The sequence below is a fragment of the Squalius cephalus genome, assembly GCF_949319135.1.
Source record: "Squalius cephalus genome assembly, chromosome: 2".
NCBI lineage: Eukaryota > Metazoa > Chordata > Actinopteri > Cypriniformes > Leuciscidae > Squalius > Squalius cephalus.
This window is the reverse complement of record NC_137123.1, coordinates 61,700,400-61,820,399: the sequence shown is the minus strand read 5'-3', so window position 1 is coordinate 61,820,399 and position 120,000 is coordinate 61,700,400. Positions and strand designations below refer to the sequence as shown.

At 37.4% G+C, this 120,000-nt stretch overlaps 2 protein-coding genes across 39 annotated transcripts; both read left to right on the top strand.

Moving 5' to 3' along the window:
• The first annotated feature begins 15,206 nt into the window (after positions 1 to 15,206).
• On the top strand, positions 15,207 to 92,903 carry mbnl2 (muscleblind-like splicing regulator 2). 38 transcript variants are annotated; one of them, XM_079864066.1, is made up of 11 exons: positions 15,231 to 15,484; positions 37,531 to 38,217; positions 73,083 to 73,247; positions 74,703 to 74,903; positions 76,380 to 76,634; positions 80,812 to 80,865; positions 81,182 to 81,335; positions 83,363 to 83,398; positions 85,099 to 85,151; positions 89,236 to 89,328; positions 92,632 to 92,856. In XM_079864066.1, the coding sequence occupies exons 2-10, from the start codon at positions 38,044 to 38,046 to the stop codon at positions 89,323 to 89,325; spliced, it is 1,182 nt and encodes a 393-aa protein (XP_079720192.1). In that variant the 5' UTR covers positions 15,231 to 15,484; positions 37,531 to 38,043; the 3' UTR covers positions 89,326 to 89,328; positions 92,632 to 92,856. The 38 variants fall into 38 exon arrangements, with proteins under 38 accessions (XP_079720194.1, XP_079720228.1, XP_079720200.1 ...); XM_079864099.1 differs by having other exon boundaries at positions 89,209 to 89,328; XM_079864097.1 differs by having other exon boundaries at positions 85,057 to 85,151.
• Positions 92,904 to 99,231: 6,328 nt separating this feature from the next.
• Positions 99,232 to 114,500, top strand: rap2ab (RAP2A, member of RAS oncogene family b). Its single transcript, XM_079864114.1, has 2 exons — positions 99,232 to 100,011; positions 113,862 to 114,500. The coding sequence occupies exons 1-2, from the start codon at positions 99,698 to 99,700 to the stop codon at positions 114,097 to 114,099; spliced, it is 552 nt and encodes a 183-aa protein (XP_079720240.1). The 5' UTR covers positions 99,232 to 99,697; the 3' UTR covers positions 114,100 to 114,500.
• Positions 114,501 to 120,000: the final 5,500 nt, after the last annotated feature.

Here is a 120,000-nt window from a genome sequence, read left to right as displayed (position 1 = left end):
TCTGTATGTTGCTTGATATTGCAAATTGGTATTTATTATCACATTATTTTAATGTGTTATCATAATCATAAAAGCTCTGGCTCGTATAGCACACCACTTTGTTAAACGTCTAGTTATTTACCTATTATTGCTAATGAATTGGAAGTCTCGCACATTCAAAGACGATTTACTTCTGCATGATGAATATGAACTGCTCTCTCAATAAACGTCTTTATGGTTTTGCGATTAAATGCTTTTATTCTTTTGCATTATTGCTCATTTGCTACTTTTATTTAGAGGGAAATTGCATAAAGAGGGTAATCGGGAAATTACTTTCAAATCACAACATAAATGGTTTCATGTAATATTTTTTCAGGCACAATTATTTTATTAGTGGTGTTTTTAAAGTCAGGAATTCACTATTTCTATTGCTCATATTGAGGGCAGAAAGAGGCTACTTGCTTAAAGGCACAATATGTGATTAAAATATCCAAAAACCACTACACCAACGTTATATTTTTTTCTTGACTTATATTATCCCAAATGTTTCCAACAATGTTTAAATCCAGAGAAATCTTCTACTTTAACCGTGTAAAGCCCTGTGTCATTGCGTCACCTGTCAAATGACGTTGTGTCCGTGTTACCCTCGAGAAACACCAAAGATGCTTTAATAATTATGTGTTTTATTAGACCGGTGAGCAACTGTATGGATACCTTTACTGACAGAAAACTGATAGTTAACAGTTAGTCTTCTGGTTTGAATCTCTCGTTTTCTTGATTTACCACGAGCAACATGTTTATACCCAAAAAGTAAATCAGACAACACAGGCCTATTTGTCAAGTGTCTAACAGCATAATCAGAAAGAGCTTTATTTGAACTAACAGTAATACAGCATTTTTTCCACCATTTACTGATTTAAAATGAACTGCATGACATTTAGCAAACACAAGTCACCCAGCTTTTATAAGTATTAAAATATCGATCTAGCATACAATGTGCAACAAGTGTCTCATATTAGCCACGTTATAACATAACTCTCAACACACTCAAATGTATTTTTACTATTATTGTTTTGACCAAGTAAACCTGCGCAGCGTTTCCGCACAATTTTAATTGGTCAAATAAACTGACTTGTATGATTCAGCACTTGCAGTTGTTTCATTAGAATAAAATAAAATAATGTGAATTTAAGTTATCAAACATACCAAAGTTCAAGTTAGGGGTAAGGGGGTGAACGTAGAAGGGGGTGAACGTTAAACGTAACTTTAATCGTAAAATATGCATAAACAACAAAACGAAACGAATGACAGCGGCAGACTGTGGCATCTAATCATAATAAAAACAGCAGCATACAATTTTGGCCCGCCCTGCTTCATACCACAGCAACGTTAATTCCCCTTTAATACATTTAGCTGATCCATGAACTGCTTTCCATCGGCTGTGGAAGTGAAGACGACGAGGCACCGTTCATTCACGGTGTAATGAAGCTAACATTACGCCTTTGTTATTGTTTTGAATAAGCGACCGCTAGCGGTGAAACTTACGTACTGTGCCTTTAAGACAGCGAATGGCCAATGTGACAAACTGGTAGTTAATGTGCGCTCTTGCATTGCTGTGGTGGTAAAAAAACCAGAACAAACAACCAAGCAAAAAAAAAAAAAAAAAAACTATACTCAAGGGGGAGGGTGGGGGGCGATAAACATCCAGCTGTCTCTGACATTCATAAAATATAAAAGAAGACGCAATGGGGAATATAGGCTATAATTCCCACTCTGCAATGGCACATTTCAGAACACAACATGAAATCGAACTTGCGTTGCAAAATTGTGTAGGCCTATGCGTATTTAAACAATATGTAAAACAATGTAAAAAAAAAATATATATATATTATTTTTTTTTGATGTAGGTGTAGATCTCTCAGCATCTCTATCCCTGCATCAATACATCTGAATCACATGACCCCATATGGTATTATGTTGCATATAATTATGACTTGTGAGAGAGGACGGAAGCAACCAGTCACTGTAGAAACTCAGTTTCATTTGCTTGTCAAGAGGATCAATTGTGAGACTGAGAATGGAAGATGGAAAGCAGCAAGAACAGATATAAAGACGTCAATCCCACGTCACTCCAGCTCTAAAAAAGAAAAAAATATTCAGAGGAACGGAAACATCTTTACTCCAGCGACTTGGTCCACGACTGCAACCAAGAGAGTTAGAGGCAAGACAAGTGCATTTAAATGATGCAACTCATTAAAAGTAGTCTTTCTTTGGATAAAACGACCCTAAGGATGCGTGTTTGCTGTCAGTGTGCGTGGGTTTGCTCTATCTTTCAGTTTTATACGTGCAGAAGTGGTTTTGTCTCAAACGCTGCTAGCTAGATCACAAAGGTCAAGCTGTTTCCCCATGCAGATGTAAAAAAACAATATATATGATTCAGATACAGCCATCATTAACATGGCTTCAGTCCACAAACCCCAATCAACATATTACCGCTGGCTTCTAAAAGGGAAACTAAAACTCTTGAGAATGATTATCATACAGTTATCCTCACAACACACTAGTTGCACTGAAATAGATAGTGAGATGTTTAAACATTTATCAATCACATGTCCTTCCAAATCTGTATGCTGTTATTTGTGAAAGACAAAAGATATCCAATGATGCTTTTATTGTGCTTTTTTTGTTACCTTGTTTTTGTATGTAAAAAAAAAACTCTTAAAAATTCCTTGATTTCTCCATGTATATGGGTTTGGAAAGCAGAGGTGGACAGTAACAAAGTACATTTACTTGAGTACTGTACTTAACTTTTTGAGTATATGTACTTTACGTGAGTATTATTTTTTCTGGAAACTTGTTACTTGAACTTCACTACATTTGAAAGACAAATATCGTACTTTTTACTCCACTTCATTTCTGTCAAGGTCCTTGAGTAGTAACGTCAGTCAGGGGATGATTTTGGTTGCAACTTTTCAAATGAAAGAACCTCGACTGATGTTGGTTTCTGACGTCAACCCGATTTTCATTTTCAACCACACAACGTCTGTCCGACGTTGGAGATTAATGTCAATCTGATGTTGGATTCTGACATCAACCTGATTTTCATTTTCAACGTTGGGTTTGGTCTTCTAAATGCAAATTTTGTCATTGTTTTGGAGCACACTAGCTTATAGATAACAGTAAGGCTGACATATTCATACTAAAAGCCAAAACACTTTAAATAGGGGTAATATTTGAGGGAACAGCCATTTGGGTGTCCGAAACCATTGTGGACGTTATTGAGTGACTCATTCAAGCACATTCAATCCCACTACTGGAACTGTGTTCTAGAAATAAATGTGATATTGATATGAGGGTAGCCATAGATTCAGAGGCATAAAACTGTATTACATACAACAATAATAAAACAATGCATTGACATTTACTTTTTACTTTTGATACTTAAGTACTTTTAAAAACAAGTACTTCTGTAGTTTTACTTAAAGCTACACTGTGTAACTTTTTTAGTTGATTCTTAGCAAAAAAACACTTAGTTCTTTCAAAAATATATGTGCTCATTAATGTATATTTACTTCTTTCAAGTAATAAAGTATTCTCTTAAGTTTATAATCTGCCATTGAAAGTACATACGGGTGAGGGGTTCGAATGCCGGTCGCCATGTTGCCCCTCCATCTTGAAACTACATTAGCCAAAGAGGGACATGCCTGTAAATTCAAGCTTCGCCTTTTGCGTTTTTCACTCAGTGACACCGTGACGAATGCGAGGGGGAGATTACTCGCGAGCTCGCGAGTGCCGGCAGATTTGAAAGATAGTGTGGGGTGTGTGTGTGTGTGTGTGTGTGTGTGTGCGTGCGTGCGTGCGTGCGTACTCACACTTGAAAGAGAGAATTAAAACGTCAACGCGACAGACAAATCAGCAAGACCATAGTCAATATTGGAGTAACTTTTCCCTGATGGAAAGAGCTCATGAGGAGAAAAGATTTTAAAACGGACGCCGAGGTTGCCTGCTTTCTTCTCGACAGGTAATTCAGCCTGTTGTAATTCATTTGTGTAAATTCGAAGTTTTATAGTTGCTTGTCTAACCATAGCATGGTTGTGCATAACGCCAGAACGACCTCTAGTATAACTTCATCCTCGCGTCAATGGTGAAAAAGTATTGTTTACCTTGTAACATAAATCTGTGCTGCGACGGATCACAGGTGATGAATAGTTTTAAAGGCGCAATTTTTTAAGCTATATAAAAAAAGGACACTGTAAATTTTAGTTATTTTTAATTGCTTTTACTTTGTACACATTGTAACGTTAGCCTAATCTGATTATGCTGGGATAGCCGATTCCAAGGGTGACGTTTACCTCCTGACATCTGTCCTGTAGTTTTATTCATTTTAGAGGTATTGTTTATTATTGTCATGGACGAAGTCCATAACTGGAAGCCATGTTAATCTTGGAATAATACGGCCACCGTAGGAGTTAAAACGCCCTCGGAATTGAGAGGAACAGAAACAAATATTCACTGGGTAGTCATATACAATTTCACCGCTAGATGGGGGTAAAAATCACACAGTGTAGCTTTAAAGGTGCATTAAGCAAGATTCTGAGTTTTTGCAGAACTATGCCCCCTCTGGCGGCAAGCGAAACTGCAGCCAGAGATGTGCATGCTCACTAGACAAAAGTTTTCTTTTTTTTTTTATCTTACGTGGAGTTTGCATTGGTGTTTGAAATGAACTACAAGCAGGTCTCTTACAATCCATCTTCTACGGAGAATGCCGGCGAATACACAAACCTGCCAGACATAGCTATGTGAGCGTGCCGTGAACGCGCATGACGTCACGCCCAGTCTAAAATTCCGGCCGAATCCCTCTTATTTATTTTACTTAACAGGATTATAGAGACAATCTCAGTGATCAGAGAAGGGCTCATTCATCCCATCAGGCAATTGTTTAAGCATGTATGGGTTAGAAAACGGGTATTTTTAACATGAAAAGTTGCTTAATGCACCTTTAAGTAAAAATCTGTCTTTACAATTTTTACTTGTAACAGAGTAATATTTGACCAGTAGTATCTGTTCTTTCACTCAAGTAAGGAAGTTGTGTACTTTACGACACAAGGATGAGTAAATGATGACGGGCTGGACTATTCCTTTAATGCTTTCCTGGAGTCTTTCTCCATTGGTCTCTTCTGCAGCTCAATCGATCCGTTAGTCTCATGAGAGTCGCCCTGCACAGTGCACATGATGGTCATTAAACCTGCACTGAATAGTGCACTTCATCCAGGAGAGTTTCTGTCCTTTGTGTAACTGCTAACAGAAGTAATACATTGCAGAGAAACACGGAGTTGCATATTGGCATGGTTTTCAGATTTTGTTTTTAATGAATGCCATTCTGCTTCTTGAAACCTCTCAGCCGTCTGTCACGCTTTCTGCATCAGTTCCTTGGAGAGCTTTATGTCGACATTGCAGTTCTAGTGAAGTGCTGCCATTTTTCTCTTGGAGGCGCTCAGGGTCTCGCTGTGCCATGAGAGGTTATGGAGGGCAGAATGCATACAGCCTCTCACAACTCGGATGAAAATGAGAAACTTTCGGATACAAGTTAGAATATTGACTTCATTATTAGCAGTGTGAGAGGCCAAAAACTTTGAAAACTAAATGAGATCAAATAATAAATAGAGCTGCAAGCAGAAATTAAAGGCAGTGACATCATGTACCGCAACATCATGCATCTTCATGCATCATCATGCATCTTCATGCTTCTTTATGCATCATCATGCATCTTCATGCATCATCATGCTTCTTCATGCATCTTCATGCATAATCATGCTTCTTCATGCATCTTCATGCATCATCATGCTTCTTCATGCATCACCATGCATCTTCATGCATCATCATGCTTCTTCATGCATCATCATGCATCTTCATGCATCATCATGCTTCTTCATGCATCACCATGCATCTTCATGCATAATCATGCTTCTTCATGCATCATCATGCATCTTCATGCATCATCATGCTTCTTCATGCATCATCATGCATCTTCATGCATCATCATGCAACACGACCAAAGGCCCCCAAAATGCCATTGTCATGTAAATAAATGGCCAAAACGCATAAAAAGTGTTTAGTTGCTTCCCACAATCGCCTTTGATTTGCTCACATTGGATTTATGTGCCTCTACGTACATTTCTGCAAAACTCGTACATCATGCTCAAAAGTTTACATACACCTTACAGAACAAAATAAGAGGGTTCATGCAAAAATGCATGTTTTTATTATTTACTACTGTCCTGAATAAGATATTTTACATAAAAGATATTTATACATAGTCCACAAGATAATATATTTATATAAATGACCCCATTCAAAAGTTTACCTTTATTCTTAATACTGTGTGTCATTAACTAGATGATCCACAACTGTTTTTTTTTTTTTTTAGTCCCTTGTTTGTCCTGAACATTTAAACTGCCCAATGTTCTTCAGAAAAATCCTCCAGGTCCTGCAATTTCTTCAGTTTTCCAGCATATTTTGCATATTTGAACCCTTTCCAACAGTGACTGTATGATTTTGAGATCCATCTTTTCATACGGAGGACAATTGAGGGACTCAAACACAACTGTTAAAAAAGTTTTATTTGGGGGGGTGGGGGGGGGGGGGGGGTGCCATGTAAATGACAATGGCATCCCCCCATTTAATTTAATTTATAAATTCTACTTAATTTGTTTTCCCGGGAAGTATCTTCTGTTGCTACCGACGTACTAAATGAAAAAAAAATTGATATTTAAACAAAATAAGAACATCTTCATCCTGTTAAAAATTCTAGCCTAGGTTGCATATATTAGGGCATCATTTTCATATTAAGCTTAATATGAATAAATACATTTATGAAATAAATTTAATGAAATAAATATGAAATACATTTTAGTCATATCACAGCTGCATTGAAACTATGTGCATTGTGAAAAGTGCTATTTAAATCAAATACAAGTACTTATTTGGCATAAAACAAAGGACAGCAGATAAGGTTGTAAGCAGATTTAGACCTATTTTTGAGAAATGCTTATTGCAGGCCAGAAACATTCTTTACACGTGCATGCATGAATGCTTGTGTTGCCTTATTTACAGTTCAAAACACAACAATGCACGGAATTGAGCTTATATGACTGCTTAGAATTTGCTTAGAATATGTTTTGGCCTAATTTTTAAAAACACTTACTTTTATTTACTATACAGGATAAGTATAAACAGCTTAGACTGCAGTGACTGCCACTTAAAAGGACAACGACTGGGACCCTTACGTCAGGTTTTGGGAGAGTATTAAAAGGTCACCGTGTTTGAAATGTAATTCACACGCGGAGTGTAATGTTGTGAATTTTTATGAATCGATGTTGAGGGGTTTGTGGTGACCGTTTAAAGCTTAAAGCTTAAAGCCATGAACGGGTGACCTTTCACCAGAGAAGCTTAACCAGCGAACCTTCATTACATTTCTCACCACCGCTAGTGAAGCTTTGACTCACATCAACAACATCACATTTTGATTCTCTCACTAATGGATATTTGGGTCATTGACGAATAAGGATATAAGGAGATATAACTATATTTGAAACCATTTTTTTAGTTTACCTAAGTGTTAACAATAAGATTTTGTGGTTTGTACAATCAATTAACACTGTTTTTTGTCATTTTTTTACAAGATGGAAAAAATGTCACCAAAAGAGTCATTTGGTTTAACCACTGATTTGAAAGTTAAAAACTGATTTGACATTGATGTTGAGATAGTATATAGTGTGTACCACAGAAGAAATATTAAAAAAAAAAATTATCACTGATCTCATAAATGTAATCATTTACTGGACTACTCTAAACACATATTCAAGTAAAACATTGCACAGGGAAAGGAGAAAAGGGGAAATGTAAAAAAAAGAGCCTTATCTGCTTTATATTTGTATTATTGTAGTTCCATTAGTTATTAAAAACAATATTATTCCATTTATATCGGTTTTACCAAATGACCTTTTGACACTTCAAAATCTTTAAAATACCTTTATATGTAGTAAAATATAATTAAAACCTTTTGGATTCAGTAAAAGAGATCAAGTTGTACTACCTTACATACTTTGGATGTTATATATTTGTTTGTTTTTTTATTATTATTAAGGCCTTTGGACAAAAAAAATGACCCGTCACGTCATTGACCCATTTATATTGGTTTTGGTGTGCCGTGTTTAAATTTAACAAGCCTTAAATTTAGCAACATAGTATTATTCCAGGTCCTGTTGATCATTCAAGGAGGATCATCTGATGCACTTCGCCAACATGATGAGATGATGCACAAGTCTGGAATTAGCACTCATCTCATTTTAGACTCTTACTCAACATAACAAGCCACAGTTTGTCTCTCCGCACCTCCTCGAACAATGCTATTTCACATGAGGGCGAGAAACCACACTAATGTCTGCATTCAACAGCTCCATACCATCGCTGGCCGAACGGAAGGAATGTTTCGCCAAGAAATCTCTCGAATGGTTTTCAACATTCGGTGTTGTGCATTGCAAACTGCCTCATGTACGCTTGTGTAACTTGGCTAATCCCGGAGGAGATGGCGGTGATGATGTTTATGTTTGCGGATGTCTGGTGAACGCTGGGAAGGGTTTGGGAGGAAGTCAGCAGTTATGGGATTGAGGAATGCTGATTGAGATCTTTTGCACAATCGCAGAGCTGTTGTTGCTTCGGTTTAAAATAAGCATTGACATATTTAAGGCCAAATGCAGTGGCACAATGTGCTAATTGGATGGGTGTGAAATATTGCGAGCATGAAAACTGACGTTTATTGAAGATCCTCTCACGCGGAGAACATATTGCTGATTATTTCCCAACCTATATAATGAAGAGATGGATTTCTGTATTATATAACCAGATATTTCTTAGCCAATTTAAAAACAAAGATTTACCTAATGTTTTTAACATGAATACATTTGGTTAAAGAGGACTTTTTTGAGAAAGAGGAAGTTTTCATGCATGAATGTTCAAAAAACATTGTTTTCTCCTCTCTTCCGAGTCTGTCAATCTGCTGGATTCATGAAAATCATCTTAAGAAAGAGGTTTTTCCCTTTTTCAGTCTTGATTTGTTTTTAGCCTCTACTAGAACAGGTTTTCATGCTTGATTATTTCCCCCTTATTCTCCATTGTTGCAGCTCCTCTCTTCCCAGTCTGTCAGTAACGATCTGGTTTACTTCCTGTCTCTATGAAGCCCCTCCTTCTGAAAAGCACACTGTGCTCTGATTGGTCGGCTGGAGCAGTGTGTTGTGATTGGTCGAGCGTTTCGAGTGTGTTTGAGAAATGTCCCGCCTCTTACCATTGTCAGGCTTCTGGGTGGATGAAGTAGGAGACGAACACGAAGATGAAGAATTCCAAGATTTTAATTCTAACATAAGCAAATACAAACAAAAAGGGAGCGTGTGCTCAGAACATAGATAACCTAACATAAACACATTGACCGACAAGTGAAGACTGAAACACTCAGGGCTTAAATACAGGGGAGAACAGATCAGGGAAACAAGACACAGCTGACAAGACTAACGAGGAAACAGGTGTGACAAATTAACTAAATGACAGTTACCATGGAAATCAAGAAATGGCGGGAAATAGAACAAAGACAGACATGTGATCAGTGACAAAAACACTCAAACAGAACAGAACTGTGACATAATTCCCCCCTCCCGGTAGGCGCGTCCTCGCGCCGTAGACAGAGCAACAAATAGGGTGGGAGGGTGGGCGCCCTGGAGGCTGACAAGGGCGTGGCTTGGCAGGACAGGGAGCCTCCAGGGCGGAGCTGGCAGATCAGGTGACCAGGGCGAAGACAGCCTTTCAGGCGGCCATGGCGGAGAAGACCCCTTGGGTGGCCATGGCGGTGCGGACCCTTCGGGCGGCCATGGCGGAGACGACCCCTCGGGCGGCCATGGCGGAGACGATCCTTCGGGTGGCCATGGCGGAGACGACCCCTCGGGTGGCCATGGCGGAGACGACCCTTCGGGTGGCCACGGCGGTGAGGACCCCTCGGGCGGCCATGGCGGAGAAGACCCTTCAGGTGGCCACGGCGGTGAAGACCCTCCAGGTGGCCATGGCGGAGAAGACCCTTCAGGTGGCCACGGCGGAGAAGACCCTTCAGGTGGCCATGGTGGTGAGGACCCCTCAGGTGGCCATGGCCCCTCGAGTGGCCAGGACGGAGCCCTATGGCCCCCCCCCCAAAAAATACTTGGGAAAAGTCCCGGTTACCAGAGAGCGATGGTTAAAAACAGTCTCTGACCGGGCTGACGGGGACCGTGAAGAGGGTTCGGTGCTGGGCAGCGATAAGGGCTCGGTGCTGGGCAGCGATGAGGGCTCGGTGCTGGGCAGATCCAGCGATGAGGGCTCTGTGCTGGGCAGATCCAGTGATGAGGGCTTTGTGCTGGGCAGATCCAGCGGTGAGGGCTTTGTGCTGGGCAGATCCAGCGGTGAGGGCTTTGTGCTGGGCAGATCCAGCGGTGAGGGCTTTGTGCTGGGCAGATCCAGCGGTGAGGGCTTTGTGCTGGGCAGATCCAGCGGTGAGGGCTTTGTGCTGGGCAGATCCAGCGGTGAGGGCTTTGTGCTGGGCAGATCCAGCGGTGAGGGCTTTGTGCTGGGCAGATCCAGCGGTGAGGGCTTTGTGCTGGGCAGATCCAGCGGTGAGGGCTTTGTGCTGGGCAGATCCAGCGACGAAGAGGGCTCTGAGCTGGACAGGACCAGCGGCGAAGAAGGCTCTGAGCTGGGCAGGACCAGCGGCGAAGAGGGCTCTGAGCTGGGCAGGACCAGCGGCGAAGAGGGCTCTGAGCTGGGCGGAACCAGCGGCGAAGAGGGCTCTGAGCTGGGCAGGACCAGCGGCGAAGAGGGCTTTGAGCTGGACAGGACCAGCGGCGAAGAGGGCTCTGAGCTGGGCAGGACCAGCGGCGAAGAAGGCTTTGAGCTGGGCAGGACCAGCGGCGAAGAAGGCTTTGAGCTGGGCAGGACCAGCGGCGAAGAGGGCTTCAAGCTCGGCGGAATAAAAGAAAACAAAATCTCTGCGGGCATGACGCTGTCAGTCTTTAGCTCGGCGGGCATGATGCTGTCAGTCTTTAGCTCGGCGGGCATGACGCTCACTGTCTCAGGCGCGGCGGGCACGACGCATACTGCCTTGGTCTCGGCAGCTCTGACGTGAAGTGCGGGCTCGGCTGGACTGGCGTGAAGTGCAGGCTCGGCTGGACTGGCGTGAAGTGCAGGCTCGGCTGGACCAGCGTGAAGTGCAGACTCGGCTGGACCGGCATGAAGTGCAGGCTCGACTGGACCGGCGTATTCAATGGCTTTTCTGACTGACATGAAGGCTGGGTCGAACATCTTCAAAGCCAGGTCTGCACTGTTCGACACCAGCTTACGAGCTCTGGGGATGAAGAACCCCGCAATAAATCTCCCCATCTTCTTTCTTCTTTTTTGGTCGGTCAATCTGTCAGGCTTCTGGGTGGATGAAGTAGGAGACGAACACGAAGATGATGAATTCCAAGATTTTAATTCTAACATAAGCAAATACAAACAAAAAGGGAGCGTGTGCTCAGAACATAGATAACCTAACATAAACACATTGACCGACAAGTGAAGACTGAAACACTCAGGGCTTAAATACAGGGGAGAACAGATCAGGGAAACAAGACACAGCTGACAAGACTAACGAGGAAACAGGTGTGACAAATTAACTAAATGACAGTTACCATGGAAATCAAGAAATGGCGGGAAATAGAACAAAGACAGACATGTGATCAGTGACAAAAACACTCAAACAGAACAGAACTGTGACAACCATAACCACCAGTTTAACACACTACTAACTAACTCAACCAGGCCCCGCCCCTTTATTCTGCGTATGAATTATTTAAATGAGGAATATTGCGACGTGTTTGTTCCCGAATAAAACTCAAGACTACAATGGAGGCGTTTCAGGGAGTTCAGAAACGGTGACTCTGATATAGAAAATAACTCCCGCTGGAGGGACGGTTTCAGCAACATTACAATGTTAAAAATGAAAAAAACACAATCTAAATGTTACCACATTTTTTAAAGTGAACATTTACTGTATTTTTCCACAGCGCACCAAACCCGGCAGCCGGTGATGAGGTGACTGGGTTCTGACTTCTAATAATTTAATTTGCGCTTGGCATGCAGAAAATAATAGTATCAGTGAGTTCCGGATCATTAGGAATGTCCCTGTGCAACAAATGCGTACAAGAAGAACATTCAGGTCTCCTTGTAGAGAAAGACGTGCTCTAACCAGCCTCTAGTCGTCATCAGATCAATATCCTTCAGTCCATTAGGTTATTTAGTGTGTTTAGATCAACAATGGGCCGAACCTCCATCCTCGTAATACACATCAATACATATTTTCAATCATTTATTTCTTTAAAGCTGCCATTCAGTCACCTTTACGTCAATGTTAATTGATGATCTGCCAACCTAATGAGTTTCCTCTGGGATAGAAATGTTGGCACATCAATTATTTCAAAGCAGAAAGTCTCAATTAAGGGTTCATGCAAGAGCTAATACATCACAATTCTTTAGTTCAGATGTCTTAATGAATGACATATTCATCATTATGGATTTTTTCTTCTAAATTAGATGACTTTCTCAGTTCCCATGCATAGTCCTTTATCCAATACAAAACCTTTGCAGTGATTAAAGAACATGCATGTTCGTCTTTGAGTCATGGCCAGTTATATGGGGGATTTTTAGATTTATGTAGATGGAAAAAAATGTGGAAAGAGATGAGATGGAAAGCAAATCTATCTGTAGTCTTTCACTTTCCAACAGGGAATGCCAAACAAAACACAATGTCACCATGTTCATTTTAAGGCTATTAGTTTCCCCTATTATGTTCATGGGATATTCCCATTGGTTACTTTATGCAGATCTTGTTTGATTACGCTATTAAAATGTTTGGGCATTTGTGGTATCTTGGAAATTAGCTGATTTTATTCAAATCAAATAAATTATTTAACATTACTAAATAAACTTGACTAAAACTGCAAACAAAGTGAGTCATCAATATCTCGCTCCATTTTTTATTAAGTGTTTAAATGTACTTTTAACCCTCTAGTGCTGTTCAGTCATTTTTGACCCAAACATTTTTTTATTTTTTTTACTTCATTGGAATAGTACGAAATTTGGTAAAGGTTTTATCCTTCAGTCCATTAGGACCAATTTGGAAGCGTTTGGTACTGCGGCCAAACAAAATCTTACTAAATGAGATATCAACCCCAAATTTGGAGCACAACTTTTTCAGCTTTGATTTTCTCAGTAAACTGTGATTTGGATATAAAATATAAAAATCATATAAAAATTGGATTGTTGTGCTTTTTTCAAGTTCACTTTTTTAAACTTTTCACTTCAGCAATAATCTGCCAAGTATCGTTTTTAAAGGGCTGGTATAATGCTCTTTTCACAAGATGTAAAATAAGTCTCTGATGTCCCCAGTGTGTGTGTGTGTGTGTGTGTGTGTGAAGTTTTAGCTCAAAATACCACACAGATATTTTTATGTAGCATGTTAAAATTGTCACTTTTTGAGGGTGAGCAAAAAACGCACCGTTTTGTGTCTGTTCCTTTAAATGCAAATGAGCTGCTGCTCCCGGCACAGGGGGCGGAGCTTCAAGAGCTGCACTCACACAGACATGCACTGAAAATTTCAAAACCGTTTAGCCTTTTATGTTCAAACCGGAGTCAGACAATGATGGAGACACTCAAGAAGAAGTGACAACATGTAGAAGCATTTCTGAATGGTTATTTGGTGAATTTATGTAGCTTATGTGTAGTTATCTTCTAGTCATTGATTAGCATATTCTGTCTTGATAATCTATAAATCGTGTTCCGGGGGCGGGGTTTATGTAAATTCTAGGGTTTGTGATGTCACTAACCCGGGAGGAATGTCGTGTAGTTCCTACCAGCCGTTTGTTGTAGTCCTTAAAAAGCGATTTCTTTAAAATAAAATATCTCACTTTACTTTGACCTTTGAGCGTTGTAACTTTGCAGATGTTGTTTATGCTCAAAGTTAGAAAAGTGAAATCATAATCAACCACCCTTATAAAAAGAGACAAAACTGAAGTCAAGATTTATGACAGTTTAAGTTGGAAATTTCCTTTTCAGGTCTATGCTAAAAAAGTTAATAAATGGATTATAACTCCAACATAAATACAATTTAGTACCATTAAATCCCCCCAAAAAAATAAAATAAAAAACATTATCAAACTAAAATATAGTACAATCATTTCATTGAGATAAAAAAATAAAATCTGTCATTTTTGACCAACACGTGAACAGAAACCAGAGAGAATATATCTGCATATATTTTCTGTACACATTTTCCCTCTTTTTCTGTACAGTCGTTCACAGAGATTGCCGCACCACTAAATGTTTTGCTTTCACTTTATTTTAAGGTGACGGTTACATTTTGCATATTCAAATAAGTACTGAGTAATATTAAGTAATGCACTTATAGAGTTACGGTTAAGGTTTGATTTTGGGTTAATTACTTGTAATTATGCATATAATTTGCTGTTATTACTATAGTATGTATGTAGTAATGTGTAACTAAGAAAGTGTTACCAATGTTATACATTTTATTTTATTATTGTGCATCCATCTCAGATAAACCTGCCCCAATATAGTCTATAATTTACTGTTTTCCCCAGCAATTGTTGTCGTTACTTTTCAATTATGCACTTGCGGGCTTCATCTTAAAAGTAAATCAAGTTTCATAATATTATGCATGGGCATAGGGGCCTCTGGGCAAAGGGCTCTCACTCACTATCTTCCATGTAAACTGTTGCGGATTCAGCCATCTGAATCTAATCGTCACCATCTAAGAAGCACAACAGGCCTTCAGCTTGTTGATTTAACAGCACTGTAGCCCACATCCATTGTACCCTCTGGAGATTCACTGTTGTTTCCACGGCAACAAGCAGACCCTTGCCCTTCCCAGGGCTCCTGACATTCATTTGGACTGTACCACCTCAGACTGTAAATAGGGGGGCATTTCCACATCTGATATGACTCGTCTTTCTGACTACATTCCATAAACTACACATTGTTAACAGATTTTTAAAATTCCTTAACATATAATAAAGAATAAAATACGTATATAAAGTAGATTTTAGGTATATTTGCTGTTAAAAGTAGCAACGCACCCCCCCCCTCCCCTTCCAGTCACATGACTTGGTCCCTCCTCCCACGATCTGTCAGAGCAGCTTGTTGCACGACCAGCTTCTTGGTAAACTAACTTGAGTTCGGCGTTAAAATCTAAACCAGTTGCCTGACAAATCGCGTTTCTCGCGGACCGACGAGAATGTTCGCTTCGGTTAGAAAACAAGCCTTAATTTCTTTGACTTAACGAGTCATTTAAGGCAGTTTCCATCGAGCTCTTTTTGCTGTCTGCGTGATTTGTGGTCAAGAAGAAACAGCAGCAGCGGCAGGTCATGGTAACCAGGTAAGCAGCAGGTTAAATTCACGCGTTTTCAACAGCGAAAAGCTATATTTGACTGTTTATTTTCGACAGAAAATGTTTATTGTCAATACAGCGCTTGTCATTGCAGAGAGATAGAGAGTGTGTTTAGCTACCGTTGGCTGGCTTCGTCGCTCAGTGATGTCGACATGGGTTTAGTAATGTATGGTCTCCTTGTTGGCGAGCGAAAAAATAAATGGATCGGAAAAATGAAAGTGCGAGAAGTTTCCATGTTTACGTTACATGAAACGCCCGCGTGCTGCCCCGTCGTAAAACCAATGAGTTTGACGTTAAACTCGATGAAAAATATAATCTGACAGCTCATTCTTCAGGATCGTTTTAACGTTAACGTTAGTTGTCAACGGTTATTTTTCCGCGTCATCGCTGTTACTTCGTGATGGGAATTAATTTGAATCTTATCACGTCAGTTTATATAAACCGCCATGCGGGTTTTAAACGCGATTAATGATGTAACAACTTGAATACGAGAACTTCAAAAACAATGTAAACATGTATATCTTAAACGTATTTTAATGTATTATAACAATGACTTCATACATTTCGTTATGAAGGTTATAAATCGAGAAATAATCGGCTCGATATTCTCTTCGAAATAACGGCTTGAAGAATAGTTTGTGTGTGTTTTAACGCACACACGGAGATGACGTTTATATTCGTTACTTCAGACTTGCCTACTGGTCTTTTTCCTCGTCATCGCTGCGTGAGGAGAATGTAATGACGTCAGTTTATAAATAACCCGCGAATCTCGAACATTTCTGGCTTTGCTGGCTTGATATGCACAGATTGACATATGGTTAACCCATCAAGACGACTAGTCCCGTCACGAAACCGCTCCCAAATCCCGAGCCACACCCCGTGCGCGCGCAGAGCACGTGAGAGCCCGACAGCTAGTGCATTATCATTATCATAGCCAACACACAACTACTAGAACTCTACATGTCACGCGCTTTCTATATATATGTTATTTGCGCGTCTGTCGTTTATTTCATGGTACAGTATCGGATATGAATACTTTGAAGACCTTATTCATGTAGTAACGTGCTAAGTTCAAGGTGGTTGACGAATAGCAGTAGCTATCATGGTTCAAATCCCAAAAACATCATGGTATATGTTGAAAGGTTATAATGGCACTGTGTTTCAAAAACATCTTTTTTGTATTTCAAGTTTCAGTCGAGACATGCAAAATGAAAGGCGAGCTACCTGAGAAAGTGCTGAGAGACATAGATATGGAAGAGGATATATGCTAAGATGCTTTTCTAAATCTCAATAAGCATAATGCAAGTATGACCCAAATAGGAATCTAATTCCATGATCTCATTTTTATTTGCCCTCACAGCAAGTATCGCACCTTTCTCGTTGTTTTCGTGAATTAAGCCTCTGTCTGATGATAGTCTGCACATCCGGGTCGTTCAATGTATGGATAATGAGGATGTCTAATGGGGGTAATTAGTTACCCTTGGGTTTTAGAAGCCAGAATTTAGTTCTGCATCTCAGTATAATGTGTCAAAAACATGTTTTACAAACACTAAAGAGCTGACTAGAACAGGGGTCTTCAAGAAGTTTTAAAGTTATATTTTTAGTAGCTTATTGTGCTAAATGATTAATTGTCTCACAATAAAATGTGTTAAGTATAATTAAAATGTAATGCTTACATTGCAAAGCTATTAAAAACAAGTATTGATGGGCTTGTTAATGCATTAATTTGGTACGACACGCATGTTAGCCAGGTTTAAAGCAACACTTAAAAAAAAAAAAAAAATGTAAATTTAGTGGAGGTTTGATAAATTTGCATAAGGCCTGTCCTATGCAAAAACCTTTACATTAAATGAATGCTCACGGATATATGAGATGTCTTTGCGTTTCCCTTTATTCATTTAGTAGATGCTGCGCTTTATCTGGATTTCTCCAATTACAAGAGGGAAAAATGCAACACTTCACACAGTATTGTACATTTATGCTACCGTTCATACTTCAGATGCACACAGAAAAACCTCTGAAATCCGTCCAATAGCATCGTCATGACAGATCATGGGCATGCTGCACAGAATCGATTATAGTCTGATACGGGAAGCTCAGAGGTGGTTTACATTTCTGTAGAACATTAACAACATGACACATCTGATAAAGTAATCATTAAACGGCTTCATGAGAACTTGAAATCGTTATAGCTGTATCAGTCAGAGCTGTCTCGATAAATGAGGAAAAAGCTAGAACTTGTATCAAATATTTAGGCATAATGTCTCAATCTATAATAAGCTTAACATCCTGTGTTTTCACATCAGAAATTATGTCATGGGTTGAATTATTTACGTGACACTAAACAACGCAGAACCTTAAAGTGTAAATAATATGCATGCACAGAAAATGCTAGTTGATTTTCTTCCATAATTTCATACTTGCTTAGAAGAAAATAGCATTGCTTAATTCTACACACATCTATTTGTAACTTTCAATCCTGTAGAAAAATAGTTTATGCTGCTTGATTTTCCAAACTGGCATATTATTTTAACGTATTATCATCATCATAATCATAAACACATTGTTTTTTTAGCACAAGTGCTACTGAACTTTGCTATTCTTCTGGTTATTTACCTATTAATCCAGAAGTCTTGCACATGCAAAGAAAGCCTAGCCTACTTCCACATTGAAAAATAAGGTTGATAAATTTGGACGAAACAACGTATAATTTGTTAAGCTTTTCTGTGCATTATTATTCGACTAAATACTTTGATTTTCAACCTCGATTCTAAATGCCAAACGAGCAATTTCAGCAATAAGCACTTTAAACCAGTGAGAGTGTTTAGTGTAATCACACAGAGTTGACTGTCAGGGTCATCAGGGTTAGTTGGCAGCTGCGTTGAGTGCGAGTGTGTGTGTCTCGCCTCATTGATGTTTAAGCAGTGCTTTGTTTTAACGTTGCTTTTGTAAAAGCACTCTGGCTGTCACATAATTGCAGTGCGCCTGCGGGAACCTGAGCCCCTAAAAGCAGGAGGCTTCAGCTGCTCTATTGATTTGGATGGAAACAGTGTGAATCGGCTTCTGACTCATCACTTCTACCCGACCGCATCATCGGTCACGTGACGCCAGAGAGGAGGACGTGTGTGTCCTCGTCGCCCTACGGTAACGATGCTCATTGTCATAGTGATGGGTTGCCAGGGGATGCAGAGACCTTGGAGGCAGGCAGAGATGCTGCGTTTGACGGAGGTGTTCGACGTGCGAGAGGATTCAAAGTCTTTCTTCGGCGTGACTACACACACTCTGCCTTGAGGGTAGAGGTCGACTGATATGGGTTTTTCTCTGGACGATATTTAGAAATCGATTCAGCCGATATATGAAGCCGATTTATTTATTTATTTTTGGTTGATATGATTTTCCTTTTTTCCCTCCTTTATCTCATAAAATCTAACTGTTAATAAGACGTGATACAGAAAATTGCTTAAATTAAACATTTATTGAACAACACAAGCCTCTCCAATCAGTGCACTTGTGTATAATATATATATATGAAGAGTTCAGATGCAAAAGCCTCTTAGTGCCATCTGAAATTTTCTTCTAGAATGATAATTTTTATCTTGTATATTTAAGTTCAGTAATTTCACTTAAATGACAATTAATAGGCCATCTTCATTGCAATTAAGTGAAATTACTGAACTTAAATATACAAGCTTGATAAAAATTATCATTCTAGAAGAAAATTTCAGATGGCACTAAGCCTAGAGACTTTTGCATCTGAACTCTTCATATATATATATATATATATATAAGTATGTATAGTAAAGTATGTATGTTCGTTAAATATTACAGACACAAAACCGATATGCTGCGTTTGATGGAGGTGTTAGACATGCGAGATGATTCAAAGTCTTTCTTCGGCGTGACTACACACACACTGCCTTGAGGGCACGTACACTTTGAAGCCATCTTGACGGAATAGTTCACTCGTAAATGAAGATTTTGTCATCATTTACTCAGTCCCATAGCATTGCAAAACCTGTTTTATTTTCTCTCTTCTGTGAAGAAACTTGGCAGAAAGTTCATGCTGCTCTTTTCCATGCAATCAAAGTGAACCCGTCAAGCTCCAAAAAGGACCAAAAAAAAAGCACCATAAATTTAGTTCACATAATCCATGCTCTGTAATCAAAGTCTTATTCATACGATAGCTTTGCATGAGGAACAGAGTGAAATTAATGATGATATTTAATCATAATCTCGTTCGCGATGCGTAGCCCCGAACAAAATTATAGCAGCACGATTCTGGATAAATTGAGAAGCACTTTTTTTTATTTTTTTTGCTAAAAAAAAAAGTTTAAGGTTTTGCGTTGTTGCCGTGCGTCGTTTGTCGCGCAGTGTTCGTGCAGTGTACAGGGGGAAACGAGAGGCGATTAACTTCTCCCGACCGGCAATCGGATGGTCAGATGAATTTCTGGCATGTTAAGCCTGGAACACACCAAGCCGATGGTCGGCCATCGGGCAGTTTTTGTGCGTCGGCCGACTAAGTTTCCTCAGTGTGTTCCACACCGTCGGCTGAAATTGGTCCTCGTCAGCTTTTTTCCGGCCGATTCGACATGTTGAATCGCTGTCGGGCCGTCGGTGAAAGAGGGAACTCTGATTGGCTGCTCAGCTTAGTGAACAAGTCAGTGCATGAGAATAATAGCAAAACAGCGAGCAAAGTCAAAACGGTACAGATAGAAGGCTGTTCTAATGTTACGTCATCTTACCTGAGTGTTCCTTGCCGAATATTTCAATATTAACACGAGAGGAGTGGAATAAAGAAAGTGTTTAGCAGGATTGATCAAAACGGTAAGCACGCACTGCTTTGTTTACGGTCTGTGTGTCTCCAGTGTCTGTTTCCCTTTTTGAATGACGAATATCGACGAATATATCTGCAGAAATAGACAGTTGTCTCATTTACACGCAGGCGCAGAACGCGCATGCTAGCTAACAGTCGGCAGTAGTTCTCTCGGTGTGTTCAAGTGCAGCAAAAAAAAAAAACGAAAAGAGGGAGATCTTTATTTCTGTAATTCAAACTAGCTACAAATTACTGTTGCTTACCTCCAGTTCGTGTTGCAAAATGGATTAACCATTACCCACGTCTTCCGAGCCACCTGCGAAGTATCTACACCGTGCCTCTTTTATTAATTTGTTAAACAATGTTTTTGAAATAAAGCTGTTTTTAATTTTCATTCAGTGTTCGGACATATTATAGACTGTTAATAATTAATTATATGCCTAAAATAAATTGTAATCGACCTAAATGTTTTAGACAATTTTCAATGAGGAGGAGTAAGCTTCTATGTAATATTTTATTATCCTCACAGTGTGTTGGTTATGCGGTGATAAGCTATGAAATTATTGCGTGGCAATTTAATTATAATAGCCTATCAATTTAATAATAAAAGTAGCCTAGGCCTTCCCTAATAATAATAATAATAATAATACAATAATACTAATAATAATTGAATACATAAATTGGAAATGCTAAATCATCTTGATATTGATAGCTGATGCTTGTTTTGACAATATCTCTGGATACATGATATCGTCTATAGGCGCAACCCAGCACGAGGGTTTATCGCGCTGATTCGTGCATATTTCACACGTATAGTGTGAGCAGTGAAGTCGCAGCTTGACGTTCGGACCGTATAGTGTGAGCACATAAATCCTGAGCTTTGGCTCTACATCGCATGCGATCTACTCGTTCAGTGTGAGTAGGTACCTTGCTGAAATCGCACAGACATCGCACAGTGTATGCCCAGCTTTACTGGATGAATCAGCATTTTGAGCAAATCTTTTCAATTAATGATTCAAAGACAAATATATATATTTTTTAACAATCACTTGTCGCCACCTACTGGTGTAACGATTTATTCGATACTATCGTTATTTGAAGTGTCAAGTAAATTACTTTATTGCTCAATTTTGATCGCTACCATAGACATCAGTGTTTATATCTGAATTATAAACCTTTGAATATTTATAACACAGAAATAGTGATACTGTGTGTTTGAAAAGATGCGGTTTCATTCAGGTACATGGCAACGAATCGTTGTCATTTATGAATAAGATCACGTGGGTGTTTGAACCCAGATTGCAAACTTTTAAAAGCGAATACTGCTGCTCTACCGAAAAGTACTGTAGCTCTCATGGATATTAAATATCAAATGTGGATTTCAATGAGATATCGATCATGGAAGTTTATGATGACATACTTTTATGATGCTTTTTTTATTGTGTTTTTGTCTTTTTTTTTTTTTTAGAGCACGCAGTCAAATCCATTCAGACTAGAGTCTCATTTTGTCAATAGTCTCAAACTATTGGTAACACTTTATTTCAATGCTCCAGTTTAGACATCCTAAGTAACTTTTCAACTACAGTACATATCTACCACAAGTCATTAGAGTTTTAGTAGACTCTATGCTTATGCTAATATCTGCTAACACATTATTTTGATGCTCCCCAACAAACATTCCACTAGCTTTGCAACTATATGTCAACGTATTCTACTAACCCTAACCTAATAGTCTACTAATACTCTAATGAGAGTGTAGTTGCAAATTAATGAGAGGATACTTACAGTATAATGGGTTGCACTTTATTTTAAAGTGTCATTGTTACAGTGTAATTATATATTTAAGTACTGAGTAATATTAAGCAACTACATGTATAGGGTTAGGGTTTGTTTGAGGGTTAGTTGCATGTAATATACTGTTATTACTATGGTAAGTCCATGTAACATATGTAACAAGGACACTGTAAAATAAAGTGTTACTGTAGAATGTCTAAAGTGGACTATTGAATTAAAGTGTAACCCAACTATTCCTTCAACACGCCTAACCCGTGCTCGTTTCTGCTTGCTTGCTGTGTATAAACCATTTCCAGTAATAGAGATTCATCTCTGTCACAGTGTATAGTTTGGGAAAGTTTGGGAAAATATGCCAATTCTCTGTTGCCAGGGCGTAAAAATGGGGGAATACCTTTAAGATCAGCATTCAGGAGCCTGTCATCGGAGGCTCTGAGGTCAGCCTGCCAGTTCTGGGAATCTCGGCCAACAACAGAGCCTCTGAGAGGGAATGCGTGATGCTATTGGCTAGTTTGCGGATGGGCGGGCTCTTGCCGGAGGCAGTCTGGCAGGAATGGGTTGGTTGCGGGAGAGGAAAGGAGGGGAGGGGTGTGGGAATGGCTGGAAATGTTTCAGCCAGATAGTTGAGCAGCGAGCAGACGCGCTGGTCCTTTCTGCACTGTTGCTGAGAGAAAATCCCCGTCTCGGCATGGGCCGCCAGCTCACAGCTTCGCATAGGGAATGACAACGCTTCACGTGGCCGTTTTATACCGGGAGAGCGTGAAGTGAAGGAGTCTGATTGCTGTACCGGCTGCACACAATCTGAGCAGGAGCGAGTGCGACGTGAAGAGAAAGGAGGCTTCGTTTATTCCAGCAAGGTGGGAGGAGTAGGGATACTTATATCCTTTTAAAGTTCCTGCTTTTCCCAACACGAGGAATTTTGCTGCAATATGCTGCATGCGGGCAGGGGTGTGGAAAGAGAGGGAGGGAAATCTGAGTTGTGTCAGTAAGTTACTCAGTCTTTATCCCATGTGTATCCCCGTCTTTCCGGTTTCTTTCCCTTTGAATTCTTTAACATCTGGAAGTTAATTTCCGTTTTAAGAGTGTAGTGCTTATATTTATGTTAGTTAGGGTGATTGATTCATGAGAGTTTGGTCGTTTTGGTGCAGCATTTGCTTTGTAAGATAAAGTTTTGTTTTCTGAAATTGAAAAGGCAAGGAAATGATGGTCCTGTCTAATTAGCAGGGGCTTTATCCCATATCCCAAATCTTTCCGGTTTCTTTCCTTTTGAATTCTTGTTGCAGTTTTAAGATTGTAATGCTTATATTTATGTGAATTTGGCGTCAATCCAAAGGCATGAGTAGCTTTTCTTTAAAATATGCTTTTTGTTTTCTGAAATTATTCCAGGGAAATGATTCCAAACCTATCCAAAGGTTTTAGTCCAGTCTAATTAGCAAGGGCTTTATGCAAATTTACTGAACGCCAGCATCGTTCATGTTGGCCCGATCAGACCTCTGGTCTTACTAGATGTACAATCCAGACTTTAAACGAGCAGGACCTGCGGCGTGGCAGGAAAAGGCCGCATTTGTGTCGAACATTTGGCAAACGTGTTGGGAGGAAGAGCGTGTGTTTTTTTTAAAGAGGGAGACTGACTCTGCCCTTCCCGTTAAAAAAACCCATGAAAACAGTCTAGGCAGCCACTGACTTTATTAGCCGAAGCCGTGAGAGCAACAGCTCTCCTCCGAATCGATCAGAAACACGTTTAGACAGACTCGGAAAGGTAATTAGCTGGCACCTTTTAACTCTTTACAACTGCCAGGCGTGTTTCATGAACAAATTACCCTTTATTACGAGACTATTTTAGTGGGGGTGCCGTATTGCGCACTTCTAAAGAGAACCGAGACTTTGTGCCAACATCTTCCTGTCAAGGCGAAAGTTTGCCGTAGAAGAGAGGGAGTTTTTTTAAATGCAATTTAAAGTTGTTTTTTCGTGAATGGGTCAAGTAAAGGTAAGTCAGTGTGTCATAATTAGCTTTTTTCCCTGAGATAAGTTGCAGGATATTTTCTGAAAACACAGCGCAAATGTCTGTCAGTCGCTAAGTAGATCATATCTGTGCCTAAATGATCTTCTTAATTAAATTGCACATCAGTTTCAAACAGCCCGAGGATAAGAGCGCCGTACCAGCCAGGCATGGCTGCCATCCACAGCGCTATAAATAACTAGAGACGATGATCTGGGGGATAAAAGCAGCCTTGGTGTTATGAAGATAATAACTTGGGTCACCGGGATTCAGTTTTACATTAAGGCTATTATCAAATGACACACCCGATTTTGCTGACCACATTGAACCGAGGCTGCAGCGCTTTACAAACTGCAACTACCGTCTGTCTCCCTCGTGTTTGCTCCCTTTTCACTCGTATTGCAAGCCTTGCAGAGTTGTAGATCGTTTTAAAATATGAGAATTTGTTTTTGATTACATTACTGTGATTGTTTATCAGAAGACGCTTCCATAAACGCTTTATATTCACTCAGCCGGACAAGAATGACGGCAGCGCGTTTTCTAATTACTGAAACATATGACTTTAATGAATGTTTGACATTTAACGCTTGACTATGAAGACATTAATTGGCACGATTATAAAGGGTGGTTTTAGTTATCTTAAATTCTTCCAGCTGTAGAAAATGTGGCCTAGTTTTGCTCTTGAGTTACTTTCCAAAACAGCTATCGCCTTGACTTTGTCCTTAGCCTGCTCTATGATATGATCATATCATTGTAAAAAACCTTTTACAATGAAGAAAAGCGTGTGTCCCCCAAACTACTGTCACGCAGTCATCTGTCAAGAAAGATTCAGACTTCATTGATTCAGTTTCAGAGGAGTTCAGAAGAGTCATATATGGATCTGATCGCGACAAACAGTATTTACCAAGATGTGCTACCAATGCTATGCCAGGTTAAGGTTAGGGTTTAGTATTTTCTAAAATCTTTAGAAGTGGATGTGCCCTTAGCTGGTTTGGGAAACAAAATCATATCAATTAAACCACATGTCTTTATGCATGACGTTTTGGTCAACCGGAGGCTAATTAGATGCAGTGAAGTCCGAAAATTGTGGAACAACCCAGCATCCTGCAAATTAGGAGACCAGTATGATGTAATTCCTGATCTGATGCCATGGAGGATTACCCGACATTCATCCTCTGGGTCTGGAACCACTATTATTGTAACAAAAGAGGCTGTTTGAATGGCAGAACCAGTTTGGAAAAGCCTACTCCTGTGACCCCCAATGCCAGTTCACCGGTTATACTGTCATTTTGAGCTGCTCAACTAAAGTTGTAAATGGAATTGTTCTGACGATTCATTATCTTTTAGACAAAAGATCTGTAATTTGCATTGGTTTTTGGCTTCTTGTTAATTAGCAGATGCCTTTAATCAAGGGGTCACGTTTCTTTTTCAAGGGGATCTCAGACTTGCTTCAGCACTTTCTGGGATTGAAGCTGCTACAGTCTTTCTATTACCAGCTTAGCTACTTAATAACAAATGAATTAGCAACCTAGTTATGTACCTCACAAGTAACCCAGAAGTTAGGTTATGTTAGCTGGGTTAGGCTTAGGGAATGCTTGTTGTTCATGTGGGCGGAAAATTATCTTATCATTTATTAAAAAAAAAAAAATCTCCTCCAAATGAGCCATAGATTGGGCAACTTTACTACATTTACATGCACCCAAATAAATTATTTAAAATCAGATTGATGGCTTAATCGGACTGAAAAGGCTTAAATGAAGCACCTCAATCGATCCATTTGAGCTCTTTACAAATGCAATATCAATCGAAAAGGGTGGTGTCTGTAGACCTAAAATAATTTCATCACAAATTGTGTACAATTTACTCATGGAGCCGTATTAAGATCTCCATATCTATTGTATTGAACCATATAAGGCCTTTAAAATGAAGGTACCAAAAGAAAAGGTTGCTAAGATGCCAGAATCTAAAAGGATATTAAGATATCTTTAATACTTCTTGAGTTACAGGCATGCAAACTGTTAAAAGTGCTTTAAACTGTCACTGTTGGCATATAATGCAACAAAGATGGCCAAGTAAACATATTTAACTAACAATCTCTGTGTAAAATTAAAATAATGATGCTGCCATCTTTCTAAAGTCACTTTTACCCCCTTGTAATTCCAAATCTCAGGTAAAAATTGTCATTTTGATCCCCCTCTACAAAATAGTGGATAACTCAGTCATTATACATCCGTGACATTTAATATTTTGGCTTTCATCTCAGGAAAAAATATTAACAAAACCAAAAATTTGAGTTTCTAAAATTTGGTTGATTTGACATGGAATGACCCAGCTTACATTTGTAAGAAATGTCATCAAGGAAAACATGACAATTACACTCTCGAAAGCTCCGGTGACATTATCATGGCGGCGTTCTCAGGTTCTCAACGCATAACTGAGCACTACACACGCGTAGTGATTGGAATCAGTTTTGATTGGAATACACTGTCTGAAGAACAAAGATCATTGGAGTATGTTTTACAAGAAAATGCTGTTTTCTACTTCAAAATGTCACGTTTAATTCAATGCATTACTTGCAATTTGCTTGTAATTGTTAGTGAAAATTGTTTCTACAACAAATAATTTTCAACTCATGCTGCATATGGAGCACTTTCAGTTTATGATTGTAGCATCTGTTGTCCAAATGTAGGGCTACTAAATGTTTTTTATTTCTATAATAAAAGCAAAACGACAGTGGTGGGCAAGTAATGTAATCGAGAACGGTCGCCGACTACCGCAGCAAGCCTATTCCCTACAGTGACGTAAGATCTGATATTGTACTTTTTTTTTTTTTTTTGGTGATAATAGATAATTGCATCTGTGGAATGCATGGCTTTGGTGTTCAGCCAGGCGTCCTCCTCCAGAAGCACTAATCATTGTGAGGAAGGGCGGGGGCGTACAGACAGCGCTAATCTCTGCAGGTCACAACAAGGAGACCGCAGCACCTTCCTACCTGCACACCATCTGTCCTCCCTCATCAGCCTCGTCCTACTCGCTTACAACTCTCTGTCAAAGCTCTGGCCTCTGTGAAAGCAGGTGACGTGGTGACTTGGCAGAATCTTGCAGTTTATTGGCCAGGCTTTTTGAAATCGATGCCTTGTTCGAATAGTATCTTGCCATTTAGACTTAACTAACCCTGTTTTTACTCCACATTAGCCGCGCTTCCATTACCCTTCAAATTGCGCGAATTGAAAATACGCCCAATGGAAACACGTCAATTTTGCAAAAGCTCACATTTATCGCAAAAAAAAAGTTTAGTGCTCGCATGAGGTGCTTTTTCAGGCAATTCGAAAAATAAATATTTCGCAAAACTGCAATGGAAACAGTTTTTGCGCATTTACAGGTCACCTGACGTAGATGACGCGGTGTATGGACAGAATACGAGACAGAGTTCTTTATTAAATTCATAAAAGACAAAAGAATTACAGGAATACTGGATTCTAAACCTCAAAGAAATTCCACAATCAAGACCTCGAAGCAGAAATGAGGGAGAAACACCCAGAAACACCAGCCATAAGGGTCTTTCCTTGCCATTAATGCTTGGATAACACACATACGTCTCCTTCCATTAATGATAACGGCTAGTGCAGCGGAAAAATCCGTCGCCATGATGTTTGGAATGATTTATCGCGAGATTTATCGTTTTAGTCGCATAACATCGGTTAATAGAAACGCCGTCATTTCGCAAGTTTTGCGCAAATCTGTAATGGAAACGCGCCTACTAATGTGTTAGCTAGCTTTTAACTATCTACTAAAGTGCTTGGTTTGGGGGTTGTGGTTCAAAATAATTCCTTTGTTAACAATTCATTACACAGAACTTTATTATATTAAATATTAATCAAAAATGCTTCACACCTTCACAAAAACACCCAACCCCAAATCCACACATTTAACACCTTAAAAATGACATAATATAATTTATGATAAGTTTATTTGATTCACAGCTTATATAGGCTAGTGTTTTGACCTCGACAACCCAACTGCATTTTACCGCAAAGTTGCGACTAACGTTAGTTAACTTATTAAAGAAGGCGCAATCGATTGTTTGTTAAGGGTCGGGTCGGGACTCCAACATTAACACACTGACAACATTGTATTTAGAATATAAAATATTTTTTGATCTCGGATGATCTCGTTTTCATGGAGACGCGGTGTGCACGGAGGGGAGGGGCTGTGTGTGTGTGTGTGTGTGTGTGTGTGTGTGTGTGTGTGTGTGTGTGAGAGAGAGAAGCGTGAGTGACAGAGAGACGGAGGCAGAGCAGGGAAAGGAAATGCAGCTGAACGAATACTGTGCGTGTTTTAAATAGCGTTAAAAAAATAAATGAATAACGAAAAGCAATATGTGGTGGCCGGCGCACAGCCACGAATTAGCCTATGTGTGGGAAACACTGGGATCCGTGACATGGCAATGTCTTGCCATTTTTGCATCTTTTTGTAATGCAACTTTTGCCCTACTAGCATCATAAATGCAATTAGTTGAGACAGAGTTGTCGTGTCGGGCCGGTCGAGATGCACACGCAGTGTTTAGTAGTGCCGCAGAACTGCAGCGTTTGCTCTTTTCAGGGAAATTTACCTACAAATAGTTGACTCTGCATGTAAAGCTAGGAGATAGTAGAAGGTTATTTCAACATGAAAACATTACACACTTTAAAGCACGCCTCAGATACTACCATGCCATCCGGAGAAACCTACCCCGTGTTTTAGCTCCGCGCCGGCCTCAGTTGAGCGAACAGCCGACAGGGAGAGATTTGCATTGATTTGACTGGAATTGCAGTCTCTGTAAGGGAGAAAGCAAATGTTGGTTTGCAGCTTTGCTTTGATGATTTGTGCATTTCCACCATTTTTATTTTTTTTGTCGTTAAACATGCACTGTTTTATAAACCATTACCCTGTGTTTGCTGTGCTTCAACGCTTGCGCTATTGCACCTTGAAAAGAAAAGCCAACAGGCCTGAGAATCCAAAGATTTGGTGGCCCGTTATTTCGGTTTACAAGCTTTAAGCACTTCTTCTAGCTGACAGATTGTATTACTGAAGCACCCTTTAACTGTCATTCACCTCGTAAATTAGACCATCGGTTTTTTGAGTTCTAAAAATACAAGAGGATTAATTGCATGAGGTCACATCTGACATGGTTTCTATCCAATTTTTTTATGGCTTGACTCTCGGGGGGTAAAGCTATGAAATTAAATAGTGCCGTTGAGACTACGTGTGCGACGAGTATGGCAGGCCATTTAATTTTATAATGGTAAAATGGAAAGGAGCAGCAGGTGCTGGGGTTGTACGATGGCGGAGCACGGATTGAGGGGTCGAAATGACTCTTTTTAACACCAGGTTTTTCCGCTTTCCAGTTCTGGAAATCGGCCTCCCTTTGGTCCCGTTCGAAGTGCTGCCAGAGAGGAAGCTTTGCTAATGTGTTTTTTTAAGAGCTCAGATAGTGCCGCACACAAGAATCTCAAATTACACCAGCACCCGAAATCTTTTTGAAATCACTGCTTGACAGTTTCGGCCTTTAGACGGGTTATGTTGACGTATGGCTTCGATTCAGGGCTTCAACTCACAGTTCAACTAGGGACGAGTCGGTAGGATGTTTAGGTGGCTTGTTGCCCTATTTAATCTTCAGGAAAGGCATTGCAGATTTTATTTATTTATTTTTTATTTTTTTTATTTATTTATTTCCCAAAGCTAAAATTCACACATTACAAAAGCACAGTACAATATAAATTAGTTATACATTTTATTATATTACTTTTTAAATTATATATATATATATATATATATATATATATATATATATATATATATATATATATATATATAAATTATATGTAATTTAATTTATATATAATATATATTTATATATGTTTAAATTTAAAATATATATAAAAATTTTATATATATATATATATATATATATATATATATATATATATATATATATATATATATATATATATATAAATTATATAAAATGTTTATTGTTTTACAAGAAAAACTGTTAGAGGCTTGCTTGATTGAAAAATAATATACGAAGAAAACAAGATTTATTTTTTTATGCTTGTTTTAAATACTGTGTTTGTTGTTTTGTTGTTGCTATGTTATTTTATTTTATTTTATTTTATTATTTTTCCAAAGCTAAAATTCACACATTACAAAAGCACAGTACAATATAAATTAGTTATACATTTTATTATATTACTTTTTAAATTATTATATATATATATATAATTTATATAAATTATATAACATTTTTATTATTTTACAAGATTTTACAAGCAAAACTAATAGAGGCTTGCTTGATTGAAAAAATAATATACGAAGACAGCAAGATTTATTTTTTTATGCTTGTTTTAAATACTGTGTTTGTTGTTTTGTTGTTGCTGTGTCATTATTTTATGATTGTGCTGCTGTCTGCATTATGCAGATTAGTATGTGTTTATGTTGCGCTACACCTGTTGCATTCTTCTTAAAGGGTCGATGTCTCTTATTATGCCTCAGTCAGATTTTTCTTTTTTGTAGGTGCACTCTAGTGGTTGCTAGGCATTGTGGGAAATAGAAAGAAGAAACAGACCCTTAGCAACAAGAGTGGAAAAATGAAAGAAACACTCTAGCTCATTAGATTACGCAAATGCTTGCTGTGTGTTATTAGTGACAGACAAAAGGAGGGTCCAGATCACCACAAGTCCTAACAAAAAACTGAATCGATCTAGGTGGCTGTGTTCTGAATGCAATACTAATGTTTGCTTACTGTATACTTCATTATTGTGTGTTGATTTCACTATGTTGCTTGTTTAATTCAGAGTGGCGTCTAGTTATCATCCCTGAAATAATTACAATTATTTAGCATTTTTTATTTGATTTTATTTAAATGTTTTAACATTTGGCAGTCTGACAAATTAATGAGTCTAAAAAGAGATGCCGTTAACATGACATTCACTGCAGTGTGTTTGTATTATACTTCACATTTCAGCAAATGTTGTGGGTCATCATGGTGTTTCGTGCTTGCTGTGCGCACAACACTGGCCTACTTATACTGCAGGGCTCCAGACTCACGTTTCAGAGCAGTAGCATTGGGGATTGTTAATCATAATATAACTATTGTTTCGCATGAATAAGTGCAGTTACTAATAATATTACGTTTATTTCTTGAAAATGCACAAATTAAGTTTTATAGGGAAAATGTTTAATATTCAACTGTTATTAAATGGACCATTGTTCTTCTATAGTATCAAACTGAACTGAACGGCAGCTTCAGTGATTATAAAAGGAGCGCTCTTTACTTACTTTCTGTGCAATTCTTCACAATTTTAAGTTTTGGTTTTTCTCAAGACTTTGTGACTTTCCCGACTTCGTGACTTTCCCTATTTTACTAAGTACAAAAAAGTGTGAAACTTTGACAACAATTTATTTCTTGATGATTTAATATTTTATAATAGGGATTTATTATGTTGTGTTCATACCAAACACGAAGTGTATATTCGCATCGCGTTTCTCGCGAGATGTTTCTTGTTTTTCGCATCACTCGCGCGAATAAAAACATCGTCTTCACGCACATCATCAACAACAACAAAATTTCTAAGCGTCATGCGAATTTTCCGCTCAAATTGTTCAACTTGCGCGGAAGACTCTTGAGGCGAATATCGAGCGTTCGCGGCAAACACGTCGCCCAACTTGCGTCATTCGCGCCGCCCGTCTATTCGCCCGTCTAGTCTTTGCATTGACTTTGTATGTAATCTACTCGCGCAAATAATTAAATTCGTGTTTCGTGTGAACATGCAATTAGGGAGTGGAAATTACTAATAAGCCGAATAAGTGCTCCTCTGCCGCCATCTACTGGTTATAATGGTGATTTCATATATTTTTTATATTTAAATAAAAGCGTTTGTTTGTAACATGTTAGTTTTCCTACATCTTGGGGACAATCTTTGATAGATGAACAAATAATGTTTTTGGTCATCATATTAAAAAAAAACATTTGAACTGGATAATGTAAATCAGCACTTTGAAGTGCTGGAAAAAGTGCATGAATTTCACTCAAAAGGTTGTACGAACCCTGAAGTGAATAATGTAAAAAAAACTTCTACTATTTCTGCCACAATACCATGGTTACATTTAGCATTACTACATTAAACCCATGGTGAATTTTTTGTGGACTGAAAAGCACAGCACAATGTTTCTCTTGGTTTCCACGTCAGTGCTGTTTGATCTGATATATATTTTTATATATATATATATATATATGAAGAGATCAGATGCATAAGCCTCTAAGTGCCATCTGAAATTTTCTAGAATGATCATTTTTATCAAGCTCGTATATTTAAGTTCAGTAATTTCACTTAAATGACAATTAATAGGTAATTTTCATTGCCATTTAAGTGAAATTACTGAACTTTAATATACGAGCTTGATAAAAATGAAAAACAAGTAGCCTAGCACGGTTTCATTCCGCATTCGTTTTGTTCGGTTTGCCGTTTGATGTTTCTCATATGCAACAGAAACGGCAGCTTTTATCATTTGAGAAATGCGACCTCTAACCAAATTTTGTTGCACCGGCAGAAAAAAAGGTTGCAGTTTGTGTAGCCCTGTAAAAAAATGAGCATGGGTACAAACCCAGGCATTCAGGTTCCCTCAGAACTTGTTCAAACTTGTCTTTTTAATGCACACAATCCCTCACCACTAAAAATGTGTGTTATACACAATGCAAATGCTTGGGTTAGTATAGTGTTCAGTTCCGTACACACAGTAGTTATTGTTTGGCTGTTGTCTGTTGGCTTTGCTGTAAGTGGAGGGGACGTGTCCGTCATTACACAGCACAGTGAATCTTCAACGGCAGATGCTGATTTTTACGGGCTTGTTTCGTCTGCCTGCACCACCCCCACCCTTCCCTTCCCTTCCCTTCCCTTCCCTTCCCTTCCCGCCTCTCCTTCAGTTTGCACAAGAAAATATTTCCAGATGTTCCAAGAAAAGTCCTCTATTTCAGCAGCAATGTTTGTGTGAGCTTCACAAGTCATGCCAGAGGCGGCGTGTTATTTGAAGATTGGCTGGTGGTTATGTTATAAGCTGCTCCAAATCTTGAGAGGTGACTAGTTTATTCTTATAAGGATAAATATAATCCTATATAAGGGTTAGTGAGATCATGAAAAGTTGTGCTACTGTAAAGAAGAGATACTTACTGGCAGCTGGACTGGCATTTGTTTATCGTTCTGTCTTTCTATTAGGGCTGGACGATATGGCCAACGTTTATATCACAATATATTTCTTAATTTCGGTCGATACGATATAATTCCGATATCGATATGAAAAATATAAAAGCCCACAACGAATGTCTGTACCTACAAACTTCTGAAAAATTAAGTTGCTTAGTCTGCGAAACCTCCTCCTGTAAAACTACATTTTATAAAATAACAAAGGTACAAATAAATTAATGTTCACCTTTTATTTGTGTTTAGCCTTCATCCAAACAAGAATTGTGAAATCACTGTCAAATAAACAAGACTCTCAACTTATTAATATTAATATCTTTGAACTATAAAATAGGCTGATTATATTATTCGTATAGATTGAAACAAAAGTGCTTCAGCCAGGATAAAGAAACGAAAAGTGCTCAGAGTTGCTGCAGAAAACAGGAAAAAAGAGTGATCAACAACAAAAACACAAGTTGCTGGGGCAAGGACATTGTTGAGTGTTTATGACACTCGATTGATCAATCTGAATGTGGTGTTTACATGAAGTGATCGAGTTGATGTTGCCCGCTTCAGATCGTAATATATATTTTTGACATGCGCTCACTGCACAAGAGTTTCCCGATATTTGCGCATAATAACCATTCTCCTACATTTGTTCTTTATTTGTTTTAATAAAGTTATTGACTTAATATTTATCCGTTTCTGGTCATAATTTGGAGACGATGAGCACATGAACCGTTGTGCCGTACGTGCTGCTTCTATTAATCACGCAGTAAAAATGCCCAAAACCAGTCGTCTGTGGATGAGAATCGGAAACTAGGACTGGTGGGACGCTGTCCTGCTCCACTTCACAGACGTGGAATGAAAGAAGTTCAGAATGACGGGAAACTCATTTATACGACACTTTATTCAACAGGAAGGACAGCTCGTTTCATGCGTCATTGCACATGCGCAGTAGTAGTGGTGGAGGACAAAATCGATTCTGTTCAGTATCGCGATATTTTGCGCACGCAATTGTATCGATACAGTAGTGCAAAGTATTGCAATATTTAATTATAAAAATACTTTTGGGTTTTCTCCATTGGTTTTCTCTGAGTTTACTCTGATAATTTACATTTGCGTATTACATCCACAAGGTGGCGCTTGTTGCGGTGCTTTGTTGTAGGGCTGTCAAACGATTAATCGCGATTAATCGTATCCAAAATAAAAGTTTGTTTTTACATAATATATGTGTGTGTATGGTGTATAATTATTTTCTATATATAAATACACACACATGCATGTATATATTTAAGAAATATTTGCATGTATATACTGTGTATATATATTTATTTATATTATATATAATTTATATTATATATAAATATTTTATATATAAATAACACATTTTTCTTAAATATATATATGCATGTGTGTGTATTTATATATAGAAAATAATTATACACCATACACACACATATGTAAAAACAAACTTTTATTTTGGATGCGATTAATCGCGATTAATCGTTTGACAGCCCTACTTTGTTGTCGTCCATTCAACAGCAAATTCAAATGAAAATGGCTTCACCATCACAACCGGTTGTACACGACGCTCCGTCTTCTTTCAAATCGAAAGTGTGGGTAAATTTCGGTTTTCATCAAAAAGCGATTAGTATATTCCCAAATGAATTTTGGTTGATGACCTTGCAGTCAACAGGACTGAACTCTAGCAGTAGGCTACACATTTTTGTTTATTTTTCTCACTTTGATTGAAGCTCTAAGTTACTCTTATTTATATGATTATTCTCAGGTTTATGTTACTCTATTGTATTTAAATAATTTTAAGTTCTGTGCTGGGAGCTCACCATTCATGTGAGAGGTCTCCTATTCAGAGAATAATTACGTCCTGTTCCTGTAATGAGGTCCTGTGTCCTGAGTGTTCAAGGACAAAGTTTAGAAGATAATGTTCAGAGAATTAAATGTGACATTTGAAGTGAGTTGAGCAGTCTTATTTTCCCAATTTTTTGTAAAGCCTTTGAATAATATGGGGGACATGAATCGCAATATATCGTAGAATTGAATCGCAATACTTGCTTTATCGCAATAATATTGAATTGTGGCCCAAATATCGCAATACTATCGAATCGTCACATTTTTGCCAATTCCCACCCCTAATGCGCAGTCCTTTCAGTTTCGGTTATCAATATGATCAAGTGTTTACATGTTCTCTCCATCGGATTAGAAAATAAATAAACCACCTATTTCATTCGGATCAAGCTCAGTCTGATCGATCAAGGTGTTTGCATGAAGGCTTTGCAGTCAATACGATGATTAATGGATTATTTGGGTTACATGTGCCAGTGACAAATGCTGTAATGTAGGTTGAAATATCGGAAATGTGTTTAAAAATACTATCACCATTATAATTAAAATAAAGTATACCGCGATATATATTGATATTGAATTATTGTCCAGCCCTACTTTCTATCTATTGTTTTGTCTGTCTGTTCTATGGATCTTTCCATCGCTGTTTTCTCCAGAGCGGCTATATATATATATATATATATATATATAAATAACTTTTTTTTACAACAAAAATGAACCATCACTGAACTTCCTTAAGCTGGACTGTGACGCTGTTTTCTTCTAGAAACAAACTTTCCTGTTATCTCTGTAAAGCTGCTTTGAAACTCTGCATTGTACAAAGCGCTGTATAAATAAAGGTGACTATCCTTCGTTACTCCGTGTTTAATGCGAGCTGGTGGAGGTGTTGTGGCACTCGGCGCTGGCGGGATGGCGTCTGGAATATGCATCTGTGTCAGTCCTGTTCTGGCATTGAATGTCTGCCAGGAATATTGTGCCGCTGCATGTTTTCTATTGGCTGAAGTCTCTGGCGTTCCTCAACAGGTTAGGCCGTCTTAAAGGGTTCAGGAAGGGTGGTTTTCCTTTACCTTTAGACACTGTGCTTAATCGATATAGCTGTTTTTTTCCATGCGTGCTTTGATGTGACGTTTGATATTACACTGATTTCTGTCTAGCTTTAGTTCATGCTTGTGATGTTCCTCATTTGTTAGTCTCTTTGGATAAAAGCCTCGGTTAAATGATTAAATGTAAATATAATCCTGGAATGGCCCATGATTAGATAACACCAATGCTTCAATTTCCAGAATAACACCCGTCTGTTATTCCTTTTAGGTGGATATTATCTATCCATCCATCTATCCATCTATCCATCCATCTATCCATCTATCCATCTATCCATCTATCTATCTATCTATCTATTAGGTGGATATTATCTATCTATCTATCTATCTATCTATCTATCTATCTATCTATCTATCTATCTATCTATCTATCTATCTATCTATCTATACATCCATCCATCCATCCATCCATCCATCTATCCATCTATCCATCTATCTATACATCCATTAGGTGGATTCTATCTATCTATCTATCTATCTATCTATCTATCTATCTATCTATCTATCTATCTATCTATCTATCTATCTATCTATTAGTTGGATATTATCTATCTATCTATCTATCTATCTATCTATCTATCTATACATCCATCCATCCATCCATCCATCTATCCATCTATCCATCTATCTATACATCCATTAGGTGGATAATATCTATCTATCTATCTATCTATCTATCTATCTATCTATCTATCTATCTATCTATCTATCTATCTATCTATCTATCTATCTATCTATTTATCTATCTATCTATCTATCTATCTATCTATCTATTAGTTGGATATTATCTATCTATCATCTATCTATCTATCTATCTATCTATCTATCTATTAGGTGGATATTATCTATCCATCCATCTATCTATCCATCTATCTATCTATCTATTAGGTGGATATTATCTATCTATCTATCTATCTATCTATCCATTAGGTGGATATCTATCCATCTATCTATCTATCTATTAGGTGGATATTATCTATCTATCCATCTATATCTATTAGGTGGATATTATCTATCTATCTATCTATCTATCTATCTATCTATCTCGAAATATAAAATATCTCTATATTACTTTGTTAAATATTTAGACCCTAGTAAATGCTACATAAACAAATGAGAGGTGTAAAGTAACAGTGAAATGAAGAAAATGCAATGTTGTACCACCTATAAATGGTCATGTTCATGTGGGAAACTTCTATCGGCCTTGTTTCTTCTTACCCAAATCAAATCTTGGCCTTCTTTTCCAGATCCCGGACAGAAGAAAGTGCCTTTTCTGACGTGGTTCCTACTTGAAGCTGCTCTCCGCCCCCATCCTACACTGGCTTGGCCTCTGAAAAGATCTCAATTCCTCAGACTTGCCAAAGCACAAGGAACCAACACGCTCTTTCCATTCACGGACCATTATTAGATATTGTTAGCCATTGCCTTCAGGCAGAGTTTTCCACAACCGTCGGCCTCAAGACCATTTGGAGACCTGGAGCATGTTCTTATTGTCGCTCCAGTGTTGTGCACCTGGGACTAAATGACTGATGAACGACTCGACAGAGATTGACAGCTTCACTGAGAGCGGCCATCTCCCATGCGACAGCCAACGGGGGTCTGAATGTGACATCTCTATTTAAAGCGCCTCGCCAACAAACTGAGACAAACCTCAAAACCACAACAACAACAACACACACAAATACGTTCGCAGACTATTCAAACCCAAGCCAACAATCTACTGACGCCATAGAGCCTGCAGGTTCTCGACACCTTTTGCTATGGCTTTAAACATCGCGTCGATACGAGACACGAAATGGCTGACTCTCGAGGTGTGCCGGCAGTTTCAGAGAGGGACGTGCTCGCGCAGCGACGAGGAATGCAAGTTCGCGCACCCGCCCAAGAGCTGCCAGGTGGAGAACGGACGGGTGATCGCCTGCTTCGACTCGCTGAAGGTAAGATCTTACACTTACATGATGCAGCTTTTTGTTTTCAGCTTTCTTTCAACAATGCCGGAAGGCATTGTTGGGGTTGGGAGGAAGGGGCGTGTCTGAACTAGTGAAGAACGTGTCTTTTAGATGCATGAAATTTATGTATTTTGAAAATACAAAAATACTCATCTTAAATGTATTTAAATTAGTGGTGGGCCGTTATCGGCGTTAACGCGCTGCGTTAACGCGAGACTCTTATCGCGCGATAAAAAAAATATCGCCGTTAATCTATTCGATGGCTCTACTACACAAGCTATGATGACGCAATCTACCCGCGGCCGCGAGGTAAACCCGGCTGCAACGCATATTCGTCGTCATCTTAAGTAAACACGGCTGAAAGTGAAAGCTGCAACATCCATTATTTGGACTTGGTTCGGATTTAAGCCGTCCGACAAACAGCAGCAAACTATCCGAGTGTGTGGGGTAACGGTTCGGTAAGTTAACACACGACTAATCCGTTCTACCACCTCAAATTCAAAACGAAACTGAAACTGATATCACTGAATACCAGCGCGCGCGTATTATTCTCAATCCAATATATCTTAGTGGTGTAACGTTAACACATAATCTCTGTCTACGCCCGATTTTAAGAATCGTTGTTGTGTTTCTTTTTAACTGAAAAGACATCAGTTAGACAATATTATAACTTTAAATTTGGGGTTTCATAAGCTCAAAGCTATAATAAACATTAGACCTACTTAAGATCTCTGCAGCTAGTGTACTTACATTTTATTTATCTGCAAAATTATGTTGTATACTTACAGTTTTGCACAATATATGTTCTCAAAACTACATATACCCTTTAAAAAAAAAATTAGCAGTTGTTTAGCAGGGTCTGTGTAACCTGTTCTGTAATGGTTTTATTATAATATACTCTATATCGTTATCGCAAGAGGCTGCAATGTATATCAAAATATAGATTTTAGGCCATATCGCCCATCCCTAATTGATATAGTAGTTGATAATAACATAGGCCTATGTTGCCTACGGACGGTAACAGTACAGAAGTAACCTTTTACAGTCTATGAGTAGAACAGCTTTCTCAAGCAGTTTGTGATGCATTTTGGAAACAGTTCCTGAGATGAGCCCCTTGTCTAATGCGCCACCTGGTTTGAGAAACCCGTTCTCAAAGACTTAGCCTACTTTTATAGTCATTATTTGGGTAGCACACATATTCTGAATGCCTTCGGCAGAATTCAAATGAGCCATTTTAATCTAGATTAATCTAGATTAATTTCAAAATTAATCTAGATTAATCTAGATTAAAAAAATTAATCTATGCCCACCTCTAATTTAAATACAAATTACATTTGATTTTTTCCAGCGGCTTTAAAATACAAAATAGTATTTTGTATTTCAAATACGTATTTTCTGAAATACTGCCCATCCCTGTCACAGGCGTGCATTTATAAGCTTTTCCCTTCTGACAAAAAAATGTCTGAAAATATGGTAATTGCGATTCTTCTGCATGCATCTGTAGACTATATGTGACCCTGGACCACAAAACCAGTCACATGGGTAATTTTTTGGAAATTGAGATGTATACATCATCAAGTTGAATAAATAAGCTTTCCATTGATGTATGGTTTGTTATGATAGGATAATATTTGGCCAAGATACTATTGAAAATCTGGAATCTGAGGGTGTAAAATATCGAAACATTGAGAAAATCTCCTTTAAAGTTTGTGTTTATGTTCATTTATGTTCGATTGTGTTGCATTCACTCACCAAAATATTTGTTTTTATATATTTACGGTAGGAAATGTACAAAATATCCTCATGGAACATGATCTTTACTTAATATCCTAATGATTTTTGGCATAAAAGAAAAATCGATAATTTTGACCCATACAATGTATTGTTGGCTATTGCCACAAATATACCCGTGCGACTTATGACTGGTTTTGTGATCCAGGGTCACATGTATGTGACAAATGTAGCTAGTTATCGCATTCACTGTGCGTTCACAGGTGTGTATATCGATGGATTGGAACTTAAGTTCACTTTAGCCCTATTCGGACGGGATTAACTTTACAAGGGTAGATGGAGTAATGTAATTGTACCACAGGACGTCTGTAATATTAATGGCCAATTCGCACGGGATAAGAGATCTCAGTAAAACTAGCAGAAGTGGGAGAGTAACTCGATTTGCGCATCGCCGTCACTCCTGTCGTCATATGTGTATTACGTTGCTTCCTGATATCATATGCGCAAACACATAACCTATATTTATAAATATAAAACAGTTATGTCTGGTCGAACGATGTATTAATTAACTTCAGATTGGATTGTGTTGGTAATAGGCACTTACCTAACGCTAAAAGATGTTTCGTGTCTCTAACAAGTGCGTTCGATCTTCTTTCTGATCTGAATGGAGTGTGTGAAACACTTGAGTTTTGCCACAGACTCGTCCCAGCGTCTAGAACGCAACTGAACGCTTCTTCAAGTGTCTCCATACTTGAAAAAAATGCGGAAAACTACTTTTAAACACGAAATGACGAAATATTCACGTGCATATTTACAGCGGGTCTATTCGCACGGGATTAGTATCACCTGAGGTCATTTTTCCGGACCTTTTTACTGAAGGTAAAAGTCGGCGTAATCTTTACTGACATTGTCCGTGATGTGACACTGAGATGCACATTCGGACGGGACTAAAATCACAGAGAAGCTCTGGTAATAATTACTCTACCCCTCCTCTCCATGTCACACTAGTCCCGTCCGAATAGGGCTTTAGTGTGCATAAACACCATTTTTGACTGTGATCAGTTTCTAGGCAATTATTATTATGCAAATGAGGCATGGGAACTTGCTGCACCCGGTAATCGATCGAGTGAACGTCAACACATTTTTTGAGGACACTTTTTGTGTTGTTGGCAAATAGCTTGTCTTAGTGCAGCACTCTCAAATTAGAGTGCATGTGTCAGCTCTGCCACACTGCATACTGCACACTTCAAATAAAGCTGACCTATAGAGAGCGAAAGGGCAGCGCTGCGTTCTCATCCAGCCAGGTTTATATCTTTCCATCTAACGTTACCATGCCACGTCCGTCAGATACGGCCTGGCAGTGTGTTTCGGTGAATGCCCGTGCTGTTTTTAGAACCGCGACCATGTGCCAAACAAATGCAGTGAGCAATAATTAAAGTGTCAGATTTTAGCTCGTGCTTTTTTGTTGAGGGTGAAATTTTATGTTAAAATACATTCTCTTAAACAAGTGTATTGTTTATTGACTACTATTAGTATGGGTCCCAACACTGTAACATTGAGCCTCCCAGGAACCATCTAAACGCTGAGAGCGGCCCTCTCAGATCTGTCAATCACTTTCCAGCTCAACCTATAGTGAGAGTTTGGGGGCGTGGCTACTGTAGTAGGCGGAGCCAGAGTGTGTTTACATGTGCTTTACATTCAGCCTCGGGTACAAGAGACACAATTCTCTGCATTTAGACCTTCAAAGATTAAACATGTACACGTCAAAGCGAAGAGAGCATTGCGATGAAATGCACTACAATGCACGCTTCAGTGCCATATAGCATCCTCATGCTCATGCAAAATCACCTGGTTAGGCTAATGAATAGGTGGAAGAATAGTTTATTAAGGGTGTTCATGGAGATTAATTTAAGAGGGGTTTAAGGCATAGGCATAGTATGCTAATTAAAACACTCCTAACAATATATATATATATATAATATATAAAAGCAAATTTCCTAAAAATCTCGCTCCGTATCTCTCGTTCAGATCCTGCCAAAGTCCCCCCAAAGCTGCTGATGAAATCACCAAAATATGCTGAAAAGCGTTAGCCGTCTTCTCTCCAGAGCAATGTGAATTATTTTGATAGTGCACATGGTTGAAGAGTGACTGTAACATGAACACAGCTTGGTTAGATGTGTCGCCGACGACATGCACGGTTTAATATGGTTAAAGTTGTCGTATTTTTATTGTGTTTTTGTCATTTTCATTATTATTATTTTTTAAATATATCTATATATTTTTCAATACATTTTTATTTCAGTTTTAGCTATTTTAGTACATTTAGTTATTTTAGTACAAGTTGAAATGAGAAATGTTGCCTTAGCAGCTCACTGAAATAATAATTAAAAACTTTAATATTTGCGAAAATATATATATTTTTAATGGATTTGGTTTAACCCTGCCTTGAACACCACTTAAAAAAATGTATAAATAATGTAGTGACGACTGTTATTAATAATAAAGTGAATTATTTATTTGATCATATTGTTCCATAGTGATCACAAACTGATCTTTCTGTTTAATCTGGGCCACGTAATGTTTCCCGACACAGATGGCCATGAGCCGAGCAATGCATGTTTTAATGCAGTGAACACACAGCGCCGTTGACATTGACAAATGCGCAGTAAAACTGGAGCAGCTCCATATCTCTCACAGGAATAATAGACTTAAGATGATGCTTACCTTCATGTGCGCTGCAGTCCCGCCCTTCAAAAACAATCGTCAACAGCTCACACACACTCGGCTGTTTATCTCGCAAATTAGGCAAGGTCACTATGTAGGTCAGTGTGAGAGGATAGTGTTACCAGGCATGTGGGCGATGATGAGCTCGCTTTCTTCCTATAGAGGTTGTGTAAAGATGGATGCTTTTGAAAGCTGAGTTTCATCGCAGGCCTAAAGCTGATATGCGACCGTTTAAAAGGATTTACTGAAGTACTGTATTGTTTTTTTTCTATGTGCATTTTAAATTAGCCAAAGCTTCTGCAATCATATTAACCCGTGGTCATGCATGCTCAGACGTTCAGTGCGCAGGGCAAAAGTTTAATGTATTTTGGCAACATCAGCCTGAGCTGCTCTTCTTCGAGCTGTCTCTCCTCTGTTATTCAGAGGCGAGGTATACTGGTGTCAAATATCTGGTGAATTACTGTAATTTGCCATCGACTTGAGGCCTGTTACGGCAGTTCAGGTCTGTCGGAGATGACGGCTACCTAATGTGTTAACAACTGCCTCCAGTTAGCACAATCGACCAGACCGTTTTGCACATCACAGGGCTTTCTGGGGGCTTCAGTGTGGTGCGTCATGTGATTCATGTCACAGGTTTAAGACCAAACCGCCACCCTAAATGGCTAAATCCACTTTATGGTCTTCTCTGAGCAAGTAGACGTATAGATTCTCAAAAAAAAATGGTCAAAATAGTATCTATTTTAATTATAATTTATTTTTGTTCATTAATTAATAGCGCGTGACAATATATAGAATATTCACAGTATTTTTGGGGGATATTTTTACTGGAGATCTAAAAGAAAGCAACAATAATTTTGATGTTGAATTTTTCTCGGTCATTAATTTTCTCAAAACATGCCAATTGGATGTTTATAATATTGTTCGTGACAATATATTTGTTTATATTTATATTAATGTATATTTTAACAACGGCTTAGATTCATATTTCAGTAGTACACAGTTGCATAAATGTTAGTGTTTCAATGAATCAGTTCAAATTGTTCATTTTTTTTTTTTTTACTGATTCAAGTCTCTGATTAATTTTTTAATGAATTGATTCAGATCTCTGATTCATTTGTGTGAATCAAATCTCCCAAATAGCATTAAATGGTCCACGTTTTTTTTTTTTTTTTTTTTTTTTTTTTTCATTAAAATGTTTTCTGTAACTTTTTTATTACATACTGTGTATTGTTATATGGGTGCATATAAATCAAAATAATTAATTAATTATTAATCTTCCTTCCTTCTGTTGATTTAATAAAAAACAGTGTGGAAAACATTACTTAAAAAAAAATTTTCTCTTTGCTTTAAACAGTTTTAGATCAAATGCATAAATATCGCAATATATATTTAATATAAATTTCTGATAAATCGCCCATCCCTATTAATTGAAAACTTATAGATATACAGTATAAGAAAAACTGCCCCAAACCCGACCCAGAATCCATCCATTTGTTGTATCTTGTTTGCTTGAGGCATCTGACCTCTGACCTCTAGAACTGAGATATTCAGCGTACTGCTGTATTAATGCAGTCTGGAGAACACAGGGGCCCATTGAGCGGGTGTCTTTGGCCCCTGGGAGTCGACGGTCATCAGATTCTCTCGCTGGAGACGGGACTCGAGGTGCTGCGGAGACTCGTGAGCTCCTCTGACTGCGTTGACCTTGCGAAGATGCACAAAAGCCCGAGTTGTTTTCCAATCATCCATGTGCTCTGCATTAACAGATAATGAATCTGGTCAGTGGGCTCATTTGTAACACTCACTGTTTCATTGTGACGCCTTCCTGCCGACCTCAGCGTTCGAGATTCTGCTGCTTTTCTTTTTAAAATGCAGGTGTGTGTTGCATTGTGCTGTGTGTGTGTCCTGCTTGGACCAGAACAAAGAGATCCAGCCGAGAGTCCTCTGGTACTGACTACGTTTTCCATTTTTATAGACAATGCAGCGCAGCAGATTTCCTGCTCGACCGCAGCATGACTTCATATTCAAGGCCGTGATATTTAAAGGAGGCCGGCGAATCAGTGCTGGGAAGTAACTTGTTATGCTCGTAACGTTGCAACTTTTTCAGTAACGAGTTACATCTGTGTTTTTTTCCCCCACACTGCATTACGCCTGGTTCAGATTACATGATTTTTTTTGTGTGTTACGATAGTCACTGCGTCAGATTATGCGATTTTGACTCCTAATATCTTGTCATGTTGTGGACAAGAAACATGTCAGACTACACACGCTGCTTTCCGACCATTCATCGCATGCCGTCTCACACACATAAACACACTCACTCGTGCACACACACACACACACACACGCACGCTCGCTCACTCACTCACTCACTCACACAAACGCACTCACACTCGCATACTCACTCTCTCACTCACTCACTATCTCACTCACTCACTCACTCTCACACTCACTCACTCTCACTCGCACACTCACTCACTCACTCACTCGCACACTCACTCACTCACTCTCACTCACTCACTCACTCACTCACTCACTCACTCGCACACTCACTCACTCACTCATCACTCGCACACTCACTCACTCACTCACTCTCACTCACACTCTCTCACTCGCACACTCACTAACGCACTCGCTCACTCACTCGCACACTCACTCACTCGCACACTCACTAACGCACTCGCTCACTCACTCACTCGCACTCGCTCACTCACTCACTCGCACACTCACTCACTCGCACACTCACTCACTCACTCACTCACTCTCACTCGCACACTCACTCACTCACTCACTCACTCACACTCACTCACACTCACTCACTCACTCACTCACTCACTCTCACTCACTCACTCACTCACTCACTCGCACACTCACTCACTCACTCATCACTCGCACACTCACTCACTCACTCACTCACACTCGCTCACTCACTCACTCACTCGCACACTCACTCACTCACTCTCACTCACTCACTCACACTCACTCACTCACTCACTCACTCACTCACTCACTCACTCACTCACACTCGCTCACTCACTCACTCACTCACTCACTCACTCACTCTCACTCGCACACTCACTCACTCACTCACTCACTCACTCACTCACTCACTCACTCACTCACTCACTCTCACTCACTCACTCACTCACTCACTCACTCACTCACTTGCACACTCACTCTCACTCACTCACTCACTCACTCACTCACTCACTCGCTCACTCACTCACTCACTCACTCGCACACTCACTCACTCACTCACTCTCACTCGCACACTCTCACTCACACTCACTCACTCACTCACTCACTCACTCTCACTCACACTCACTCACTCACTCACTCACTCACTCGCTCACTCTCACACTCACTCACTCTCACTCACACACACTCACTAACTCACACTCACTCGCTCGCTCGCTCACTCGCACACTCACTCTCACTCGCTCGCTCGCTCGCTCACTCACTCTCACACTCACACTCACACTCACTCATATTGGTAATGTTTCATTTGTGTTCATTTCATATTTGACATTAAATGATGTTGTGGAACATACTGGATTATATTTTGTGCGACAGATGAAAGAAATACCTGGATGTTTGGATGCGGTAACACTTTACTTTACAGTGTCCTTGTTACATATGTTACATGTACATACCATAGAAATAACAGTAAATTTTGCATAATTACATGCAACTAACCCTCAACCAAACCCTAATCCTACCCTAACCCTATAGTAAGTACATGTAGTTGCTTAATATTACTCAGTACTTAAATATATAATTACACTGTAACACTGACACCTTAAAATAAAGCCCAACCATGGATTCTTATCTTTATTGCAAAAGACAGATTCCCATTAGTTTCCCAATACTGTACCCAACTAGCATGCATTTGTCCCGTCTAACCTAGTTACTCAGAAGCCGGTTGAACCGCAGCTGTTGGACACTATTGACAGAGAGGCCGGAAGCGGAGCTGAAATGTGGGGGATGGAAAAGAGACGTTCCCGTTTCCTAGATAATATACAAATGCCAGAGTCATGTGATGGTGTGCCTGACACTGAATAGCTCGTTGTTGTTGTTGTTTCTCGAGTGGTGTGTGTGTGTGTGTGTGTGTGTGTGTGTGTGTGTGTGCACCGGTTGCATCCGTCAGTCCAGGCACAGTGTCCTAATAACAGCTCACATGTCAGCTAAACACTCGACGCGTCTCCAAACCCAGTCAACAAGAGTCAGCCGTTTCCTCTGTTTTTACTGTTGCGTGATCAATAAACACACGCCTATTGATTTTGTTCAAAAGATTTCTAAATATATTTTTTGTATTTATCTCTTGTCGCTTTATCATATTATGCAGCAGTCTCATAGAAATCTTTTTTTTTTTTTTACTAAATCGAGATAAACAACAAATTACAACTCGTTCTATCCTGGTGTGACACAATTACAAGTGATAAATCTCACACATGATCATTTCTGAGTTTAAAAAAAATTATAATTGTGTTATGAAAAACTTTTACTTTAATGTGATTTAACTACTAACTACTACAATACATATTTATCTATACAGCTTGTATTAGCAATATGCATATGGACTATTATTTTTTCTTTTATTTGGTGTATTATATTCATTTCTAATGTAAAATTAAATAATATGTATTATATAAATTATTTATATATCCATATTTAATGCTATTTACATTAATTTATCCTGTTGTTTTTAATAGATACGGATTAAAAATACATTAAAATAAGTTATAATAATAGTGAATTATATTAATTATTAGTAAATAATAATAAACATTTCAAATCTTATTAATTCAGTGTAGTTAGTTGCTTTTCTTTTAATAATTAGTTGTGTAGCTTTTCATTTTATATATAATTTTTTTTTGTTATACACATTTATTTATGCAGCTTACATTATCATTATGGCTCAGATATATAATTATTTGCTTTATATTTAATGTTATTTTTTATCGAATTAAGTTTGGCTTGTTTTTTTTTTACAGGTTTTAAATATAAAATCTAACTTTTTATTTATTTAGTATACTCATTTATAATATAAAATGTAACAATATATAATAATAATAATATATGAGTATTATATCATATAAATTTGTATTTGTTTATATTTAATGCTATTTAAACTTGCCTTTAAATACATAATAGTAAATTCAAATGTATTCTAATAATAAATAATCTTAAATAGTAGATATTTCTTAATGATTCGTAGTGTTAACTACTAGTTAGATTCGCTGTATTTCAACTATTTAGAGTCCATTTTGAGATGGATTGGTTTCATAGACTCTCTCAACTCGAATGAGATGAACTTGCTGCACGTTTGTTTTTGTCAGTGCGATCTACCAAAGCGAGCCGCACCCTCGCCAGAGCAAACATGCGGGGGAATGTGTTCGCTCGGCAGGGTGTCAATCCCCCAGGTCATTCACAAAACAATGAAATGCTGACTTGAGCTTAACGTCGGGCCGCTGCTGGGGAGTGACTTTGATGAATTCTCATTCCTGACCGGGGCCTCCGACATGTCGGCCTGCATTTGGTCCATGTGACTTCACTTTTACCCTGCCGTGGGGGCGCAGCGGCTCCGACATCAGTGCAGAATCTGCTCGGACTCGTGACTCCTGAACATGGAGAGGTCTGAGCTTCTCCTGCGCTACCGTTCGTGTGTTGATGTCAGCTGGAGCTGGTTAGCGTTAGCGCTGCGTGTTGCTCTCACTGTCAGCTGCTGCTGGTTAATGCTGCAGTGCACCTGCGTGTGTGTGTGTGTGTGTGTGTGTGTTCACGCTTGCTTCACAAATGTGTTTCTTTCACATACCTATCCGGGGATCTGTAATGGAATATTGGGATATTAGAAACAGACCTTGGAGAGGCTCTTGGCTACTGTGTCAACATTCTTTCAAGTGGTTACAGGACGGTTTCTAAAAACACACCACCTTGTTTGCTTGCCGCATGCACTTGTTTTTAATTTTATTCGTCAAACATGCTTTAGATGAGATTCCAGACAGAAAAATGAGAATTTTAAACTAAATTACAAAGTTATTTAGGATTGAGTCTAAATTATTTTCTGTGACAATAAACATTATGCAATAAACGCTGTTGCTAGCGATCAACTGGAACATTCTGTAAAGAGTCAAACGGTTTTCCTGGAAAACAAACATCCCTTTCATCCATTGAACAATCCAAGGAGTTTTCTTCCAAGAGCAGATGCTTAGATTAACATGGTTAGATTCCAACAAACAAGACTGTTAGTAAATGTCCTGGACAAATGTGCAGTTTGGGGTCAAAAGTTATAATGCAAATGATGCAAAACAATATTTCTTTGAGAAGTTAAATTGGAATGTAATTGGAAAGACTAACAACTAAGAGATGTGCGTAAAGCAGAATTGACTTGAATCGCTTCTGTTTGTTATTTACATTTTAAAAAACACAATTAAAAATGACCAAAGAATTTATGAGCAAAATATTCCTGAAATCTGTTTCACAGATTAAAACCGTCAGATTTTATGTTACTTGCCCAACCACAAAACATTATTTATTACCTGTTAAACCAATAATTTACCAGTTAAAGCATCATAAATGTGCATTATGTGGTCAAAAGTTTTCGGTTTGCCAATAATGCAGAACAAGAGATTCATTTGAGAACTTAAACTGGATAAAATAAATGTAATTGGAGAGATGTGCTAAAAACTAGTAGATGTGCAAAAGCGTGCAATTATTTGCTTAGCTTTATAAATTAATGTTTATATTTAATGTTATTTTTTTAGCGAATTAAGTTTGGCTTGTTTCTTTTTTTTTTTTAGATGCGCAAAAGCGCACCGACTTCAAATTGACTTTTGAATCACTTCTATTAGTTATTGACGTAAAAGAAAAAGAAAAACTCTATACAAAAAGACCAAGAACTTGGGACCTAAATATTTTTGAAGGCTCTCGATATGATTTTGATCGAACGGCAGATTAAAACCGTCGGGTTTTATATTACTTGAATGACGTCAAAACATTTTTACCAGTGAAAGCGGCGTAAATGTGCAGTATGGGGGTCACAACACAAGTTATCAGTTTGCCAACAATGCAATTGGAGAGACTGTAAAAACTACTAATAGATGTAGTTTTGAAACATAACAAGGAATTGACTTTTGAATTACCTATATTTGTAATTGCCATTAAAAAGTCAACTCAAGACGACCAGGAGCAATCTTCCTGAAGGCTCTTATGGTTTCTATCCGACAGCAGATTAAATCCATCATCATTTGTAATACTAGCGCGACCTCAGAAGATTACAGTAATTTCCTAGCATGTCCAAACCACACTGAGCAAAACACATCCCATTCAATCAAATCTGCAATCACCATTGATTTCCCACTGTATCCCTTTCCGTAATGAGGCGTAGAGCAGGAAAACAGGCCATGTAGATCCGAACGCTCCAGTCGTGGATCCGATCCCATTGCGTGGTTCCCTTGGAGAAGGTTTCCACCGCCAGAGACCAGGAGAGATAGACCGGGAAGCCTCAGCTGGTGTTAGGAGGCCAATATGCTTTAATGAGACGAGAGGCTTTGAAATCAGAAGCCTCGTATAATTAGGCTGTAACCTTTAAGTTACTGTTGGACTCACAATTGGAGGGCCGCTTTGTGAATACCGTTTAGCCGACGTGAGTGGCGGTTTTCCAGCTTATGATCCATCGATGTTGCATTGTTGTTTAGACTCTGAGGTCAGCATATTTAGTTCATTAGTGATCAGTAATTTGTGCTGCTTGCTTTTATTCACTTACGGTTGGGGCTTTTCAGAATGATTTACATCTCATGAGAGTTAGGCTAGACAAACTGGTTAACAAAATCTTACTTGGTTCAGTAAGCAAGCTAGAAACTAGAAGTAGGACGATAATTGGTTTGATAATTTTTTTTAAATACTTTTAAACTTGATTTAATAACTCATTTACATTTATAAAACTGGTTAAAAAAATCTCACAAACCTGCTTAGTTCAGTAAATAACCACCTAGTAACTAGAAATGGACTGATTAATATATACTGATAAAGGTCTTGATTTGCTGTGTCTGAAGAAAAGCACCTAACAATGATATTCACTTGGAAAGTAACATTTAATGTTTATTTCTTTTGTTTGTAAATACTCAAATTTATGTTAAATGCTAATTATTTTAACAACAGATATTCATTGTCAATTTTGAAACGTATAACGTAACTGAACATCCTTAGAACAAAGATGAAAATAAATTTGTGAGAACTATCTATTTTGCATGTGCAAACATCACTGTATGTAAAAATGTGGTTATGTAGTTTAATGCAGAGCTCTTGGCTTTAGCACACAAACAATGTGCTCAGATTTCAAGCTTTGATTGCAGGATTGATGGTTCAATATGTTTCACGCTTGTATGGCGGTTGTTTTATGATGTCATAACTGAAGGCTTCATGATTGGCTAGTTTGTCAGCCACAGATATCTGTCGGATGCAATGTTTCGTGCTTGACGTGGCTGAGAAATGTCTCCGTCTCTAGGAAAGCAAAGCCTAGCTGGGAAAACAACCCCTGTCACCTGAACGCCCATGTGAGAGATGCCTTGAAGTGTTTCTGAGACTTTAGCTATCGGTCCTGGGCGTACGAGACGAGCGCGGACATATATCGATTGTTTATTTCACACAACATTATTGGCTGTCAGCCTAAGATCCCTGTTCTGTCTCTTCCAAATCAGTTTCATCTGACAGAAAAACAAATGTGCTATAATTAGTGTTCTGGGAGGACTTCAAAATCAAAGCAAATATGCAAAATTCTGTTGGATTTGCTTGGAATAAAAGATCTATAAATGAGCCTTTGCTTAAAAACAAGCATGTTGTTTAACGGCCGCTCGGTTCATTCACTTTACTGGAGTCGTGAAGATTTATTAGTAATGCAGATGCATTTCAGAAATAGCACAGAGCACTTTCTGCCAGTGATCTTACGTTCTTATCTCAGTGGTCTTAGATGTATTGAAGATGTTTGCTTTTAACTTCAGTCTCAATAAATCTGATTTTCAAGAAACACTAGAAAAAAGGCTGATGCTGCTACTGTTTATTATTATAATATTTTGTATACAATTGATTGTTCAAATAATTGACAAATGTGGCAAATCAAAAGTATGCATAGAAAGATTAATAAATGCTGTTCTTTTGGACTTTCTATTCATTAAAGAATCCAGAAAAATATCATGGTTCTTTCCACAAAAATATGAAGCAGCAAAACATAAAAACATGTTTCTCGAGCTGCAAATCTCATCATATTAGAATGATTTCTGAAAGATCATGTGACACTGAAGACTGGAGTAACACTTAAAAAGTGGCTGTGGAGTTTAATTGTGAACTAACACGTTTACATGTTTACATTCATTAATGTAAATTCATTAAGGTCTAGCAAATTTGTGGAAAGCGTTTCCTTCCCCATTAATGGTAAATTAAGATATTTTTGGTCATATCGTCCACAGCCCAAAATATCGATGTAAAAGCATTTCAAATAATTATTTTAAAAAGTTCCTAATAAGTGAGAATGCTAAGTTGGCTCATTAGGTTTTGGAACAGAGCCTTAGATTCATAGAAGATAAATAGATGTTACAATTAAAACAAACAGACAGTTATTGGTAACACTTTACAATAAGGTTCATTAGTTAACTACCTTAGTTATGAACTAAGAATGAACAATACTTCTTCAGCATTTATTAATCTTAGTTAATATCAATTGCAACATTTACTAATACGTTATTAAAATCAAAGTTTGTATTTGTTAACATTAGTTAATGCACCGTGAACTAACATGAACAAACAATGAACAGCTGTATTTTTATTAACTAACATTAACAAAGATGAATAAATACTGTAACAAATGTTTTGTTCATTGTTAGATCATGTTAGTTAATACATTAGCTAATGTTAACTAACGAACCTTATTGTAAAGTGTTACCAATGTTATTTAAACTACATTCATCATGTATTATGTTCTCATTCTAATGTTGACAGCGACTTTGCTCACTAGGTTTTGGACCAGAGTCGTAGAAGATAAACTAACAAACAGACAGTAATGTTATTTAAGTCAAGTCAAGTCAAGTCAAGTTTATTTATATAGCGCTTTTCACAATACAGATTGTATCAAAGCAGCTTCACAGTATTAAATTAAAATAATACATCAATGTTTGTTTCTAGTGGAAAATGTCCACGTTTGGTAATGCTGATCAATAGTATTGTTTAGAATGTAATTTAAATGTCTTAAATAGAATGTAATTTAAATTACATTCATAATGCATTAAAACAAGTTCTTATCCGCTTCTGATTGCACGTGCCCTGAAAGCAGTCCGTAACCGGCGTATCACGTTACATCGCCCAATAAACAGGGCGAAACAAGATGTGACAGCATCCATAGAGAGTAGGTGCGTGTAGCAGAGCGTCCCGTCCCTCAGTCTGTCTGCCGCTGGAGGTCGTGGCCCGCCGAGGTTAAGACGCAGCCGGGGTTTGGCAGAGTTCACGGATGAAAGTCAGATCGGCTGTGGCCAATTTCACACCCAGCAGATGCCAACGCCACTGAACTGGCACGACAGGTGGGGGATGCTAATTGGCAGTGTGTGTATACGGTTACAGAGGGGTCGGGACTGACGCAGAGCTGTCAGCGTGAAGAAGAGGGGGAGCAGGTGGGCCTCAACTTGTTTATTTTGGGATTACGTGTGCCGTTTTAAAATCCCCCTGTAGTCAATAATTGTAGCCTTAAAACTCATCTTTGATAACCAAAATTACATATTTAAACTAGTGGTGGGCCGTTATCGGCGTTAACGTGCTGCGTTAACGCGAGACTCTTATCGCGCGATAAAAAAAATACCGCCGTTAATCTATTCTCAAAGTTGGTAACTTGGGAGCGGGCTCTATACTACACAAGCTATGATGACGCAATCTACCCGCGGCCGCGAGGTAAACCCGGCTGCAACACATTAGGGCTGTCAACGAATATTCTAAATTCGAATATATATTCGAATAGTTTTAAAAAACAGAAATTCGAACGTGAAAATTAATATTCGAATGTGAATTTCGAATATGGAAAAACACGCCCGCGGAAGCAGAGGCGCGGCTGTCTGCTTTGCGAGTGGGCGCGCGCGCTGCCTGAGGGACAGGTCACACGAGTCGCACTGTCTAGCACAGCGTCACTGCTGAAAGTTGACCGTGCACTAAAAAGACAATGGAATAAATTGCAGTCAGTTTTTCCTTTTTTTAATACAAGCACCAAGAATGTAAGTAGCCTTTTTCTTTTTTAATAGCACTTTATTTTTTATGAACCTCAGGGTAAAAGTTCTTTGTTGTCACATTTCTCGGAATTGTGTGCCTCATTTTATTTAACGTTAAACAGAAAAGTTCCATGCACAGCACAGCTCGCTCGGAGCGTTCAATGTCGGTTCTATACTGTAAAACTTCAATTAATGTTAATACATTTGTTTCAATCACTGAATGAAGCCTGCTATATTTGTGACAAGAGTCGCGACCTTAAATTGCTTGCACAAAACTCTTGATCAGCACTCAACATGTGCTTATTGTTGTTGTTAATTTAAACCGTTATGCGCAGAGAGAGTGTGAGCGCGAGGGCGGGCGAGAGAGAGAGAGAGAGAGAGTGAGCGAGCGAGCGAGAGTGAGGTCTGCGGTCTTGGCCATTAGTTTATTTACTTGGTTTTGTGTTGGTAATACATTGTCAAATATGTTTAAACTTAAATTAACTACCTATACAAGTAGTTATGTCTCTTTGTATTAATTTGTCCTGTTATTGACGTAATGCGCGTCATTGACAAAATGCGCAACCAGATGTTCGAATAGTTCGAATATTCGTGTGTTTTTTAGAGGGAATATTCGAACGTCATTTTTGAGCAATTTTGACAGCCCTACAACACATCATAATTCGTCGTCATCATAACACACGACTAATCCGTTCTACCACCTCAAATTCAAAACAAAACATATCACTGAATACCAGCGCGCGCGTATTATTCCCAATATATCTTAGTGGTGTAGCACATAATCTCTGTCTGCGCCCGATTTTAAGAATCGTTGTTGTGTTTCTGAAAAGAACTGAAAAGACATCGGTTAGACAATATTCTAATTTTAAATTTGGGGTTTCATAAGCTCCAAGCCATAATAAACATTAGACCTACTTAAGTCTCTGCAGCTAGTGTACTTAAATTTTATTTATCTGCAAAATTATGTTGTATACTTACAGTTTTTGCGCAATATATGTTCTCAAAACTACATACACCCTTTAAAAAAAAAAATGGGATGGGAAGGGGATGGTGGCGTTGTTTAAAATGTAAAAACAAATTATTTTTTACTTCGCTTATAAAAAGCTGGTGTGGCACTGTGCATTTTACTTTCACTTTTAAATTAGCGTCAATTCACCCGTCGCATGGAGTTTGATTGACAGGCGATCTGATAATCTGATAATCCGCCATTTTTGTCCAAAAGCAGTCGGGAGAGTTAGAAGATTAACGTCAGTGGATTTGAACTTGAAAAACTGTGTGTACTGAATTTTACTGTTATAGATTTTGAGAAGTGTCTTGTTTTACCAGTTTTCATAATGTAGAGAGATGTGTGAATTTATCACATAAATAGCCTATAATAAGTCAGTATAAGTTTATATACAAAACAGGATAAGATTGACTAAATATGATTAGAAAAAATAGCTGATGAAATTAACACTATCCAACAGTGATTACGCTGTTCTAAAACATGTCCATCATGGTAAAATCACTATAATTTATGGCTTCAATCGGCTTTTTGCTTTTATAAATCAACGATAAAGCAATGTGATAAAACATCAATGTTCAGATGAATTCTTCTTTCTAGAGGAGTTGTTTAGTCTAATTATTTATTTATTTATTTATTTATGTACATTTATTAGAGGATCAACCCCATGAGATGAAACATCTCGTTTTCATGGGGGTCCTCAGGATCATGTCCAAACAACAAAAAACAGCAAAACAACAGAGTAGATACAATCAAATAAGACAAAAAAGTCATAACAATAATAAAATAATAATACAACAACAAAAAAAAAAAAAAAAAAAAAAAAAAAAAAAAAAAATAAACACACGCACTCACACACTTTCACACGCACCACACGGACACACACGCCCGCCCGTAATTATACATATTAAGAAAGCGTAACTGACGTAATAATCAGAATAAGCAATTCCTCTAGCTAGTAATATTCTTTGTAGTCAAACTGTTGGATGTTTACTTGGCGCATTAATATACAATGCACATCAGAACGAAGTTATTTCTTATTTTGATTTGTTCGAGAAGCGTCCCGCTCTGTTTTCCCATTTCTCCATGTTTCTTTGTAAATTTTGAATATTAATATTTATCATATGAATATCAATAATATTGAATATTGAAAATAATGATTCGGTGACGTAAACAGGGTTCAGTTCTTCTGTAAAGCGTCTCTTGAAAGAAAATAGTGCCATTGCTCAGCTGAAGTCAGTTCAGTGTTGATTCAGTTTCGTTCAATAATACAAAAATCATCAAATATGAAATGAGTTCAATTAAAGCAGCTCTGTAGAAAACCGTGATGTCGTCGTCCAGTTCTCCGAAAGTCGAATCAGAAACATTGCTGAATATCATGTGTCCCCAGAGGCGACGATATCAAGGTGACAGGCTCAGTCGAGGGACCAGTCCTCCTCTGGCCAAATCAATCAACACCCTGTGCAAATACTAGCCTATCTGTTGTATCTCATATATATATGTATATGATCAGATGTGGTCTGGCATTGATATCTGAGCGAGAGTGAAGGGAACGTGTGCTCTTGAAACGCATGAGTCACACTGATGCGCCTCTGTCATTTACAGACACTTCAGTCGCGTTAAGAGACTCCCGTCGGCCTCGCTCGGTCCTCGTGATGCCGGGACTCATCGACGAGCACAGGAGAGTGTGGCGATGAAGGCCATGAAATGTCAGGAGACACGTGGTGTATTCATGCTGACGCGTTTGCTGTTGTTCTAGTCAAGGGCTCTGTTTGTCAGGCATAAAAGCATCGAGCAGAAACGTGTGGGATGGGTTCGTGATGAATGCATTAATTTTGTCATGATTTATTCATCTTTACGTCGTTCCCAAACCCATGTGACTTTCTTTCTCTCTCGCAGAACACAAAAGGAGACCGTGCAATATACATGCTGCTCTTTTCCACGCTAACTGAAACAATTATATGTTCTGTATTTAAATGATTTAATAAAATAAATGATAATAAATATGTAATTATTAATAGTAAATATTCAAACATGGTTAGTTTTTGACTTCTTTAATCACAGCGAACTGCAGTGAAGTGGGACACTCGACACACGCGACTCATTTACATTGGCAAACATGTCGTAAGTGCTGTAGATTGTCATTGGAACGGCCTCGCTTCATCTGTGACAGATTGGCAGCTCTGACACCCACCCATGATCAAAACACATCATGTGCATCACAGATCTTCTCACCCAGGTTCGTCATGATCGAAGCTGGTCTTCTCAATGATGTCTTAATTGAGAGATCATGTGAAGATATTTTTTTAGGGCTGTCAAAATTAACACGTTAACGCATGCATTTATTTTTTTCAGTTTAATGCGTTAAATATTTTTATGTTATCGTTCATTTCTGTATATTTCCTTCCTGTTAGAACAAATGTTTTAAATAACTGTCTTTATGTTGTTTTTCTGCAATAATTTGGAGATTAACTGTGAAATTATTAGAATATGAAAATATATTAAAAACTTCAATGTTAAGTGCGATTGATCGCGATTAATTACAGAAAAATGCTCAATTAATTAGTTTTTTGTTTTTTTTATCGATTGATGGCACTAATATTTATGTTTCCCCCTACCTGCATCAGCAAATTATAAGCAAACCAGTTTAAAGGAGACATATCATGCTTTTAAATCGTTCCTTTTTACATATAAATCATACATTTGTAGTCTATATAAAGCGGAACTGCAATGCTTGGGTCTGAATTCCTCATTATTATAGCTCCACAGGACCCTTTTCTACCCCTTTTCTGATGTGCGTCTGAGAGCAACTCGTTTTGGTGCGGTCTCTTTAAATACAATTGAGACACTTCATACCCCGCCCCCTCTCCAGAATGCAGAGGTGACACTCGGTTCAACTCCACCCCGTTCGGCCATTTTTGTAGTTTGATAGCAGAGATACGATTATCTAGCGGCACATAAACTTTTTATTCACACGTTATTAACAAAATGTCAACAACGGAAGACTTGTCCAGCCAGCCTTACATGTTCGAGCCAGAGTCGGAGCCGGAGCGAGATGAAAATGAAGACGACGAACCTGCAGAACAACGTCTTCATATGGATGTATCGCAATGGTGTGTTACTGTATTTACACATGAAACTTTGGTCTTCCGACCTTTTACCGCCGTGTCGATTTATTTTGATTAATATGTGCGAGGGAGAGAGAGCAAGACAGCGTCTAGTTTGGAGACGGTGATGTCTTGTTTACACTTTCGCCTGGCTCCGAAGAGAGAGAGAGTGCGTGCGCGCGACCGGGTCTCTCTCTCTCTGCTCGTTCTTTCAGTTAAACAAGCGCCCTGTCACAAGCGCAGCAGTTCATCTACATTAGACGGTGTAATGAAGCGTGTGGGTTACTACATCCAACAGCCGAACATTTTAACTTACCCTCTCGTAACTTCTGCATCTTTTAGCTTGGACTACAAAATTGCAGCGAGAAATAAAAATGGCGGATTGCTCGAAGTGTTGGGCTGGAAGTCAATGTCCTTATTTGGCAGTTCCGCTGCAAATACTGTGACTTAATAGTTCAAAAATCGTCATAGATAACAGAAAAATCGGAACAGGTTGAAAAATATGACCAAAACAGAATATAAAGATATCAACGAAGCACCTGAAGAGAATAATTTCAACTTTTCTGTACTTCTAAACACTCCAAATATACAACAAAATGCATTTAAGGGCTAAAAAAGTGGATTTAGCATGATATGTCCCCTTTAAGTATGCTTCTTACTTGTTTATTTACCCACTTGTTTATTTGCTCATTTATTTAGTCATTTACTGAATTTTATTATCACGGGAAATGACGCGCATGAAATGTGAATCATTGTCCATCGTTTTGCGAGCAACTGGTGATAAAGAAAAATGCTGCGTCGCCTTGAGTCAGTGCATCACTACTGAATGACTGCGCTTTTGCTGTGTGTGTGTGTGTGTGTATGCATGTGTATATAAGAGAGTTTATTTGTGTGTTAAAGTGAGAATGTGTGTGGTGGATTATTGCGGCTCCTCGGGGTGGGCGTCACATCTCAGCACTTCACAGATGATCAGATTTACAGTGCTGGATCAGGCATGCTGAAGCAGACGGTCTCCACTGTGCCCTAGAGACACCAACACACACTCATTCACTCATTCATGCCTACGGTCTTATATCGGTTCATAATATTTTAAGTTTGTTTGCTTATTAATGCATTTGTGTATTCATGCATTAAGTCAATTTTTGAATTTTTGAATTAATGTTTTTGTTGTGCATTAATTCATTTGTTGATTTCATTTATTTGTTCATTAAAATCACTATTAGGAATAGACAGCTAAACAAAATAACGTCATTTATAGAGGTTCTGACAAAATTGTAATTGCTGTCGTCTATTTAAAACACACAACATATAAAAAAAAAAAAAAATGTATTGAATGAATGATTCAATGACTCACTCACGAAGACTTCCCTTGTTTCATTGCTGGATGAATCAGTGTTTTTGAACAAATCTTTTGAACGAATGATTCAATTACAAATGAATTTTTAGCCGTCACTTGTTGCCACCTACTGGTGTAATGATGTAATTAATACAATCTTTATTTGAAGCATCGAGTTACTTTCAAAAGGTGATTTGCTCTATTTTAATCACTACCGTAGTTTATATCTGAACTATGAACTTTTATCCCAGCACTTCTGTGATCATTTGAATGATTGTAACACAGAAATAATGATACTGTGTTGTTGAAAAGACTGTTCGTGAATACCTATACATGACAGATGCTCTCTCAAATGTTTAATAGACACTTAAATTGTCATTTAGGTCATTCGTGTATCAGCTCTAGTATTTATGCATTCAATCATTTTTTCATGCTTTCACTATTTTATAAACTAATTTAATCGTTCATTTAGTCATGCATTCATTCATTTGTTCATTAAATTGTTAATTCATGCATTCATTCATTCATACATCACTCATTTACATAGTATGTAAACATGCTCAGAATATTTAAATGTACTGATTAAAAATATTTTTGTTTATATATAACTAAACATGATAAAGCTTAACTCAATTTACTGTAAGGTTCATTTTAGGTCAAGGCCTGAAAACAAAGATCACCTTTTACACGGCAGAATTAATATAATGCTGCTTTAACAACCAATATTGTGGCTGGAAAAGGTTGTTTTGTTGTGTTAGAGTTCATTGACTTCAATTATATTGCAGAGAGTGGCCAGTATGTTCAAAGAAGAAGAAAAACAAATCTAGGTTTTGAATGACATGGCAAGAATTCTCACTTTCAGTTTAATCAGAGCTATTATTGTGCACTCGCTCTGGCTCAACACAAGGTTGGCTGTCATCATCACAGTGTTTTTCCAGACCTTGAGAACTTCAGCTTGTGGTTTGATGCATCAGCACAACTAAAAAAAACACACAGAGAGTGTGCTAAGCGAGTTAAGATCAATCTTTTGTTACTCTTTTATTCTTTGTGCACCAGCCGCCTCGTGTTTTCACTGCATCTCCTACACACTCCATGAGGGCGTCCATGTTGAATCAGTGCACCTGGTTAAAGCGTATAGAAATGAATGTGAAATCTGAGGAGCTTTCGGTGAGCGTGTGCCAGTGTTCATGACGTGCTCAGGCTGATAGATATACGTGTGTGTGTGTGTGTGTGTGTGTGTGTGTGTGTGTGTGTGTGTGTGTGCTGGGATGTCCCTGCAGATGACAGGTTATGTGAGAATAGGCGTTTTAATGAGAGTCTCTCTCAGGCTTAGGTGAGCTAGTCTTTCTTGCGCATCGTCAGAGCCGTCTGTGGGATTATTGCTGCGGAGAGTCCAATGCATGCGTAATTACCAGCGGGAGAAACGGCTTTAAATGCATTTCAGGCATGTTCACATGATGTCATAATCTGCTCATTATACTGCTTCATTTATTACACTCCGTCAAAAATATATTTGCAAGTGCAAAGACATAGTTGCAGCATTTTACACTTGCATCAAAAACTCACAGCAAAAATAATATAGTTTGCAATCTAAATTGAGACAAGAAATATACATATATATATATACATACATATATTTATGTATTTCTATTAGTTTTTCTTTGGTTACTGCACACACACACACACACACACACACACACACACACACACACACACACACACACACACACACACATATATATATTCATATTCACATTCACAGTGTTTTCTTGAAATAATTGTTACAGGATTGTATTGTTTAGTGTGTGGCTACACTCATTATTTTCTCTATTAAGAGTTGCTTATTCATGCATTAAATGTGTAAAATGAAACTACTTTGTATTGCAAACTGCACTGCAGACATATTTATATATATATATATATATATATATATTAGATAGATGTAAGATTTACGTACTCATGTGTGCGTTAGTAACGTTAACTAAACCAGCGTCAGGCAGTATTTCCCCATAAGTCTCTCTCACCTCATTATTTGTAATTGCCTTTTCCGCTACAGTGAAACTCACTTTGGGGAAGCGGTGATCTGGAAGAAGCTGATCCCTGCATTGAGTCTAATAAACTCTCACTTCTCACATCTGCAAACAACATCTCAGAATCTGAAACATCCCAAAAATGAGGACGCACTGACCATAAATATTCCAAACTGCATGATTTAATTTTTCTCTTTAATTTGTTTACGTTAGAAAAAAAAGCATTTGTAAAAGCATTGTTCTTGCATTGCAAATATGACCTGGACATTAAGGACATTAAGCATCACAGGTTGCTCGGTCTCACACCGTGTCCTAACCAGCCGCGACGGTTTCTATTTTTCTGCGACGTCGCGCTGGAACAACAAACACAAAGTGTGGCAATGATAATCTCAGGTGCTGTTTATGTGCTTTATTTAATGTTAAAAGCGTGTAATGTGACTTTGAATATCATGTAGTGCTCCAGCTTTGTAGCTGTAAAAGCAACAATGGATAATTCACCGCAGATCTTGAAATTAAACAAATGGAAAAAAGAATGTTCAAACTGTGAACAAACAAGTGTATTCTTTGACAAAGATTGTCTTAGTAACTCAGCCTATGTATTTTTAATAATGTTTAAATGGTGTAATATTTGTGTATTTGATTATGCAGCTTCTTATCCATTTTCTTGCAAGTGCCGTCAAGATGACTCTAGTGCCGCGAGACTCCGCCCACACGCTGTTCTGATTGGCTGACTCCGCCCACACGCTGTTCTGATTGGCTGTGGATTTTGATTGATTTCGACGCATCTCGCCGTCACGTCTAGTGTGGACAGACTAATTATTTGTCGCTGGAATCTTATCACATCGCGTCTGGTTAGGACACGGTGTTACAGACTTACAGATCAGCACTTGGTACTGTGCAAGACTAAAGATTTAGTGTAATGTTTCAATTCCTTCTGTATTTCACTGATTCAGTTCCACTCTATACGCTCGCTACCCACAGAGCCCTTAATTTTAAAGCAGGAAATGATGTCGCTGAACGGTCATGTAGGTCATATGATGAGTGCGGGAAATGGAGATGCGTGAAATGGATCAGAACTCCGGAAGAGGAACCGGGAGGGTTTACTCAGTCCTACTTTCTCATCCACTTTTGCACCGCCAGCCTTGATGGTTCTGGTTGCAGGGAAGTTCACTTAGTTAGGTTTCCTTTGACCGCTAGAGAAAACTCATTGGTGGTCGTTCACCCAGGACGTGCCGCAGACACGAGACCCCTTCTTGGGTTCACAGCTTCATCACAGGTTTTGAAGGTACTTTTTCAGTGTCACGTTCAGTCTGTGAGCATGAAGGCATGAGAGATCAGCTAGACTCCACGAGACTCCATTGCCCTTCAGCAACGCAAACTGACAGATGCATTTTCAGGCTGATAGCCAGACAACTGGTGCATGACCACATCTCTGTTTCTTGTGAGGGTTCGCACTCGTGAGGATACTCTTGTTTTGTGGTTAAGATTAGTGGCTAAAGCACAGGGAGAGTAACCAGAAAGTTACTGATTCAAGTTCCTGAAGGTGCAAACCATCAGCCGTTGTGGCCTTGAGCATGACATAAAGTCAACATGAATTCAACATATTAACCTTGTTTACTGTATTAAAATTTGCCCCCGGTTTTATTGAAAGCTTCAATAGGTTATGTTGTTCTAAAGAACGTTTTTCTTCATCAGTCATCACTAAATATTTGCTCCACTTCTGAATTGCAAGGGGTTCGTGAGTTGACGAAAAGCTAATAATTCATTAATTTATAAAAATGTAAAAAAAAAAAAAAGTTTTATTCAGAAATTAAACATTTTTAAATTATTAATTGAAGAGTTATTGCTATTATTTTTAATAAGTTTAAAAAATTTTAAAATTAAAATAAAACACTTACCAAAATATATAAATATTTTATTTGTTTACCTGATATTAACTTAAAATCTCAGCGTTCCGCGGACAAAAAAAACTTAGTGTGGGAATCAAAAGTAATATGACACTGGTTAATGTAAATTTATTAAAGATTATGGCAATAATTGCAAAAAGAAGCGTTGCGATTAGCGATGAACTGGAGAATGAACTTCAAGCTCCCTCCATTATCTTGGTTTGGAAATACATTCATTTAATATTCAGTTTTTACTTTGCAATACATGATAATTACGGTAAAGAAGAATAATTGTTTGCAAATGTTGTATCATGTTGAATTAAACTCCAGTAATACGTGTTCTCAAGTCAATTTAAATCTTGCATTCATGCATGATGTCCGGTTCATGACATGCCAACTGTTTGTGTGTGTATACAACGAGAGAAACTTGTTTTTATCAGTAAATGCGTGCCGAGGCATCAACACGTCTCCAGTGTTTGGAGGGCCGCCCTCATCAGATGTAATGCAGCTCGCCGCTGGAATAAAGGCCCATTGAGACTCAAATGCAAATGGGTGTTTGGGTGTTGGAGGCCACAACTGAGGCTCGATTCTCCTTCTCCTCTGAAAATGGCCCCTGTGTTTGTCTCCCGCCCACCAGCGCTGTCGGATTACTTTTGACTGCAAGCCCGGAAAATCAAGGAAACAGGAGTCGAGCCGGAGAGAAGCGGGTCCGCAGTTCAAGCTCTAATTTGTGGTCGATCGTTCAAATGGTAGAGGATGACAAAGGGCGTTTATATGGAGTTAATATTGTGCCATAATTAAACAAACAAATCCAGCATTTTCCAAACAAACTCGAAAGGAAAACTCAACTCGCAAACAAACAGAAAGCAATGTGCAAGTACAAAGGTCAATTTGAGCGAAAATGCAGTGGAGTAACAAATATGTTTTTAAACATTTTACAAAAGAAAACCTTAAAAAGGTTAATTATAGATAAATTTAGACAGAAACACGCTGGTCATTTTCCTCAGCTGTAGGCAAAGGCAAGTTTCAAATCAGTGCTTCTGGGAGACTAGTGCTAAATGAATCCCCTATCTTAGCACCATCTACTGTTCTAGAAGAGGAAGTTGCTCAACTGCATTTGTGAATAAATCGAGCCGAGAGATCTCATAAAAAGCCAAGTGTCTCACAATCATAACAGACAGATATGCATTTGTATGCACTAGACTTGGTATTTGTTCAAAGGTTACATGCAATTTGTAGGATGGTTTGTATTTATTTGTGAAATATTATCTAGGCTCATTTATTTATATTTGTAAAACACAATACATATTTGTTACTCCACTGCATTTTCGCTCAAATTGACCTTTGTACTTGCACATTGCTTTCTGTTTTTTTTGCTGGATTTGTTTGTTTAATTATGGCACAATATTAACTCCATACGTTTAACATTTTCCGTCATTTAGTGTTTGGACAGATGACAGTAAAAACTAGGAATTTATCTATTAGGAGATTCTGGGATTTTATTCCGCAGGGAAAATCTCAGTGTAAATCTATTATTAGAGTCTGAAAACACTAATTCCACCAGCCAGTTTGACCTCAGTTAGACCCTAATTAGCATGTTCACCCTAAACGCTCATTTTCTTGAAAATGTGTTTCGTTTATATGGGCGAGAGATGGGAATTACTTGGCTTGAGTCTGGGGCACGGATATTAAATGGGTTAAGTGGTTTTAATCCTAATCTCTCCATGAAATGGATAACAGTGTTCCCAGTCCTCACTGGGATTGAGTTGAGGAGACTGTATAGAACATTTACTGTGAGTTTACGGTGCTGGTGCTGCGCTTCAGATGTTTCAGGTGCGGCCGTTTCTGAGCTTTGAAAGGGGCGAGAGCTTTTAGGGGTTCAAAGAAGTCATTCACAGTAAGTGGAGTTAATTTGTGTAAAAGCTTTCTGGTTACCTGATACCCTCCTGGTGCTCACAACTGATTTAAAGACTTTCCCTAATGCACTTAAACAGCTGTGGTGTGACGCTGCACGTGTGTTGCTCATGTGGGCGACACGGGTTCAAATCTGATTCAATCTGGATCCTGATTGCACCTTTCCTTACCATTATTTCCTGTTTATCTATCTATCTATCTATCTATCTATCTATCTATCTATCTATCTATCTATCTATCTATCTATCTATCTATCTTTCTATCTATCGTTGCATCTATCTATCTATCTATCTGTCGTTCTATCGCTCTATCGTTCTATCTTACTGTCTGTCTGTCTGTCTGTTGTTGTGTCTGTCGTTCTCTCTAGCTATTTGTCCATCTGTCGTTCTCTCTGTTGACTGTTTGCCATTCTGTCAGTCTGTATAACTGTCTACATCTATCGATTGATCATTCATTCCTTCGGATTGTTCGTTCCTTCATTCCTTTGTTCTATCTGTTCGTTTCTACGTATTGATCTAGTCTTCTATCATATCTATCTGTCTGTGTGTATCTATCTATCTATCTATCGTTCTTTTGTTCCTTTGTTCATTCCTTCTATCTATCTGTCTATCTATCTATCTATCTATCTATCTATCTATCTATCTATCTATCTATCTATCGTTCATTCCATCTATCTATCTATCTATCTATCTATCTATCTATCTATCTATCTATCTATCTATCTATCTATCTATCGTTCGGTCCATCCATCCATCTATCTATCTATCTATCTATCTATCTATCTATCTATCTATCTATCTATCTATCTATCTATCTATCTATCTATCTATCTATCTATCTATCTATCTATCTATCTATCTATCTATCTATCTATCTATCTATCTATCTATCTATCTATCTATCTATCTATCTATCTATCGTTCCATCCATCCAACATCTATCTATCTATCTATCTTTCCATCTATCTATCTATCTTTCCATCTATCTATCTATCGTTCCATCTATCTATCTATCTATCTATCCATCTATCTATCTATCGTTCCATCCATCTGTCTATCGTTCCATCCATCTATCTATCCATCTATCTATCTTTCTATCATCCATCTATCGTTCCATCCATCCAACATCTATCTATCTATCTATCTATCTATCTATCTATCTATCTATCTATCGTTCTATCGTTCTATCTGTCTATCTATCTATCTATCTATCGTTCCATCTATCTATCTATCTATCTATCTATCTATCTATCCATCTATCTATCTATTTATCGTTCCATCCATCTATCTATCTATCTATCTATCTATCTATCTATCTATCTATCTATCTATCTTTCTTTCTATCTATCCAAGTTTTTAGAAATTCTTTCTTTTATATTCATTATTTTTCCTTAGATTCAAATTGTAATTCTGCATCCCTTTTCGCTACCTCAAATCAAATTCAGGAATTGAATTTGAATTGAAAAGGCCTTCTGAATTCAGTTCTGTCTTATACAGGTATAAAAGTCCCAACATGATGACAAGGACGCTCATGTCAGAAGACTGTCTTTGTCAGCATTCCCAGGAGCTCATCCCGTTAAGCCTCTTTGATCTCGCTCTCTCACTGTGCCGTATACTAATCAAGCCTATTTATTTAAGTGCCGTGCGGGAGAGTGACGGGCCCGGCGTGACCCACTGTACTTTCACTCAGTGCTGGCCAGACCACACGACGGCTACACTACACTGCCTTTCACATCAACATTTGCTTGATTTTCATGTCAGTCATAGAGATTGTATCACAGTTTTAAAGTTATAGTAAATCTATATATGTGTCACAGTCTAGTAGTCCCTTGAGCTCAGTAGATTGTGAGTAGTGTTTTGTTCATGCCGCATTAATGGTTGTCTAACTCATTTGCTCTGACATGTAGGGTCTGACGGGTCACTTCCCTTGAGACACAAACTCATTTTCCATTATTTTAGGTATTTGAAACAAACATTGACTGGTATTGCTTGCTAATGCAGGGATACTTGACCTTTTTAAATATGTTTGCGTATCGCCTTCGAGGTCAGAGTTACTCCAGATGTAGTTATTTTTCACTGAAGTAACGCACACACCTGAGCGGCAAAATCTGGTTTGTATTGCAGCTTCACTTTAAGTCACATTTATTTATATAGAGCTTTATACAGTACAGATTGTTTAAAAGCAGCCTTAAAGTAATAAAGAGGAAAATAACTGTCTTTGAAAGTACATGCAATATCCATGGGTGGCGGGAAAAGCACATTTTCTGTCTTCACTAAATAAAAAATGCAGCACAAAGTGACAAATTGAGTCAAATAAAAACGTGTTTGATCTTCAAAATACCGTTAAACTAGTGAACATAGATCTTATTATGTAGGCCTAATTGCTTAGTACACAACACAACAGTAAGATTCACTTCACGGACTAATTCCAGAACTCAACTCAGTTCAAATTCATATATATATATATATATATATAAGGTAACATCAAGGTAACATGATGACTACCACACAATCCAGTTATGTAGAAACCAGCAGTACAGTAACTTTCCAAACTGAAGCAGTGTAATTGCTGTCAGTGTGAACACACCGTTATTGTGTAATTGCCAAGATTGTGAAAACATCCAAAACTCAATTCGGTGCAAATGCAGATTCATTTGTGATGCTGTGTATGTAAAACCACTCTTTTTCTTTTCCTTTCAAGACATAAAATGCATAAAATGAAACTCGATTGATTGTGTGTTGCTTTACATGGTCATAAATGGCCAGGACACGATGCAAATAGATGTTAATGAGCATTCACACTGACAACAGTTTGCAAAGTGAAGTGAATCAGGCATTTTCAGTGATACTGCCAATCAACAGTACGTCATTTTGCCAAACTGAATCGGTTCAGTCGTGCTACACCTGGAATTCAATCCAGTTCAAATTCAGATTCATTTGTGATGTGATGTTTCTTTCAGGATGAAATAAATTAAGACCATACACCATATGATGCTCGTTAACATGCTTTGAACGGCTTGCAATGACAATCCGCCATGAACCTTGTACCTCTTCTTTAAAGGGGTGGTTGATTATGATTTCACTTTTCTAACTTTAGTTAGTGTGTAATGTTGCTGTTTGAGCATAAACAACATCTGCAAAGTTTCAATGCTCAAAGTTCAAAGCAAAGGCAGATATTTTATTTTAAAGAAATGTTTTTTTAAGGACTACAACAAACGGCTGGTAGAGACTACACAACATTCCTCCCGGGTTAGTGACATCACAAACAATAAAATTTACATAAACCCCGCCCCCTAAACACGATTTATAGATTATCAAGACAGAATATGCTAATCAATGACTAGAAGATAACTACACATCAGCTTCATAAATTCACCAACTAACCATTCAGAAATGTCCTGTTGCTTCTACATGTTGTCACTTCTTCTCGAGTCTCTCCATCATTGTCTGACTCCGGTTTGAACATAAAAGGCTAAAAGTTTTAGAAATTTTCAGTGCATGTGTGTGTGAGGTAAAATGACACAAGCTGTTGTAGCTCCGCCCTCTGTGCCGGGAACAGCAGCTCATTTGCATTTAAAGGAACAGACACAGAACGGTGCGTTTTTGCTCACGCTCAAAAAGTGACAACTTTAACATGATATATACAAATATCTGTGGGGTATTTTGAGCTAAAACTTCACATACACACTCTGGGGACATCAGAGACTTATATTACATCTTGTGAAAAGGGCATTAAACCACCCCTTTAAAGTTTCTTCAGCTTTTTTCTCCTTTAATGTCTTAGTTTATCTCATCTCGGATTTCTAAATCTGGTGCCTCCATTAATTGCAGTGATGCAGTATAGTGTAGCACGTCGAGGATCGGTCATTTGATACAGAGCTTCTTCTCGTCCTCCATCAGCACCATTCCTGCCGAGTTTGACGGTAAAAATAGACCATCCCTCCTTCATTATTGAATCAGCAGTCTCCTCTCAATCTCACATAGCAAATCAAACCTCTCATACATATTCCAGTACGATCCTTTGCACAGCACCCGAAAATCCCGATGGTGGAAGTCCTCTATCAGGTGTCTTTCACTTCTCCTCACCATCCGTCACTTCAGAGAGTCCGTCTTTTGGCCCGGACTGATTGGCTTTGACACCTTTCAGCTTTTGGCCTGACGGCTGAGCAACACTGTTATTCCAGCAGGGATATCGATAGCCATCGGCACCCTGATCCTATGGATTACAGCGCTGCATATTTGGGAATTTGAGGGTGTTAAGTGTCTAGACCTGTCTTCAACTTGGCCTATAATTGATTGTGTTTCTAACGAAGGATATTAGCATCATTTACACCAGTGGTCCAAAGTTTAGAATAGTTAACTTTTTCCCCGCCAGTGAAAAAAGAAAAAAAAGTTGCCAGCGTTTTTAGTCATTTTCACAAAATTCATATTTTGTTGTATGAATGTCTGAACATGCAATTTATCAAAAGAAAGAAGAACAGACCCTCTGCTTTTAAATGTAAAACCTGTTTTATTGTAGCTTCATGCATTCTTTTTTTATCAACACTTGAATGTGGGTAAGTTTCATAAAAAAAGCAACATTTTGAGCAAAAAGCTGAGAAAATCACGTTTTTGTCAAAGAGTACATCCAGACCAGATTCAGAACGAAGATCAAAACACAGATGGAGTAGATCGAGTCCATCAATACCCCTAATGCTTCACACTATAGCTCGTCCTGGGTCGACATTTCATTCGGTAACATTAGGCAGTTTTATATGCTGTTTAATGTTGCTTACATATGATATCGCTTGTTTCTGCTTCTTCTTCTTCTTCTTCGCCTGTGTTTTGATCTGGAGATTAAGTGCTCTTTCAGAAGATGTGTAAAAGCGCCCCCTACCGTATAATAGTAAAACACGGATTGCCGGAAAAGGCCATGTGGGGAAGTGTTGTCTCACAAATGATGGAAATTTTCAATGGCAGGGAAAGTGTTAAGATGTTTTAATGTTTTTGAAAGAAGTCTTTTATGCTCATCAACGCTGCATTTATTTGATCAAATATACTATAAAAACCGTAATAATGCGAAATATCATTACTATTTAAAATAAGTATTTGAATTTTGAAATTTTCAGTTTCAAGCTGTTGAAGCTCCGCCCCCTGTGCCGGGAGCAGCAGCTCATTTGCATTTAAAGGGACAGACACAAAAACGATACGTTTTTGCTCACCTTCAAAAAGTGACAATTTTAACATGCCATATACAAATATCTGTGTGGTATTTCGAGCTAAAACTTCACATACACACTTATCAAAGACTTATTTTACATCTGGTGAAAAGGGCATTATACCACCCCTTTCGTAAATGCAACGTATTTTGGGTGTGATCAATCACCCAAGGTCTCGACCGCGTTAACAAAAGTCAGATTTTTGGGTTCCTGGCGCTGCAGTGAAGCTGATTCAGCGTTGTTTAACTGTTTGGAGATCATGGAAATGACAGCCATGCGCTGTTTAGATCTAGTTTCGTGTTATTTATAGCACACTATCTCCATTGTAATCCGAGTAAGGAAGGATACCTGGACATCTTGCGCTTTTATCCTTGTTGTCATAAACCAACACAAGCAAGCAAGACCTCAGATAAGCTGAGCGAGCACATTCCTGCGAACGCTTCCCAAGAGGTTTTCAAGGGATTTGTGACCTCCCTGCAACAATGCAGAGTACACAATAGCTTATATAGGTCACATCTCTACTTTAAACGGTTTCATACCATAAGGAAACATAGGTATGATTGAATAAATATTATGCAATTTGATCATAGTGAAATAAGCACGGAAAATTCTGAATATCGTTTTCATTTTGAATGAATGTGGTTTATATAGAGACTTTTGTTCTGCTTTGTTCTTCATTTCATTCAGGGTTTCATTTTTGCATATATGAAGCATTGCATCTGGTTAGCAGTGAGCTAGTGTCAGGATAGTGTCAGAGTGTATGATCTGACAGCTAGCACAATGCTTGTGTTTTTAGTGTGTAGTCAGAAGAAAAGTTAAAGATATTGCTAAATGGATAAGCTTGTGTACATGCACACATATGTGCATCAGTCTTTTCCACATTGTACTAGTTTTATTTTTTTGCATGTCATTTGTTATTTAAAACAAAAAATCATTTTTAAATGTAACAGACATTAAAAATCGAATTAAAAAAATGCAGAATTTAGAAATAATAAAATGTAGTTAAATTTTATGTATATATATATATATATATATATATATATATATATATATATATAATATCAGAAATATTAAAAACAGAGATATAAAAACATTTTGAAATATAAACGTAAAAAAAAATACATTAAAAATACAGAATTTAGAAATATCTGAAATTAAATTATATATAATTAACCATATTTATAATAAAACAATTACATATTTCTTTGTACTAATGTATTGCATATTATTTTACTCAGTTATATCTATATTTGCCTTCATTTTCCTTGTTTTGTGAGTCTCATGAGCGTGGGATCTGTGTGCTCAAGGTTAGCGTGGAGATCTCGCAGCTGATGCTGTAGGACTCATGCAGGGCAATGAGCATCTGCAGAACACGAGAGATTCTCTGTGTGTGTGTGTGTGTGTCTGCAGTATGTGCTTCCGCTGCGCTTCTTTAACCCCTCCTCCACTATTTCTCACATCTCATATCAGCTCGGCCTCCCGTGTCACTGGATATCCTGCAGTGGAGTTTTAATGCAAACACACGCTTGACCTTGTGAGAATATTCTTCTAACTTCGGCCTACTTAATTAATATTGCAGTATGGAGACGACATCTTCTCTGCATTGATGCTGCTTGTATTTCATGCAGAGTCATTTCTACACTGTTTCTAGCTCTTTTCTCTTTTTTTATTGCAGAGGCAAACTTTATTGATGTTATATCTCATATGTGACCCTGGATCACAAAACCAGTCTCGAGTCGCACGGGTATATTTGTGGCAATAGCCAACAATACATTGTATGGGTCAACATTATTCGATTTTTTTTTTTTGCCAAAAATCATTAGGATAATAAGTAAAGATCATGTTCCATGAGGATATTTTGTAAATTTCCTACCGTAAATATATAATACATTTATATTTGTGAGTGAATGCAGCACAATCGCCAACATAAATGCACAACTTTAAAGGAGATTTTCTCAATGTTTCGATTTTTTTTGCACCCTCAGATTCCAGAATAGTTGTATCTCGGCCAAATATTGTCCTATCCTAACAAACCATGCATCAATGGAAAGCTTATTTATTCAGCTTTCAGATTTTTTTCAAAAAATTGGCCCATGTGACTGGTTTTGTGGTCCAGAGTCACATATTGTGAAATAAGATTTCGGTCATATCGCCCACCCCTAAAGTGTACTTAATGCTTTTAACTAAACTGATTTACTATTAATATAATGAAACATTAAACTAAACATTAAAATATTGCTTGCAAACTATTTTGTTAATATACACATTATAATATTATGCTTTTGTAGTTGCGGCGTCTACCTGAAAATAAATGAAAACAAACATTGACCTCTTGGGATAAATGTGTAGAAAGTAAAATAAAATATGCAAATAGATGATGTTGTTGTTTTTTCTGCAGGGGAAAACTTATTGATGATGTCTGTTTACTGTATAGAATGAGTCAATAGTCAAATAATAAGAGTGTAAAGCTATGATATGAATAGCAGCAAGTCTTTTTGAGGATTTGATGGGAAATGATTACAATTTATCGTGTCACAATATATATCACACTACAAAAATGCAACAATATCGTATTGTGAGTTCAGTATCGTCATATGTATCGAATCGTGACTTGAGACTTCAGCAAATGTATTCATTTTTAAAACGTATATTCTGACGAGTTGTCATTTGTGATCCCTCTCATAGGGTCGGTGTACGAGAGAGAACTGTAAGTACCTTCACCCGCCAGCGCATCTGAAGACGCAGCTGGAAATCAACGGACGCAACAACCTCATCCAGCAGAAGACGGCAGCAGCGATGCTGGCCCAGCAGATGCAGTTCATGATCCCCGGCACCACCATGCAACCAGTGGTAGGAAACCCGACGTCTGTCTTTCTAGATGCGTTTTGCTTTTGTTGAGCCTTCCAGAAGGGGAAGTTGTAATTCTATCATCATAATTGTTGTCTTTACAGTATTACAAATACGTTTTTTAAGCCTTAAGGTTCCTTGCACACTGAGTCCGAAATTTTCGAATGCGTTTATTCGTATCCGTCATTCGGTGGCTCTGAATTGTCAAAACACCATTCAAATGCTTGTTACGGATGTGAAAAACACAGAAAATCGAACCTGATCTGAATTTTTTTATGACGGACGAAAGTGTCGGAGGCAGTGTGTAAGCGTGACTGACATAACATGAGGTCGTATTTATTTTTTAACGTGTGAAAATTTCGGACGCGAATTTCGGACTCGGTGTGCAAGGGCCTTTAAAGGGATAGTTCACCCAAAAATTTAAATTATCCCAGGATTTACCCACCCTGAAGTCATCCTAGGTGTACATGACATTCTTCTTTCAGACGAATACAATCTAAGTTATATTAAAAAATGTCCTGGCTCTTCCCAGCTTTATAATGGCAGTGAATGGGTTTTTGTTTTTGGAAGTCCTTCAAAGCACATCTATCCACGATTAAAGTGCTCCACACGGCTCAGCGGGGGTTAATAAAGGCCTTCTGAAGTGAAGCGATGCGTAATATTCATATTTAAAACTTTAAAAGCTAGTTATTTTAACCAATAAAGTTTTAAATATGAATATTACGCATCGCTTCACTTCAGAAGGCCTTTATTAACCCCCGCTGAGCCGTGTGGAGCACTTTAATCATGAATAGATGCGCTTTGATGGACTTCCAAAAACAAAAACCCATTCACTGCCATTATAAAGCTGGGAAGAGCCAGGACATTTTTTAATATAACTCAGATTGTATTCGCCTGAAAGAAGAAGAATGTCATATACACCTAGGATGGCTTGAGGGCGAGTAAATCATGGGCTAATTTTCATTTTTGGGTGAACTATCCCTTTAAATAAATACATGAATGTTTTGCCAATCATAATTACATATTCGGGTCTTTAGCAGCCCGGATCTATATCTAACACAGATGAAACTGTCGCAATAGTTTAAAACTCTCCTGATATTTTAATAACAGTAACAAAAGAATAAAATAATGCATATTTTGTCACCTTTTGAAACTTGGAAGGGCTCAAATTGCGCAAATGCTTTTGACCATCATCACTGTCGTCAGAGTGGCATTACAATAAATAAATAAAAAAGAGCAATAATAATAGTGATGCTTGACTTTGCAAAACAGCTCTCATGAGAAATATTTACTTTACTAACACATTTACTTTTTGATTATTTTTAAATTTAGCAGACATTATAAACAGAATTGAAAAATACAGAATTTCGAAATAGTAATATGTACAGTTAAATTATATCTAATTCTAAAAAAAATAACAATGTCATAATTCTATCATAATAATTGTTGTCTTCACAGCCTACATTTCCTGTCAGCCAAGGTCTGGGCTCGAGCCCTGGACTGAGTTACGCGCCGTACCTGACTCCCATGAGCCACGGCATGGGTCTGGTCCCCACAGAGATGCTCTCCAGCACCCCTGTGATCGTCCCGGGCAGCCCACCGGTCAACGTGCCGAGCTCGTCCTCCACACAGAAACTACTGCGCACCGACAAGCTCGAGGTAAAGCGTCACATCGAGACATTATGAGGCCGTCGTTTCATTCAGCTCCAGACGAGCCGCATCATTTCTGAGCCAGAGTTAGAGTCTCATTGCAATTATTGAAATCTAGACAAAAGGTATTATAAAACCTAAATAATATAAAAGTAAGTCTAGTTCATGCTTTTAACTATTTACTATGTAAATAATTTAAATAGCGAATTAACGTAAGAGATAATTCAGTATGCAATTACATGTAAATAAATAAATAAGACCAATCATATGTCAGTATGCAAATGAATGCAAGAAAGCATAATTTAGTATGTAAATATTAGCATCATCACTGTCGGTTAAATTATGAATATTGAACATTTGAGTGAAGTCGAGATCACTATGTAAATATTTACCTTTAAAATACTGCTTGCAGAAAGGTTTGTTTTGTTAAAATACACATTAAAATACTATGCTTTTTGGCCTCAAAAGGATGCAGTGTTGTAGAGACAAACTCCTAAAACTAAGTAGTCAAACCTTGAACCCTTAGGTTTAACGGGTAGAAAGTGAAATGAAATGTGCAAATAGATGTAAGAGAGAAAAGACAGATCACAATTCAAGTATATTGCCAGACATAAGAATGAATTGATCTGATATTTTGAGGAATCGCAATAAATCACAATCATAATACAGTATAAGATGTTGGAGCAACATTTTAATATGCAAATATGTGTAAAAAAAACAAACAAAAAAGACCATAATAATTCAATATAAAGAAAAGATGACAGAAAGAAAAGACCCGTCATAAATCAGAATGCAAATTAACTTAAGAGAGAAAAGGTCAATCATTCAGTATGTAATTACATGTAAAAAAATAAAGATCAATTATAATTCATAAAAAGACAAAGAAAAGACCAATCATGTGTCAGTATGCAAATAAATGCAAGAAAGCAGACCAGTCATAATTCAGTATGCAAATGTTAGCATCATCACTGTCGGCTAAATTCTGAACATTGGAGTGAAGTCGAGGTCACTGGGTGATTTTCAGACTTTAATGTTGAAGTTTATGAAGACCGAAGGCTTTTGTCTGTGTGTTGAAGATGGAGCTGAATTTATTGCAGAAAAGTGTGAGAAAGAAGTGTGAGGCATTTCAATTCAGCTCTGCCTTGCAAGAAAATGATCAGTGTGGTTGAAACAATAACAGTTGAAGGTTGTGTGTGTGTGTGTGTGTGTGTGTCACTAAATATGCCATCACTTAGCAACTGACTGATATCTGTGATAATAAGAGGCTCCGTTCCTCCGCGGCCCTCCCACACCGAGAGGCTGTCGCTGCTTTTGTTAATATTCAGCTCTGTGTGTGTGTGTGTGTGTGTGTTTATTTACCATACCTGTGCTCATACATGAAACCTTTGTTTGAAACTTCAATGACTCACGTCTCTGTTTGCACATTTCTGTTGTGTTCCCTGTTTGTTTTGTCTGCGTGTTTGTTTTGCGTCTTGCGAACGGCAGGTGTGTCGCGAGTTTCAGCGGGGAAACTGCGCGCGCGGCGAGACCGACTGCCGCTTCGCCCATCCTAGCGACAGCCCCATGATCGACACGAGCGACAACACGGTCACCGTGTGCATGGACTACATCAAGAGCCGCTGCTCACGCGAGAAGTGCAAGTATTTCCACCCTCCGGCACACCTTCAGGCCAAGATTAAAGCAGCTCAACATCAGGCTAACCAGACCGCCGTCGCAGCGCAGGCCGCCGCTGCAGCCATGGTGAGCCAATCACAACATGCACAACTCATATTCAAATAACATGCATACAATTCAACGTTTAAAGAGTCATGTTAGAGGTTTTTAAAATTACACCACCAGCTGCATTTAATTTAATTTACTGCATTGAATCGTAACCAAGGCAGTGCTTAGAGTTGTGAAACCTTTTTGGTTATGTGTGCGATAAAATCAATTGACAACACATGTTGAGAGAGACGTGCCGGCGGAGCTTGCGATTAGGATATCTGATGATGTTAGCACGTTAAATGTGGAGCACTGCTTTATTATTATATAGCCATGACCCATCTCCAGAATCTGGGCGGGGTTGCGTGCCAAATCTGTGTCGACTCCCTTATCTCGTCCCTGGAGGATTTTAGTCCTACTAAACATTGTGAGTAAAGAAAGAGAGAGAGAGAGAGAGAGCTCCCCCTTCTTATCCATCTTGTACTATACTGATGCGATCATTATTAGGAATAGGATATTAATATAATAAGCACGATGGCTTAAAAGCTTTTTTGCTCACACCCTTGACTACACAAGGTCACGGGGTGCGGCTCACTTCCCCATTTCTCTGCCCAATGGGAGGCCTACTCTCCTCAAATCAGTCAAGATTAAATTAAGGAGATGGATAGCATCTTCATGCCAAACTGACGTGAATGCACAGGTTAATCTGCTATCCAAGCGTATTTTGGTCACATGCCAGGCTGCACTCACTTGTCTACGTGTCTACACTACAAGCGAGCGAACTTCGTGCACCATTATAAGCAAGCCACGTTGAGTTTTGTTGCATTTTACACTTCGATTATAATATCGATTACAATAAAAATCACAATCTATGCAGTTTATTCTGTTGCATTACTTGGACAGTTTTGTTAATGTATATGGCTTTGATTATAACAGGTGCTATCAAGTTTTGTTGCATCGCAATCTCTGCATACATGCAATTTTGTTGCATGGCTTTGCTGCAGTTTTGTTGATTTCTGATGGGAGCAATCGACACTGCAAGCAAGATCCCTTTAAAACCAATGAGAACACATGCACTGCAAGTGAGTGATGCATCAAAGCCAGCGTTGCACATTTGCAGTGTAGACGGCTTTTTGTTGTTTATGGGAGCAACTGAGATTCGTCTACATTGTAAGTCAGCAAAACAAAACTAGATGTCTCCTGTTATAATCAGCAAAACTGTCTTCATCGAGAGCGGTGTGATGCAATAAGACTCGATATTGCATGTTTGTAGAATAGCTTTGTTGTTTATAATGGGATTTAATTTGTTTAGCTTAAGGGCAATGTGTTGCAACAAAACTAGATCACTCCCGTTATAATCAACAGAAGCTTTATTGTTTATAAGACGAGTAATCCAATTTTGCATTGCTTTATTGCAGTGTTTCTCAAGCCAACATAAAGTATGTCTTGAACCTTTCTATCTAGTTTTATCAAACAAGCATCACAATAAAACTAATATCGCTCCTGTTTAAGCCGTCTACACTGCAAGCGACGCGATGTGTGCATGCAGTGTAGAAAGCTTTGTTGATTATAATGAAAGCATGTACTTTTTTCTACAATGCAATGCAAGAAAACTAGATTGCTCGTGTTATAATCAATAAAATTGTATACGTTACAATTTCACAATGCAATGCGACAATTGCGCAAGCTTGTCGTTTATAATGGGAACGATCTAGTTTTCTTGCACTGCGTCGCTCATTGGTCGCGTCACTCGCTTGCAGTGTAGACACAGTGTTTGGCAGCAAGCTTTCGCGCTTCCACATCTCGCGCTGGTGTGGTTTTATTTTGCTGTCATGACACTCACATGCTTGGCCTCATTCGTTTTGCTGTTTACTCCATTTTCGCTTTTGCTGTTGCCCTGAACCTTTTTTTCTTTTTCCACTGTGGCGTCTGGGTCAGAAGGTGACGCGAGGACAGTATCAGCTCACCAGCCATAACAATAAAACAAGAGTGAAAATAAAGAGCCAGGTTTCCCCGAGCGTGCAGCGACCTGAGATAACCCGCCGGCTTTAGCTTTAACGTTTAACCGCTGCTAGCCTTAAGGTGCACTGTCCTTTCCCTGATTATGATGTGATGGCATCACAGACTTTAGTTGTAGGGTTTAAACCAGGCCGCTCACTGAAGCAATCGATCCGTGCACCCGCGACCCAAATGCGAAAGGGTTTAAAAGTGAGAGACGGTTATAGTTTCTTCATTTTCTTGTCTTTTATTTTCTCTTTGTTTTGTTTTTTCTCCAGTGGAAGGTTATGTAATTCTGTATGATAAATCCCTGTGGGTGGCATATTTATTTTAATGGTTCTCTATGTTGGCGGAGGGGAGCTAAACATGAAACTCTTGGTTACAAGAATGCCTTCAGCATGCAGGAATAAAGTGCATCTTATTCTGATTCTGTTTATTAAAAGCATACGTATAAGCTCTGTTCCTAAACCTACTGATCTGCCCACCTAGACAGCGCTAGACTATCGTAAACATGACTTGTGCGTTGTCATTCTGCTTTCTAAGAAATGCACGCAGCAAGTATCCTTCAGGGAGAATTTAATCCCAGAATGCATCTGACAAGCTCAGTGAACAGTTAGATTTTAATGCAGAAAGTATTCAGTCATAAAAACGTATATTTTTTATGCTTGGAGTGTTAGATTAGCAACATGCAAAAGTCAGACTTTAGTTGCGACTCAGTGCACTTTGCATGAGAAGTGTTCTCCAAATAAGTCACTTGTGCTTGAGGAGGTAGTCGCCTATGTAGACAGCAATGCAGCACGCTAGGTTTTTGAACAGAGCTTCGAGAGAGTCCAGACATAGATGTTTTTCCTGTTAATAAAATGTTCCTCTTTCTTTAAATGACTCTTCAAGTGCATCATCTTTCCCTCGTACAACCCATTTGCTGTAATCTGTGACTATACTATAAAGAAGAACAGATGCATTTTTTCTTTTCCACATTCTTTCCTTTTTTTTTCTTTTGTGTGGATATTCTGATTTGAAGCATTTTTGCATGGCCCTCAGCGTCATCTCATTTCAAGCAACTCCTGTTTTCTTTACTAAATATTTTGCTGCCCGTCATTCCATCGAGCCACATCTTACCAGTACTTTTGCATGGCATTTTACTAGTGAGGAATATTCTACGAACTAGGGTTAGTTGCATATAATCATTTATATGAGTATAAATATAAATATGGGCCACATCTGACACCACAATAAATATAACCCATAACCAGCCACGTAAAAGGAACATAAATTGGATATAAGAATAAACAGAGCTCCACATTTTGTGATCACTCGCATCAGTTGTTTTGACCTTTACGCTTTATAAGTAGAGAGTCATTGTGATCCCTTAGTTGGCAAGAACTTGCAACATATTGTGACAGAAGTGAATGTCAAGGAAGGCATTTCTCCTAGACGACTTCGCCTTGTTTACCGAGTGTCCTTTTATTTCCTCTTTGCTAAGTGCTGGTAAATGTCATAGCGCATGTTAAAATCGCCAGATGACAAGCACAGATTTCCATTGGCAGAAACATGATGCTGTTTGTACCCTATTCCAATCTTAATTAGCAATCACGCAAGCGTTCAATAGACGACCAAGTTAATGTAGCCTCGGTATTGACTAATCTGGCAAAACGAAGAGATATTGACGAGGAACGGAAATGCCTACCTGACATTCTGCCGTCATTTGATTTTAATCCGCCGCGCACACACACACACACACACAGAAAACACACACACACAGAAAAACCCTTCGATAGCGGATATCGGGTGCCGGATACAGTCAGTGTGTTTCATGCAGTGTTTGTTCTCTATTGATTTACTGCTAAAGATGATTCCGAGAGCTTTCATAGCACTAATATCTACAATCCCATTTGACTTTGAATGGTAAAATGGTGAGAACCTTGATTTCTGACGCTTTTAACACAGGTACTGTAGATGCTTTTATTTGCTTTCGTACTAATTCAGAACGTAGCGATATGTTTCTTTGAGACGAGTTTTTTCGTTTATGTGCATGCCTATTGTTTTGTATGTGGTATACTGCATTCAGATTATTTTTGTTTTTGTTTTTTTCCTTCTCACCTATCCACAATGCAATGCTGTCCCCATGATGCACCTCTGCTTGCTGTTACCTGTATGTTAATACGCTTGAATCCCATTGGCCCACTGCCATCATGTGCTCGCTGCCTGCTATTAAAAGACTCAGTCGACTGCCAAAGCAATGAAGCGACCCCTCGAGGCATCTGTAGATCTGGTACTATGACCTTTCACCTTTTGCTTTGCATGTAGCTTTTTAATGTACTGTAGCAACTCACAGACTTTTTTAATTTGGCTTCTTTGTTTTGATAGAAAAAGTAAAAGTCACCAAGTACATGTATTTAGAAATCAGTCAATTTTGAAGAATGAATGTGTGTGGTAATTATTGAAGCCTAGTAAACATAAGTGCCTCTAAAACGGAGCGATGCAGCTTCGAGTTCAACAAAGTGCATTGATGTTTGTGTAAGTGGATGCGTGCAAAGTACCCCGTTTAACTCACGCATGTCTTCTCTTTCACGTGTGGCCGCGCTCAGGCGTTTCCCCATGGAGTCCTGCAGCCCCTACCAAAGAGACCAGCACTAGAAAAGAGTAACGGGGCCAGTACTCTCTTCAACCCCAGTGTCTTGCACTACCAACAGGCGTTGGCCAACGCACAGCTTCAGCAGCCCACCGCTTTCTTTCCCACAGGTAAGAAGAACACACCTGCACACATACAAACCCATGCACACACACACACACACACACACACTGCTTCGTATTAATCACCCCTATACGTTACACCCCCTTTCTCTCTCCTGCGATCCCGGCGTAACGTCTTGATAACCGAGGCCTTTAAACGTGCGTTTGTCCCTTTTGCATGCAGCGAGTGCACGAAATACTAATGCATAACTTCGAGGGAACCGGATACGTTATTTCGGGAGCATTTGATTTTCACTAGCATTATAGTAGGAGTTCGGGGTGCTTTGATCTAAAAAGCATTGCCGGCCATAGATTAAATTAGAAAAAAAGTGCTTTGATCTGCACATCTGTACGCTGTCAGATTATATATCTGTCTCCCACCAATATGGGACAACACATAATGCCGATATATATATATACGTGTATCAAATTTGGATCACAATTAAGATATGCACAAAGTTACAGTAACAGATAACATAAAATACTTTTTGAAAATTATGCATCATCTATTTGCAAATGTAGAATAGCCTTTTAATGGATTAATATATTAATCGGCCTGGCCGATATATATATATCGCTCTATCTCTACAAAATTGTAAAAACATTTTATATTTATATTTGGTTCAATATTTACTGCTATTTGAAAACAAGAGATATTTGTAATTTATTTAAACAAACATGGTGATATATTGTTTATCACTGTGAAATTGCTGAAATGACAAAAATGATGTACAGTAGATACATATATATATATATATATATACATACATGCACACGTTTATATAAATGTTAAAATTTACAAAATACATCAAATTAACCCTAATTATTAAAAAAAGGTGCCGACAGTCTTCAAATAGCTAAATATTGTTTGATTAATTTGCCTGGCCAATATATCGCCTGGTGAAAATTGCAGGAACATTTTGATATTAATATTATATTTTACACTATATTTACCCAAGGTTAGCATGTCTGAATTTTTTTATTTATTATTATTATTATTATTACAATTAAATTAAATGTTTTTACATTCTATATTATAATATATAATTATTTTAAAACAAACCAATTTAAATGGATTTTTTATTTTACAGAACATTTTAATTATTTGCGAACAAAATTTCAGATGCCAGTAATTTATATACTTTAATTATCTATATTAATATTTTATTACCAATATTATTTACATTTATGCATTTGGTAGACGCTTTTATCCAAAGCGACTTGCATTGCATTTCAAGGTACGCATTTTACATTCTTCTCAATTCTTGCTTTCCCTGGGAATCGAACCCATGACCGTGGCGTTGCAAGCGCTTGAGCTACGGGAAAGCTTTAATCGTTATTATCTGTATTTTATTATCAGTCTGTGTAATCCACTGAAAAGATCGGCCTGGCTGATATATATATATATATCTCGATGAATCGCAGTGAACAGTAGCAGTGTATTCCACCTACGATCTACTGCAGTGTTTTTATGACCATAAACACAGGAGAAACTCTCTCAGTACGTCGGGTCTCGGAGCGAGTCCTGCAGTCTAATCCCTCGTAGGTGTGTTTTGTCATCACACACCCACATGGTGGTTGTGTTTTCTTTTAGCTGTCCTCCTGTGCCCCCGTTCCTCCCTCTTCTCCAGCGCCGGGCCTTTTGTAACAGCAGTATGCCTATTTTAACCGTAGGAGTGGCTGTTCCCTCACCGCATGACTCTCTTGTGTGTGTGTGAGTGTGTGTGTATGTGTGTGTGAGTGAGTGTGTGTGTGGCTGATCCTCTGCCCTGTTGCCCTCTTCTCCTACACTGCGCTCTAATTTCACAACGCTAAGCTCCTGTCCTCTCATTTGTGGCCCTTGCGAATATTGATCCAGTTTATCTTCCTGGAATACACCGAGGTTTTTACCGGAATGACGACACGGTGGAGCGAGCGATCTATAATGACAAGCTGAATTGGATTTGTATGGCATGCTGAATACTGAATCTCTGGCTCTGTCTAATATGTTTTTCTTCCCTATTAACCTGTCTCCACTCTTCACCGCATGCTCACAGGGTCAGTTCTGTGCATGGCTCCTGCTAGCAGCATTGGTAGGTTCCTCCTCTTTCTGTCTGTCTGTTTCCCACCGCACACACAGATCCAGTCACTCTTACAGGTGATGTGAAGCTTGATCCACCAAATTAGATCAAATTAGATCGTTCTCGATCAGTGAACGTGTTTTCTTGCTTTATTCTGCTTCTGTTCACCTGCAAGAGCGCTCTGTGTGTGTGAGATATTCACATTTCTCTCCTTGGGGTTTTTCAATTTTTAATTAATTATTTACAGTGGTTATTTTTATTTAATACAGTAATTCTATGTGTTTTACATATTATTCAATATACTTGAAATTATTTCAAATTCCAATTTTTTCACAGTGGCTATTATTATTATTATCATCTGAATTATATATATTTTATATTCCATATTATTCAGTTTGTTGTGTCTTATTTAAAAAAAAAATTTTTTACAGGGACATTATTAGGATTAGAAAATTTGTTATAATTATAATAATTTATAAATATTATACATTTATATTATTTTATTTTAATTCATTTTTTTTTAAATGTACAGTCACATTATTATTTTTATTGTTGTATTTTTTATATTTGTATGTATTTTACATATGCATATTATTATGCATTACTAATTTACAGTGGATTTTATCGTTTTACTAATTATTATTATTATTATTATCTGAATTATATATATTTTATATTTCATATTCAGTTTGTTGTCTTATTTAAAATAAAAGGATTAGAAATTTGTTATAATTATTTATTATATATTTATTAATTTATAATTTTTATTAAAAAAAAGTTTTTATTTTTTATTAAAAAAATATTATTTATAAATATACATTTATATTGTTAATTTTATTTTAATTAATTTTAAATACCTTTTTTACAGTGACATTATTATTATTATTATTGTATTCTTTATATTTGTATGTATGCATTACTCATTTACAGTAGATCTGATAATTTTATTACTGATAATTATAATTATTTTAAATTCATATTATTATTAAAAATGTTTACATTTTTATATATTTTTTACATAATTATAATTATTTCACATTCTTTCACAGTGACTATTATTATTATTATTATTATTATTTCATTGTTTTAAACTGTCATGTTAAAGTCACGTATTTGTGTGAAAACGCCAGAAGCGAACAGGCTCTTAATAACAGGCGTTGTCTTGTGTTGTGTACAAGTATTGATTGGGGAAATTTGATCAGTTTCCTAGAGAAATAGCCCAGCTGATCACGATTGACCTGTCTGAGAGCCACACAAACGGCCTTTCCCTGTAGTTTGCCGATCAAAACTTCTGAAAAGTCTCGAGACTGGTTAACAGCACATGTAATCTTTCACTCGAACTAACCACCCATGCCAGACTTCTCTGGGTACAACTGATTATGGTGATAAATTTCCTTGAGGTGATTGTAATCAGCCTTTTTCCTCTTGTTTTTGTTTTATTTTTTCCCATGCTTCTCTCGCTTTGCATCGTGATTGCATGCCATCTGCTGGTTTAACCTAACGATGGCTCGCTGCTCTGTAAAATACACCATTGCTAAACTACAAAACCAAAAAAAAAAAAAACAACAAAAACCCTACCAACCAACCAACCAACCAAACACCTGTTGCATTGGTTTCCATAATGCTCCACCTACCTGTTCATTGCTTCCATGGTTCCCTTCCTGAAAAAGTACCCATGATGTACAGTGCTACGCCTGCTACTGTCTCTGCAGCAACAACTCCTGCCACAAGTGTCCCCTACGCAACAACAGCACCAGCCAATCAGGTTTGCTCCTTTTAAAAGCTTTCTTTCATAAATCCCTGAGCTCTGAATAAGCACTTTGCCTCGAATCGATTTGGCAAAATCAAAAAAAAAAACCGCATTTATTCGGACGGATCGGTGCTTATTCAGAGCTCGCACATTGGCAAATAGTAGTTGTGTTGTGTTGCATTATTTTCTTGTTTTGTTCTGCATGTCCTTGCTTTATTTTGATGTCGAGATATCCTTCCTCATCCACACATCTTGATGACAAACACGTAATAATACACACTCTCTGGGTTGATTTGGGAAAGCAGGGAGGTTTGGCTTTTCCATAAGGCGCTAAAAATGGTGCTGTAGGAGGGAATGTGTGTGACGTTCACGAACCGGCAATTACAGCGCGCGCCTGACAATAGCCCTAGACTCGCTCATGATGTCCTGTTGCGCACACGTCAACACCGCTTAATGTGCTTTCTGTGGCGAACTCAGAGGTCAGACTGCACCCACAATAGCTACAAATGTTATGAACCTTCCAGATCTTTTATCAGTTCCCATCATGCATTCCTCGGACCGCTCCCATTCTTTTTGGTATTGTTCACTCGGGGTCACGCGAGGAGACTTTGAGGGCTTTCCCACTTCCGTCGTTCTTAAGTGAAGCCTTCCTGTCAGCGAGCGGCTTTTCCTGTTGTTTGAGTATTCTCAGGAACTGGGACGTTTGTAGTCTCGGCACGTGAAACTGAACCTGTTTCCTGAGGGTCTCTCGCCAGACGGTTCGAGGCTCTTCAGCGCCACCTGGCAGGAGAATGAAGCACTGCACCTCACGTCTCTGCAGTCTTCAGTCTCGTTATTCAGCTTAAAATGTGAAGTTCATACAATTTATTAAATCGTACGATATCTTTCATAACCGATTAGGATTCAGCGTAACGCAATTAATCTTGACACCGAACTGTGTTTTACAGCCTGTTTTTATTTGCATAATGCAAGAGGGACATGTTTGTGTGAAATTTTCACATTTGTCTGTAGTTTGGAAATGTACACTATTGTTAAATTTATTATAAATAATAACAATAAAAATATTTTTTTCAATATTTTAAATGTATATAATAATAATAACGATTATATTTATAAAAATAATAGTGAAAATAAATACTATTAAACTTTAATATTATTACAATAAATATTTAAATGTTTGTAGTTGTAATTGTAATTTTAAAAACAATAAAAATAAGTTTTCAATATTTTACATTTATATAATAATAATAACGATAATATTTATAAAATAAAAATAATAGTGATAATAAATACTATTAAACTTGAATATTATTGCAATAAGTATTTAAATGTTTGTAGTAGTAATTGTAAATTTAAAAACAATGTATTATAAAACTATTAAATATTTGTAAAATAAATATTATAATCTTAGTAGTAATACCGGTAGTTATAAATTTAAAGCAATGTTATTATTAAATGATTTCAAATTATTATTATTATTATTAATAATAATATTATTAATTAATTAAATAATACTTTAAATCAAAGCCACTGACAAATAAATGTGAAAATTGAAAACAGAGATATTAATAACAACAATAAGGATGTTTATAATTTCATTAATGATTATGTATTTGTATATATTGTATACATTTTTATCAGTCATTTTATTATATATTGTTATTTTATCTAATATTAATTTCATTTCAAAATATATCAGATTCAGATTATTGAATTATCTTGACTTATTTCCACATCAAACAGGATTTTCAACAAGAAAAATGTGATTTGATGTTGAAAAGCTTCTCTGTACATCAGCTGAAAATGAATGAAACATTATGAAAGCATTTGTTTTCTTCAGAATAAACGTGCGCCACTGATTTGTTCACTATAAGGCCAGAAATATAAATGAAGAAAATAAAGTCAACTTAAATTCTCCGTTTAGCAGATGCGTCTATCCGAATCGAGTTGAGGCTCGTGATGTTTGATTTAATGGAGGTTTTCAGAGCCGAGGAAGGAACACAGAGGCCTTTTCTCTGGTGTGTGTTTGCGTCAGTCTCAGAGCCAGACAGACAGAACCAGCAGCGTCCGCTGAGTCATCGCCGCGAGCGCTAATCTCACACATGAGTTTAATTATGCAGCGAGAGAGGCGTAAACAAGCGCTTGACGCTACACACACACAGCTTTGAGGTGACGACTTCAGCTTGAGGCCGATGAACACAGGTCACGTCATAATCTACTGAACTGAGGCTGTGTTCGGACTGGCACACTAACTCACTGCTTACTACACAGTGCACACTGACTACTAGACTCTGAGAATAGTGTGTGAAATAGTATGCAATATGCAGCAAATAGTGTTTCAGGGTAGTTGTCACATGACACACATTGAATATTAATTCAGCACAGCCGACCTTACGATAAAATGTGCTTTTTTTTAATGTGAAAATGTCCTTTTACATCCTCGGTCTCGATCTAACCCATAAAAATTCTGTTTGTTGGTGTAAAGTCAAGTTGATTCGGTGAAATTAAATCATGTTTTTCACTTAAAGTCAAGTGAAATGTAAAAAAATTACATTTTTAAATGTAAAACGTGCTTAATATGGTTGCATGTACATTAACTAGCTTGAATTAAATAAAAAAAATAATTATCGAGTTTGAATTAAATTAGGTTTGCTAATTTTAAGGGTTTCGGTAACAGGAATGCTTTAATTATATATAGATAAAATAGTTTTCCAAAGATTTATGGTGGATTATGCCCTACGTATTACATAAATATATATTTTGTCAGTATAAAAGAGTCGTTGATATGTTAATAGATCTGAATCTGAGTCGACTCTATTAGCCGAGTATTAGCATTACATGATTAATAGTTTAAAAAAAGTTTGCGATCTCGATTCAAACACTCATGTGATCTTATTCCTGAACGACAACGATTCATCTGTCTATTAAACCTTTGACAAAATCACACCGGTACAATTAAATCGAAGTCTTTTCGGCCAAACAGTTTCATTATTTCTGTGCTACGCATATTCATATTATCACTGAAGTGCTGGGATAAAAGTTTATAGTTCGGATATAAACACTGGTGTCTACGGAAGCGATCAAAATAGAGCAAATCACCTTTAGAAAGTCACATGACACTTCAAATAACAACTGTAGCGATTACAGCGATTGTCATTGAATCGTTCATTCAATAGATTCTTTCAATAGATTCTTCCAATAGATTCATTCAATAGATTCTTCCAATAGATTCATTCAAAAGACTCATTCAAAAAACACTTATTCATCCAGTTGTGAAACAAGTGAAGTGTTTTTGAGTGAGTCATTGAATCATTCACTCAACCTGATTTTTAAAAATAATTGATTCAGATTAAATAAACATTTTAAATAGACTTTTGTCTGAACCTCTAGTAAATTACATGTTATTTTCGTGTTTGAAAAAAAAAAAAATAATAATAATAATTTGTGATTCTCAATTTATCAAGCTCTACCAAGTATGCGAAACATACAAGGAATTTGTCAAGGCGTCTCACATGTGTATTATAATAGTTGCAGATACCAAATATAATATAATATAATAACAGTGCACTTAATTACATTTCTACACAAGAGAGAATATAGAGATTGCGTGAGTGTAGAAGTCAGATGGTATTTAAGCTATTCTGAAATAATACATGGTTACTTCATATGACTGACTGCATCGTAATTATAATCTGAAGTTTTAGATACGTTACTATGAAGCGCACGTTCTCCCTAATCTGATTGGTCGACGTCACAAGACTGTAATCGTTGAGGGAATTTATCATTATAACGGCACTATTCTCTTTTCCAAGCTCTGTTGAAGCATTGATCTCTGTTTGCATCACTGAATCATCATTATATTCCTGCTTTGAAATCTGTATTGTTTAAAGCGCTGTATAAATAAAAATGACTTGATTTGACTTGATCGGGAAAACATGCCGTTAGAGATTAAAAGTGCCATTTCTGTGCTACTAACAAGTGTTCTCGGAAACACAGCTAGACTGTACTTCACCCTAACATGTATATGTGTACTTCTAAAAGTGTTACATTAATAATTATTCCCCGCCTCCAGTTCACTCACGCTGAATTCTACACGCAGATGAAACGTCACATGGAGCGCGTTGCATTGTGGGAGTCAGTATCCCAAGCAGTGTCCTCAGATGCGTACATCAGGTTTCAGCAGATGTAGTAGGTAATGCGGGAATTTCATGCATACTATTCACAGTTATACACACTGCATACTGCAACATAGTAGGACCTCTAATCCGAACACAGCTTACACACTGATCTCAGTGTTCTTGAGTTATGACAGGTCATCTGGGTATTCCATGCATACAGAAAATATGATAGGAAATATAAGTGTGATAGTATGCCATTACGAACACAGCCTGAGACTTTGGGTCTGACGTGCCAAGAGCGATGTGGAGAGTTCACGGGTCGCTGAGAGCTGTATTTGTAGGGCACTAGCGCCCCCTCCTGGACAGAGAGAGGATTTATTTCCTCAAGCTTATTTAAATGGAAAACTTTAATCTAATGAAACCTTTTTATTTACTTGCGTGCATTTAGCAACTACTTGATATTAAAATAATGTTTGTAACCATTTAGCTTAAAAAAATAAATAAAAATCTTGAGTTTTAGTGGCTTTTAATTCTTGGCTGTTGAATATATATTTTACAGCAATATAGAATAATATATAAAACAGATATTTAATATTTAAAGGTCTATAGAATCAAACATTTATGTTATATAATGTATGTATTATTTTAATAATGTATATTTACATTGATGATAAATTAAAAAACTTTAGATAATACACATTGACAAATTTAAAGAATCAAATATTTACCTTCTATCGTGTATGTACTATTTTAATAATGTATATTTACATTATTAATATAATGGGTTTTTTAAAGTATTTTTAAAAACTTTTAAATGGATATGCACGTTTAAAATTTAAAGCTTTAGATTTCTATATTAATATTTTTTATGTAATGTATTTAATGTATATTTTTATTATTAATATAATGATATTTTAAAAATAGGTATTAAAAATATATTAAAAACAACTTCAGATATGCTCGTTTACATTCTATAATGTATTTATTATTTCAATGAAGTATATTTACATTATTAATATAATGGTATTTTTTTTAAAGTATTTAAAAAAAAGAAAAAAAATATATATATGGATATGCACATTTAAAATTTAAAGCTTTAGATTTCTATATTAATATTATTTATGTAATGTATTTAATGTATATAAAGTATTTATATATATATATATATATATATATTTGTAAATGGATATGCACATTTAAAATTTAAAGCTCTAGATTTCTGTATTAATATTATTTGTGTAATGTATTTAATGTATATAAAGTATTTATATATATATATATATATATATATATTTGTAAATGGATATGCACATTTAAAATTTAAAGCTCTAGATTTCTGTATTAATATTATTTATGTAATGTATTTAATGTATATTTTCATTATTAATATAATGATATTTTAAAAATAGGAATTAAAAATACATAAAAAACTTCAGATATGCTCATTTACATTCTATAATGTATGTATTATTTCAATGAAGTATATTTACATTATTAATGTAATGTTTTTTTAAGTATTAAAAATATTTAAAAAAAATTAAAAATCAGATATGCACATTTAAACTTTAAAGCTCTAGAATTCTATATTTATATTATGTAATGTATTTGTTTTTATTTTATAGTGTATATTTACATTAATATAGTGATATTTACTGTTGCTAAAAATTATATTTATGTTTATACAAGCTAAAAAATTATATCTAAATAAAATATAATTGCATATATTTACACTATGTAATCTATCTATAATCATAATTAATATTAAATACTGTTGATAAATTACATATTAATAAGTCTATTACAATAACTGTAATTGATTACAATATTATGAATAATTATATATATACAGTATATATATCCTAGCTCCCTCTGTTTATTAATAGCAATGTTTTTTCAGTGTGTCTAACGTTGGTACTTCATTTATTACAAACTAGGACAGAGAACGGCTTGTCAGATTGCTCATGGGGTCTGAAATAAATGACATTAGAGCAGCTAAACCTGGTTTACATCACATTCAGTGTCATGATCCAACCTAGAGTCGCTGTTTTTACATTGTCATTGTCTCATAGCTTGCATGTGAACCCTCTCTGGCCTTGCTTTCCCATCATGCCGTGGTGCAGCCGGCTGTCACACTGCCTTTACCTCACAACGCTGACTGTGTTTCATGGTGACTTTACACATTTGGTGAAGCTTGATCACACTGCGCTTTTACTGTTGGCTTGGGCTGCTTTAATAAAACATTTCAAGATGTTTTGAATCCAGGCAAAAGATTAGCGATACGACCCACACACTTTTCCAAGTGCCGGTTGGGTAACTAGACCAGTCATTAAATATTTTTGATCATATATGATGTTGTTTGAGGCATTTCCATGGGTTTACATTACTCCCACATGCATGCATGCAGAAGAATTAAAAACCTGCAGAAAAACACACAAAAATACTTCAAAATATTGTCCTGTGACCCGATTCCCACCTCTAATAAATGCTGTTATATAACCGGATGAAGTGAACGAGACTGTATCCACAGTGTGAGACGGAGACCTGGCTGTGTTCTGACTCGCATACTAGCATACCACTCTATTTATGCAGTATGCGACACATCTTTTTTTTTTTTTTGTATGCATCGATTAGCCAGCCAAAGTTTACATTTTTAACACAAAATTGTATTAAAATAGCATGGAAGCTATATATGCCAAAAAAAATTTTTTTTAAAGAAATTATTTCTTTTATTCAGCGAGGATGCATCGAATTGATCAAAAGCCACAGTAAAAGGCATTTATAATGTTACTCCATTTCAAATCCTGTTCTTTTGAACTTTCAATTCAGCAAAGAATCGTGAATAAAGCTTAAGCTTATGTTAGAATGATCATGTGACACTGAAAACGTGGAAATTCAGCTTTGATCACGGGATATAAATTACACGCTACTATATATTCGCTGATTTAAATTGGAATAATATTTCACAATTTTTACTGTATTTTTGATCAAATAAATGCAGCATTGCTGAGCAGAAGAGACTCTTTCAAAAAAATATTAACACATTTAATGGAAGTGTACATTGTTTTGTATTATTATTTAACAAATATTCATCAACAGAAGCATGCAAATAAGACCAAGTCCTTTGCATTTGCTGCGTTTTGCACCTGAAAAGGCTAAATCTTTTTTTTAATATGTATTTTTGAGTCTCTACAGTGCAAACACTACATTAATAAATAGCATGCACATCCCTCGCTCATGTCGCATCGGCATCATCTCTCTCTCTCTCTCTCTCCACACGGACTCCTTTAAACAGTGTCACGTAGCCGATAAGATGGATGATGATGTGTGATGGGCCTTTACTGATACTCAGATGCTGTTTTGTGTTTGTCTTCCTGCAGATCATCTTGAAGTAATCCACCGGAGAGGAACGGGGTGTCAGGAAGCTGCTTTGAGAAACCCAAAAAGATCCCCGTGTAAATACGACCTGCCCTCCCCGATAGAACTACAGCAACCTGCATGATACAGCGTAAACACATTAGCAAGCCACAACACACACACAACACACACACACACACCGTATACCTGTTATGCTCAGAAAAGTGACTCAACCGGTTTCTAACTTCAAAAACAAAAGATATAAAAAACGAAACAAGAAAATATATATGAATATATATATATATAAATATATGTCAATGTACAGCACGTTTCATAGAGGCATAAGTGAGATTCATCCGAATGATCGTCACCAGTCAGATGATAATAATGTGTATTTTTCTCCCATGGTTGTTTTTAAATGAAAAACAAATGCACAATGTTCACCCTGAGCGGACGACAAGCTCAAACACACACACACACACACACACACGCACACACACTCGGTTTGCACTGTCAGAAATAGTGCTTAATAATAAGTGCTTGATTGTCTTGAACGGGAGGACGTCTCCTGCAGAGTTTGTCTTAACATCCCCATGACCCTCCGGATAGGGGAAAGAGGGGTTGCTTGGTTTTTATTTTTTATTTAATTAATTCTTTTTCTTGTTTTAATACACCGAATGTCACATGGCGGACAAAAAGAAGATTGTCTACTGGTCAAACATGCGCCTCCCTCCGGTTTCTCCTTCTTGGACTTGAGCTTGATCCGTCTTCGCAAGCGGAAATGATTCGTTTTTTTGTGTTTTTTTTCATCCCCCCAGTGGCCAAAGAAAGGTTTACTGCGTGAGAAGTGCGAATGTGGCAAACCACGTGCCATGCAACCACCTTTCTGTCTCTGCTAAAGGACTGTGTTTTACTCCTTCCTTTACTTGTTTTTAAGTGGACGGTGAATGATTTGGATGTGTCCGTGGGAACACTGGCCATCAGGGAGTCGACTCCGGCTTCTATCCCGTGCCAAGGGCTTTCATTAAACTGGAGAGCTGCTGTAAAACTAACTCGTACACGAGACGGACTTCTCCAGTTTGCCTGTTCGTTGTCCCAATCACACGGTGCCCAGCGAACGGACGAGGAGGAGGAGGAGGGGGCGCGAAGCGTCGGAAGTAGACCGTCCCTGACGCGACGTCTGCGCTCTCGCCGATAATCCTGTTTTATTTGATAAACAGTTTAGAAGTGCCTAAGAAATCTATTTTACACAGCAAGCATCTTGAGAAGATGACTTTATGTGGGGTCGGGGGTTATGAAAACACTCATGCTAAAGCTCCCGAAATCACCAATTTGGACGGAAACGAGACGAGAGACACGTAGACGTAAATGCATTTCATACACACACGTCATCATCATGGTCTGTTTCATTCACACACACACACACACACACACACATGGTGCGAGACTGAATCGGTAGAATGTTGATCCTGTTGACATCGGAAATGTAAAGGACGAGCTAAATGTCTGTAACGTCGCGTGACGTTTGAGTTTGGTGGACGATTGTGTTCTTAAATGTCAGGACTTGTCCGTTCTGTCGTTTTCTTACTAAACTGCATCGTTTCATGTTTTTTTTTAGTTGTTGTCCTGGGATAAAGTGCACACAGCCTGATTTCTGATGGGCGAAAAGCGTGTGTTTGTGCACCGATGTGAGCGTGTGCATGCCTGCGTTACCCATCCAATCAGAAACATCATGTCTTTTCATGGTGCTCAATTAACACAGACAATCCACAGAGAGACGTTTGGTTTCGCAGGAATATGGCACTGGTCTTAGCATTTTTATTTTCCTTTTATTTTTTGTATTAGGGCTTTTTTTTTTTTGTCCAAAAGTTACAGTTTTAATGTAATTTTTGAAGTGGAAAGTGATTTAAATATATTTTATCGTCATTCTGTTTTGTTAAAAGCTAGAACACGGAACAATGGTGTAACCTATTTTAAAAATGAATGTAATTTATTAAGCCGGGCTTGGCTTTCGCGCGGTCGTCCTCCAAAGCGACGGCGGCCTCGGCCAATCAGGAGCCGCTTCTAGATCTCGCGTTCGGGACGTCGCGGCGCAAGCGCAGGCCGGGCTGTTAGAACTGCTTGTGTTATGTATAAAAAAATAAAAATATGTTTATTGTATAGGTAAAGTTTTACCAAAAAAAAAACAACAAAAAAAAAAGCTAAAATAGAAAAAAAAAAAAAAAAAAAAAGTAAAAAAATTAAATAAAATAAAAATTCTCAGTAGTATGATAGTTATTTCATAATAATATTAAGTTGTTGCTGTGGCAACCCTAAAGTTGCGATACTAAATTTTGGTATTTTTGTAAATGATGTAATTGTTAAGTTGATTCTTTTCTTTCGTTTTTTCTTTCTTTTAGAGCACTGCAAAAGGTTAGATTGTAAAGCAGATATCGGAAACATTTCTTTGTTTATGTCGAGATTATATTTACCAGGAGATTTCTCCGTAGCATTTAACAGTGTAACGTTTAAGATAGTAGTAAATACTCACCAGTTACAATAGCGTGACGTAACTTAAGAAACGTTTAACCCGCGCCCCCCCCCCCCCCCTTTTTTAATTGACAAAGGATCTCACGTACTTGTGAAGATCGTTTTATTTTGATTTTTTTATTATTATTTATGAGAGTTGTCCTGGTTTGTCCAACAACCCAACGATTGCACTTTGATTTCCTGTAACTTGTAAGGATGTTCATTTCAAAACTGATGCACAATGAATATGGTATATGGCGACACAAATCAATGATGGTTGTTTAATGGCTTCAGTTGAACCGGAGAGCTAAATATTCAGTACGCATCTTGCATGGTATTTTATGTCAAATTAAGAAGTTATTTTCAATTTAACCTGAGAAGATAAAAAAAAAAAAAAAAAAAATGTATTGAATGTTTCTATCTACACTATAGAGAAAAGAAAAAAAAATCTGCACATGTGATGAAAGTGACGGATGTTGTTGATTTTTGGGATTTCTGACTCCCCAGATGAATTGTGGGACACAAAAATTGTTGACTGACGGTGATAAAAAGCACTTTGGAATCAGTTGATAAACTGAGCAGACACAGCGTATCCAAACACTTTGCCTTACCTTTAGTCCATTGTTTTTAAGCTTTTGTGTTTCAGAGCTATTAATATGTACTAGGGTGTCAACAGGTCTACTGAATTTACTTCTCACCTCCATCTATATATGAATATACTATACCTATAACTAAGACATGTAAGAGTTTATTATTATTATTATTTGGGAGCGTCGTCACCGAGAGGCCGGAAGGTTTTGACGGTGTTGATGCTCTTCAGCGCCCCGCTCCTGTTTTCAGTGGGATTGTGGGTATTTTTTTACGCTGTGCTGCTTGACTTCCATCAGTGATGCAGTAGCCCATCGACACATTCACAGAGATATTAATAATACCAGAAGAAAATTATAAACCAAGCCCTCTTTGGATGATTATTAGTTTTCATGTAACCATTTTTAAATGTTTTATTTGTGCATATATATATTATGTGCTATTTTATGTCATATAGTCAAATGTTTTTTGGTTCCAGAAAAATAGTGTAAAATCTATTGAGACAAAATGAATAAAGAAAGAGAAAAAGGATTTGGATGTGTGCGTTATTGTATTTGCATGAGCATCTGCAGTGACAGGGTTTCTGCATTGAGTTTGCATGCATTGAGAGAGAAAAATTAATATATTTCTCTGCATTTTTGTCTTTTTCTAATCTAAACATGTTTCAATCAAGATGCATTTACTTGAGATGTAAGATGCATCTCAATGTGAAGTGAGTTTATGCTTAAAACAAGAACAAATATCTGTCAATTAGTTATGAAAACTTCACATTGAATTAAGGTTTTGAAATACATTTTTATTTTAAACAAACATTTTGATCAATTTCACAGTCATATTTGATGTGCTTTTGCATCTCTAATGTATCTTGATGTAAGAATCTTTATGCAGTTGCACTGAAAACAAGTCAAAAACACTGAGGAAAATCATGATTTATTATAAAAAATATTGCATTATGATCAGAAGGCTACTAATTTTTTGGGGTAAAATGAATGAAAATATAATGGATATGTGTTGGAAGTTATATTTTCAGACTCTGAAGTGTTGCTTAGACTCGGTGTTTCTCGCTTAAAGAACATATTAACATATTGTGTTCTCTTCAATTTATCCCTTACATTTTCTTTACTTGGATTTAAAGAAGTCTTTATAAAATATTAAATTTGCCTTCATAAAACCCTGAACAAGTACAATGGTAATATCATGTTTTTTGAAATGGCTAACACAGTTTCCATCGTCTTTTTGCACAGAAGGGAAAATGCATCAAACAAATTGAAATTTTCTGTCTCCCAATTGTCTTTTTACTGATAAAATTGTGTGTGACGGAAATACTACGCTAAATGAATATTGTGACCATAATAGTATTATCATCTCATTCCACCCTTTTAACATGGTAGGGCATTAAAACATGATATTTAAAACTGAGTGATCTTGTATTAATTGTGTTACTCTAGGAACGAATAGTTGTTGCAAAATGTTTATGACGTTCCAACCCTGTTTACATACTTTTCTGATGCTTTTATGGTCCTTTTTTGAAGTGCATTGATTTTAATTGCTTGGAAAATAACTGTGTTGCACTGAAGAATAAAAGTCACACAGGACTGGAAAGTCACTAGGTGAGCAAATGTTAGAGAACAACGGGCTAAAGACGCTTTTGACTTTATTCTCGTTTAAACCACTAGATGGCACAAAAATTCAGCTCAGCACTTTTAATAGAAAGGGATTTTCTGTGGTGAAAATCGAGCTTTTAATGTTGTTTATATGTCTGTGGTGTTTTTAATAAGCTTTAACATATGCAAAATTCATAAGTCGACAGCATTGCTGAGTATTTCCTCCTTAAAACTGCAGTGAACCAAAAACACGCTTTGAAATCGCTGGTGTTTCTGACGTCACAAACTACCTTGTAACCAATCAGATCAACGTGTGATCGTCAACCAGTGGATCTCTGAGCTGAGCGAGTGAGTGGAGGCGGGGCTCATTTGCATATTCATAGGATATTTATAGAATTTGGCTGATCTCAGATTTAATGTTTTTAAAAATGTTGTAGATTTAAGTAGCAAATGAGAATCGCTAAAGTTATTGAATGTATTTTGAGACAAAGGTCTTGTTAATGATTTTCAGTTTTGTTCAAGGTAATTAAAGCAACAGTTTTTCAATAGCAGAAGAATATGTAAAAGTATGGTATTTATGGTAGTAATAATACAATAATTAACATGATAATAAACAGCCGACTGACTTTTCCATTTGTTGACATGAGAATGGTTTGATGGTAAATATCATATATTAAGGTGTCCACCTTAGAGATAATCATATTTCTAATGAAACCATCATATTTAAAATATATATTAATCATATCATATACTAAAATATTGTTACTACTGCAAATCTATATTAAATTATTATATTATGGGATCTCATTCAATGCTTTCAAAATCTTTACTTTTTAAAATAATTTTGTTTGTATGAAAATAATATGCAAATATTTTAATGACAGTATATTTATTGAAGAATAATGATTTTTATTTTATTTGTCAAAATAAACCGAAAATAGCACAAACTTTGCTAAAGTGGTTGTTTTGAATAAGTATTAACTTAGACTTAATTAAAAAACATGTTGTTATAAAGTATAGTGTCATTTGCCCTGTGCTGGTTTTATACCCTGTGTGTGTGTGTGTGTGTGTGTGTGTGTGTGTGTGTGTGTGTGTGTGTGTGTGTGTGTGTGTGTGTGTGTGTGTGTGTGTGTGTGTGTGTGTGTGTGTGTGTGTGTGTGTGTGTGTGTGTGTGTCGCCACCTCATACGATTATTAAACTAAATAAACCACTTTTATGATTTATTTTCAAACAAAATCTGTTGCTCCATCAATGTTTAATAAACATTTTTCTGAAGGTGTGCCTTTAGCGGTTTCATTTCATGTGATTTATTTGGACAATTTAGTACTTGTACAAAACTTGTCTGGATTTAAACCCAGTGAACTGCTGATGCTTTATACATCTGATGTAACTCGAGCCCTTCTTATGAAAGCTGTATTCCTTGACATGTGGAGATGGATCATTTATGAAGAGGTAAGAACTGCACAATATTCCTCTGTATGGGCCTGGATTACATAAAGACTTCCTGAAATATGTATGAATGCCATTTGTGTGTGTGTGTGTGTATATATATAAAGTGGCATTTTTAAAATATAGTGTTTAAAATGAACCTTTGTCGTTAGCAGAACATGTTGATGAAGTACAGTAATCCTGCAGATGTAATGAATTGAAGTATTGTAATAGTTTGATGAACACTGCAGACTCGCGGCCTCCATCAGTGCACACACACACACAATGGCCGCATCCCTGTTGCTTTCTATTTCAGGTGCTGATGCAGGCGACGCACTGTTGCCATAGGAACAGCATCATTTATTGACACGCCCCCTGCGCCGCCTCTCATTGGTCGCTCAACTCATCCTAGAACCAACCGCGCCGGAGTTAAAAGCGGAAGTCCCGCCCACCTCTCTCAACCATTGCCTTATTAAGAACAGTGGGCGTGGTTTGTCGAACTCCTCCGCGCCCATTGAACGCTCACAGCATCAATCCGCTATAAAACTCCTATCCTCGCTCCGAGACGGTGTGTTCTGGCTTCAGAAGGTCTCCACCCGAGAGTATGGCGGTTGAAGATGCTGTAAGATGCAGAATAGTGTGCATCTTCTATTCTGGGATGCGTCAGGGAGGGGACGCGTGATGTGTTCAGCGCTTGTATGCACGCACAGAGGTGATTTCTTCTTCACGCATCTGTCGGGTTCTGGCTCTTCTACATGGTTACGGATGCCATGAAGCCCGCGCGTTGGCTCTTTGCGCGCTTCTGTTATTTGTCTCTATGGTGAGTGTAACACAGCCAGCCATGGCTTCTGGTCTGCTCGACTTCTGCGATATTCAATGCAAGTTTCCCATCGCTTCTGATCGGCTCGGACACTGTTAGCTGGTTCCTTCACGCGCGTCACTCGGTTCGGTTCTGTGCGCAATGCGCGAGTATAAGGTGGTGGTGCTCGGCAGTGGAGGGGTCGGGAAATCTGCGCTCACGGTCCAGTTCGTGACCGGGACCTTCATCGAGAAGTACGACCCGACCATCGAAGACTTCTACCGTAAGGAGATCGAGGTGGACTCGTCGCCGTCGGTGCTGGAGATCCTGGACACGGCCGGTACCGAGCAGTTCGCGTCCATGCGGGACCTGTACATCAAGAACGGCCAGGGCTTCATCCTGGTCTACAGCCTCGTCAACCAGCAAAGCTTCCAGGACATCAAGCCCATGAGAGACCAGATCATCCGGGTCAAGAGGTAAGCGACTAAACCACTGCATTGCATTGCAATCAATGATGGGAATAGGCTAGCATGGCATTCTTTGAGGTACCGTATTGTTACAGTTGTTCGTACCATGTTTTGCCATGGTACACATTAAAGTACCATGGTATTAGCTTGTCAGTTTAGAGGTAAGAGACGCGATCGAGTCTCCTTTAGACAAAATCACTGCATTGTATTGCAATAATCAATGATGGATATGAATACAATGGTATTCTTTGAGGTACCATGGTATTACCACCTAGTACCATCATTTTAACACTAGTTGAACTCCATGATGTGCATATATAGTATCAATACTATCATTTTACCATGACACTGCTACAATATTTTTTTTTTTTTTTTTTTGTGTATATTCAAAGAGAATAGCAATAAACCTACAGATAATAATGGCATCTACCATGCAAATATTAAAGCAGCTTGTGATACTTTCATTTTACCATGGTATTACCACAGTACTTTTTATAAGCACCTTTTTATGACTTATATTAGTATGATAATCATTCAATACCATTGTATACACACTGTATTAAAGAACCTCTTGGACAAAATCACTGCATTGTATTGCAATAATCAATGATGGAAATATCATATTACCACACCATCATTTTAACTCTAGTTGAACTCCGTGATGTGCAGATCATAGTATTTCTTTGAAGCACATTGACAAACCCCATGATACCATACAATTACCGTACTTCCACAGTGTTTTTGTCATTGTCAAGTTGGTCATACCATGTTTTGCCATGGTACATATTAAAGTACCATGGTATTAGCTTGTCATTTTACCATGACATTGCCACAATAGTTTTTTGTAAATTCAAGGAGAATAGCAATAAACACAGAAAATAATGGCATGTACCATGCAAATATTAAAGTAGCTTGTGATACTTTAATTTTACCATGGTACTACCACAGTACTTTTTTATAATCACATTTTTATGACACATATTAATATGACAATCATTCAATACCATTGTATACACACTTTATTAAAGAGCCATGGCATTGCCATCATTTTTACCGTGTACTTAAGTACTTTGAGGTAAAAACAGTGTACATGTACTATGGTAAATATTGAAGTGCCATGGTATTAATAGCATGTTATACGGTCATTTTACCATGTTTCTGCCACAGTTCTTTCTTGTAAATGCAAGGTAAAAACAAAAAGGTAAAAAAAGACAGAAAACCACGGTATTACCATGTTTTTTTGACATGTACTATGGTAAATATGTAAAGTACCATGGTATTAGCGTCTTATACCATCATTTTACCAGGGTACTGTCACAGTACTTTGTTTGTAAGTGTTATATAAATGTAGTAATTATTCTGTATCATGTTACACACTGTATTAAAGAACCCTAATTTTACCATGGTACCGATGAGTCTGTAAAGCCGGTAGTTTGTCTTCTCTGAGCGAGGTGAACTTTCCAAGGTTTTCCCAGTTAAGAACATGGAAACACTGTGTGTGTGTGTGTGTGTGTGTGTGTGTGTGTGTGTGTGTGTGTGTGTGTGTGTGTGTGTGTGTGTGTGTGTGTGTGTGTGTGTGTGTGTGTGTGGAATAATATGACAGTGCCGTTAATAATAAGTCCAACGGGAGGCAGCGTCTGTTATAATCTTTCCGTAGTTTAACCTCAGGCCTAGAAACAGATGCTGTATTGTTTGTGTTTTTTTCCACATTGACTCTTAAAAAAGGTTTGAACACACACTGCTTTCATAAACAGGACCTACAGAACAATTATAAAGCGAGCGTGAGGTAAAGCACAAAGAGACAAAAGATTCATCACTGAAGCTGCAAAACCTGAAAGGCCTGAATTATCCTGTCAGAACCTTGAGTGAGAAAAGCTTTTAAAAAGCTCTTATTTATGCACTTTATGTCTTCTGCCATTTTCTGTCTATTCGGATGTGTGTGGTTGATCGTGACAAATACAGCAACTGTTGCATTTGAATAGCAAAAGCACACTTAAAAATTGCCTGATGGAGTCATTATGAACAATAGTGGAGAGGTTTAGTGGCGGTCAGTAACCGGACACTTTACCACAGTAATCAAGTCATGACATCAATGCACAGTTCCCTGAAAATATATATAAAAAGTTGTTTTTTTGCATGCACGATTTTGTATGGAAGCTTGTTTCCGCCACAGAGTGAATAATAAAAAAGGTAATTGCGACTTTTTAATCTCACAATTCTGACTGTTTATCTCAGAATTGCGTGATATAAAGTCGCAATTGTGTGTTAAGTCAGAATTATGAGATATAAACTTGCAATTGCGAGAAATATACTTGAAATTCAGACTTTTTTTCTCAGAATTGCATGTTTATATCTCGCAAGTCTGACTTTATAATACGCAATTGGGAGATATAAAGTCAGAATTGCATGATATAAAGTCGCAATTGCGTGTTATAAAGTCAGAATTATGAGATATAAACTATTCTGAATCTTTTTTTCCCTTAGAATTGGGCTTTATTTCTCACAATTGTGAGAAAAGATGTCAGAATTGCGAGTTATAAACTCGCAATTATGTGTTATAAAGTCAGAATTGCGTGATATAAAGTCGCAATTGCGAGAAAAAAAGTCAGAATTCTGACTTTATAAGACACAATAGTGACTATTTCACGCAATTCTGACTATAACACGCAGTTGCGACTTTATTTCACGCAATTGCGACTTTATATCTCGCAATTCTGACTTTATTTCACGCAATTGCGACTTTATATCTCGCAATTCTGACTTTATTTCACGCAATTGCGACTTTATATCTCGCAATTCTGACTTTATATCTCGCAATTCTGACTTTATATCTCGCAATTCTGACTTTATATCTCGCAATTCTGACTTTATTTCACGCAATTGCGACTTTATATCTCGCAATTCTGACTTTATATCTCGCAATTCTGAGAAATAAAGTCAGAATTGTGAGATGTAAACTCGCAATTGTGATATAAAAAGTCGCAATTATCTTTTAAAATGTGTTATTCTGTGACGGAAACAAGCTTCCATATATTTGCATGCAGCAACTTGTCATCTTTGATGCAGAACATCCTGAAAGTCTTTTGTAACTTGCGCTTGGACTGATCTGGTGCAGAATAGTTTATAAAGGATGAAGCATAGCCCATATTTAGTTATTTTTGTGCATGTTGGGGTTCAGCAATTGTAGCAACTGTGCATTTACGCGTCTTACTTGCTAAATAAACAAATAAATGCATTATTAAATAAATGAATTGTAGTGCTGAGCGATATATGAGATATGACACTTGCACAACTCTGTGAAATCACTTTAAGTAAAAATGCATTAAAGAAACACATAAATCGGGTCTGAGGGAAGGTTGAAGTTCATGTTGAGATTCCCGCCATTAAGCACATTATATTTTTTTGCAGCTTTATCTCTCGCATTATGAATTGAATTGGCACGGTTTTCTGCCAGAACCTGCAGAAAGATATGTGAAGCTCTGGCACAGGTTGTTAATCTGCAGACACATGCTGAGACGGCTGATGATAACTACAGTAACGCTGGTGAGATTTGCACACTCACCACAATATAAATGAGATTGTGTGCCGGTGGAAGCCAGAGAAACATCACAAGTGCATTAGCGCGCACTAACCCAAAGACTTGCTGGACTTTTGGCAGCGAGACCCTGGGAAGAGGAAATGTGGGCGGACCCGTCGCTCTTCTGCTTTCCGTCTAATGTGAAACACTCTTCAATGAATTTAGATTAAAAAACACATCCATGTATTCAATTAAGCTACAGCAGGTGTTTAAACACACGGCCCACACACAATCTGTGCGCTGCTTCACAGAATCTGCCATACTAAATGTGTGCAATTCTGTGAAAGCATTTACATGTTGTAAAATGTGTTATGCTAATGCGTATATATAAAAGCATTATGGAATTAATTTGAAGGAAATGCATAAATGTGTTAATGACATTCAGACAGAACTTATATAACATTTATTATATTAATTGTATGTGCTTTGAAAGAAGTCTTCTGCTCACCAAGACTGCATTTAAAAAAAAAAAAAAAAAACAGTAAAAATAGTGAAATATTATTAAAATTTAAAATAACTGTTTTCTATGTGAATATATAGTAAAGTATAATTTATATCCTGTGATCAAAGCTGAATTTTCAGCATCATTACTCCAGTCTTCAGTGTCACATGATCCTTCAGAAATCACTCTAATATGATGATTTGATGCTCGAGAAACATTATCAATGTTGAAAACTTCATATTTTTGGGGAAACGGTGATATATTTTTATTTTTCAAGATTATTTGATGAATAGAAGGTTCAAATGAACAGTATTTCTTTTGTAACATTATAAATGTACTTTACCTGTGCATTGGTTTATGATTTCCTGTAGTCATTACAACTTCTGTTTCATATCTGATTGCATTTAGGCGTTTTTAATGCAACAGCGTGTGTAATCCCAGCTTTGTAAAGTAAATGTTGTGATCGTGGATTGGATGAGGGTGTAACTGTGTCCCACGAGACCTTCCTTCTTGGAAGATGAGATTGTGTTCCTGAGGGAAACCTGCTGTTTGAGTCCATAGACATTGACATTTCACACTCATCTGAAATCAGTTTTGCGGGAGTGTTTTTGCTGTTCTCCTAGCTCTGAAACACATGGAAAAGCGTGTCCTGGAGAGAGTGTGTAGGGAACGGGAAGGCCGCTGAAGATGATGATTGCTTTTTAACCTGCTCCAATTTACTGTTCGCTCCACTGCACCGCTGCGACCGCGAGCAAAGCTGCGGCGTATTAACATGAACTCATCTGTCTTCATTTGTGTTTCACTCTGAAGAGAAGATTTCCTCTATTTCTCTACACCGAGGGTGATTATGTATGTTGTACGACTTTAAAATTGGTTTGGCTACTTTTCTACCTTTTACTTGCACTGTGACCTTTTACTTGATGTATAGCGCTTGTATTTTCACATCAGTTCAGGTACTTTATACTATTTAAATACAACCTATTATGCCCTTTATCAAAGTCTTGATGTTGTTTCAGGCTCTACTAGAACAGGTTTTCCTGCTTGAATGTTGATTATTTTCCCCATATTTGCCATTTTTGCGGCTCCTCTCTTCCCAGTCTGTCAGTAACGCTCTGTTTACTTCCTGTCTCTATGAAGCCCCTCCTTCTGAAAAGGACACTGTGCTCTGATTGGTCGGCTGGATCAGTGTGTTGTGATTGGTCGAGTGCTTCGAGCGTGTTTGGGAAATGTCCCGCCCCTTACCATAACCGCCAGTTTCAGCACACTACTAACTAACTCAACCAGGCCCCGCCCCTTTATTCTGCATATTAATTATTTAAATGAGGAATATTGTGACGTGTTCGTTCCTGGAAGAAAACTCAAGACTACAATGGAGGCGTTTCAGGGACTTTATTAAATCTTTATTAACCAAAACTCAAAACCCTCAGAACTGAACTGACAAAGAACAGGCTTAAATAGACCAAACAAACCAATCAATGAAACAATCCACAGGTGAAACTGATAATCAATCAATGAATAACCAAGGTATCTAACTGAAACTGAAACTCAAACAGAACTAAACATGTGAAACAGGAAACGGAACTAAACACACGTTAAACAGGAAACGGAACTAAACACACGTGAAACAGGAAACAGAACTAAACATGTGAAACAGGAAACAGAACTAAACACACGTTAAACAGGAAACAGAACTAAACACACGTTAAACAGGAAACGGAACTAAACACACGTTAAACAGGAAACAGAACTAAACACACGTTAAACAGGAAACGGAACTAAACGTGAAACAGGAAACAGAACTAAACACGTGAAACAGGAAACAGAACTAAACACACGTGAAACAGGAAATGGAACTAAACACACGTTAAACAGGAAACGGAACTAGTCAAGTCAAGTCATCTTCATTTATATAGCGCTTTTAACAACGTAGATTGTTTCAAAGCAGCTTCACAGAAATAAGCGTATAATTTAAGGTAACAGAGATTGTTTTGGCTTTATAGCAGAGTTAAGTTATTTTCCATCTAAAGTTAGTTTTGATTGATTTGCTTCCGTCGCAACGATCATTTGTTATTAAATTAGGGGCCGCTAAAACTAAACACACGTGAAACAGGAAATGGAACTAAACACACGTGAAACAGGAAACGGAACTAAACACACGTTAAACAGGAAACGGAACTAAACACATGAAACAGGAAACGGAACTAAACACAAGAAACGGAACTAAACACATGAAACAGGAAACGGAACTAAACACACGTGAAACAGGAAGCGGAACTAAACACACCTGAAACAGGAAACGGAACTAAACACATGTGAAACAGGAAACGGAACTAAACACACGTTAAACAAGAAACAGAACTAAACACATGAAACAGGAAACGGAACTAAACACAAGAAACGGAACTAAACACATGAAACAGGAAACAGAACTAAACACATGAAACAGGAAACGGAACTAAACACAAGAAACGGAACTAAACACATGAAACAGGAAACAGAACTAAACACAAGAAACGGAACTAAACACATGAAACAGGAAACAGAACTAAACACACGTGAAACAGGAAACAGAACTAAATATGTGAAACAGGAAACGGAACTAAACACATGAAACAGGAAACGGAACTAAACACATGAAACAGGAAACGGAAATAAACACATGAAACAGGAAACGGAACTAAACACGTCAAACACAGGAAACGGAACAAAATGATTTAATCTTTGATGTTGTTTTATCCTTTTTAATGTTCTATACTCTTCCAGCAGTTTAGTTTCTGAACATTGTGTCTCGTTCAGTCTGTTTGGACTTTACTCAGCCTTTAATTTCTGACAGACATCTTTATTTTGGGATCTTTGAAAAAAAAAAAAAAAGTTCCCTTTTTTGTTTTCATTAACAACTAGGTTCCTTTGTTTCACTCTGAATCAGCGTGTGGCCTGACCAGCATTTCTGGCCAAAAGCATCCCAGCATGCATTGCTTCCAGCAGGGTCTCTGGAGACATCACATCTGTTTTTGTGTTTCTAAGCGCCGGGGGTCGAACCGTTACTGGGCAACTGCGCCGGCGAGGACTTCAATGCGTTGGACAGAGCAATGCAGCCGTCACTTTCTGACAGACGGACAGTGAAATCAAGTGTTTTAAATCCCTCAGTGCCTCATCACAATCATTTCACACTCGAAACAGTTCCTCTCTATAAATTGCATTTGGCACTTTTTTTTATTTTTACTTGACTTGCTTAATTCCTGTAGCGAATCAAGCTAAAGCAACACTAATAAACTTTAGCCATTTCCATCATTAAAGTGCATGATTAAATCTATTTGATGCATTGCATTATTTGATTGTAAATGACCCCAGTGTGGTTCAGTCTAATGCGTGTGCCGTGACGCGTGGTTTCAGGCAATAAGCAATGCATTCGTGCAGTAACATGAAAGAATAATTAGCTATTGAGCCGCTGTCAGATACTAAACTGGTAAATGCACCTTGTCATCTGCATGTGCAGCTCATGGATTCATCATAATCTCTGCGGTCAGTCTTTAAGAGCCGACGCTCATGCTTCAATGATCTTCTAATAGATGTTTGGGTCATGAAAGGCTCGCGCTTCGTTAAACTCCAGGGTAATTACATTCACTTAACTAGTGCTTCTGTGTTTGTTATCTTGTCACTGTATTAAATCATTTTAATCACTTAGACATTAAGATGATAATGCATGGCATGACATTGTGGAAAATGTCGCCAAGCAGCATTAGGAAACTGAAGAACAACAACAACAGTTTGCTTATATATATATATATATATATATATATATATATATATATATTTATGTATTTATTTATAAATTATAAAATTAAAATATTATATTTATTTGGCCTGTCAAATCGATTAATTGCAATTAATCGCATCTATATATACAGACATGCACACTCACACACATATATATAAGTATAATAATATATATACATGCATACTGTATATACACAAACTTTTGTTAGATGCGATTAATCGCGATTAATCGTTTTGACAGCACAAATATATATAATATAATGAATTTAAAAAAATAATTTATATATATATATAGTATTCTTAATTTAATTAGTTTTTATTCATTTTAATCATTTTAGATTAGTTTGATATGTATTTAATTTTAATATATATATATATTTTTTTTTACTGTATATATATACAGTGCCCTCCACAATTATTGAACCCCCTGGTAAATATGATCAAAATTGGCTGTAAAAAATAAATCTGCATCGATTATCCTTGTGATCTTTCATTCAAAAAATGTGCAAAATTCTAACCTTTCATTGAAGTAAAAGAATTGAAAGTGGGGGGAAAATCACATTATGAAATAAATGTTTTTCTCCAAAACACGTTGGCCACAATTATTGAAACCCTTTCATTAAATACTTTTTGCAATCTCCTTTTGCCAAGATAACAGCTCTGAGTCTTCTCCTATAATGCCTGATGAGTTTGGAGAATAACTGACAAGAGATCAGAGACCATTCCTCCATACAGAATCTCTCCAGATCCTTCAGATTCACAAGTCCATGTTGGTGCTTCTCCTCTTCAGTTCAGCCCACTCATCAGGTCAGGGGACTGAGACGGTCATGGCAGAAGCTTCATTTTGTGCTCCACAACAAATTTTTGTTTTGATTTTGATGTTTGTTTTGGATCGTTGTCCTGATGGAAGATCCAACCACGGCCCATTATAAGATTTCTAGCAGAAGGCGTCAGGTTTTGATTTTTTATCTGTTGATATTTGATAGAATCCACAATGCCATGTATCTGAACAAGAAGTCCAGCACCTCCAGCAGAAAAATAGGCCCACAACATTAAAGATCCAATGGTATATTAAATTGTACACATGGGGTACTTTTTATCCTTGTGTTCACCAAACCCATCTAGTGTGTTTGCTGCCAAAAAGCTCTGTTTTAGTCTCATCTGACCACAGAACCCTGTGTTGTTTGAAGATCCAGTCGTGTCTGACAATTAAATTTGCTGGAATTTGTTTTTGGATGAGCGAGGAGTTTTTTTTTTAAACCCTCCCAAACAACATGTGGGGATGTAGGGGTTGTTTGATAATTTTTTTTTTAGGCTTTCTGACCCTAAGACTCAACTAATCTCTGCAATTCTCCATCTGTGATCCTTGGAGAGTCTTTGGCCACTCAAACTTTCCTCCTCACCGTGCATTAAGACAATATAGACACACGTCCTTTTCCTGGCAGATTCATAACATCTTTAGTTGGTTATAACTTCTTAATTATTGCCCTGATGGTCAAAATGGGGATTTTCAATTCTTTAGCTATTGTCTTACAGCCACTTTCTAGTTTGTGATGCTTAACAATCTTTTGCTGCACATCAGAACTATATTCTGTGGTTTTACTCATTGTGATGGATGATTAAGGGGATTTGGCCTTTGTGTTTCCTCATATTTAAACTCCTGTGAAACACGAAGTCATAGCTGGACAATTTCATGTTCCTAGTCACCCTGGTGTACTAAAAAAGGTAAATATTAATGGGAATATACTTCAGAGATATTTTACTCGTAAAAAATTCTAGGGGTTTCAATAATTGTGGCCAACATGTTTTGGAGAAAAACATTTATTTCATAATGTGATTTCCCCCCACTTTCAATTCTTTTACTTCAATGAAAGGTTAGAATTTTGCACATTTTTTGAATGAAAGATCACAAGGATAATCGATGCAGATTTATTTTTTACAGCCAATTTTTATCATATTTACCAGGGGGTTCAATAATTGTGGAGGGCACTGTATATATATATATATATATTATGGAATATATATCTCAAATTATTTTAATATTAGGAAATCATTTTAAATAATTAAAATGAATTAAAATCACAATATTATGTATGTATATTATAATAATTGTGTGTGTGTGTGTGTGTGTATATACTGTATATACACAGATATTTAAAAACATAACAGTTACATATTTGTTTTTTAATAACTATGATAATTATAATTAAAATCATGCAGGAATCTTTCTTAGAGCGCTTATGAAACTAAACGCAGACATTAGATGTGTGAGTCGGGCTGAAGCTGAGACTGATGGGATATTTGTTTTGAGGAGAGTAGTTCACTTCGCTGAACGTGTCGCTTCATAAACTGCCTGAATATGTAATATTTCTCTCTGCCAGCTTTATTGCTATTCTTCATCAGCAGTGCTTAAAATGTGTACAAACTGAATGTACAGCATTCAAAATAACAGTTAATTTCCATCATAATTCGTTCAATGACAAGCTTTCAACTTACAAGTCTGGGTTTCCCACATGGTGAACACCATCACACACACGAGCTGAAGCAGCATATGTTCATGAGTATGACACAGTCTCTCCCAGACCTGCTCAAACATGCGTCGAACTCAGACTCAGACTCAGACTTCAGACGTCCCTTGTGTCAGTCAGGCTATAAATAGCGTTTCTCCTGCTCGCCACCAATAGATGACATTTCATCTGTGCCTCTTACCTCCCACTCACCGTTCACACTCCCGCTCCACAACGTCCCGCTAGTGTGTCGAGGAACATTAGCTGAGGCTGGTGAAATGCTAGATGTGATAACATGATGTGAATGATGCTCATTGCCATTGCAGAACGAGACGAGATTGTCTGGTGCTTCATAAATAATGCTGAGCAGTGTCAATCAAACACCAGCGAGCTCCAGAAGCCCTGCTGTCACCACTGAACTCCTGCTCCTGTTAAACATCACTGCTGGCATTCACTACTCACAGAATCACTGTATTTACAGAGTATTAACATTTATATATATACTGTGTATATATGAAGAGTTCAGATGCAAAAGCCTCTTAGTGCCATCTGAAATTTTCTTCTAGAATGATCATTTTTATCAAGTATATTTAAGTTCAGTAGTTTCACTTAAATGACAATTAATAGGTAATTTTCATTGCTATTTAAGTGAAATTACTGAACTAAAATATGTGAGCTTGATAAAAATGATCATTCTAGAAGAAAATTTCAGATGGCACTAAGAAGCTTTTGCATCTGAACTCTTCATATACACTACCATTCAAAAGTTTGGGGTTGGTTTAATGTTTTTGAAAGAACTCTCTTCTGCTCACCAAGGCTGCGTTTATTTGATAAAAGAAATACAGTAAAAATTGTGAAATATTTTTACAATTTCGATTAACTGCTTTCTATTTGAATATATTTTAAAATGTAATTTATATCCTGTGAACAAAGCTGAGTTTTCAGCATCATTACTCCAGTCTTCAGTGTCACATGATCCTTCAGAAATCACTCTAATATGCTGATTTGCTGCATTTATGATTATTAACAATGTTGAAAACAGTTTCAGGATTCCAAATTTCAGGATTCTTTGATGAATAGTAAGTTTATTTGAAATAGAATATTTTGCAACATTATAAATGTCTTTAATGTGATCAATTTAATACTGAGCCCAAATTTTTGAGCGGCAGTACAGACAATATTTCATCTTATGTCGATATACTTAAAGGGATACTTCACCGATTAGCATTAAGTCAAGTCAAGTCAAGTCAAGTTTATTTATATAGCGCTTTTCACAATACAGATTGTATCAAAGCAGCTTCACAGTATTAAATTAAAATAATACATCAATGTTTGTTTCTAGTGGAAAACGTCCACGTTTGGTAATGCTGATCAATAGTATTGTTGATTGATTAATTAAATTAAATATTAAATTAAATATCCCCAACTGAGCAAGCCAAAGGCAACAGTGGCAAGGAACCGAAAAACTCCATCAGATGACCATTAAGGTTTGTATCAGTAGAAACCCGGTAGTATTTTCGAGTGACCGTGCTTCCCTCCCTCATGTCCGCCTGAGACGAGAGATTTCTGTACTGTGTGTCTGGAAAAAAACCTCCAATGACGCAAAAATCGTCTTTTATCGTCATCTGAGACTTTTCTGTCCAGAGGCGAGAGACTCCAGCCAGTAGGAGGAGCTCGTCCCGCATGTCTTCAACCCGCCCATAGGGGGATCTCACGATAAAACGCCGTCTTTCAGTTTCGAGTCACTAGTAGCCTAGCTGTATCATTTCTCCCGATACGGCCCTCTGTAACCGGTAGGCGTGGCTTGGGAGTGTCCTCGTAGGGCAGCGAAGCAAGTGCATTCTGGGAGTTGTTGTCTTTCATCCACATGAGCCAAAAATACATTTTCTGGCTCTTCTCAGTCTAGAAGGCACCAACTTCTAAAATACTTTCACATTTCTGCTACATAAATGACCCAATTTAAATACACATTCATCTTTCCAGCGGTGAAATATCCCTTTAATACTTGATCAGTATACTTGGTCTGAAGATCATGATCCTGATTGCTGGAAAAGAGCAGTGCTGATCTGAGATCTTCACTCTTCATCACTCTCTACAGTCACTATGATCTTCCTTTATTTAGAGCTGATATGAAACGCATACTCCTCCGCTCTCTGTGTTAAACACTGGGAGTGTGTTTCATGACTCAACAGCCCTGGAAACACACTTCTCTAAAGACACTCGTTTTTCAGCTGCAGGATCTGACAGATCAATAGCTCTGACTCAGAGTCTGTGGAGGGAATGATTCAGAGTCAGTCCAGGATCAGCGACACACACACACACACACACACACACACACACACACACACACACACACACACTCTTGTACATCTATCTTTAAGAGGACATTCATTGACACAATGCAATCTCTTGCCGCTTACCCTAACCTTACCCATCACAACTAAGTGCCTAACCCGACCCCTGACCCTAAACCTCATTGTAACCTTATCCCTAAAACCAAGTCTTGGCCCTCAAACAGGCCTTTAAAGAGTCTCAGAACCTGAGGACCGGCCAAAATGTCCTCACTTTACTCTCTTTGTCCTCACTCCAATGGTCTAAAACTCAAACTGGTCCTCACACACACGCACACACACACACACACACACACACACACACACACACACACACACACACACACACACACACACACACACACACACACACACACACACACACACACACACACACACACACACACACAGAGCTAGTGTACCATTGCCATTGAACCATTGAAGAAGACAAATACATCATCTTGCATCATCTTTAATGATTTTGACCTCAGGTATCGGATGGTGGTTCAATAAGTGAAGTGAAGTGCTCTCGTATTAACTGCCATCAATCTTGGTAAAGAAAACACATTGAACAGTTTCACCTGGAGCAAATTATTCATTAGATACTGGTGCATTTTACCAATGATGATCATTGTGGTTGAATAAAACATTTATTTATTTATTTTTTACTATTTTTTAATAAAACCTTGTTGGAAAGTGTTATGTATTTGTTTAGGGACAATTGCATGCACACTGTACAGGGTGAGAAGATTTGTTTGGTCATTGTATTTCTAGTTCAATTATTATGAGTAATTCAATGTTATAACTATAATTTTTATATATTATTTATATATTATGTTATAACAGATTATTTGACCCCATTTTGGTGAAGTGTGGTTAAAATTATTAGGAGAAACATGGATCGACGAAAAATAGGCGGGGAAAGAGGTCAAATATTTGTTTTCATATTCCAGTTTAATGTTTACTATAAGTCAGTCATTGGTAGTTTGACTTCCTGAAGAATGAATTAGACGTTGCGACTCGTTTCCAACACTGTTCTGTTTTGTCAACTGTTGACTCAACCAATGACATGAGTTTGGGGGCGGGACTATCCGTTTGCCTGACCAATGGCAGACGAGAGCCAAAGGTGCAGGAGGGCTATCAGGGAAACCTGTTTGGAAACTGTTATTGCTCTAGTCCTGAAATGCCACATCTTTCACTCATTATCGTGTCATGTGCATTCACAGGTATGAGCGTGTGCCCGTGATCCTCGTGGGAAACAAGGTGGACCTGGACAACGAGCGCGAGGTTTCGTCGAGCGAGGGTCAAGCTCTGGCTGAGGAATGGGGCTGTCCGTTCATGGAGACATCAGCCAAGAGCAAAACCATGGTGGACGAACTGTTCTCAGAGATCGTGAGGCAGATGGACTACGCCTCTCAGCCGGATAAAGAAGACCCGTGCTGTTCCTCCTGCAATATACAATAACCCTCGCAATCAGGATCCACATGGAGATCATCGCAAAACTGGTGCATCCGTTCTCATGCACACGTCAAGGCCGTCTACACACTGGAGAACGCTGCCGATCTGTTGATTTACATGGGAACGCTGCGATGCAAAGATGCAAAAGTGATGTTGCAGCGTGCAAACAAAAGTTGAGAAAATTCAACTTTAAGCAATGCTGCAAATACATTGATTTCAACAGGAATGGTGCATTGCGTTGACGTAGATGAAAAAACGTATCGTAAAAAAGTATTGTTGGGGTGTTCCAAACAAAAAGTTTAGATGCATTTAACATTTAGGCAAAGATTCAGATCTTGTGATTTCAATGGGAATGGTGCATTGCAAAAAATAAATAAAAAATACGCAAGGGTTTGCGAAAGCTGTGCAAAAAAAAAAAAAAAAAAAAGTAGAGAATTGTAACTTTTGGGGAATGCTGCAAATCCATTGATTTTAATTGGAATGATGCTTTGCAAAGACGTAGATAAAATACATTAGGGTTTGCGAAAGCTGTGCAAACCAGCCTTGAGTAATTCTATTAGACAGCTTCAGATATATTGATTTCAATGGGAATGGTGCATTGCACAAAAAAACACGCAAGGGTTTGCAAAAGCTGTGCAAAGAATTTTAGCTGCAAATCCATTGATTTGAATTGGAATGATGCTTTGCAATGACAAAACGCAAGGGTTTACGAAAAACGTGCAAAAAAATATTGAGAAATGTAACTTTTAGGCAATGCTTCATCAGATCCGTTAATTTTAATGGAGCTTTGCAAAGACGTAGATGAAAAATGCAAACTTTGTTTGCGACAATTCTGCAAATAAAAGTTGAGAAAACTCATTTTTCCGCATCCGTCGAGCTCTTGGCATCTCGAGTGAGGCGGGTTCAACTGTGCATTTTTCCCGCGTATGAACCCATGTTTCCTGCAAACGCAGCTTTCTTCAGTGTGTAAACGACTTAAAGGGATGGTTCAGAGTAAAATCAACCTAGGGTCCTTTGCACCATGACCTCGAGCCAAACACCCCCCCAGAAGCCTTTTCCCCTTGGTTGAACATTATTAAAGTTAGAGCTTATTTAGAGATATCAGCCGGATGGTTTAGTGCAGGCGCTAATGGATCCAAGGATGTATCTCGTAAATTACCGCACTAATAATGCCTAGAATGGTACCAAACTTCTACAGTAGTACAAATGGGGTCTGTACTCATAAAACGAGGCATTGGAAAGTTTGTAAGTACATCAGGAGTTTATTTAAATAACACTTGTCTGATGGCTAATGCTACCGCTAACCCGGACGTCGAGGTCACTTCCGTGATTTGGGAAAAGCATGTAAAAGTCCTGCAGAAAGCGATCATAAGGATGTAGTGTAACGACGAGTTATTATTTTTTCCGAAGTGTTGACAACTTAGTGTTAACTAATAATTGTTGCAAACTGGTACTACCAACACAATATTAGTGCATTCCTGGAACTGGGCGTCGTTACACTACATCCTTATGCATCGCTTTCTGACAGGACTTTTACATGCTTTGCCCAAATCACGGAAGTGACGTCGACATCCGGGTTAGCGGTAGCATTAGCCGTCAGGCAAGTGTTATTTAAATAAACTCCTGATGTACTTACAAACTTTCCAATGCCTCGTTTTATGAGTACAGAACCTATTTGTACTACTGTAGAAGTTTGGTACCATTCTGGGCATTATTAGTGGGGTAATTTACCAAATATAGCCTTGGATCCATTAGCACCTGCACTAAGCCATCCGGCTGATATCTCTAAATAAGCTCTAACTTTAATAATGTTCGACCAAGGGAAAAAAGGCTTCTGGGAGGGTGTTTGGCTCAAGGTCATGGTGCAAAGGACCCTAGGTTGATTTTACTCCGAAAAATCCCTTTAATTGTGATAAATTAATTGACAAGAAACAAAAAAACAAAAGGTCAAAGGGGTTATAAAAATGCACCATACTTGAGTCTTTCTTTTCTCCGCATGTTTTCAACACGTTCATTCAGAGTTTGACGCTGTTCGTACGTACGAGACTCATTTCGTTTGCACATATAGAACCCGATGTCTTAAACTGCCATTACTTTAATAAAGAGCCAGAATGAGCTAGTTTTGTTCTTCCAAACGGCCCACTGTCGTCCGGCGAACGGGACGTTTCCTCCGAGGGACTATCAGACGTCCGAGTTTGAGATATTGAGATGTCGATGAGGGATCGATGTGTGTCCCGTTGCAGTTTGAGGGACATTTTCTTTGAGGAAGCCAAATAGGATCCTGAGAAGCACTTTTCTTTTGTACCGTCGTGTTCGTTTTGATTTACGAAACTGCTGGGAATATTCAGCTGATTATGTTGTGGTTTTTCAGTTAGCACTTCGATATAGAATGTTGCAAATTCTGAATCATGTATTTTGTAATAATGTAGTAAAACAATCATGGGACTTGCTTTAGATTAGACTGTAAAAGCTTTGAATCGGGCAGGAACAGTATTTCGTGAAACGCAATCGGCACTTTCCATGAAAAGGGTCCCGTTACTTTTTTTAAGCAATAAAGACAAACAACTAGTTGATATGTGAGATAAACAGTTATGTAACTTACTAATTAATTTTAAAGAGCCTTTAAAATGGTGATTTTGGCCTGTTGCACCTCACAGGTCTTCACTATTCAGCAATTAAAAATAATCATATTGATATTTGGTTAAATGTAATATTATTTAAAAATAGGTCACAATTTAAAATTTATTTTACGTTTAATTCAATTTATTTTAAATGTATTCTAGTTATTAAATCAATTTAATTTAAATGAATTAAATAAAGCAGCTCATATACTGTAATATTGAGGTGGACGGACACTCTTTTGAACCCTATTTGTGGAAAGTACCCATTAATCTTGAAGCCTGTACTAGATGTGATTGTTAATTTAATGATATTGTGGAACAGGAATAATCATAATGCAGTCAACCTCATGAATGTTGTACAGAAACACGAGGAGGAAAACAATTATAGTGGCTAACTTCATCAGTTCCTCGATTCATCTGCTTTGAGCAAATACGACAGGAATAATAATAATAATAATAATAATAATAATAATAGAAAAATCATTTTATCATACCTTTCTCAGGAGAGTTACAGGCTACCAAATCTGTTATTAAAGTTTATGTGGATATGTTTTTTTTTATTTCTGTTTATTTAATCATTAGAGTATAAGATAATAATGTTTTCTTAATCTATATTGTCGTTTGGTCTTTTTTTTGGTATTACAGAGCAATTCTTATTCAGACCATCACGTCTGTGATCCGTAAGATCATCCAGAAATGTAAAAATGTGTTTAAAAAAAAAAAAAATGTATTGAAACCAATTCAAGATGGTTGTGTGTAGTTTATAAAAAAGATGCCAAACTTAGAGTATGTTGATTTAGCGGTCATATGCATGGCTAAAACATCATTATTTGTGAATATTACTGCAGATGAGACTAAAAAAGCGGAATAGATGCACACATACACACACACACCAACACACTCAACGGCCCTGGACGATCTATGGGTGAATCTGCCTTGCCATGTGAACTAAGGGTTTGCCTTTTTAACTTTCATCATTGATCTTATATTTTTTTAAGTGAACATTTACCCTCTCCCATGGTAAATGGATTGTGAATACGGTTTCATTCAACACGACAATAAAAACATCTTATTCACAGATGTGGACGCAGGTTTGAGTTTGTCTGCAAGAGCCAGTCGTCGTTTTCATGCTCATTATCTGAGAAAGCCTGTGATTTGAGCTAAAGATGCTCAATATGAGTCTATATTGTGGTCAGATTTAATTCCTGAGTTTACTGAAGTCGTTCAGCTCCGTCTACTTGAATGGGAAAATCATTTAAATCAGATTTTCCCAGAAGATGGACCTGAACGACTGGTCAGTAAACCTTCAGTAACCCAATCTAACCTTTAATGAATCGCACTGAAGTGTCTGTCAACCAATCAGAATTAAGAATCAAATATCTGTGTTATTTTAGTATTATTTATATACTATTATAGTACTTATTAATATTTGGAATTGGCTTTTATTTTAATATTTTCAGATTTCATTTAAATTTTGTGTTTTAGTTATTTTATGTGCTTTTTTATATATTTCGATTAAGCTTCAGTTTATTTTTATGTCAGTTTTAGTCATTTTAGTACTTCAACTTTAGCTTATTTTATTTCAGTTAGTTGCCAAATCAACATGTTTAATTAATTAATTAATCAAAAATTAAAAATGTATATACAATATATAAATATGTATATACAATATAAAAAATTATATAACATAATTATTATATATATATATATATAATTTTAATGATATATAATTAAAAAATGTAATGTTTAATAGTTATTTTATATTTTATTATTTTTATTATTTGATTATTTTATATTGTCTCTCTCTCTCTCTCTCTCTCTCTCTCTATATATATATATATATACATACACACAATATAAAATTATACATGCATATATATATATATACATACACACAATATAAAATTATACATACACACAATATAAAATTATCATTAATTATTATTAATAAAATATAATTAATATAATTATGTAATATTTTTTAATAATACAGTGAGGAAAATAAGTATTTGAACACCCTGCTATTTTGCAAGTTCTCCCACTTAGAAATCATGGAGGGGTCTGAAATTGTCATCGTAGGTGCATGTCCACTGTGAGAGACATAATCTAAAAAAAAAAATCCAGAAATCACAATGTATGATTTTTTAACTATTTATTTGTATGATACAGCTGCAAATAAGTATTTGAACACCTGAGAAAATCAATGTTAATATTTGGTACAGTAGCCTTTGTTTGCAATTACAGAGGTCAAACGTTTCCTGTAGTTTTTCACCAGGTTTGCACACACTGCAGGAGGGATTTTGGCCCACTCCTCCACACAGATCTTCTCTAGATCAGTCAGGTTTCTGGGCTGTCGCTGAGAAACACGGAGTTTGAGCTCCCTCCAAAGATTCTCTATTGGGTTTAGGTCTGGAGACTGGCTAGGCCACGCCAGAACCTTGATATGCTTCTTACAGAGCCACTCCTTGGTTATCCTGGCTGTGCAAACTTAAGACGGGCCTTGACATGTGCTGGTTTAAGCAAGGGAACCTTCCGTGCCATGCATGATTTCAAACCATGACGTCTTAGTGTATTACCAACAGTAACCTTGGAAACGGTGGTCCCAGCTCTTTTCAGGTCATCGACCAGCTCCTCCCGTGTAGTTCTGGGCTGATTTCTCACCTTTCTTAGGATCATTGAGACCCCACGAGGTGAGATCTTGCATGGAGCCCCAGTCCGAGGGAGATTGACAGTCATGTTTAGCTTCTTCCATTTTCTAATGATTGCTCCAACAGTGGACCTTTTTTCACCAAGCTGCTTGGCAATTTCCCCGTAGCCCTTTCCAGCCTTGTGGAGGTGTACAATTTTGTCTCTAGTGTCTTTGGACAGCTCTTTGGTCTTGGCCATGTTAGTAGTTGGATTCTTACTGATTGTATGGGGTGGACAGGTGTCTTTATACAGCTAACGACCTCAAACAGGTGCATCTAATTTAGGATAATAAATGGAGTGGAGGTGGACATTTTAAAGGCAGACTAACAGGTCTTTGAGGGTCAGAATTCTAGCTGATAGACAGGTGTTCAAATACTTATTTGCAGCTGTATCATACAAATAAATAGTTAAAAAATCATATATTGTGATTTCTGGATTTTTTTTTTTGATTATGTCTCTCACAGTGGACATGCACCTACGATGACAATTTCAGACCCCTCCATGATTTCCAAGTGGGAGAACTTGCAAAATAGCAGGGTGTTCAAATACTTATTTTCCTCACTGTATATAATTTATGCTTTTATGCAATATATTTAAT

Bases quoted from the DNA above. Each gene is read 5' to 3' on its own strand.
- rap2ab (XM_079864114.1), top strand. From the start codon at position 99,698: ATGCGCGAGTATAAGGTGGTGGTGCTCGGCAGTGGAGGGGTCGGGAAA. The intron at 100,012-113,861 runs GTAAGCGACTAA...GTGCATTCACAG, and splicing joins CAGATCATCCGGGTCAAGAG to GTATGAGCGTGTGCCCGTGA.
- mbnl2 (XM_079864065.1), top strand. From the start codon at position 38,044: ATGGCTTTAAACATCGCGTCGATACGAGACACGAAATGGCTGACTCTC. The intron at 81,336-83,362 runs GTAAGAAGAACA...GCATGCTCACAG, and splicing joins CACCGCTTTCTTTCCCACAG to GGTCAGTTCTGTGCATGGCT. The intron at 83,399-85,056 runs GTAGGTTCCTCC...TTCCTGAAAAAG, and splicing joins GGCTCCTGCTAGCAGCATTG to TACCCATGATGTACAGTGCT.